This window comes from Struthio camelus, chromosome 2 (genome assembly GCF_040807025.1).
Source record: "Struthio camelus isolate bStrCam1 chromosome 2, bStrCam1.hap1, whole genome shotgun sequence".
NCBI lineage: Eukaryota > Metazoa > Chordata > Aves > Struthioniformes > Struthionidae > Struthio > Struthio camelus.
This window is the reverse complement of record NC_090943.1, coordinates 138,888,656-139,032,834: the sequence shown is the minus strand read 5'-3', so window position 1 is coordinate 139,032,834 and position 144,179 is coordinate 138,888,656. Positions and strand designations below refer to the sequence as shown.

General features: G+C 37.3%; 1 protein-coding gene and 4 long non-coding RNA genes across 5 annotated transcripts; all 5 read right to left on the bottom strand.

The window, feature by feature from the left end:
• Positions 1-46,644: 46,644 nt before the first annotated feature.
• LOC138066047 (uncharacterized) lies at positions 46,645-50,142 on the bottom strand. Its single transcript, XR_011139229.1, has 3 exons — positions 49,942-50,142; positions 49,535-49,623; positions 46,645-46,670 (listed from the first exon to the last, which is right to left on the bottom strand). It is a non-coding gene; the product is annotated as an uncharacterized lncRNA (long non-coding RNA).
• A 3,783-nt stretch (positions 50,143-53,925) lies between these two features.
• On the bottom strand, positions 53,926-63,870 carry LOC104142975 (uncharacterized). Its single transcript, XR_693803.2, has 4 exons — positions 63,780-63,870; positions 60,156-60,359; positions 54,590-54,696; positions 53,926-54,066 (listed from the first exon to the last, which is right to left on the bottom strand). It is a non-coding gene; the product is annotated as an uncharacterized lncRNA (long non-coding RNA).
• Positions 63,871-65,221: 1,351 nt separating this feature from the next.
• Positions 65,222-68,183, bottom strand: LOC104142976 (uncharacterized). Its single transcript, XR_693804.2, has 3 exons — positions 68,125-68,183; positions 67,483-67,674; positions 65,222-65,309 (listed from the first exon to the last, which is right to left on the bottom strand). It is a non-coding gene; the product is annotated as an uncharacterized lncRNA (long non-coding RNA).
• Positions 68,184-76,850: 8,667 nt separating this feature from the next.
• Positions 76,851-83,448, bottom strand: PXDNL (peroxidasin like). The gene is given in 12 exon segments (XM_068933759.1): positions 76,851-76,953; positions 78,625-78,759; positions 81,146-81,198; positions 81,200-81,412; positions 81,414-81,497; positions 81,499-81,671; positions 81,674-81,730; positions 81,733-81,825; positions 81,828-82,127; positions 82,130-82,526; positions 82,528-82,579; positions 83,429-83,448. Coding segments are annotated over 12 exon segments (1,680 nt in total).
• Positions 83,449-90,862: 7,414 nt separating this feature from the next.
• On the bottom strand, positions 90,863-95,107 carry LOC104142977 (uncharacterized). The gene is made up of 3 exons (XR_693805.2): positions 94,865-95,107; positions 94,348-94,428; positions 90,863-92,743 (listed from the first exon to the last, which is right to left on the bottom strand). It is a non-coding gene; the product is annotated as an uncharacterized lncRNA (long non-coding RNA).
• Positions 95,108-144,179: the final 49,072 nt, after the last annotated feature.

Sequence of the window (144,179 nt, the reverse complement as noted above, 5' to 3'; positions counted from 1 at the left end):
TCTGATGAGAACAGTCTGCTTAGCTTGCAGCAGCTGACAAGGTTACTGTCCCCACTGTCCCCTCTACCCTCCAGGCATGGGTTTGACCTGCCTGTCAATCAGCTTTTAAACTGCTGCAGTTAAGAGTACAGCATTTTACAGCCTACTAAAATTAGGGACAGTTTATCTTAAAATGCTGTGTTGTAGTTGGTGGTCATATATCTGTGCACTGGGGATAGGGCAGACTGCGAGGGCTGCAGCTGTCAGCTTCTCGAATAGAGCTATTCCCACTTGTCTGCTGGACATTAGAAAGTAGATTCTTTAAGCCACTTTCATATTGCAAGATAGGAGGGTCAAAACTAAACAAAACTAGGATGCTGTTTAGAGGAAAAAGTCCTTCCTTTCCTAGCCTTTAGCACATGGCTAGCTGAAATTCTGAAACATAAGAGTTTACTTTAATCTTATTTTAATAGGCTTGCAAGTATTATAAGTATATGAACAAAACAGAAGCTCTTATTTTAAAGGAAGGGGAGAACTAAAATAATCTCTCAAGGCTGATATTTGCAGAATTTTTTTTTTCCTCAAGCCTTTTGTCAGATTTTGTTTTTTCTCTCTCCTTTGAGGTATCAAGAGTGGTTACTGAGACATATCTAAATGAGCTAGGTCATTACGGTAGGGCTAATGCCTTCCATCAAAAAAAAAAAAAATCATCCAGAACCTCTAGCCTCCAGTAACAAAATACAGAACTCTTCATAGAACCAAATTTATATTCAGTTCTTAGTCAGTCAGACAGTTCTTAGAGACTACAGTTGACAAGGAGCCCTTCTCCACTGCCACCATCTTTCACAAATTGCTCTACTATTTAATTACCTTCATTACTAGGGCAATGTGTCCTTGTTTTAGATTGTATTTGCCTAATTTCAGTTTATAGCTATTGGATTAATAGCCCGCTTTCTCCTCCTCTGGGATGTAATTCTCATGTGTAAGTAACTATGTGATCAGTCAGTACTCACCCTCTTCATTAATGAGCAAAACCAGCTGAACTTCATAAACCTTAATTATAAAACTTGTTTTCCAGTCCCTGCATTATTTCTGAATTGAAACTTTCATGAATGCAAAACTGCCATGAACTATGGCTAAAAAAATTGGACCCAGTAATCTGGCAACAGTTTTACTAGTGCTGTGCTGAAGTGGAAAGATCATTTCTCAACTTCTCCTTGTATTAAGATGTATGATATTTTATTACAGTTGTTTAATCAAGGAATTAGACTTCTTGCAAATATTACATTATTCAGAGTGCACCAGTATGTGCGTCATTCGCAATCTCCAGAAGCACAGAAACTCACTGTCTAATCTACTGAATTAGGATAGCGGAGGCGCTCCTTAAGAACTAGGACAAGCCCATTTTATAGCTCTATTAACAACTTTATTAAAAGTGTCAGCAAGCTGTTTCTTCATTCACCCAGTATCATAACTTAGCATAATTAATTGTGATTTAATGAGACACCTCATTCTATATCTCACACAGATCCACACATTTCACCCCCTGTTGGCTTTACAAGGCAGACTTATAACTTTGGGTTTTTTTGATAATACTTTAATGATTTCTTTCTTCTGCCCTTTAAGTAACCACAGCCGAATGATATTACAGAATCCTGCAAAAATAGGTATGAGTATTTGTATGCATCTGAAGATACAGAGATTTAGATCTTTAAACATGTATTTTTCTTATTTTCCCTTTGACTATTTTGGTATATTTGTGTATGGAAGAAAGGTGTTTATTTTTAGTTAAGAAGAAAATACAGGAAGAAAATTTGCAGGAGGCAAAAACAGCGAAAGACAGTAACACCAAGCACTCTTACAAGATCACCGAACAATTTCTCGTAAGGGAAAAAAAAAAAAAAACAATTTCAGGGAGAAAACTGAAAATGTGCAGATGGATCACAGTGTGAAAATAACTGTTAGAACTTAATGCTTCCTGTGTCGAATTACTCTAAAGAGTTGGTTGTAGTCTACGCAGGAGAGAAATCTCTGTTACTTGGAAATATTTTCAGCAGATCACAGGTTATACCAAGTAGAGCTCCTTCATCATTCTTATGAAATATGGTGGTAGTGCCCAACTGCTTTCCAGGAGATAGGTGTCACCTCTACACAACTAATGACTATTATAACATAATTCCTTAGAATAAAAAATTACAATGCATGAACTATCCTACAGTTCCTAAAGAGAGAATACCAGTGATAAAAAGCTGCTTACATTTTAGCTGTACTGAAGGTAAATAGTTATTGTTTTCACAGGTTCTCTGAATAATATTTTTCTTAAACAAAGTGAAATAGATAGCATGTACCCTACCTCCAGCACTAACAAAAGGGTAGTCTTCTCGGGACAGCCAATTATCGTCTTAAAGAAAAATTTGTATGCCAAATCAGAATGTTATGGATCGAGGTCATCTTCATTCATATCTGAGGGAACAAAAAGAAACAACAATCTACTATTTGATATTCCATGACTATGTGATAGAGAGTTTAGCCTCTTTGGAATTTTGGAAGAAATCTCACTTAGAGCAAAAATACTAGCTCACTCATAGATATAAAATTAAATTCTGCTTGGTTTAGGGAATTATGTAAGATGAACATAGATTAAAAACAAACATCACTTGCTTTTAGGAAAAATCAGATCTGACAGTACAGCAAATTGATGGTGCAGCATTATCAGTCATAATCCCAACATTGCTGCTTATAGGCTGTGAATAAACATAAAATTCTCCTGTCAAAGAGAGGCTGTGACACACTGCCACTAGTAGCAGTACTGGGCACAGTTCTCTCATGAAACATTCCTGACAGCATACAGACTGGACATTTAAAGGCAATGTAAATTGCAGATTTAGATCCTGTTTTGTCCCATGCGCATTGTTTGCTGTAGTGTAGCTCAGTCCTGGCTCAAAGTCTTCACCACATACTTAGCCTAACTCAGGATATCTGGTGATGAATTTAGATTATGGCCTATTTAGTCACCTTGATTTTTCTTCAGTTTTACTAAGATCTCGATATAGCTAACTAATCAAGTGTACTAATCTATGGCTGCACTCATCAAAATAAATAACAATAATCAAAACTAGAACTCAAACAAACATTACAGTAACTTTTAAAACTTTGAAAGAAGCCTTATTTTTACAGCATATACATATAGTTATGTACTACCATAGAAGATAGATATTTATAGAAAGGAATTTAATTTATGTCATTACCTATGGTGTTTAATCACTTTGAATTGACTTCTGCACTGTTACAGGGCTAATTCTGTTTCTGATTATTCATACAAATTATATTCCACTTGCCCTTGATGTCCTATTGATAAAAGAAACAAATGTTTCTTTTTACTAGATTGATGAGCAAGTAATTCAGTGTGATAGAATTCAATCCACAAGTCAAAGCTAATGGTGCTAAGGATCCTTCATCTGCACTAAATGTCTTCTAGAAGTTTTATTTCAGGCAAGATAAGTCTGTTCCTGTGGTCAGGAGGTCCTACTTGTGGCTCAAAGCTATTCAAAGGACCAGTCATGGATTTTGACCTTTATGTTCCTATTAAGGGTTGCTGTATGCCTGGATTAGAGCTTCTAACTTACTCTTCTCAAAAAGAAAGCTATTTAGTGTGCACGAAAATTGCTCTGAACCAACATGTAATAAATGGGAATGATGGAAGTATTTGCCTCAAAACCTCTTAACTGTTCTAAACCAATACATTACTGTAAACGCAACCTGGGACAAGTAATAGCTTGCAAAAGTTCATCTGTTAGCAAATGTTTCTTTTCTCATGAGCCATTATTCAGTTTCATATTGTTCCCACCTCTTCTACCCTACCCACAATTTCCAAATGGTCCGCCACAACTTCCAAGAAAAAAACCATGTTCTTTGTCCTAATAACAGAGCGTGATCTTATCAAGCAGTGGATTTTGGCGAGCACAGTAATACATATGTACCACCTATAAAGATATCCACCTATGCATTTCTAGTTTCAGATGAATCCTCCTAGCAGGCTGGGGCTTTTATGGGATGGGGGAGGTTGGAGGAGGCTGGTGAAGGAGAGAGGGAATGCACATTACAGTTCTCATAGCCTTTAAGACTGTCCCGAAACCTTCCTCACGTTGAACTACTGCCCTAACTGCAGCATTTTACTTGGAATGCCAAGATGGCATTGAGAGCATAATCTTGCTTAGTGTTACCTTTGTTCCAGTGGTCTATGTCTCCTGTGCATCTTCTCCCCTTAGACAGTGAAGCCACCTGACCAACTTCCAAGTTATCTTTGCCTATAAGAACCATCACCCTTACAAGGCTTTTAAAGCATCAAAGAGCGCGCATATTAGTGGCTGTTCTGCAAGTGCACATAGCAGCCACTTTGTGGCCTAGTAGGTTCAAAAAGGTTATAAATCTGAATATTTTGTAGAAAAAAACAGTAATGTGCACACCTTCCACTTCCATCTCTAACCCCCTTAGGTCATTGAATCATCTCTTGTCATGAACGAAAGGGAAAGCTGACCAAATTCCTTTTTGTTTCTTCAATTCCGTTATACTTGTGCTCCTTGCTAGAGAAATATATCCTCTTCCTTCATCTATATTTCTAGTTTTTAAGTGTATACCCCCTTCTACTTCTTCTATAGGTTACTCTTTATCAGACTCTGCCTCTAATATCCCCTGGAGATGACTGTTTGTCAACAACTCAGGACAAAACAAGTCAGCTATGTAAGAGCTTAGGTCTGTCTATCTACTTCCATCCCTCACAGTCAACTGTATCAGGAATCTGGATGTTCATGACTGCCTAAAGTGCCACAAGATTGTGGCTGAACTCCTGTGTTTGGCTTCTGCTGGGCCACAGGTTGGCACCCTGGGCAATGTATGTGCCCAAGCCTGCCTGTTCCTTGTCCTTGCTTTCCATTGCGGATTATCTGGCTTCCTGAGGCTTGGACTTGTTTCTGACTTTTGGTGTGGTTTGTCTTTGCTCTTTTCTGCTGCAGTCTGTGCCTGCTGCTGACCTTTTTCTCTTTGTCCAGATCAGTTCTAACCAGACCAAATATACCTCAATTAAAATACACTGAAATAATTATCCAGAAATCCTTTATTTTTATAAAAATTAGATCTCTAATTTCAGTTGCTGCTATCTCCTCTTATCTCTGGCTCCTTTCATTGCTCAGATCCATCAACTACTAAAAAAAACCCCAAAAACGAAAACTAAAATTATCTTGTCAAACATATCCACCTTACTTTCTCAGTCTAAAGACAGACCTATCTTTTTTTTTTCCTTCTATAACAAATTCAAGCTTGTTTAGATCACTGCACTGTAGGTGTATTCTGCTTCTATTTGTCTCCAAACTCTTGGCTTACAGAGCGGCAGAGGGCTAAGGCTCCAATTTTCCACTTCACATATAACTGTTCCTCAATTTTACATCACGGTGTCCACTGAGTTTTGAATTAATGCCTTTCATAAAAAATTTCCTGAGACTTCTCCCCTTTTTTTTTTTTTTTTTAATATTTTTTCAAGAATTGTTTTCCAGAAGATTTTTACTAGTCAACTGGAGGTGAAAAGCTATTTCTATATATTTGCTTCACCTTTAGAAACATGACAATAGGTAAAGCATACGTATATATGTAAATATTTGTGTGTACATGCATATACACATGCATGCACAAATAAATATTTCTTATATGTATATAAGTGTGTGTGTGTATATATATATGGTATATACATAGGGAAGGTAGTACACCTAATTTGTTTGTGTCTTTCAACACTTTTCACTTTACTGCTTTCCTTAGAGCCAGGGAAAAAGAGGGTTAATGACATGTGTACCCATGTGTATCATCAGTCTGCAGTTTCCCCTGATCCGTCTTTGTTCCTTGTCTTTTCAGTTCTCAGTACTTCAGGAAAAATATCATGTCCTATGACATGTCTTCACACCGCCTGACACTATGTGGCGGCAATCTCTGGATGTTACAACAATATAAATAGTAATAGCAATGTCAATACTGATAGTGAGAAAAATCATTCCAAAATTTCTGATCCAAGCAGTACCAAATGCTGCTGACACAGAAAATATAAGTGCACTGTAGTATTCTGAATGACAAACATATTACTTTTGGCCTGCTGTGAAGATGATTGTGATTTGATTTCCGTTAAGGGAATTCACTGAAAGTCACTTAAATCTATCTATCGAAATAGGACTTCAGAATCAAACTATGATTTTATTTTAACAAATATAGATACATAAGCATCTCCACTGAAAACTTTTCCTTGGAGAAGTATCTATTACATTTAGCATATTCCAGTATGCACTGACTTAATGACAAAACACACATGCACACTAATACTTAGTATAATAGTGAATTATCTTAACGGCACTTTCTGTGCTGCTACCCATAGCAGACATAGTGCTGATAATTTCTTCTGATTAAGGGGATTAAAGAGGACTAAAGCCTTGCTATCAAGTGTCTTGGAAATGAGCTTTGTCCAAAAGCTTTTTAACATAGGAATAGAAGAGAAACTATTCACACAAAAGATCCTACCAAACAAAAATGATGTTTGGACATATGAGAGGGCAAATCAGCTGCCTGACACTCAGCTCTCCTTTTAAGTAAATCCATCATGAGAAAACATCCAACAGTTAAGCACATCAAGATAGTAGCCAGGAAAAAAGCTAAAATTATTAAGACCTAGACAGTATTGTAGGAAGAAATACATACTGGTATTTAGCATCAGGGTTACATTGTCGCCAAGCTATTCTGTTGGTATTATCTCTCTGCCAGAGTAAATAGAAGGGGAGGGTAAAGGTAACATATTAAGTACCAAAAATACAATATGTTTATTTCAACATTTCTTTTGAAAAAGGAATGATATCTACAATATCCCTGTGCCAAATTAGGGAATGAGTACATTTTCTACTGTCAGAGGATGATAACTTAAACGTTTGAGTGTTAAAATAGTAACTATTCACAAACAAAATAAGCAGAAGCTCTCTTTTGTAGATCTTAAGGAGACCAATGAGAGTGAAAGGTAGATGATAAAGGAAGTACAGCAATCACTAGCATTTTTTTTTAATTGAGGAATCAATGCTGCTGTAAATTTTATGCTTATCAACAAGACTGGAAAAATAATTAACTGCCTAGATTTCATTGTTGTATTCAGCTGTGATTTGGAAATGGGTAAGCCTCCAGTGAACTTACTAATGAATTCAGAGTTAAAGAGTCAGGGATGTGTTAGTTCAAACAGATACTAAAATCTTTTCTACTGCTAGAAGGAGAAATAATTCCAATAAACTTGTATTTTCCTGTTGAACATGTTTTTTTGTTTAGCAAGACACACCATCTGCATATCATTAGTGGCATCATTTGTTTCTTGTTCGGGGGGGTGGGGGGGGAATCCTTCTCAGAAGGGCTCCAAATCTCAGTTGCACCCTAAACCTTTCTGAGTGCGTGAAATGGCTGAGTGATCATTGTTCTGCAATCTCCTTTGCATTATCAGAGTGAAAGGCACTGTCTCATACTACATATGCGTTAGCACAGGCTGCTCTTTATGATACAGTCTGAAGATTTTACTGAAAATATTGGTTTCAGATTTTTCAAATGAAAAGGAGGTGGACAGTGAAGTTCAAAAATTTCAGTCTTTGACCTGCTGTGTTCCCCATCACCTCAAAGAAAATAGGTAGGATGAATTAATGTGTATTATTGTGTTCAGCTGAGGAAAAAAAAAGGTCAAAGTTCCCAAAAGTTTTTTTTCATGTATATTTCATTATTTTAAGAGGGGATTCTCATAGTAGGGTCTTGCTATTATGTCTGATTGCTTTGCTAAGAAGAAAGATGTTCATTATCCTGTTTTTGAGATGAAATAAAAACACTTTTAGATAAAGAATTTTCAAATGAACCAAAGGTCTTTTTTTCCTGGAGTGCAATCACATATTTTCATCATATGTTATTATTTAAAAAGAAAATGTATTCATGAGTTTACTCTTTCCTCATTGTGCCTCTTAATGATTTCCTTTAACGTTTCTGCAGATATGCATAACTAGGAGGAGGAGGCTTACACTAGTCATTTTCAAAACTTGATTAGTGCAAAAGAAAATTATTCAATCTTTGAATGCTTGCATTACACACAGTAAAAATAAAAATAGTAAATGCCTTCTCACTACTCTGAATCCTTTTAAAAAGATTGCACAAATAAGTGGAATCATGTTCCAACGCATCTCCCAGTGAAATCACATGAGGTGTTATATGCTTTAGTAAGCTATGACAGAAGTGCACAAATATTCTTATTTATTACAAATCAAATTTATCTGAAGACATTTAATTAACCTAATTAGCCTTTTAAAATAAATAGCAATATACCGTTTCATTTCTGCTGTCCTCATTTAAAACTTACACACGTTAATAGCAATATGGCAGAAAGAATCACAGAATCACAGAATGGTTTAGGTTGGAAGGGACCTCTGGAGATCATCTAGTCCAACCTCCCTGCTCAAAACAGGGTCCTCTAGAGCACATTTCCCAGGATCGTGTCCAGGCACGTTTTGAATATCTCCAGCGAAGGAGACTCCACTACCTCTCTGGGCAACCTGTTTCAATGCTCAGTCACCCTCACAGTGAAGAAGTTTTTCCTCATGTTCAGACGGAACTTCCTGTGGTTCAGTTTCTGCCCGGTTGCCTCTTGTCCTGTCACTGGGCACCACAGAGAAGAGACTGGCCCCATCTTCTTGACACCTTCCCTTCAGATACTTGTATACATTGATGAGATCCCCTCTCAGTCTTCTCTTCTCCAGGCTGAACAGGCCCAGCTCCCTCAGCCTTTCTTCACAGGAGAGATGCTCCAGTCTCCAGAGGAAATGCTTTGTTCTAATCCTAAATTCTGAAAAAAAAAAAAAATCATAATATTTCAACTGATGTACAAGCTGGTCAGTGCACTGGTAGGAAAATATACTATATTTCAAGATTCATTAGTTGTATGGGCCCTTGATTTAAGGAAAGGATTTAAGTGTTTTAAACTATATTTACTAGGAAACTGAAGAATTGCTTAACTAGTCTTTGGGTGAATTTGACCTTCATCAGATTAATGATTATGAATATTCACTAAGGTTTCTAATGCTGAATATGCACTAATGCTATTTTTTTAGCATCTATAGATTTTTCTGGAAGAAAAACATACATTTGGGGTTCAGACCAATCCAGAATCATTACAAATAAGTGCAAAATGACAGCTGTGTTTGAGAGAGAGCAGAAAATCTTATTTTTACATAAAAGCACAATAAGATAGAGGCTCTCTAGACACATTTTTCTATGCAGAGAAGTCAGTGCAGAACATGTGTAAGGTCTCATCACAGAATAAATGAATGAGAGGCAAGCCAAACTCACAGTATTTTCATTTTATTCAGTACCCTCAGCCAACAAATGCATCCTCACATCATTAAGCTGTCACAATTCTTTCAATAACATCAGCTCTTCAATTTTATGACACTAACAACAAATATCTAGTTTAAGATATTGCTTGCTAAAATATGAAGAAATATATATTTCTGTCATATGGATCAAGGGGTGGACTAACAAGACTGCACACTATTTCAAATATATTCAAAGCTTTTGGAGAAGTATTTGTGCACTATATCAGTATGAATCATTTCATGATTCCCTGAAGGACTGTTTAAGAACCTCAGATCCCTTTACTATGAGACTATTCAACAATGCTTTGGCTCTGTAGATTTGGCTTGCCAACATTGTTTGCAGATTTTTCTAAATCTGATGAGAAAAAGAATAAAAACTACTAACATTCACCAGTTATTATAGTTCCCACTTTACATTTCTCATAAATGGACACTGGAATATGACAATAAGGATGAACACAAATCTCTCATGACTCAATAACCAGGGGAATAAGAATAGTATAGTTTGTTTTCATCTTGTTAATGAGATGAAATTTTACAGTGAAACAAAGAGCTAATCATGTGATACAGAAACTATGTTCAGATTTTAACTTCATATTTAAAAAGGGAGAAACACTGCTCCGTCCCTCCCCTAAACCAAGGGTTCCACAGATTTTAACTGATCTTATTTCAGATAACCTATAGTCAATAATCACTTTGGCAAACGTTACCTAAATCATGCAGTATTTATAATTACTTTCTTTTTTTCATATAAGGAAATTTTAATAAAACGGTTTACCCTATCAGAATAAAATAAAATTGCCCAGCCAAGGCAGCACAGAAAAAAACGTATCCCGTAAATTTTCATTAGTAGATACCAGAAAGGATAAGTATTGTTTAAGATAAATTATCATCATAATTCAATTCAAAGTGAGCTGCAGGAGTTTCCCTACACAAACATACACACTAAAACTTAGTGACAAAGGCTTGGTTAGGGCCACTATGCTTCCAGTAATTACAGAAGTTAAAACTCAGCAGAGCTAAAAGTCAATAGTCAGGTATAGGACTTATTTGATGAAAACAGAAATATTACAGAGGGGAAAAGGAAAATTAGATAAAAGAAAATAAAAAAAGAGAGAGTGAGAGAATAGCAGCAGCTGCTTTACAGGATGTGTTATCTGCATTTAGAACCTGAAAAACCTCCACTAAAATAGAGCATTCAGCCATATTTACTTTGTAAAGGTAGCTGCTGCAGTACATGTTAGACTTCATCCTAAAAGTAATATTAGAAAGATCTTTCTTGACATTGTTATAACAACTTTAAGCCATTACTTTAGGAAACAGAATTCCAAAAAATCCATGAAATTGTACATTTGTGTTAATAAGTACAAAACAACTAAATATTATGTTATCTATAGGCACTGAGTAGTATGGCTCTACTGATATTAATGATAACATTTCTGTTGACCATCCTTGTGGCAAAAAGCTTAATTCAAATTGCACATGTGTACAATATAGAAACGTGGGCAGTACTCCCTGTCTATAATTTTCAGAAAAATATTCTGAAATTTAAGGAGAATAAATACATTTAATTTTTTGTTGGATTCTCTGTCAATTATTACTTGGACTGAAATTGCTGACATTTTCTGGATTAGCTGATAAAAATCAGACATCTTCATTCTATTCAGAGTTATCCATCTATAGAGAAACATAAACTCATTCCAAAACTGAAATAACTTGGACTATATTTGAAGGCTTGATTTTTGGCTGTTATTATCTTAAACAACTTCTTAAAAGTGACATCTGGACCATAACCAGATCTAGTATCAAACTGCAGCTGATGCTTTTGCTACAAATTCATAGATATGGTATGATACATAGATGTATGTCTAAGTAGATGTGAATATATTATAAACTGTCAACTGTTATTATTTATAAAAACATTTCAGGTAATGAGGTTATACATTTTTTTTTCTTTTTTGTCGAGCGATCAATAACATAGCAATATATGAAGTTTCAAATGTCCAAGCAGTTACCTCCACCTGACAAGAACATAATGGAGTTAGCAGATTCCAATAACCTGGTATGGTTGGGTAGCATCTGCTTGATCTGTGAAAGATCTGTCCAGAGAAAGACATGACATGCGTGTTCATGTTGTTCCACGAAATACTCCACCATGTAAAGTCAGAATAGAATCCTGATGAGCAATAGCCATCTCTTTAACCTTATCTTTTGCATAGCCATTGATTTAGTTAGTGTCTTGTTCCTGTCACTGACCTTCAGCATTGGATCGATGCTGCTTTGATTCCGAGGTAATCAACATCGTTCATCTAGGAAAGTGAGACTGGGGGCCTCCTCAACACATTACTGGTTGTTATTAATTGCTGTGTGGACCTGATAACTCATTTAACTTCTTGCTTTTTGTTTCCTCTTCTATAAAATTAAGATCATAATTACTTACCTATTTCACAGAGACAGTCTAAAGATTAATTACTGTTTGCAAAAATCTTTCAGCATATAAAGTCCTATATAAATGCTATTCATTCTTATTTAATTAACTTAGCCCTGGGCTGGATGTGCTAAACACACACTGGGAAAGAAGAAAGCTTTCAGCAGTCATAGGAAGAGAAGATGAAATAGAGGGAAAAGGAAGAATACAATCACAAGCAGGGATATCTGCCATCTAATTTTCAGCGGTCAGTTTCTGCAGGGCACCAGCCTGTTGATTAATAAGATAAAATTCTATATTTCTTTGATGAAAAACAATGGCCATGGCAAACAGTTTTCTGAAAGCAAATTAACTTCTCCTGAGAAAGAGAACAGACAATAGTGCATCATGATTCACTGAATTCCTGCTGTGTTGTCTAACATTTTACTAACTCAGTTGTCTCTGTGTTATCCTGAGTAGCTTACTCCTTCTTCCACCTTCTTTGTACTTTATTTTGCATTTGAGTTCAGCCATAAGCTCCATGTTCATCCCTGCTGACCCTCTCCCACCCTTATTCAATTTCCTGCGCGTTGGAACAAACTGCTCTTGTGCTTTGAAAAGGATGTCCTTGAAGATCAACAAGCTCTCCCCAGGCCATTTGCACTCCAGGGGACTCTCCCACAGGACCCTGCCAAACAAATCCCTAAAAAAGCTGAAACCTGCTCTTCTGAACTCCAGGGTTGTAATTTGCTGTTTGCCTAGCTCACTTCTCACAGTACCTTAAACGCCACCATTTCATAATCACTGCAGACAAAGCTGCAACTGACCTTTATATTCTCACCAGTTCTTCCATATTTGCACATGACAGATTCAACAGAGCACCTCCACTGGTTAGCTCACTGGTCATCTATGTCAAGAAATTGTACTCAATGCTCTCTAGAAATCTCTTGGACTGTTTCTCCCCTACACATTGAGCTATCAGCAGAAGTCAAGTTGGTTAACATTTCCCAAATGCACCAGAACCTGCAATCATGAGGCTTCCTCTGTCTACCTAAAGAAGGCTTTATCTATTTCCTCTTTCTGATTGGGTGGTCTGTATTAGATACCTACCTCAATGTCACTTTTTCTGGTTTGTCCTCTGATCCTCACCCATGAGCTCTCAGTCCGCTCACCACTCTTCCCAAAGCAAAGCTCCATGCACATAATGTAACCTCGTCTCCTGCTCCTCCTCTTCCCAGACTGTCCTTCCCAAGAGCCTATATCCATCCATTACTGCACTCCCGTTCTGTGAGGTATCCCTCTATGTCTCTGCAATCCCAATGAGGTCACAGCTGAGCTTTAGTACAGAAATACATAATTCCTACTGTCTGATATCCATGCTGCATGCACTCATGCACAGGACTTGGGATGAGTTCCCAGCCATGCTGCTTTCACAGGGGAAATGTTAGAGCCTCTCCCATCAAGTTGTTCCTCCTCTCACTGTACACCCTTTGGACACTCCCCTTTGGACACTTCCCCTTTCCTCTAGTTTAAAACTTTCCTCATCTGATTTGTTAGCAAGCCTGTTCACAAAGATGTTCTTGCCCCACTTCGTCAGATACCATCTGTTCTTAGCAGCCTTCACTGTCAGATAGGGCTCTGTGGTCACAAGAGGTGGTGCTCTGCCTGTGACATTGGTTGACTCACAAGATGCCTCTTCTCCTCCCCAATCTTTTTCTCTTCACTGGGAGGATTAAGGAGAACCCATCTTGATCCCTGGGCCCTTTATCCTTGCACCCAGAGCTCTGTAGTCACCCGTGATATGCTCTTTTCATCATTGCATATTTGAACCTCTGCTTTGTGTAGGATGGAGTATTGGTTCACATGCATAATTCAGACTGAACTGGCTCTGATATCTCTCCTGAGGGAGCTTGTTCTCCATCACCTGTTCTCAGGGCACTATAACTACTCTGTAACTGCACGGCTACAGCTGAGAAAGCCTTCTTTCTCTTGCCAGACATCACAAGGTTCCAGCCTTCCCCATCCTGGAAGTCTCCAGTCACAGCTCATTCAAGCCTCAATCTGTCCCTCTTTCTATGCAACGCAGAGTTTGAGGTCTTGCCTCTGGAGGGTCTTTGAGAAGTCCCTGTCAATATCCTGTTCATCATCTCTAATGCTACATAGTCAGCTCACCTCCTCCCACAGCGCCTTCATCCAGTGGCTCAGCACCTTAACCAGAGAACATGTCCCACAGGTGATCCCTGATCCACATGTCCCTACTGATCCCAGCCCAGCAAGAGGCACTAGGCACTGCCTACAGCCTGAGACCTGAACAGACACATTCTCCCTCTGGAGCTCACTCTGGGTTGAGCATTTAACAAGAGGTAGTCTTTCCAGCTAGTGCCAGAAAGCACTGTGGCCACCGTCATTTGGCTTCCCATACTTACCTCATACAGGATTTCTGCCCACCCCTTCCGCCATCTCCTGCTTTGTGCTTCCTTCCATGCAAAATTACTTTATTGATTGCTTCTGATGAGCAATTCTTCTCAACAACAGCTAAAATATACACTCTCCAGCAAAGGTTGAATAGGAGACTAACCACTCCCTAATTAGGAAACAGTTAACTGAAAGGTATGGACTCTTCCTAACCAGGAGATGGCAAATAAAAGCAGAAGCCCAACAAACAACTGCTGCATTAACTGCTAAGTCCCTCTTTGCCACCTCTGTTCGTCATGGTCCTCAACAATTTTCTTGCTCTGCAGTACTGACCATTTAATTGCTGATCATTTTAGCAAACATACCAAATAATCTGGCATTGCAGAAGGAGATTATGATCACTGCTGAACTTGAAAACTGTAGCATCAGAACAGTCTTTCTGTTTTTTGGACAAGTTCTTAATCAAACATAACTTTCCAACATTAAGTGAAGGTCTATTGCTCTGCTGCAACATTTAAGGTTTAACCATGCAAACACTTAATTGGAAATGAGGAACAAACTCCTTGCTCCAAAATATGGCTTTTTGCTTTTAATTAAATGCTACCTAGTGTTTAGTTTCTTCAGCTCCAGAAACTGATAACAGTATCTTCAGAGGTAGGATTAATGTAGCTTAAGTTAACCTTCCAAAGTCATCTGAATTTCAAACAACACAGAAAAGTATTTTGGGAAGGACAAACAACAGAAAAGTCTGGAAATAGACAGCAGACACATCTAATGGGCTCCCTCCTGCTTCTCCAGTTGCTCACCTTACTACCCAACATCTAATTCTCTGCAAGAGTCCTACTTGTCTCTTTTTAATATCTGTCACTACAGACACCTGTATCTTTGACTTTGTTAAGGGAAGTCCAACAAATACTTCACTCTAGATGGGAGTTACAAGAAAGGTAAAGGAAAATCTGCCTTCTCAATAGCAGCCTGTAGAAATACATAATACCTGATCTAGTTTATGGCATAAGAACAGCAATTTGGGAAGAGAGAGAACAGAGGGAAATCTAGTATAACAATGGTTTGGATAATGAAGATCTGTAATATATATACTGTAGCAAAAGACTAGAATCTTGCTATTTTTTATTCATATAACCACGCTCAAAGATATACTGTCTGTTTGAGGTTCTTAAAAACATCAGCTCTCAGCCTCTGAACACTATTTGGAATTGAACTGGTTTACACTTGCAGCGCTTGAGTGTTTGATAGATAACCTATTATTCCCATTTTACTGGTGGAAGGCTACACCACACACACACATGAAAATAGACTGCCCAGGATCAAACACAGTCTATGACAGGGCAGTGATATGAATATCCAACTGAATAGAAAGTTCAGCCAAGTAGAACTATTTAGTACAGAATAGGGAAGCAGGTGAGTTCTGTGTTAACTAATAGCACATAAAAGAAAAACAGTGACTGCAAAAGAGTAAAAGAGATTATGATCATATAGGGTTAGATAAACTGATGAATTTTCTCCATACATTTTTATTTGCTGAGTTTTAATTCTGCAAGTGTAGAAGAGTGATTTAATTACATAACTTTATGGTTCCAGACATAGAATTATTAAAGTCAGCACCACAATTAATGAATCACAGAATCACAGAATCGTTTAGGTTGGAAGGGACCTCTGGAGATCATCCGGTCCAACCTCCCTGCTCAAATGTTTTTAGCTTTCTCTATCCATCCAGTTTAGGACTACTTTTCCATTTGTATTTGTGTAAAAATAAGAGAATGATGTAATAAAACAAATGAATGAAGCTAGTATTTTCATCTCTGAAGTTATCAGAGATACACATTACATAGCTGATATGACACTTTTGCTCCAGGCTCTTACTCTATTTATTTCAGGCTATGCTTTGTATTACCTGTTTAATCTAGGTTGTTTGAGAAAATTTAAGACTGTCACAGGGATAGTACTTGCATAGACTTCTTAAACTTTGGCCTTTTTGTATTTTTTTCACCTCATTACTGAGTTTTCTCATCTTTTTTTTCTGGTTCAAGCCAATGTCAGGTGCTATAAATCATCTTCATAGTATTGCATCTCATCTTGCATCTCAAGTTGCATCTTTATACTAGTGAGGATGAGCAAGCCTGCTGATCTACTTTTTCTGTCATCCCATCTGCCTGTAATCTTCTGTAGGCACATACCTTTTCAAGTAGACACATCCCTTCTGACTTTATCAAATTTAGTGTATCACAACTATCCCTGAAACTTCTAATATCTCTATTTAGCAATAATAGAATTTCATATAAAATCTACTGACAAAAATCTGAGTGCCATTATTAGATATATCTGCCTTTTGACCCTGCTTTTTCATCTATTTGGTATATGGATTATTAAGAATGAGTATTATTAGCATTTTAGAATCACAATAAAACACCTTTTATGCTATCAGGAGGCTGTCATTTTTGCATGTTCCTTACCCTTGCATTTGGGAATGAAGGAGAAATATTTTCTCTCTCTTACAACAGCCATTTGCTTGCCAGCAGAGGACATAGCAGGTACCTGCAAAGCTAAAAACATGAATCTTTTAAAGCTTGAAATAAAGAACCAAGTTTCCCAAGTGGGAACTATAGCAGTCACATAATTTCTGAACTGGGCATGCCATGAACATCAACAGTGATGCAATATACATCAACAGTTTCAGAAAATGTTTTCAGTGACGTTTAAGGAAATTACTAAAAGAAAGCAGCATTATGACTAGACTCACGTGAAATGTTATCTATTGATATGTATTCTCACTGGGAGTGTGTGAATTATTTGAAATTACAGATGGAAAGTTTACAATTTAAGCCTGAACACATTTTTATGCCCTTGAAATTGATTTTTTGTCAAATAATTTTCAAGTGATTTTGTTTTTTCCACAGACTTTAAAAAAACACAACACTTGTTGGAAATACAGAAGGAGGCTAAATGAAGCTATTGAGATATTCATGCAGCCCTAATCTTTGATCTCATAGTAAAATTGTCTTAGACAAGCCCTTATTCTTAAATCAATTAGAGATGACACAAACATCATGAACAAATACCGTCACTGATTTAAGCAAAATTTCCCAAAGGGAGCATAATTATTTGCATTTCCAAATTTTCACTTCATTTGGAATTTAAATAAAAGTCAAGCCTTTACAAATATTATAGTCACATAACAACCTTCTTTAGACTTGAAACAGTCATAAATTGTCTCTTCTTTACTCCAAGAAATGTGGAAATTCTTCCATTGATCAGTAAAATACCAAGTCCGTGCTGAAGCTTTTAACAAAGTTTTACTTTGGTGGGCTTTACTATAAAGATCAACATGGCTTTCCTCTGAAATACATATGTTCTTTTTAATCTGGCAGATATGAAGAACAGTGAGAGAAGTGTAGTCACGTAAGTATTTATGTACTGAGGAGATAATAACAAAATGATTACTTTTATATTATGAATACACAAGCTGAACAGCTTGGGATTTGGGACTAAAATATATTAAGGTTTAATAAAAAAGTCATAGTATAGTTTTAAGTCCAGCGTAAACAAAGACATACCCTAGACAATTTGCAATTTTATAACTTCTGACCTTAGTTACAAGGCATGAAAGTTAATGGGAATTTTGGCATCAACACTGTGATCGTCAGACTGAACTTCCAATGCTCAGGGAAAATTCCAGCTAACATGTGAATAGAATTGCAAATTTTCCCTGATCATCTTACTGTGTTCTTAATCTGTTGCGATACTCTGCATGGCTGAAAATGTATTTAAATTCTCTCATTCTTCATTCAAATCTTACGACTGAGAGTAAAATTCATTAGATAGTATAATTGTTGATGACGTTTATTGTGATGTGGATCATAATACGTTACAAATAAAACTGGTACGAGGATTTTACTTAAGACCTAAAAAAGTAATTTTAACCTTTAGTGGTGGGTGGGGGGATGAGGAAGTTCTTTTATCTCATATTACATCTGAGCTAGTAGTTTTCTAATGAGCAATCCAGCTCTGAAATTGAGTAAATGCTGATACAAGCGATACTTATTCTCTAGCATTTGGTACCACTAGCGTAAAATACAGAAATGAACAGTCAAAAGCAGTTTTGTAGATTGAATATTACATTTTGACATGTAATATCAAGAACTAGACTATTTTAGAATTAGTCCTAATGACTCCATCAACCCCAGGTTATTTGCTGCAATTTGTAATAGCTTGATTTCCCTGCTAGTTAGTTCTTGGAAGATGCATTTTTGCAGAAAAACTGGAAATGCACAGCATTGCTAAAAGGATTGAAGACATTACAAAGTAAGCGCTGATCATATTTGTCCAAAGCACAGAAACGAAAGCTACATTCACAGAAGCAAATAGTGCAAAAAAGAAGCACGCAGTGTGCTTTCTATAATGTGCAGAGAAGCATTAGCCTGAAGGTTCAGGCACTCCACGACCAGCACTGGTGGTATCTGTATTCTGCTCTTTGCTCCACAGAACTGCCCATGATGTCTAAGGCTCTAAAGCTTGCTAAAAGCTGGGTCGGGTTAGACCAGTCAGTCTGGTGGTGTTTTTCTGTTTGTACTTGTAGGTTAAACAAAATCAGCCTACACTACTTAGTGTAATTTAGGGATTTTCTGTTTTCTTCCAATATGAACATGACATTAGGGTAGTGCTTTAAATTAGTCAGTTGTAAACTATATCACAGTTCTAACTGTAAGACTGTCACTTTTGCTCAAAGAACAGAGGAAAGGAACTTATTCAGATTTTATGCAATTGCTGTTTAACTTTTTTTGCGTGGTTATACTCTGATTATATATTTTACATCCATTATGCAGGTTTTTAGGTTCTATCCAAAGGCAGAAGTAGGAAATAAACATTTATATTCTGAAAATATTTAATGCTAGAAATGAACCAAATATCATCAGGAAAACACAAGATAAAGCTATCCTTATGAGGTCTTTGTCAGTTTATTGAATTAATGATATTCACATTTTTGGAGGATAATTTGAACTTACAAAAAAAGTTGTCTAAAATTAAAATAACAATGTTCATCTTAATTACCATTTTTTTAAATCCTCTGTGGGGATTTATTACTTAGTGCATGTATGAATCCCTCAGGATAAAACTTAATAAAGTCTTCTAGGCATGAAGTAATGCTGCACTATAAATCTTAAGATTATGTATAAATTACTCGAACTTTAGAAATGAATAAGGGATAATTTTTTGAAACTTTCAAATAGTCTGTAGGATTCAGTAGTGGAATAAAATATAATGATATGACTTAAAAAAAATACGTAGGAAGACCATAATTTTAACATTTAGCTATGTGAATTTTTTCATACTTCGATGTGTGTATATATATATATATATATGTATGTATATGTAGGTATATATTTTCAGCCTAGGACTGTAGTCAACCTAAAATAATGATATTGCTTTTGTAGGTTACTTTATATATATATATACTTTAAAAATCCTTGATGTTACATTAAGAAGACTAGTTTGGTGACTTCCTGCTTAGGAAGTGTTTTAAAAGGCAAAGCTGATGGTACATGCAACACAGATATAGTTTATATTTAAGTTCACTATTATCTGGTAGGAAATGGCATTCACAGTTCTAATATCCTTTCAAGAACATATTAAGAGAAAAAAAAATCAGGCATTCTGAGACGTCCTAACTAAAGTATTTGGAAGCACCCTAGCCGTGTGCTTGCTACCTGCAGCTTACGGCAAGATCTATATGTGCATCAGTCATCCATATTTTTCCTGTCTTGTTCCTGTTTTTCTGCAAAGGAAAGGATGGTATGCTTCCCAAATGGGAAAGCAAAACGCCATGGGCCTTTTTAGTGCAGGAACTGAAATCCCAGTACACACTATGGTGTGCAGCATAGCACAGCCTCTACGAGCTCTGAAATTACAGCCCAGCAAAGTACTTTGATGGTGGGACAGAAAGGCTTGGTTGACCCAAGACCTAATATTCACTACAGATCTTCCTCAAGTTGTTCTGCTAAATGAAAGCCAAGCTGAATGCAGCTGAAGGCTGTAAGGCAATTTTTCCATTGCTAAGCAGTGAGGTCCCTATTTTTTGAAAGGAAATTTTCTCAGTTAAGCACCCAACTATATGAATCCATGAGTGAATGTGAAGAGAGGATAGGAAGATAAAATATATTCTTGTTATATTTTAAATAGTTCTTGCAGATATGTTCTTTCACAATGATTTTATTTTAGAGGTTACATTCAGGGTTTGCTCCATTGTTGTTATTTTTTAAGTGTGTGACAGAGCTGAAAAGCTTTACTTTGGGGTACAGAACAGCTGTACCCCAAGGAGTGCATGAAAACAGAAAGAGAGGGACGCTAAGACTCTGACCTGCAACAGAGTACAGCATTTATTCCTACTAGCAGGCAGGAAACTAGGTCCGAGACTAGAGAGCAGAACTGGAACCCGCCTAACACAGAAAAGAGTCACCAAAGATGGCTAGGAGCTGTTGTTAAAAAAAGGATTGCTCAAATGCTGTTCAGAGAGCAAAAGGTCGGGAAGCGCGCAAGGATATACAACCCCGCAGTTCCTGGCCCTGAGCATCACAAAGTAACACAAAATAATCAAGAGATTTTGTGCTGTGTCTTTCAGACTGGGGAAAGCACTCAAGTAAACGGCCAAATAAATCAACAAAAAATGGAAAGTGATTCAGGCTAACTGAAAACAGTTGGTACCGAATTCAAATGTAGTCCAAAAGCCCAGCTGCCTGTCATACTCTTTCCGTGCTATTTTCAGAAAAGTGCTATTAAATTTTAAGTAGCTTTTAAATGAAAACAAAGCCAAATCAAGATCAAGAGCATAAGACCTCATATTTCTAGGTTTTCAGCATGGATTGGGATCACACTTCAAAGCTATATTTTGAAAATTTGGCCCACTTCAAATTTTTCTTCATTTTCCCTCCAGCTGCAGAGAGAAAGCTAGAGAAATAGTTCGAATGAGAAGCCGTTATCAAGCCTCTTTATCAAGCCTCTTCCCCAAGCCAAACTACTCAAACCACAAGGAATGTGAAGTTCCTTGAACTATCTCATCAGATAGCTGACTTATACTGCTTCCTCTCTCATTTGTGTCTTGTAGATGGTTACTTCCGAAGCTGCTAAGGATGTGGACCAGGACTTTCAAAACTGTTTTTTAATATAAATTCACACAAAAATAAAAAAACCCTAAGAGATGCCTGACAAGTGTCATTAATAATAAATTAGCTAGTAAGTACAAAATATTTTCTACCACACTGTGCCCTGTTATTTATATCTATTTTCTGAAAGTACCAATACTATGCACTGCACTTGCTAGTAATTATGGTAGTTTGCTGCGGTGTAATTACTCTTGTCTCATAAAAGTACGACAGTAAGGGTGGAAACTGACTAGAGGCTGTACTTCCAAAATTAAAGTTTTCTCAGAGCGGGCTAATTAGCTAAAGAAGCACAGGTAAATTCATTTATTTTACAAGTGCTGCCTGTAAAATCCTTTTCTGATAGTTCCTATAGCCAAGAACACATAAAGAATTCATTATTATAAGCCTCCTAACCCACGGCTCACTACATTCATTCGAATATATTGCATTAATTCCAGCGGGTTAAAACAGCCAATGCTATAATACCAAACTACATCTCATCTTAAAAATACAAGCAGAACATTCACCTGCCACAGCAATAATCATTAAATTACTCTGAATTTATGAGACCCATAAAGGAGACAGAAGCTCCTTTCCATGTTTTTTTTAATTTACATTTTTTCCCTTTGTTTTGAAAATAGAAAATCAGAAAGGATCTCGGCAGATAAAAGATCCTGACACTCTAAGGCTTTGCTGGGCGACCACAAGCCACCAAAATTCAAGTTCATAATGCCTTAAGTGCTGCTAGAGGAATAGATGATTTCTAAATAGGAAACATAGAGCTAATTTAATCGAGTAGCTGAGGATTCTCTTGTTATATGTCACAGGGACATTCAAGAAAGTATACGTAAGTGTCAAACATGGAGAAAGGAAGAGAGCTGCAAGGTAGTATTCTTGAGGATGCTATAGTGAACTATGTACCTTCTAAGAAATGACAGGCTCACTACTACGTATTTTTACTGACAGAAGGAATTAAAATATAAAGTTAATCCCTAAGTCATGTTAGAGCAGTCTTTATGCTGCCTAAACAAGCTAAAAGGCAGATCAGATTTGAATGCTTAGGATAGGGAAATGCTGGAAAAAGAATAGAGTTTACACGTTCTGGAGTCCTCCGTGTGTTCTAGCACCATTAGAAGATATCTCAAGAACTCTCTAAGTTTTAGACACACAAACACTACAGCCAAATGCTGGTTCTCAATGTGAGAACCAAGAGTGTCCTTGGGCTATAGGATCCACACAACAGCATAACATGGAAAAGTGGCTGTTAATTTTTTTCCCATGCAAACGTTGAAGGGAGCAAAATATCTTGCTTTGTCCCTGTCTCTCCCATTTGCCATGTTCTGACCCAAGTGGTCTGAATGTCCTGCCTGCACTACTCAAATTTACCTTTCTTCCCCTCTCTATTGGCATGCTTTTGTACAGGTGTTTTGTGTTTTTTCCCTTTCCAAGAATTTCAAATTAATGCAAATTATAAAAGTCAAAAGGCTTAATAAATAAATAAGTAGAGTATAGCTTACCACCCATTCCTGACTAATAAAAGAAATGGAAAATCTGTTTCAGAACTTCCAGATACTTACCTTCTATGCTTCCAGAAATAGAAGTTCCCCACAAGTATTCCTGTTACTCCTGGACAAGAAAAAGCAAAAGAAAAAGGCGAGTAGAGTAAATACTATGCACAGAGTTATCAGCAAGGCAAAAGCTTAAGCTCTTTGCCAACCCCAAGACCTTCAAGATTCATTTAGGACAATGTAAAATAGTACAAAAGCAATACCTCATAGCTCAAATACAAAAGAATCAGTAAATAACAATCTATAATGAACTGTTAACATACTTTTATTATTTGCTTTATATCCTCACATCACACAGATCCACATCAACAGATCCTCATGATGGAGCAGAGACAGGTACTGTACAAATGCAATGAACAGGTTGCCTACCACAAAGAACTAATATTATAAATTTATCTGCTTTTTCTCTATACATTTAGTATAATGACAAACAATACACTGAATTATAATCGTTCTTCACATGTTTTCATTCCAAAGATCTGAGCATCCCTATTTGATTTAGCTATAGTCTAAAACCTTTATTTTAAAGGGAAAACAACATCAAGAGTGTTAAAAAACAGCATTACTAGAAAGCATAAGTTTTTATATGAAATCATGTGTAGAAAACTTAAAAGTGGTTATTATACTTATTTACAATGAAAGGTATGTCTCCTTCTTATTAAATTTTCTTTTAAATTGCTCAAAGAGAGCTTTAGCATGCAGCGTTTATGATTTTCCTTGGAGTGAATTGAGGAGCAGATGTAAAACATCACGGAACAGAAGTCCTAGAAAAGATGTATGTGGGATGTTGAGTGATATAAGTGATTGAAGAAGTCAGAAAGCCATCTACAATGCTACTAATGGTATGCTTGGTGATTTTGAATAATTAACTTTATTAGCTCCCTAGAAATGAGAACATTACATGCAGAGCCGACTGCAGTTACCATATGTTGGACAGCCACCTAATGTGATGATACTTCACAACTTTAAAATGTTAAAAAGTATACTGCAGAGAAACACAGTTTTATGGAATAATTCCGTAAACAGCTAAGGATTACAGCTGAGCACCTGAGGATGTCATTACTTGGCAATAGAAGGTATATCTGCAATGGATATGCAGTATATAGAGGCTGAATAGACCTCATGTGCTTTCTGCAGAGAGGCAATAGGAGGGCGTCATTGGAAACCTCAATAACACTATTGTCAAACTCCCAGTTCAACCCCCGGTACTACATATAATGTTTTGTGAGAATGTAGTCATCAGGTAGAAGATGCTGATGGTATTAAAAAGTAGATCTGGTGACTTCACAGAAAAATCGTTTTCAGGAGTCACAACAAAAACAGATGAAATCAAAGATGAAAAATTCAGGAAAGAAGGAATGGAAGGATATTAGAAAAACCTAAGGAGCATGGACCACTTAAGTAAGGTGCTTTCACCAGGTGAAGCATGAGATGCAAACACTGTACTATGAATGTTTTACTTTTTTTAAGACTTGATTTTTTAATTGCCCATCGCTCAGGGGAGTGGCATTAGTTTTTATGTTTCTATCTATAATGATATTTTTTTCAAAATGTTTTCTAATACCTCTGCTTTGCATATAAGAGATCCTTACATCTATCACGCACCTGAAAGATTTCAGACCCCTTAATTCTGAATTTTCCAACAGGTAAAGATACTATTTGAGGCTGATTATTATATAAATCTAACCGGTATGTTCATAAGATGTTGAACTATAAATATTCATGTTGCTAGCTGGATAATGCTTTCCAAGTAGCCACATGTAACTCTAGCAGCTCAATATGCAATAAAGGAGCAGAATTCCTGTAGAATTCCTGCTGTCATAAGATACAGGCATCCTAAGAGTATAAGACAGACAGACAAAGGTCAGGTAAGTAGGATGCTCAGGGAAATAAGGGAACTCATTGAGGTCCTCTGCCCCTATATATCAGTATCTAGCTATACATCAGTATTCAATATTCTAATGCTAGGGCTTAGTACCTCTGAAGGACAGGTCTGTCCTGAGTTACAATAGATAGTGACACAAAATGTTTCATTTCTTTAGGAGCAAAACCAACTAAAGTGCACATCTGCTTCACTCAAAGCAAATGTGAGCAGAATGGCATGGGGCTGAAAGCTGCGGAGGAACTGAGACAATCTCACCTCTAATGTTAGCTGCTCTGCAGGACTAAGGCATGTTTCCCCAAATCAATGCCAAATAGATTTGCTTAGAGAACAGAGGCAGATGCTGGGTTCACTTTTATTTTATAAATATGATATACATTATAGTGTAAAAATGAATTTTTAGATACTTAGTAATTTAGAAGTGTGAGCAATATTAAACTAGTTTTTCAATAAGGGAAAAGAAACGACTCTCTATGGCCAGGCCCAGAGTCTTCCTATATCAGGGAGGCATGCTAGGGATCATTCCCTCTGCTCTGGAAAAAATGACCAGAAAAAAGATGCAGTCTCTACACTATGTCATAGTAACAGAACTGTCAGTAATCAGGAAATAACCTCTTCCCTGCAGATTTACTGCCATATATTTTTGATGTCACAGGAAATTAGATCTTTTATTCTTAGATTGACCACTTAAATAAATAAATACAATGGACTTCTAAGTTCTACATATTTGTTTGAACAGCTACTTACATCAGGTAACTTCTTAAAAGAGAGAAACCGCAGAATGAGAGAAAAGAGAAATAAAAGAGGATTTCTACCCCAGACCACTGCGTCCCTGAAGAGCACCTTTTCTGTCAGGCTTATTTTTATACCAGCAACCTTTCTGTGGCTCTTAAAGTAGCAGGCAACTCTGAACAGTCCTCCCAACCCATAAATATTCTTTTCCAGAAGGCTTCTCTCCTGGTTCTCTGCCCTTCCTTGCAACCTGCCAAGCTCCTTCCTTTGCTTATGTCTCAGGCCCAGCAGTCCCGACTGGGAAGCTTTTCCTCTCCAGAAATTCCTCTCCAGAAATTCCTCCTTGCTCCAAGGTTTCTTGTAGTCAGGAGGAGGAGAACAGGCAACTATAACTTTGTGATGCCCAGCTTCAAAGGAACATAGCCCAGTAAAATACAACAAAAATGGAACACCACCTGTGCATCTCAATATGTTTTCCCTGGAAATTGTTTATGAGGAAACTTTAACCCCTGATCTTTAGACCTGATGAACTTTCATAGGATGTTTTCCCACTTCCCTATCTTCGTTCAGTGAAAGTATCTCCTCTGTGTAGTACAATACAACTGTAGAGTACACTGCAAAATAATCATGGAGACTTTCACTCTAGAGTTGCAACAAGATTTTTGTCATCCTTTGGGAACCATAAGAGTTGGCATTACCTTGTAGCTCTAGGTTTTATAAATCTCTAGTTTTTATTGAACTAATTTGAAATAAGTTTGAGTAAAAATAAAAACAGACTGTGATTCTAAGGATAACACCTCAAAATTATTTAGGTGCCCCATTAACTTTTATATCACTCTTAGAAGTGCTCTCGTGGATTTTCCTCAAGTTTATTCATTGTCTGCTCTAGTTCACTAAAGGAGCATGAGTAGACAAGAGAAAAGAAAGCTGTTGGCTTACCCTGTCCTGGCTGCTGTGCACTACATCAGCTGGAGTCAGCCAGGAGGAGAGGAGCAGCGCACCCTGAGGCTGCTGGAGCTGACCTTCTGCAGTGAGAGAAACTCTGGGGCAGGTCTGGAGAACTCTGGCAAGCAGGAACCTAAGCAGCAGAGGTGCCCTCATGAGAGGCCTAAGTAAGGTCTCTGAGGGGATGGAAAGAGGAAGATTTTTACAGGGGTGCTAAGGAAGGTTGTACAGTTCCTGAAACCTAGAAGCCGAAAAAGCCACTGGGTTAAGAAAAGCACTGAAGAACAGGACCCATCCGTAAGCTTAGAGAGGCAGATGGCATATATATATATTTTTTTCCGTTTAGCACTGCACAGCATGATTGAGATTTTTCCTAATTAAAAAAGACAATTAAAAATTTTTAACCTATTTTCTTAGAAATCTAAAGAGGCCCTTTTTGTGTTTTTCAGGTGGACTTCAGGAGAGCTAACTTTGCCCTCTCCAGGGACCTACTTAGGGGAATCTCATGGGGTAGGAGGGCCTTAGAAGGAAGAGGGGTCCAGGAGAGCTAGTTAATATTCAAGCATCACCTCCTCCAGGCTCCAGAGCAGTGCATCCCTCTGAGGAAGAAGTCCAGCAAAGCGGGCAGGAGACCTGCCTGGATGAGCAAGGAACTACTGACAAAACTCCAACAGAAGAAGGAAGTACACAGAATGTGGAAAAGAGGACAGGCCACTTGGGAGGAACACAGGGACGTTGTCAGAGTGTGCAGGGATGCGACAAGGAAGGCTAAGGCCCATTTGGAATTGAATCTGGCAAGGGATGTCAAGGACAACAAGAAGGGCTTCTTCCAATACATCAAGAGCAGAAGGAAGACTAGGGAAAACGTGGGCCCACTGCTGAGTGGGGCGGGTGCCCTGGTAACAAAGGATACAGAGAAGGCAGAGTTATTGAATGCTGCCTTTGCTTCCGTCTTCACTGCTAAGGCCAGTCCTCAGGAATTCCAGACCCTGAGGACAAGAGAGGAAGGCTGGAGAAAGGAAGACTCTCCCTTGGTCGAGGAGGATTGGGTTATGGATTACTTAAGCAAACTGGACATCCACAAATCCATGGGCCCCGATGGGATGCACCCACGAGTGCTGAGGGAGCTGGAGGATGTTATTGCTAGGCCACTCTCCATCCTCTTGGAAAGGTCCTGGAGAAAAGGAGAGGTGCCTGAGGACTGGAAGAAAGCCAGTGTCACCCCAGTCTTCCAAAAGGGCAAGAAGGAGGAGCCAGAGGCTGATAGGCCTGTCAGCCTCACCTCCATCCCTGGAAAGGTGATGGGACAGCTCCTCCTGGAGGTCCTCACTAAGCATGTGGGGGACAAGGTGGTGATCCGGAGTAGTGAGCATGGATTCCCCAAAGGGAAATCATGCTTGACCAATCTGGTAGCCTTCTATGATGGAATGACTGGCTGGGTAGATGAGGGCAGAGCAGTGGATGGTGTCTCCCTGGACTTCAGCAAGGCTTTTGACACTGTCTCCCATCACATCCTCCTAGGTAAACTCAGGAAGTGTGGGTTGGATGAGTGGAGAGTGAGGTGGATTGAGAACTGGCTGGATGGCCGAGCTCAGAGGGTTGTGGTGAATGGCGCAGAGTCAAGTTGGAGGCCTGTGGCTAGTGGTGTCCCGCAGGGGTCAGTCCTGGGTCCAGTCTTGTTCAATGTATTCCTCAATGACCTGGAGGAAGGCACAGAGTTATCAACATTGAGGTAGAAAGAATGTGAAAGAATTAAACTAATAACCTAAATACTTCTTGCCATAAGAATGCCTACTGACATCAACAAGTCCTTGAACATAGCTCTACAGACAGGATTGTATTTTCAGGACCAAGTCTGAAGGTGACATTTTGTCAGAGACTCCTTCCAAATCATAACAAAACACAAAATCACAGAGTGGCCAAGGTTGGAAAGGACCTCTGGAGATCATCTAGTCCAACCCCCCCCCGCTCAAAACAGGGTCCTCTAGAGCACATTTCCCAGGATCGTGTCCAGGCACGTTTTGAATATCTCCAGCGAAGGAGACTCCACCACCTCTCTGGGCAACCTGTTTCAATGCTCACTTTCCCTCACAGTGAAGAAGTTTTTCCTCAGGTTCAGACGGAACTTCCTGTGGTTCAGTTTCTGCCCGTTGCCTCTTGTCCTGTCACTGGGCACCACGGAGAAGAGGCTAGCCTCATCCTCTTGACACTCCCCCTTCAGATAGTTGTATATGTTGATGAGATCCCCTCTCAATCTTCTCTTCTCCAGGCTGAACAGGCCCAGCTCCCTCAGCCTTTCTTCACAGGAGAGATGCTCCAGTCCCCTCATCATCTTTGTCGCCCTCCGCTGGACTCTCTCCAGTAGTGCCAGGTCTCTCTTGTAGTGGGGAGCCCAGAACTGGACACAGGACTCCAGGTGAGGCCTCCCCAGGGCTGAGGAGAGGGGCAGGATCACCTCCCTCCACCTGCTGGCAACACTGTTCCTAATGCACCCCCAGGAGACCATTGGCCTTCTTGGCCACAAGGCCACACTGCTGGCTCATGCTTAACTTGTTGTCCACCAGCACTCCCAGGTCCTTCTCGGCAGAGCTACTTTCCAGCAGGTCAACCCCCAGCCTGTCCTGGGGAATGGGGTTATTGCTCCCCAGGGGCAGGACCCTGCACTGTCCTTTGTTGAACTTCAGGAGGTTCCTCTCTGCCCACCTCTCCAGCCTGTCCAGGTCCCTCGGAATGGCAGTATAGCCCTCAGGTGCATCAGCCACTCCCCCCAGTTTAGTATCATCAGCAAACTTGCTGAGGGTGCACTCTGTGCCTTCCTCCAGGTCATTGATGAAGACATTGAACAAGACTGGACCCAGGACTGACCCCTGCGGGACACCACTAGCCACAGGCCTCCAACTTGACTCTGCGCCATTCACCACAACCCTCTGAGCTCGGCCATCCAGCCAGTTCTCAATCCACCTCACTCTCCACTCATCTAACCCACACTTCCTGAGTTTACCTAGGAGGATGTGATGGGAGACAGTGTCAAAAGCCTTGCTGAAGTCCAGGAAGGCAACATCCACTGCTCTCCCCTCATCTACCCAGCCAGTCATTCCATCACAGAAGGCTACCAGATTGGTCAAGCATGATTTCCCTTTGGGGAATCCATGCTCACTACTCCGGATCACCACCTTGTCCTCCAGATGCTTAGTGAGGACCTTCAGGAGGAGCTGTTCCATCACCTTTCCAGGGATGGAGGTGAGGCTGACAGGCCTATCAGCCTCTGGCTCCTCCTTCTTGCCCTTTTGGAAGACTGGGGTGACACTGGCTTTCTTCCAGTCCTCAGGCACCTCTCCTTTTCTCCAGGACCTTTCCAAGAGGATGGAGAGTGGCCTAGCGATAACATCCTCCAGCTCCCTCAGCACTCGTGGGTGCATCCCATCGGGGCCCATGGATTTGTGGATGTCCAGTTTGCTTAAGTAATCCATAACCCAATCCTCCTCGACCAAGGGAGAGTCTTCCTTTCTCCAGCCTTCCTCTCTTGTCCTCAGGGTCTGGAATTCCTGAGGACTGGCCTTAGCAGTGAAGACGGAAGCAAAGGCAGCATTCAATAACTCTGCCTTCTCTGTATCCTTTGTTACCAGGGCACCCGCCCCACTCAGCAGTGGGCCCACGTTTTCCCTAGTCTTCCTTCTGCTCTTGATGTATTGGAAGAAGCCCTTCTTGTTGTCCTTGACATCCCTTGCCAGATTCAATTCCAAATGGGCCTTAGCCTTCCTTGTTGCATCCCTGCACACTCTGACAATGTCCCTGTGTTCCTCCCAAGTGGCCTGTCCTCTTTTCCACATTCTGTGTACTTCCTTCTTCTGTTAGAGTTTTGTCGGTAGTTCCTTGCTCATCCACGCAGGTCTCCTGCCCGCTTTGCTGGACTTCTTCCTCAGAGGGATGCACTGCTCTGGAGCCTGGAGGAGGTGATGCTTGAATATTAACCAGCTCTCCTAGGACCCTCCTACCCCATGAGATTCCCCTAAGTAGGTCCCCGAAGAGGCCAAAGTCAGCTCTCCTGAAGTCCAGGGTTGCCATCCTACTCATTGCCCTGCTCCCTCATCGTGGGATCCTGAACTCCACCATCTCATGGTCACTGCAGCCAAGGCTGCCCCCAACCTTCACATCTCCAACTAGACCTTCTTTGTTTGTTAGGACAAGGTCTAGCAATGCACCTCTCCACATTGGCGTCTCCACCACCTGGGTCAAGAAATTATCATCAGTCCTCTGCAGGAACCTCCTTGACTGTTTGTGCCTAGCTGTGCTGTCTTCCCAGCAGATGTCAGGGTGGTTGAAGTCTCCCAAGAGAACCAGGGCCTGTGATCGTGAGGAATACTAGCGCTAGTTTTAAGAGCTCTTCATAGTATTTTCAGAATGGGGTAGCAGTTCTTTGCAGTGAATCATTTACCTTTAGAAAACTCTTCAAATACTGCCAGTCATCCCAAGATCATTTTTGCCACTGATTCCAAGAGCGAAACCACTCCGCATGAGTGAGGCTGGCTGACTCTTTGCAAATGCCTGAAGTTTGAAGACCTTTCTGTAAATTGGCACCTGTGCAGCACTTGATCATTGTAGTCTTCTTTCTTTCATGCTCCTTATATTTTTCTCACAGGTTCATCAGTTTGATTCTTTCTCACATACATACAGAGCTACAAACCTTTCCTGTATCATTCCTATCAAAATACCATCCAATATACTATTTTTTTCACTAGCTTCACAGACACCATACGTCCTTGATGCCTTTCTACCAAGTAGCCAATCCTTCTGTTGTGCACCGTTGGCAGATAATGGAAGCAGGGGACATGGCATAGTTCATATATAAAAAAATACTTTCACATACACTGTTAATGCAAACAATGTTTATTAAAAACATTATTTTAATGTTCATTAAAAATTTAACGAATCAACCCTTCATCCTATATTCAGAGTTTAAAGAGTTTAATCTCTAGTGATAGATTAATGATAAGGCTGCAGACCTTTTTTATTTCCTGGCCTGGCCTTCTTCTTGTTAACTAAATCTCTCAAGATAGCTTGTGAAAAAAGTGTTTTTTCCACATATTTTTAAAAGATGCAACAATAGTTTTCATTTTTACTTAGAAAGTAAAATCAGAACTGAAACATACTTGCTCCCGTAGTGGAAGATGTCCGTTATTGAAATTAGCCTCTCTTCTGAAACAGGTGTTATTAGGATATCAAAGTAAATACGCGTTTCTACAGGAGCTACTTACCTTAGCAAATACATGCTCTATTCTTAACAAGGAGAGTACAATATTTCTTCAGAAATAGCCTGTTTCCTGTGTTATAGTTTGAGGAAAAAATTTGACCAACATTCAAAGAGTTTGCAGTATGGGGTGGGGTAACCCCATGTCACAAGATAATAGCGAGGTGGAGCTGACATTTGGATTTAGCTAGAATTAGCAGCTGCTGTAAATTGTAAAAAATCTGGTAAGTACTGTTTGGCAAGATGTTCAAAAATTCCCTAAATACCCCACAGACAATGACTTCCATTTGCAGTTTCAGCAGAGCAATGATGTACTGTTGCAATATACACATTACTCAGAGCCCTAAAGATAATTTGTTAAACTTAAGGCTGAGGCATCAGTTTCACAATGCACTGTACTTGCATTAGCTCTGTCAAGTCCTGCCTGTTTGGTGAGTAAATAGAGGACTTATGTGCTCTAGGCTCGTTAAAGTGCCATGTACAAGCCTGGATCCAGGAGCAGGTGGCAGAACTATGTGCAAATGAGTGGGGAGAAGCCCTGGTGGTGCCTTACCTTGTCTGGGAGATGCTCCTGCACCTGGGCTTGGCCCCAGGTCCTGCATGGGCTGCCCAGCTTCCTTGCAGGCCTGCCCCACCACTGAGGGTTCCTCTGGCAGCCGGTGGGATGTTGGGTGGACCCAGTCACCATCGCTGTACTCGCTCAGCGCTTCTTGTTTGGATATTGCAGAACCCTTGTCCCTAAAGGACCTAGCTTCCGCTGGCCTCACTGGCACTCTCGGCTCCTGTTTTGCCACCCCCTTATAAAACAGCCTGCTCTTGTTGTCCCCTTATGCCAACCATTTTCTCAGGGATACTGGCTCGGAGAAATTTATCATTTCAGGTGAGAAAGCCTTCCGGTGAGAAGAAGAGTCATACATTCTCAATTAAACTCTAAATAATTTGCTTTTCTCAGGAAGAATATTAATTTTGGAAAAAAAGACAACCTCTTAAAACTATTATGTTATACCTGGTGATTCAGCTCATGAGCACCAAGTAATGCACACTGCACCCTTGGCTCAGGAGCTATTTAGAAACAGATTGCATATATGAAACACATAGATTTTATACTACCTGCATTGCTATAATTACCTCTGGGCTATCGATTTTATTTTAAAAATCCATTACAACTGAGTTTATAGTTATATAAGTCATTGCATACAGAAGAAGATCTATCTAGATCTGTTTGTCTTTGAAAGTTCACAATAACAATGTGAAGTTCTTCAAACTTCCAGTATTATAAACCATCAGAATCAGAATTACAAACCATCCAGAAGGTTGTCTGAATGATGCTCTTAAAAAGAAAATAACATGTAGAGATGTGAATTAACGTTAGTTACTTCACTTGCCTAGAGCTATACCTTTACCTCCTTACCTTATATGACCTAGTTCCACGTGTGATGAAAGGGTTTCCATAAAATCATTGAAGATATTAGTGTAGAAACATGCCACTGAATATGAATAAATTAACATAGCTAACCCAAAGGGATATAGACGGATGATCTGAACTGCTGAGTCTCATTCCCTGATGTCACATACAACTGCACAATAGAGAGTTTGAAAGGACCCACAGAACGTAATCTTCCTAAACTTCTATTTACCACAAGCCACTTTTAATAGTCTATAACAGATTTTAGACCTACAATGAAAGATCATACAGCAGAGGCTCATCCTCTGTATCCTGGATTCCTTTAACAGTAAATAACTTGCATGGTGAATATTTTAGACGCATTCTGTTTTATGAATAATTGGTGGTGCATCCACAGACATCAGTAGTGTCACCATACAGAAATACGTTCTCTCTTTTTATATGCATACCTCAAAATAAGCTTACACAAAGTCAACATTAAGAATTGGCCTGAAGGTCTCTTGGCCAGGGCTAATGATAAATAGTAATGCACTCATTTGTGAGAGGCTGAAAAGGGGTATTTTTCCAGTATTCATGTTAAATTTAGTTTTGACATCTTCATTAACATTCTGCAAGGGGAAAGGGAAAGCACATTAATGAAACTGACAGCTAAACTGGGAAACATTGCAACAAGGACAGAGAAGCAGCACAAAGGCAAATAGGGATTTGAAACACAGGAAAAAAAATGTAATTGGAAATTTGCAAACCAAAACAATTAGGAATTCAATAGTCCCTACCATCCATTCAAGGAAAAGTGCAACAAAAGAAACTAAAAAGCATACATGACAAGAGAGTTTTAGCTATTGGGTTACATGAGAATAAAGATGATGAACTCTTTGCTACTGGAGATGCAGAAACATCTATCCATGTGCAACCATTCATCACTGTAATTTTGAATCCCCCATGTCTAGCCTCATGGAGCAGGAAAATTCTATCCTTACCTTAATACAGATAGAACCATAATGCAATATAATTCACTTCTCAAAATTATATTGATATATCCAAGAAGGGCATTAACTGATAAAGAGACTGTGAGGACTGACTGACGAGGAATATTAAAATAATTAAATGTATGTATTTTAGGTAAGTGGTTAGTATGGGAGGTCATCACAGCAGTGTAAAAACATCCTGTGAGGAATATCAAGGAAGAAGGAAGTCTCTCAAGTTTGTACAAGGAGGTATGCACATCAGGGAGTAGATTACATAAAATTATGAAACTGAAAATTCAGAACCAAGACACTACTTTCCAACAGTGAAGTCTATTAAACTTAGGGAATTGTCTCTCAATGAGAAGTAATGAGATTTCCATTCCTCTGGCCAATTCACATTAGATGAGCCAGTCCAATTTTACAATAGGGAATAATTGCAATGGCAGGGAGATGGACTAGATGACTCTTAAACTCTTTTTCCATCCCTAGCTTTTACGACACAAAGGAAATCATCTGGAAATACAGATTGCAATGGGAAATGTCTTCTTCCTAATGGTTACAGATAAAGGCACTTTCCTTTTTATTTCCCCTCTCTGACTGCGCATTATCACATACCATGTACTTTTTTAAGAGAAACTAATAAGATACATTTTAAAAGATAAAAAAAAAAACTACACACACAGGGAGAAGAGCACTGAAAAAAAATCATGCTGTGCCTAAAACAGCAAAATGTTTTTTCACTAGGGAAAAAACAGCTTATTTTTCTTTATGTAAATTTGTTGCAGATAATGCAAGTGAAAACTCAATACATATATATCCAGTGCAAATTCAAATGAGTGTAAAGAAAGTAAAAGATAGCAGAGGGAAAAAGGAAGAAAATCAATGCAGTGAATCACGCTAATTTGTTTAAGGCTAAAATCCATTTAAAAGCTCGATATTTTGGATTTTGTTTTCACTAGAAAATATTATACCCTACCGGCAAGACAGCAGGTATATTTGTGGAGTTTTATTTATTTATATTTTTAAGTCATTTCTTTCACTTTTGCAGGACTGTGTTTCTTTCTCTCTTTCAAATGCACAACAAACACATTACTGCCCTGGATAATGAAAATGGTACGTTCCTCTGATTTCTGTGTGAACTACACACCATCAACAGTGGTATGAAGAATCTAAAATTCAGGAAAGTTTGTTACATTACAATAGCTTATAACAGTTGCCAGTGTAGCTGGACACTGACCATTATGCTCAAAGTGTCCACTCCAAACATGTTTCGTTCCTCTTCAAGTGATTAGCTGAGTTTTATTCTTTTCAGTAAAGTGCTTCCATAAAGCACCTTTCCAAATCTTTCAAAGATATTGATGGCTTGCAACATCTATCTTAGAAATCATATATAGTAATTCTTGCAGAATATAGATGAGATTCTCAATTCTATACTTTGGTGTTGTAGTCATCTGCATTCCTTCAGTAGGACTAAGAATAAATACTGATTTTGTTAAGTGGTGCATTTCCTAAAAACCATGCTGAGGTCATATTAAACCACAAATACTCTGCAGTGATGTCCAGCATGCTTCTGGGTAGGTTCATGCACCTTTTTGCATCCTTAGGCTTGTCTGCATGTATACATATGTATAAAATACATACATACATACATACATACATACATACATACATATATATAAAATAATGAAACAGCAATGTATGCAATATATTTTAATATTGCATAATAAATATATTTTATGTATGGTGTAAATATATCTTTATTTTTGCACCAATTCAGCCGCTCAGGTATCTTTATAATTATCCCTTTTATTGTAGAATCTCTACAGTATCATAACTGATTTCCAAACTAAAATTCCTATCTCTTCATCATCTCATTTATCTCAGAAGTTTAGTAACACGACTTTGGATACATAATTGTGACATTAAAGCTATTTGTGTGGACAGAATTCCACATGAAGGGTCTTAATACATCAAACTCGTTCCTCAGTCAGGCGATCTAACCTTCAGAGCAAGGGTTTGAAAATCCCCTTGTGTGTTATGAATATCTTGTTTCTGAGTTTGTGGAAAAGAAGGGTTCCTATGCAAATCTAGATACAAACACTGATTTAATATTTAAATAGTGCAAAAATTGTTTAATCTTTGGAATAACTCTTTTAAGCTCTAATAATCAGGAAGCACTTAAGCATATGGTTAGATGCATCCATAATTGAGGACCTGTCAAAGCACGCATTTGTGACCACTCACTTTGGCTATGCTGAAAAAAATGAAAGAGAAATATGCTAAAAATATAGGAGATATTTGGCTCGCACAAGGTGGCAATCAGCTTTACTTTCTCATGGGCTATTTAGCAGGTCATTCTTTAAACTGAAAAAGACAAAAGAATATCAGATCATTTGGGGAATGATAAATAAGGAAGCAATTAATCCACCTTAGTGTGAAAAGATTTAACTTACAGCCTTTTCAAGTTCCTTTATCTTTTAAGCTGTTCAGAAGCTTCATCAGATCCTTCATCTGTATAAGGATATGATACATTTTATTCTTAGCATTGCTTTCTTGGTTTGTCTTGAGAAAATCTTTGGAAAATACCTGCTGACATTATCTTACACAGCATGAGACACTGCAGAGATAAAACAGCAGAAAAAAGTAGCAATGGCTAAACAAAGTTTTTAAAAAATTGGAGGCATACACCCTGTAAAACCACATTAAGAAAAGAGATTTGATGAGGCAATGGAAGAATCACAGAACAACCTGCACTGTCTCATTGTTATCTCTAGACGGCTTGAGCTGTAAGCTATTAACATTTCTAATAGCTATTCTTTATAACAATAATAAAACAGAAACGTGCTTAGTAGATGGCATCTAGCACAAAATCTTGCTGTTCAGAAATCCTATAAATCTACATGTTGTTTACCGTGCCTCACGCATGCATAAGGATGCACAGGCCTAAAAAGTAAGTAAAAGGGGTATCAGGAAAAGCATTTTCGTCTTCAGGAGATGCAATATCTTTATTCGTGAAGACTACAAAGTAAGCCATTTTTAAAAAGACGGGGGACAGATTACTTTTCCTAGGAGCACAACGTGCAAAGGTATCTCTGCTCTTCAGTTTGTCCAGGTTGTGATCTGAAGGTAGATGTTCCACTTACTAATGAGAAAGCATGAGCTGGGAAACAGGCCTTTAGAATCACTTCATTTTGGTTTCAAGCAAAAATAGGGCTTATTTTTGGTTTAACTCCAGACTAATCACTGAGACACTACACAGCATCCTATTTTGAATAGACAGTTCTAACCTGATTACAGTAAATCAAACTTAACTATATTTACAAAGTATATTACCTTTTTAAAGTAACCTGTGATTTTATGCAAAATTAGTTTATTATTTTACATAAAAATGGTTCGTGTGATGTTAATCTTGTATTGCCAAAAACACCGTGAAGTGTATTCCAGATCTTCCTTGGTCTTTGAAAGCGGTGAAGAATATTCAGCCGCAGAACTTCAGTTTTTCTAATTGGGAAAGTCTTCTTAGATCCTACACATTGCTTTAAACAGCACAACATTAACGTAGAGGAGAAATAATATTTTCTTAATGTGTATTTATGCCAAACGTCATAAAGCTGCTTGCACCATGCTTAAGCAAGCAAGGGCTAGCTTGAATTTAGTTGTCTTAGGTATCAATAACTACAAAATTAAATTATTATTACCTTCATCATCAGTTAGTCATGGGCAATTACAACTAGCAACTAGTATGTACATCAGTCACCAGAACTTTACAGTTGTTTGACATTCCAGTTCTATTAATGTAGCCTGAGGACACGATAGCTTGTTTGCGATTGCAGTAGAAACATAATCTTGGACCTTACTGTGACTGTTACCTTAAGGGAGTACATTCAGGCCATGTTTGTACCGTGGGACAGAGGAGCACCAGCCTGCCCCACCCAAACTTCGGAGGCAGACCTGGGTGCATACTGCTCCCACTCCTGATATCCTAATTTCCACAGGATTTTCATGAACTTCATGAAGTAAGAAAGGAGCCGTGACATGTTCTTGCAGGTCCTTCCTTGATCTGGCTGATCAGGCAACTGGGGCTGCAGGACTTAATTCATATGCATACTGAACTTACACATCTTGAACTGGATTAGATAAATTGTGCTAGTTTGTGTGAGATAACAACACCGAAGAACAAATCCGTGACACGCAGCATGCAGTGAGCCTTGATCTGCTTCATTTCTTCAGTAGTATTAATTCAGTGTCAAAAGCACATTGGTTCCTACCAATTCATCTTGAAATTATCAGCTTAACTTTGATGTATGTGGACGGCAGTCAAAACAGAGGCAGAAATAGAGATGACCTGGGATCATCTTGGGATGAAGAGAAGCCCTTAACTGCATCAAACACACGTATTTTCAAACACACATTCAAAATTTATAAAACTTAACACAACACCTCAATGTAAAACTATCATGGCAAGATGTAATATTACTCAAAATCCAAATCTATAATTAATAAAAGCACAACTCAGTAATGTATTGACTGGTTATATATCTCAAAGATATATTTCCCATTTGTTCACTGCTTTGTAGGACTAGTATGGAATAAAATTTTCCATTCAAAATTGTTTTCTGATTTTAAATCTCTTTTTGTTCAAACAAGTAGAAAAAATCAGTTTTTTAAGTTTCCTGAACAACGTTCAGGGAAGGAGATGTGATGACTGTCAGCGGAAGCATTTTATAGCATTTATATAAAGGCTGTCATTTCGCTTTTGAGTTATTTGACTTCCATTTTTTTGTAAGATGCAAAAATAGAATATTATGATATTTCAAAAATCATTTTGAAAGTAATATGTAACTTTTTCCATTAAAAATAATTTCAGCTTAGTTTGCTTTTTGATTTTTTTCAGATGAAATGGTGTCAAAATTAATATAATCCATTAGAGAATATAATTTCAGATAATCAGTTTTAATTAGGAGAACATTCTACTGTAAATGTCTCAATTACCACTTCCTCTAGGTGCTTTCCTCAGCAACAGACCCAGATAAAACTTCATTTTCTCTGAGCTGCTCGACCGTTCTGATATAACCCAATCTTAAAGGGAAGTATCCAGTTCTTCTACTTTTACTAATACACACAGTGTTATGATAAAAGCAGGCCTGACATTCCTTTGCCTGTTAAAATCCAGCCATTCCACTGAGTATCTGTTTCCTACTAAGCATTTAATAATGTTTTTTCATTTCTTTGTTTGTTTTTACAGTTGCATAATTCATCTTTCCAGCAGCTCTAACCAACAGACCTCTAAGCCTCTCATCTGCATCTTCACCCATACAATAAATTAAGATGTTTGCTTGTTCTTCAGCAGAGAGCTCCTCTGACTACTTTTGTGATGAAAATATCTGACCCTGTGGTGACTTGGTGAAATCAAAGGATGAGATTTCAAAGTATTAATATCAAACTGCCACAGCTGGAAGATCCTTATTTTGCCACTAAAAAACGTGATAACAATACAAAGCTGCTCATATTACTTAAGAGAATAAAGTCCACCGTAGATTTCATATAGTGATCCCACAGAACTGGACAGCAAGGCAACCTTTCACCAAAAATAGACATTTATTGCAAGCATAACTGCAAAACAAGCCTCACAACTGAAAATCTCCAGGCAGACTCCTTCTCACCCTGCAGTCTTAAGTATATTCTTATGCTTGATAGAAAATACACTATTAAATTTTGTGGGTTGTTTTTTTTTGCTATAAGGTGTTTAGAGGAATATTGCACTGCATTGTTTCAGATCGCTACAGTAATCATCCAAAGACAATAGCATCTGAAAGCTAACAGGCAAATCTTTCACAGAAAGCTAAATGAAAGATTTAGGCTTAACACTTGAGCTAACTATTCTCTCCAAAACATTACTAGTTTTCACCAAAAAATGTGTGCAGTTAGTCCTGCTGAAGAAGAAAAATGATCCCCAGAACAGTGAGAAATTAGATGTGAAGAAAGAAAATAAAAATAAAAATCCTTACTCTTCCAGAAATCCAGCCTATTGACAAATAAATGCAAATAAATCTGTGGGTCTATGACCCACACTTTTGCCTAATTTTCACAAGGTCAGTGCTAGGTTCATTTCCAAATAATCAGAAGTAAATAATATTCTAAAACTAAAATTTAACGGGCAGTTGATTTAATGTCATTACTCATCAACTTTCAAGAGAGATATGTTGCATATAGATACATTACTATGAAGCTTATATACGTATGAGCAGAAGGATAGTCTAGGAGTCCAGAACCTGTACAAACCCCACAGCACATTAACCCAAATGAACAGCATTGCGTTGAGTATTTGGAGCTATTATCTAGACATATCAAGAGTAGGGAAATCTTTTGCTTTATTAATTAATTCAACAGATTCCTCTTATGGCTTATCACCGACCACTTGAAAAGTAGGGCTGGAGCTTTCTAAACCTAACTTTTTCCCCACAAGCAGAAGTTATGACTGTAAATGTTTTATTTTTATAAAATAGAAGAAGCCATGACAACTAATACTGGAAAATTACAAATGGGAGATCTGATTGTCCATTTAAGTATGTGAGGCTGGAAGCTTTGAATTATCACCCAAAAGGAGCATCCTTTATTGTAGATACTGATCTTCTTTACATGAGCTACGAGCTTAACTCAAGCTGAAAAAAATTAGTCAAGGTTGTGTTTCATTCTCTCTGTTCCCAAACTCGTATCTGATTTTATATCCAATTCTGTTACTATAAAGAGTTACACTTTACATTATGGCGGCCTACTTAAAGATGAGGCATTTATGCCTTTATGTATGCTTTGAACACATTTACATTTTTTTCCACCTAATAATCCTCGTCTAAAAAGAAATCAGGCTCCTCACCTTCATACATGAATTTAGGAGGACACTTAGCACCCTTCTGGTGATAATTGGAAGTTTTGTTGCAGTTGCTGCTGCTTCTCTTAAAAATAGCAGACTTTAAGAATATTAGGCTTATAGCACAAAATTCCATAATATTGTGTCGATGTTATTGCAGATGTTACTGCGAAAGCACACTGATACTTAGTGTAAACTTCCTATTTGTATCTTAGGTGTACTAGCAGACCATTTTCAAATCTGCTATCTAACTATGTAGTTTCTGTGACATGGGAACTAATTTACCTAAGGAATCTGCTCATCCTCTCTACATGGAGAAACTCAGAATTATCACTTCTAAAAAATTACCTGAAGTGCCAGAAACTGTCATAAAATTATTGACCTACAGACTGCCATGTTGCTTTTTGGAGCTGTTCATGCAAAATATCTATAGGCTAAAAATACTCTCTACTATATTGGCTTACTAGATAAAAAGTTTAGAAACTCAAATAACACTTTAGAACCTGCTCAGGTCTTCTACTAAGACCTTGAGACCCATCAATTAGGCTAAAATCCTCTATTGGCATAAATATGTTAGATTAAGAAAACAATCCCAATCCTAGGTAATACCATTACCAGTGCAAAATCTATGTATAAAGTTGGCACTGAATTTTCCCAGTGTATGTTAAGCTTTGAGAAAACAGATATTTAATCTCATTTGTGCATTAAGCGTTTGTTATGCTAAGCTGCCATTCTACTGTATATAGTGCATTTGTATTTGGTAGTTATTTTCAATAGATCTCACTCAGCCATTATTTTACAATCAGTGAATGTAAAAATACATATATATATAAAGAAATAGTTGAATCACAGTAACACACTGTAATAAAAAGATGATTATTTCTTGCCGTACCACTAATCTTCGAAAATGACTAAGCCTTTTGCTTAACGCCAAGCACCTGATCATCTGTGTTAAACCGGAGGTTTACTGCATGATACATTTCTCATACGCATGAAACCTCCTTACCTGTACAAAAGGTTTCATGCTACCCTATAAAAAGGGCATAATACTAAAAGGGATAATAGTTACAGTAATAAATTTGCAACTTGCATGTTACAAATGCTGGTTAGTAATCTAATTTTAAAACAATCTCTTGCTTTGCTTATTATGATTGCTCTATTGTGCAGGCGCTATGAGCTAGAATACTTGGAGACAATCTATGTTCCAAAGCAATATTGTTACTTGAATCTCCTATTAGCCGCAATACTTCAGGGTGATCTGATGGTTATAATACATTCAACTAGAACTCAGCAGACCTTCATTTTCCTCTTTGTTTAGCTGTTCTCCTGATGTGTTACTGCAGAGTAATCATTCCACCTTTCTATTCTCTGACATTAACTATTTATATTGCTAAATTTGGGGCCTGGAGACTCTTATTAGTAATATAAACTTTGTTAAACACAGTGGGGCCTTGATCTCATAATTTGTGCTTTGGGCCTTACTGTCATGCAAATATAATAATATTCTTTAACAAATAATAACCTTGACTTCAGCAATGCAAAATACTCCAACATGACTGTACTCTTACAATTTCTTTTCTTCATCTCTTCTCTCAAGGAAGAATGAACTGCCTAGGTAGTTTCTATTTTCCTACTATTAATTGCAATACAGAAATAAAAGCTGAACATTCTTACTTAATGGAACTCTTCCTTTTCTCTTCTGATCCTGACTAAAATCATGTTTAGCTATGAGTATTGATATGTGATTTCACCTGTGAGTGCTAGTTGTTAATAATCATTTGCACAGAAAAGTAGACATAATGTGATCATGTAAGACAGACTAGGGAAAGGTCACTCAAAGAATTATTGGATGTAACTGCTCAGATTTGCTGAATTATAAGAGCTGAGGAAAAAGAAGCTGAAGTTGTGGTAGCTTCTTGTCTGGTTCAAGAAGAGAGTTTCTTGTAAGCCATCAGAGCTCAAAGCTGCTTCTTCAGTAGCGTGAGGGCTGGTACAGTGACAATCACAATGCATTGTGGACCTCCTAAGGCCCATTTATTTTTACTCCTTTGGCATATCTCACTTCTTTCATTTGAAGTGACCTAAAATAAAAAATTATTAACTTCTTAATAAGTAGTGCTCTTTTCGAGGTGTTGCCAATATATACATTCCACTGCTGAATGGCTAAGATTAAAGACTTTTTGGCCAGTAGCACCCATGAAATTCATATTTTTCCTGAAATTCCTCATCCTTTGCACAGGAAAGAGGATATTACAACTAGGGTCCTCTCACCTGTGAAATCACAGATTTCTGCAGTGGGATGGGGGGCAGAACACACCACTCATTTCAATGGACTCTAACACTCGTCAGATAAACAACTTACTTAGTGTAATTGTTTATAGAAACTTTTTTTTTACAAGCAGTTTTCAGTGCACTTAGAATTCCAGTGTCTAAGATTGAAAAGATTAGCAATTGGAAACTACTTAAAGGATTGCAGTGTTAGATTTGGAAGCTTCAGAGTCTGCATATAACTGCGTAAATATATTAACAGAGCTCCAGCTAATTGTGCTATAGATATCTCAGAGGGATGGATTTTTTTAGCAGTATTGATGATTTTATACTGGCTGTAGCTGAGGGAGCTCTAATAATTGTACTAAATCTGTTTTGACTTTCTTACAGTATGTGTTCGCATTGTCTGAAGTTAATTTGGACATCCTTTTGTAGGAATCATCCTTTCCCTAAAGACCACAGAAGACATTCTCACTAATTTTATCCTCTCCAGATAGTTGCTAACAACTATTTAGGATCTCAAACTGTGGAGCAATACCTTTATCTTAGACAATACAGGATGAATAATCTAATGAAAATCAGTAGCTGTTTTCAGATACATATAAGATTTAAGGACAATAAAACTAGACAGAAGCTCATGTATAATGCAAATTCAGCATTAATGTCTCTAGTTCTCCATGTTCCTCAGATTCTTCTGTTATTTCTTTCAGCACTATTTTACTTACTAGCGAATATATGTATCTGTATATGAAAAAAGTTCAAAAATTAAACTTATAAAAAAGTTCTGTTAACAAAAACCTTCAGTAATGAGAAAAAAAAAACCTGTTCCTGCACAGAGAGGCTTATTTTATTCTATACACATATAGTTTTAATTATCTTGTATTTTGATTAGTCTAACCTTTCCACACATAAAAATTACTGCTATTTTATTTCCTAGGAGCAATGATTCAGTAATATGAATAAAAGCACTTTCAGGAAATTTGCATTGCTCAGAAGAGGTAATACATATATTGAGCTATAAACTCATCATATCTATCTTTTTCTTATTCTAATTAGGTAATGTCTTGATATATAATAGTATAGATTATTTTAGGGCAAATATTCCTTATGGTATCCAGAGGAATGGACAAATTAAATAGAAAAATTAATTTCTTTATGAATTATTGGGGGGTTAGGTGTAATAATTAAGAAAGATGTATTATGGTACTTAGGACTGAAGGTTTTCCTTTTTTTATTTCCTTCTAGAAAACTGGCATTACATACATATTAGAAAAAAATGTATTCACCCCCACTTACTCACTTAGCTAGTTCCTTGGGAAAATCATATTCTTAGAAATAAAAGAAAGCTCCCAGTGTTTTTCACCACTTATTCAATGCCTTGCCCTGCCAGTTCACATGAACTGTGAAGAAAGTTTTGAATTTTCACACTTAACTATTGAGATCTGGAGAAAAACAGAATTCATTTCACAGATTTTGACTCATCACATCGCAGTGATTACTTTTTGACTTGCACTGGAAAAAGTCACAAAGAAATGGAAGCTCCAAGCTACCTAGGCAGAAAGCTGTAACATAAGCCTGCTTCCTACTAGCTCATCTTGCACCGTAACAGCCTTAAGATGCCATCTCATTTTTCTCTGGAGATGTAATTACAGCCCCTTGGGATTTGATTCTACTCCTAAGAAAATTAACTCCAGCTTCTGAACTAGTGGTGAAGGACTATAGGAGGGAGGATAGATATAATCACCACATTATACAACAAATAATGTTCAGCAGCTGTTATGCTTGAATTAATATCCTGCCCTTAATAGGTGAAGCCAGTAAGAAAAACATTTGTGAACTGGGCTCTTAATCCCATATTTCAGTGTGAGTAATTGTGATGGACCTTTTGAAAGTATTTTTTGAAAATAAAACGATATAAAACCAAGTTTATCTCATCTGTATGATCTTTCATTCTAATTTAATTCTGACAAAATCCCCACTCCATAGATCACCTAGATTATTCTGCAAAGTGTTTATCTGCATGCTTAAACTGGCATACTTGTTTAAATCCAGAGAGAGATAGGAATGTGCTGCTATTTGCTCCCACATTTGTACAATTTAATAGCAATGCATATTAACTTGCAGATAAATATCAATGCATACAGAATACTGAATCTTCACCTTATCCTTGAACTATCATTGATTTCCTTATGACCGTTCACAATTGTAAGAGGCTAGATTATACCTCTGATTTGCTCTATAGACATACACAAACACCTACGCTGGAACACTTCGGAAGCTGCATTGTTCAAAAACAAGATTGAAGATGCTTCTTTTAATTGAAAATATCATCAGAGTACCAAAGCTTCTGTGAAGATACTATTGCAAAATATAATTTAACAAATGTATGACCTACTTCAGCATTGATAACACACAGCTTTAACTTTCTTTCAATGATTTGAAACAAATAACATGAAATAAAGGGAAAAAAATCTTGTGATTTAAAAAAAATTACTATTAATAGATATATCTTTCAAAAACCCTTTTCTTTCTCTTTTATAGTTGAATTATACTTGTGAAATACCACATTTATACTTTTGACCTCTAAAAATTTCTGAATAAATTTGTTACGTGGAAGAACATTTTTAATAAATATTTTTACTGCCACAACACATTGGGAGGACTTTTACTATAATCAAATAGTACTTAAATTCCAAGCCAAAATAATACTATTTCTATGCTTTTGAATGATAATCATGCCTTGAATGACTTTATGTCTCTAAATTTGTATGAATAATCTTTCTTTTTGACCTTTTTTTGCAAAAAGTTCTTCCAACGTTCATTGTAAGATCTGGAATTTCAAGCACAACAGTTTTCCAGCCATCAGCCACAGACCAGTCGTCTTAAAGCAACATCTGAATTTGAGCTGAATAAATCTGTACAAATAACTACAGCTCCCCACAGTGGTAATATCAAGAACAAAATGATTCTGATTCTGAATAATTCAGGTGCTCACCCCACCCATTTCATTTCTGGAGCTTTTATTCTATTTTCTTTTATTTTTAAGATTCACTATTCACTTTTATCCAGTTACTTTCCAAATCATAGCAATAAATGTCCTCTGATTTCAGTTAAGCTATCCTGAATCAGCTTAAAAATCTAAGCTACGCCCACTTCACAGTCTCCATATTAGACTTATTTTTTAACAGTCATGAGAATATCGATAGGTTCTTAAAGACTTGAAAATTCAAACTGAATGTTTAAAGCAACAATAGAAAATGATTTTGAAAATGATTTTTCGTTTGTGTAGTGCAAACTGTAAAGTCATATTTCTGATATAATTTTTAGCCCCATTTGTTCATATAAATATCCCAGTTTTCTTTATTCCAAGGTACATAACATACCTGAATTTTTCTATAATTGTTGCTTGTAGATTCTGGAAAAGATGAAGTTGTATGTTAAGGGTGATAAAGCATGATCCATGGCTTTCAATGACAGCAACCAAGTAATTAAAAAAAAACTTTTATTTCATTATCATGGTAGGAGCAATTATAAGATAAAATGTTTTTTAATATGATTGTATTTTATTTTTGTTTTTCCCTGAAAATATATGGTGCTAAAGTTTTCAAAGTATTACTTAAACACTACAGACTATTGAAATCGTATTGAATCACGAATTCTGAAATGTACTGCAGGTATTAATATATACATATATTACATATATTCACATTCACATATATTAATATATGTGAAACATATATTAGCATTAGTAATTATTGTATGTAATCTAATGATTTATGTTGCACACTAGTTTAAAACAGTTTCAAAGCAGCTTTCAGTATGTTCACTCCATGCTTCCTTTACTATCTGCAAACTGAGTGTTTGTATAGGATTAACCTCTGCTTTTTATAACATTTTGCTTATATGCTCATTAAACAAGTTGTCAGACTATAGCTCTTGTCAAGACTTCTCCCACAATATAAGCCAGGTACATCAAAAATCTTAATTCAAAAATGTCCTTTAATACAACTATATATTTGCCTTAATGTATGCACCAGTTCTATGAATTGTGTATCTAGGCACAACCGTGCACCTCAGTTTCACCAGTAATGGTTCTTTTAGATACCCTCAGCACAATACAGGAAAATGATGCAAGCTGATGAAATTACAATTTTTTTTTCTAAATGAAACTTATGCAGGCCTAGTCCAAGTTCAGCATATCATTTATGTTCTAGGATTTATTTGAGGTAATTTCACCTTCAGTTAAGAATTCTTATGATCACAGAAGGTGATGACCATAAATAAGTTGATACTTCTTTCAGCTCAATAAAAAAAAAAGGAATAAACCATCTTCATTAATTATTTTACTTCTAACAACAATAACTGACTGAAATATATTGCATTACTCCCACTGCATGATAGGTGGGAGTTGAAATTAGTAAAAGATTTACTGTAACTCACATTTAAATATCATAATCACGAAAGGATTTAACTTAGGTGTAAACATTGATTTTGTGTGTGTGTATATATGTATACATATATCTCAATGACTGCTGTAACATATTTATTACAAATGGAGAGCAGTATATTATTTTCATTAGATGCTCTCCACGTATCTCAGATAAATTAGTGCTTTCAAAGCTATCTATCTAAAGTATTATACAAACTGTCAAATTTTGATCTGTTTTTTAACCTAACCTTCAACATCATAAAACACTTTTTACTGAACTCAATCATTTCATAAAATATTGTGTCTAGTTGGAGAACTGTGTTGAGTCTTTATACAAATGTATGCATTAGTTTGAACAGAAATTCTTCAGCATAGTTCAGTAGGAGGTGGATTTTTTATTACAATATTGTCATTGCTATGCTAGTTGTACATGCGCGAAGATTTTTAAATGTCATATTCTTGAATTTTTGCTGGTCCTGCATAACGAACACATTTTCTTGTGAATAAGAATATCTTTTGTTGATATTTTGTGAATATATTTTAACGACCTGTCATCTGTGCATGTGCATCAATATTTAGCTGTGTTAATTATGTAAAAAAACTGCATTCATGTCATTATAAAGCAGTTCACTGTAGCTGTCAACTGTTGACTAAAGCTTAAAAACTAAATGAAGGAGAACAGAAACATAGATTTTACCGATTTAAGTGGAACAAACATAGCATGTTTTTTTAAGATCTCTTTAAGTGATCAAAGTAGTTCTGTAAAAATTTACTTGGGCACGCAGCTATTCACATCTCATTTCTGTTTGCAAAATCTTGCTTTCACAATAAAACTAATTTAGAATGAACTGCATATGCGCAACAGCGATATTGTTGTAGCTATGATATACTAAAGTTATAAGCAAAGTATAGTTGTAACAGAGATAATACGTCTCCTGTTAAACCAACTAATATAGTTGGAAAAACAAGGAAGTTATTGGGTACGCAGACCCCTTCTTGGATTAGAAAAAGCAGTCTTCAAAATGAAATCTTTGAGGTCGAGAACAACTGCTTCCATTTTAACCACCAACAGAAAGTCAATAGATGATTGATACTTTTGGGAATATGGTAAGTTGAATTTTGAAGGCATAACATTTCAGAGCAAGTTTTGAAAGTGGATCCCAACCTTTAAAATCATATTCCTTTCAAAATATACCCTCACTAGTTCCTCACTAGTTCAACAGGAGTAAGGAACAAAGTACCGGGTTCTTTTGGCTAACCTTATTAATGATATATAATCTTCCTGGTATACACACTAAATCCCATCTTAAAATAAAGTTATCTAGTGCTCCTTTTGGAAGACTCTTTCAGAATCTGTTACATAAATGGTTGGAATATCATAAAGATGCATAGTAAGGGCTCTACTTTGATGCCATACATGTCATGCAAGGCATGTAAACAGGTAAGTTTGCTGTGTAGGTAAAATATGTGCACATAAACATGAAAGGAAAATATCACTTTATGGAATAATCCATATTTTTCTTACCAGTTTTATTATAATTATCTCTCTAACCCCTTTTAAATACATGCACATAAATGGTAGATTCCCTGAGATGGGCTTTAAATTTCTCACCATTAAATCTCAAAGAACTGTGCAACACTACTGTGTAATTTGGACTCTGATAGAAACAAAACATCAGAAGGTAAATATGGAATCAAAATAGAGCCTCTTTAAGGAAATTTTTTTCATAATATAGAACAAGAAGGATAAAAAAAGACGAGGAAGGACAAAGGGAGAAGGAATACAGCAGATCAGGTACCTATTTCTTTTCTAGAACACTTTTGTTTAGAATAGAAAAAAAGCTACTAACGTGTTTGAATTTCAAAAAAGAACTTTCTGTTGCTGAATGAACACTGAATTTCAAAGACATACCGTGCTTTTGACTCTTCTTACTGGCTTCTTGACCACAATGGAAAAGAAGGAAAAAAAAGAAAAAAATAAATAAAACTGAACTTGATGAATCTAATATACAAGATATTCTATAACCAGAGGACATATTTAGTCATAAAGGGCTTTTAGTGAATTCTTTCACTGTGCTGCTTACTTTTACATAATAGTTAGCTATATCAAAAGATAATTATGCAGAAGATCCTCTTTATTCTGAAAATGTGTAGTTAGAATGCATTTTCAAATCAAATATTTCAGTGCAGGTTTTGTAATCAGTAGTACTTTTAGATGCTTGGCCAATACATAAATTTGAAGGCTATTTGCTCTTACTAGATAGTTTCAGAAGTTGTTCATCTTCAAAAGAATAAAGTTCTGCTTCATCTGGGAGTTCTGCACTGTTTTTGTCATCTGTCCAAATTGGATAATACTTCCGTTCCAGCTCTCTGGAAAATGTACATTTTGTTGAGGAACAGTTTTCCACAATACAGATGATTTATCCAATCTGGAAAGGTGCATTACAACATTAGCATTTTTTCCAACTAAAAAAGATAAAAAAAGGAAAATATGATATCAGTATTTTTAAACTGCAATTTTCAGACTTTCAAATCAAAGCAGTACAAGACAAAATCGCAAAGCAGACAATGTATCAGAGATTTGGGGGGGCTGTTTTTAAAGATATTCTACTCAAACAAACAAGCAATAATTTTAACAGGCCATCATTTTAACATATGATAAAATATATAAAAACCCTATGGCAATAAAATATGACAAACCTCTCAGCAACCAAATAGTTGATGATGAATCTGTATAGTTTATAGTAATAAAACTTAAGCCAACCAATACTGAAGCCAAAGGTCCAACCAGGCACACAGAAATTATTTAGATAACTTTGAAAATCATTCAAACAAGATGGACAACTGACACTCTTAGTTAGAAATGGTTCTGTATCAGTTCTGTATCTTGCAGAAGTCTCCTACTTGATTAATGGTATGCAAGCAATTCTGCTGGGATACAGTAGCTCTATCTCCTCATATATATGAAAGACGTACATGAATTTATGAAACCTTGAGAACAGTGATCTTTAAGACATTTCATACAAGCAAGTCATGGAGGCTGATGTTTTTGAGATGAACAGAGATGCATGGAGGATACAAGGACTATTTAATTCCTAAGACTAGAGCATAATTTGAAGACCCTGCTTGAAGACCGACAGCTGATGGGGAGAGATGGGATCGACCTTACCAAGCAGGGCACGCGTGTCTTTGCCAACAGATTGGCCAGCCTGGTAACGAGGGCTTTAAACTAGGCAAGATGGGGGAAGGGGAGTGGTATAGTGGCAGGGGAGTCAGTAAAACACCGCTCAAGTCAGGATGCCTCCAGCGGGTGCAAGCAGCCAGGGGAGACAGCATCGAACATGGCTGTGGAGGATCCTCTTGCACCTCTCCTGCGAAGCTTGCATGCTTGACTGGCTCTCTGAAATGCCTGTACACCAATGCATGCAGCATGGGGAATAAGCAGGAAGAATTAGAGGTCCGTGTGCGGTCGCAGGGCCATGGTCTCATTGCAGTTACAGAGACATGGTGGGATAGCTCACATGACTGGAATGCTGTCATGGATGGCTATGTGCTTTCCAGGAAAGACAGGCCAGGAAGGTGAGGGAACAACTAGAATGTATGGAGCTCTGTCTCGGGGTGGGGGTGGGGGGAGGGGGCTGGTGGATGAAGAGCAAGTTGAGAGCCTGTGGGTAAGGCTTAAAGGGCAGGGTAACATGGGTGACACGGTTCTGGTGGGGGTCTACGACAGGCCACCTGATCAGGAGGAAGTCATCAATGAGGCCTTCTACAGACAGCTGGAAGTAACCTCACGATCACAGGCCCTGGTTCTCTTGGGGGACTTCAACCACCCGGACGTCTGCTGGGAAGACAGCACAGCTAGGCACAAACAGTCAAAGAGGTTCCTGCAGAGGACTAATCATAAATTTTTAGCCCAAATGGTGGAGAAGCCAACGAGGAGAGGTGTGCTGCTGGACCTTGTACTAACAAATAAAGAAGGTCTGGCTGGAGATGTGAAGGTTGGGGGCAGCCTTGGCTGCAGTGACCATGAGATGGTGGAGTTCAGGATTCTACAAGGAAGAAGCAGGGCAATGAGTAGGATTGCAACCCTGGACTTCAGGAGAGCTAACTTTGCCCTCTCCAGGGAACTACTTAGGGGAATCTCATGGGGTAGGAGGGTCCTAGGAGAGCTGGTTAATATTCAAGCATCACCTCCTCCAGGCTCCAGAGCAGTGCATCCCTCTGAGGAAGAAGTCCAGCAAAGCGGGCAGGAGACCTGCGTGGATGAGCAAGGAACTACTGACAAAACTCCAACAGAAGAAGGAAGTACACAGAATGTGGAAAAGAGGACAGGCCACTTGGGAGGAACACAGGGACGTTGTCAGAGTGTGCAGGGATGCGACAAGGAAGGCTAAGGCCCATTTGGAATTGAATCTGGCAAGGGATGTCAAGGACAACAAGAAGGGCTTCTTCCAATACATCAAGAGCAGAAGGAAGACTAGGGAAAACGTGGGCCCACTGCTTAGTGGGGCGGGTGCCCTGGTAACAAAGGATAGAGAGAAGGCAGAGTTATTGAATGCTGCCTTTGCTTCCGTCTTCACTGCTAAGGCCAGTCCTCAGGAATTCCAGACCCTGAGGACAAGAGAGGAAGTCTGGAGAAAGGAGGACTCTCCCTTGGTCGAGGAGGATTGGGTTATGGATTACTTAAGCAAACTGGACATCCACAAATCCATGGGCCCCGATGGGATGCACCCACGAGCGCTGAGGGAGCTGGAGGATGTTATTGCTAGGCCACTCTCCATCCTCTTGGAAAGGTCCTGGAGAAAAGGAGAGGTGCCTGAGGACTGGAAGAAAGCCAGTGTCACCCCAGTCTTCCAAAAGGGCAAGAAGGAGGAGCCAGAGGCTGATAGGCCTGTCAGCCTCACCTCCATCCCTGGAAAGGTGATGGGACAGCTCCTCCTGGAGGTCCTCACTAAGCATGTGGGGGACAAGGTGGTGATTCGGAGTAGTGAGCATGGATTCCCCAAAGGGAAATCATGCTTGACCACTCTGATAGCCTTCTGTGACAGAATGACTGGCTGGGTAGATGAGGGCAGAGCAGTGGATGTTGCCTTCTGGACTTCAGCAAGGCTTTTGACACTGTCTCCCATCACATCCTCCTAGGTAAACTCAGGAAGTGTGGGTTAGATGAGTGGACGGTGAGGTGGATTGAGAACTGGCTGGATGGCCGAGCTCAGAGGGTTGTAGGCTAGCGGTGTCCCGCAGGCATCAGTCCTGGGTCTGGTCTTGTTCAATGTATTCATCAATGACCTTGAGAGTGCACCCTCAGCAAGTTTGCTGAGGATACTAAACTGGGGGGAGTTGCTGGTGCACCAGAAGGCTGTGCTGCCATTCAGAGGGACCTGGACAGGCTGGAGAGCTGGGCGGAGAGGAACCTCATGAAGTTCAACAAAGGCAAGTGCAAGGTCCTGCACCTAGGCAGGAATAATCCCATGCACCAGTACAGGCTGGGGACTGACCTGTTGGAAAGTAGCTCTGCCGAGAAGGACCTGGGAGTGCTGGTGGACACCAAGTTGAGCATGAGGCAGCAGTGTGCCCTTGTGGCCAAGAAGGCCAATGGGATCCTAGGGTGCATTAGGCAGAGTGTTGCCAGCAGGTCGAGGGAGGTGATCCTGCCCCTCTATTCAGCCCTGGTGAGGCCTCACCTGGAGTACTGTGTCCAGTTCTGGGCTCCCCAGTACAAGAGAGACATGGCACTCCTGGAGAGAGTCCAGCGGAGGGCTACCAAGATGATTAGAGGGCTGGAGCATCTCTCCTATGAAGAAAGACTGCAAGAGCTGGGCCTGTTCAGCCTGGAGAAGAGAAGATTGAGAGGGGATCTCATCAACGTGTACAAGTATCTGAAGGGGGAGTGTCAAGAGGATGAGGCCAGCCTCTTCTCCGTGGTGCCCAGCAACAGGACAAGAGGCAATGGGCAGAAACTGAACCACAGGAAGTTCCATCTGAACCTGAGAAAAAACTTCTTCACTGTGAGGGTGACAGAGCATTGGAACAGGTTGCCCAGAGGGGTGGTGGAGTCTCCTTCGCTGGAGATATTCAAAACCCGTCTGGATGTGATCCTGGGCAATATGCTCTAGGTGACCCTGCTTGAGCAGGGAGGTTGGACGAGATGATCTCCAGAGGTCCCTTCCAACCTAAACGATTCTGTGATTCTGTGATTCTGTGAGACATTCAAAACCCACCTGGACGTGATCCTGGGAAATGTGCTCTAGAGGACCCTGTTTTGAGCAGGGAGGTTCATCTAGATGATCTCCAGAGGTCCCTTCCAACCTTGGCCATTCTGTGATTTTGTGATTTTGTACAGAGTATATTGAAAAAATTTTTATACCACCTCAGCTCAGTCCTAAGGGAAATAAATCAAACATAAGAGGCATAAATAGCTGTTGTTGTGTTTGTACATTGTATAAATTTCATGTCAAATACAACACATAAAGCTTTTGTGAAATAAAGTAGATGCTATATTTATTCTTATGGCTAGCTAGGGACAAGAAGGTTACTATGGTGTTACTATATAGTTAGTTTACTTCTAAGAGAGAGAGTAAAATAAAACTTTTACCTCTCATATTTTACTGAAGAACTTTCAAGAAAAACAGGCACAACAGCATCAAAATGGGAACTTCATTCTTACTGTACAAATCAACTGCAGAATAAAATCAAGCTCAGTTTCTTTTCTGTTTGCTTATTTATGATTATGGCTAATGCTCACAGAATATCTCCAACAGGTTTGCATTCCCTACTGCCCCTATATCAGAGAAAGCTCTGAGAAAACTTTCCTTCCTTAATCCATCACTGCAAGTAGTTTCAGCAGGCGTTATAACAGAGGAAAGAGAAAAATAAATTGTAGAGGAACTTTCAGCAACACATACCTTACAGCTACAGCTGATGCAGTCTTCCTTCCTCTATTTTCCTTCTGTAGAGTGCCGTTATCATCTATGCATCCTCCCTGCCCAAGGCAAGCCTCCAACTTGTTTATCTGTAGAAAAGAGAGGGAAGTAGGATAGGAAAAAGACTGTAACTGAGCTGAGAAATAACATGATTTAGTAAATCACTGACCTTAGTAAGGCTGTACATTAAAGCTTAAAAACACCCGAGACCTTAAAATATTTCCTCACTTGGAAATCACAAAGCCTTCATTGTGGGTCATCTGTACTTTTACTAATTTTTTTTTGACAATAACATATCTGTGCTTAATGAAAAAGTTTCTTGCAATAATTGTACTTTGTTCAGTACTGGAGGTTATTAGTAATATAAAAGATGAATAAACTCTACCTGAAAGAGCTAGGCAGACTAGACAGCTTCTTCTGCTCAGAAATGTAGATAAAAACTCCAGTTTCTATTGGCAAAAGAAGATGGCTATATCCCACTTTGCATTAAGTGTGATTCCTATCTTTCATTCACAACATAATTTAGCGAAATTAGTCTGGAAACTCTTTCTTAAGGTTTTCACGTCAGAGTGCTAGGTGCAGGTCAAGATACATTATTCTAGATGCAGTTCATAGAAAGTTTCTTTTCATCTGAATTTGAGTCCCAACATTTTTAGCTTGCAGGAATGCCACATTACCAATAAGTTAAGTGAATACTGTGTGCGGAAAATGGAAACATATTTATCTTTAAATAACTAGTCTGTTCTCCACACACTACAATAGAGTCCTAGGAATTTTAATAACTTGCTAAAATAGTACAAAATAAAAAAGAGAAACCATGCCTGTGATGCATTTATATATATATTTTTAAGAGTTGAAACTTTCCATCTGCTCAGGAAGGCTCCAACCTTTCAATGCTAGGCAATCTGCAGCAAAGTCACACAGTGCTCAAAATGTTTAGTTGGGTAAGCCCTAACTATTGTTCGGGAAACATCTTCAAAGTAATGCCTGCCAAGTCAGCTCTCTAATCAGAGCTTTCTAGAAATCTCCCTGATTCCTTGGCCTTTAATATCTTTTCTACATGCCTACAACACTGTAGAAGAGTCCTAAAACGGCCTAATCCTCTTCCTAATCTCACTCCATGCATTCACGCAACAAGGATTTCAGAGGCACAAGTCTCAGCTGCAGGTTTTCTTGGAGATGTAAGGGTAGGCTTCACTCAGCATGTCCCACTGATCTTGCTTGTCTTTCTAGAAGGCAATGCTGGCGTCATTCTAATAGGTATACGTCAGCCCATTCATCTATCCTACATCAGCGCAACACATGAAAGAGCTAGTTCGCACTTCTAAGTTAGAAGAGAGCAAGAACCTGAACTGTCTTCCTTCTGTAACCTAAAGCTTGTGAAAGTTTAAAAGTGAATGCTTGTCTTCCTCTATGTATTATGAATAGAAGATGAGTTTGAAACAGTCAGGGGCTGGGCTCAGAACCAACCCTCATGTCCAGAGATTTTCTGCAAAGCAAATCCAGATACCTCTGGCTTGAGGCCTGGTGATGCAGGCACATGTTTCAAAAAATTTGGCGATTCCTGTCTGGAGCCTTTGCTAGAAACTAAACGCAGGTTATTTCAAGATAATCTGCTTATGGAAAAGGCATGGAAAAGTTTCAACTTGTATATGACCATTTCATTATAAGCAATATGGAACATGGTGTGACCTCACCACTTTCATGAGACTGTAGAGGGTTGTCTCTGAAACTAAGTTACTAAAGCCAAAAAAAAAAAAAAAAGGCATAAAGATATGCATGGTCACAAGAGCCTTGTAACTCTATTTCTGTTGGAAACAGACAGCCTTTGGGTCCCAAGCTGAAGGCAAGTCAAACACTTCTGTCTTGACAGAACACCTTTACCCCCAAAAGATCCCAGAAAATGTATGAAGTGGTCCCTTAATTTAATAACCAGAGCCAGTATCGAAAGAAACACTTTGTTTGAAGTGTTTTTTCTCTTCATAGAGATTACTTTCAACAGAAAAGGTATTTGTCTTAACAGGAATTTCAATATTTGGCCTAACAAAGTGATTAGGTCTACTTTAAATAAGGTGGTAGCTTTATACCTGTAAGATGAAGTTTTCTTAAAAGTCGAGTGAAGAACTTTAACCTAAACAAATAAAGAGCTTAAAAGTATACAAAAATGTATGTGATTAGGTGCTCAGATGGCGGAAGGGATTATCGGTCATTTTATGTCAGTAAAGAGCCACGATATATCTAACAATGAGAGGCAGCTCATTAATCTGAGGTGGTGGGACTCCAGTGCCAAATCAAATGAAAGGGAAATGCGTTAAGACAAGTCACTCCATTTCTCATCAGTGGGTAAGTAAGAACTCTAATGGGTTTTAAAAACATATTTTCTGGGATGTCAGAATATAATTAAAGCCTATGTTAATTCAAGTGAATAAATAGAATTCTCTTTGGAAGGGAATATTCATTTTGAATGCAAAGCGCAACAAGTCAGAACAGTAGAGCATTCTGCTTACATACGCTTGATACTTAAAAGAGAAACATTAGTACTTTTGTGCCAATGACAGCTCGTTTTCCGATGGAAGTTCTAATCTGACAGCACAGGGTGCCTTGGCAAAGAGAAATGAAAAAATTTCTTAAATGGAAGCCTGAAATATGAATTTTCACTCTCTGTCACAGGTTACAAAGTATGCAGTGTTAGAAGAGTGCATGTAAGTGAAGAACACATGTAGCCTTAAGATGCACAGTAAATTTTTACAATGTTTTTCCACTGATATTATCCTTATATCAGAGTGTGCTGGGACAGGATAAGTACTGGTAAGTGAGTCTATCCAGCAGTAATAGCCATTTACTGTATTACATCATATACAGGATTATCTTTTAGACTTGAGTGTGCCTAACAGCAAAATGAGACTGTTCTATGGTTGAACAGCTTCCACCACAATAGTGGTTTGGAATACTAACATTATGTAATTGAATAATAAGTCAGAATGTCCTTTTACTTCTTGTGGAAGATTATTGCTTATTTTGAAGATACAGCAAGATTCTTCTAAAAACCACTTGTATGGCTATTAAATACAGCTGCATGCCATGACCTATGCCAAGAACTGTGCCGTAAAGAAAAGGTAGGCTACAAGCTATGGGCTTATTAATAGATTACTTCTAAGAAATAATTGCTTTTCCTGTATTCTTATATTTAACCAAGGTATTCTTCAAGAACTGGAGGAAATGACTTTGTCTGAAGAAAATAAAACAAAAAATATTTAAGGACAACATGCAGATACTAAAATAGATCTAAAGCGTTTGTCATTTTAATCACAGCAAAAATCATCAGAAGTCTACTACTTAGAATTAACAATAGTGTACAGTTTTTATGAATTTTGTGGCAACAAGTCTAATCGCATACACAATAAACTCTTTTCATGACCTAAATGGGGATAAAGTGGTTTAATGATGTTTTGATACATTTCAATTATATTTATGGAGCACTGCAATCATTCAGATACTGAAGTGTTATATCACTGCCTGCTGGCTGCAGAAAGGTGAAAAACTGTGAGTATGCTGACGGACAAAGAATAAAAAGAATTTGAAATAGTATACTACTTGGGCTTTCTGGAGATTTTAGCTATGTTCGGAAGCATTATATTTTATTTATAGCAAAATTCCTCTTTTTTCCTATCCTGAGTAAGTTTAGAAATTACTACTTCAAGTGCAAATATGTCCTTTTTACTAGCAGCAAAGTTCGTATATCTGACAAATAAGGCCAGGGAGCCATATGTTTCTCCCCTCCTTTCAGCAAAGAAGGTGGGAAAAGATGGAAGGCATCACGACATTTTAACATTGAGATTAATATTTAATGCTTTCTGTAAGAAGCACTTGCTACTAGCCTACATGAGTTCCCCAATTCAGTTAAATGTTTTCAGTCCATGTGGTTTAGACATCTAGTCACATACTATTTAAATAGGTACATTTTGAACTGAAAATTTAATTTAAAATGTGAAAGTTTTGAATTGTTCTATATTCCTCAAAATATTTTTATTTTTCTAACATTTTTCCTTTTTGATTTTTGATTGTTGTGAAATTTGGAGTTTGAACTAAAATTACCCATATATTTTGTTCCTTACGGAAGCTTTTGCTCACAAATTGTATAGAAGGATGGATTCTACTAGCTCTATTCCACTTAAATTCATTGATATTTGTGCTGGGCTTCAAACTAACATAATTGAAATGATCAGTGCTTCTGCTATTGATAATCATTCTGTGGCCACATTGGATGTCCCCCTGCGTGGTACTATATATGTACCTGTACATCTGTTATAAGGAGAACTGATATGTTTACAGTGATAAGAATAAGCATTTGTACATGGAACTGCACACAGGTAGCAATTATTGTAGGAATATATAGGGCACTGAAACAATAACTTTTCTGCTTCTTCATATTGTGAGCATGCATTCCTCTGCCATTTTATATGGTTTCCATCTAAGCAGTTTCTTCTTGTATGCTGCTTTCTAAATTTCAGATATTTCAGATCTACCCTATCATTAACAACTGTAAGTTACGTATTACCTCTCCTACTGCTTTATTATTTTCATCATGCTGCATTAGTAATTTACCCCAAATTTACCATTTCAGATCCTCTGTGAGGATGTAATTCTGGGAAAGAGTATGTTGTAGAAAAGCAGCACTAGGAAGGGAGAAGCCAGAAAAGGAGAAGTTAAAAAAAAAAAAAAAAAAGTGAAAGTCCTTCAGTCAAATTAAATTAATCGTCCCTGATCTGTTTCAGTTTTTTTTCCTTCATTAAATTACACATCAGTATGTTTTTAATGGTGATATACTATTTAACTTTCTCTTTCCTTCCTTAGTTTAGATAATTTTGGTGAGGGTAGAAGAACAAACTGTGAAAGCAAATGCATAAAAGGCCTCAGAGAGAAGGCCTCACTGTATATTTGCAGTTAACTTAATGCTTGAGCTTTTTGCTCTTTTTGAGCTTCCTAGGCTTGTGGAAGCTAAGGAATGCAAATTCAGTAGAAGCATAGCTAGAAAAATAGTTCACTTGCACAGCAGAATGAAAGAAATGCCTCTCATGGGTCTTGTTTTATTAATAAAAATGAACTTCAGCCTTTTCCCAGATATGAAAGCACACAGAAGCTCCAGTTCAATGAAGTTCTTGAGAACACATTTCAGTGTAAGCAATCAGGACCCTGCGGAGGAAGACTATACTTGTGCCTAAGCATACGCAATGCACTAAGCAACACACTTTGTGCTTTTTACCTTTTCCTCAGAAAACACCTCTTTCTTCCCAAGTCAACTTTTTATTCTAGTGACTTACTCCTACCTCCCACCCAGCCTAGATACTGTCTAAAGAACGGTAAATAACACTGCACCAAAGATATTCCTTAAATATAAGTCTACGTTCAAGTATCTTACAAGACAAAAATCTATTTCATTAGAAGACTGCACCAAAGCTGAACGACTTTCTCCCCAAATTAATCCTCAAAATGCTATAACGAAAGACAAATGTTCCCTCCATTATTAAAGAGCAGAGACCAAACTCACCTTTTTGTGCAATTACTCAGGGGTCACACTCAACTTGCTGGTAACATGCAACAGTTGACTAATGGGTCTAAAGAAGTATTTTCCTGGTTAGCTGCTGAGAAGGTGGGCCCTTTTGGTCCCTGGCGTTCATCCCAGCCATCTGTGAACTTCTCCCATTCCATAGTTCATAGCACTTTAGGGGGATTTCCAGACAGTCCTTGGAGGCTGGGCGAGATGGGATGTAAAATAGACAGTAACACATAAGACGATGCATTTATAGAAAGACGTGAGGAAGAAGTGAAGCCCTGCCTTCCAAAAGGAATTTGATTCTTCTACCATATAAGAAGTTAAGTGAGAAGCGCTACATAATCTGTTCAAGCAAAGCATAGAAAACCGGAAACCTTTAATTATAAGGTGTGAGAGTGAACTCATACATACTCAGCCACAACAATTCTTAAAATGCATACTAAACATCTGTACTCATCTATTCTTCAATAACTGTCCTGTAACAAATTAATCTGAGTTCAAAAATAATGAATAGACTTCATAGTAATTGTGCTCCGTCTTCCTCCTCAGAACTTACAGTCAGGTTATTTCTCCTAGGAAAAGCTACTTAATTCAGAACATACTGGTTAATCCTGCAGGTCAAGTGCTAGATTGCTGTACAGGCAATTTGAAATACAATATTATATCGTTATTGACCCCCTTAGAGTCTATTATTTACTATTAAGTCTATTATTTCACTGGATTTATTGTAGGAACATGATGTTATGACATCCATAGAATTATGACACAGTTCAGGAAAATGAAAGGTTTTGAAATTTTGATCATTTATCTTGTATTATATAAGTGTACACATTTGAGAGATTCAAGCAGACCATGGGATGACCTAACCAATAACACAGTATAAAGCCTAATAGTGGATACTCTAAATAAATCTCACAAGTATTAAATTAAAAATCCATAGGTTTAAATATTGTTGCAAACAACTGGTTGAGCAATTGAGGAAAGTATCTACAGAATCACTCTCTGCTTATGAAAAATTCAAAAAAAGAAAAATGGGTCAAAATAAAATCTGAGCAAGGAACCATTATCTCTGCTCATCATTTACTTCACTATTCTTTGAAATTCTTCAAATTCTAGTAAACTATTGTCTGCTAGCCATACACGGTGGAAGAGGTCAGATATATATGTGAAGATATGTGTAAATTTTATCATCACTAGTAACAATAGTATGTTGAAATTGTTGTTCCTTTTGTTGATTTTTTTGTTGCCATACTTTTATATTTGAAATCTGACATAAGTTATTCATCTATCAGTTTTAGATATGGCAGGAAGTAAACCCTTGCGGGAAAGATACACAGGCAATGCTGACAAATAGGATCATTTGGTTTGATAAATTGCCTAAAGGCAAGAGTAGCTGCAGGAAATCAGTAAGGTAAGTGTTTTACATTTATTAATAAAACAAAGTAAGACTTTTTCATTGTACTAGACAGTAATCAGAATATGTTTTTATTAGAGGGAAGCTTCTAGGGACATTTAGAAAATCAATTCCTATACAGTCAACATGATAAGGTTTCTGAGATTTAGTTTCATAATAAATCTTATTTTTAATTTTCCTGTGAAAACTTGGAAGACAAAATATCCATCATTTCTGCAGAGAGGAACAAAGGTTATCTTACAGAAATATATGTTATTCATCAGAATTTTGCTATATAAGACAGGAAATATACTGCAAAAGGAAAGCAAGTTTGGTATTCTCAAAATTGAATTCTAACACAAAAAATTGATTTTTGTTTTTATTCTGTAAAGTAATAAAGTAGTTCTGAGCTTTAGGTCATTTGAAATTCTGATGTAGTCCAAGTATTCTTTGGTCTTACTTAACCTCAGGAATAATATATTCCTTTCTTTTCAAATTTCTCCCATAACTGTATTTATTTATCTAAAAAAATCCCAGCAATATCCCCAGTTAAAGGAGTAGATTACAAATATTCATTCTTTTCTATTGTTCCGTCCTGTGGAATTCATACCACTGACTTCAATGAATGTTATACGCTGTGTCACTACAATTGATTTCCTTTCAGTTGAATCACAAGCACACAAGTGCAGTAAATCTAGCCTACAAGTCTCAATGCATGTATTACCCTAATGAGAAAGCATTCTAAAGGGTCTGCTGCTGCAGCATTGAATCTGCCCTTCTTCAGGTGATGATTCACAGAGCACTTATTTTAATTCAGATGACAGGACTTGTTTTCAAAGCTCTATTTTATACTGCTTATAATCAAGAGTTAGCAACTTCCATACATATTTTCATTCTTCCTTCGGTTTCAAAAAGAAAAATAGGCAACTCACAGGGGTGGGAGGTGAAGCCTTATTTGTTTTAAAATTTCACTGTTGTGTCCCACTAATAAAGAGAAGTAGTTTCTGATGGCTTTGCATGCCTATGATCAGTAGTACAGTGATATACAAGGTTTCTTCAAAAACAACTTCTGAACTGTCTAACGCTATCTGTGTCTGACCATCTATATATCCAGTCATCACAGGGAATTCAGCTTTCAAAATACAGGCAACAACTACTGAATGACAGCTTTCCATTTGCTTTATCTGTCCATGGAGCTTTCATATCAAATTAGAAGTGTTTCACAAAGGCTGACAGATTATATTAGATATTGACCCTGACTTTTGCAGCAACGAGGAGAATAGTAAAACACTAGCTTGAAGGAAGGCATGATTCTCAGTCATTCAAAGATGATGGAAAACAGACTCTCATACCAACAGGGAACATGTCAATTCATCATTTACAAGCTCTTTCTAAATTATACTCTCAATGTCCAAAATAAAGTGACTGGTAGTAAATATATTGCTTATACACCTGTCTTCCTGCTATCAAAAATTAATTCTTTTTGCATCTCCCTTCCTCTAAGCAAATAATTACAAAGGAGATTTCAGACATAATTCTCACGATAAATAAACCAGACTTGGAAGCTGACTGAATATAGTAGAAAATAGAAAATGTATTCCATTTGGCAAAATGTGGGTGAATGGCACAGTGAAATTTGACAGGAAGAATCTAGCTTCTGTGTAAGGATGTAAGGGTGTACATTTGTCATTCTAGCAGTTTGCCATTCTATTTTTTTTTTTTTTTAACCTATCCTAGCCATTGACTTATCAGCTCCCTAAAGGCCAAATTCTAATGTATATGGTCTAACTATCAACAAGAATGAAATAAGCACTTTATAGTGTCCAAATAGTGTAGCTGTCATGATGCAGGCACAGTGCAACATTTACCAGTGTGCCTCTACCAGCTCTTTATCAAGTTAAAAAAACAAAGCCTACACCCACCCGTGTTAAATCCATTATTTTTGTATTCAGGCATAAAACACAGAGGGTTCATTTGAAGCACGTTGTTTCATATTTCACTTACAAGGAATGTAACTGTATGCACTCAACGTTATATGAACCACTGTAACAAGAATTGTTTCTGAGTGAATATCTATTCTGTATAAACTCTACCCAGCTCCTACCAGAGAGGTAGTGTAGCTGATGTGGTTCTAACTGCTTCTGTGATGGATATATTTTCCTTACATGCAGACAAATAATCTCAGCCCTGCAGAAGTCAAATACATTTTCTTATGTGCTACTGACCTGTACTTACATAACATTTTCATCTCAGGACTGGTCTCAGTTTCCTCGTCTCAGCAATGGCACCTGTAGGGTACACTGATATGTATGTGAGTCAAAGGCTGGCTGGAAGATTAGAGTTCAAAAAACCTCCTTCACACACTCACACAAATCCAGCTTCGTGAACATGCATGAAGATCCTATCATTCTCCAGAGACCCTGTAATCAATTTCCACTTCTTATGGTCTTTTTATTAAGATTAAGCCTGGGTTAGCCTGCTCTGCTTTCAGATTACATGTGACAGCTAACTTGGTTTCAGTCCTGACAGAATTTAGAAATATATTTTTTCCCTATACCACTCAAAAAAAAAGAAAAATCACACATGCATGTTAATTAGTTAGGAAGGAAGGGGTAATATCATGCTACTAGCAACAAGGAAAGAACAATAGTATTAATCACCACTGTTTTTAAAGGCTCTGAACCAGTCCCTTCTTAAGGAACCTATGTGCTCCATCATCATAAAAATTAATTGAAATGCAAGAAAATAGTAAAAAATTTAAAATAAGAATCTCCTGAGAACAACAGAACACAAACAATTATTGCCTAAAGGCAGTGCAGTAAAAATGAAAAAAAAAAAAAAAAATCCTCAATGAGCCAAAGAGGAAGGCTTTCAAATAAAGTTGTCCTTTTATGTCTGATTAAATGCATACTGTGTATTATGGCACAATTTCAGGTAAGTGCTTTCATAGTTACTTCTTACAAAAGATTGCACAGTCCCTCATAAACAGTAGAACACAGTTCTCCTTTTTCTTAATTAAAGTGGCCCAGATGTCACTTTCACTAAAATTTTAATTTCATTAAATTTACAGGAATCAAGTTATACTTCTCTTAAGTGAAAAAGGAACACTAAGAAGAGAGGAGAATAACATTTTCAGCATGCTTTGTAACAACGTAAAACTTATCTAAAAATACTAATAAAAAGGTAATTGTTTAGGTTGATCTTTTTCTTGATAACAGTAACATTTATTGTATATGGGCAGTTCAAATAAAATATTAGAAAAAATCAGCAATTATTTTCACCAAGTAGTTAAAGTTAGAGAGCTCTCAGCTAATTTTAGATGAAAATGATGACGATGTAATGAGAAATTATAATTTCTCAAATAACGAAAGATCCAGTTTAAAAGTCTAATTAAAGGCAAATTCTAAAAGAAAATAATTCTAAATTTCTAAAGAAAACAATTCTAACCATATATAAAATAGTGGGCTCTGAGATAATCATTATTATTCAGGGAAAAATTTGTAACAATTAAGTTGATAGTTCAATGAAAATATCAGACCAATGTTTTAGCAGCTCTCAAAAAAAAAGGATGTTAGCAATTATTTAAAGAGGATCTATGATTAAAATAAGGGACATCAAAATGGCATGGTACAGACCCTTTCTATACCTTCTGTACGAAGGCGTCTAGTATGTTCTGTGTGTTCTGGTCTCTCTCTCTCTCAGGAAGAAAATAGCGGAACTGGAAAGTGTTCAGAAGGGAACAAGGATGATCAGATCTGAAATCAAGATAACCAGATCTGAAATTAATCACAATCAGGTCAAAAACAGTTCTTAAATTCTGCAGATGAAATTTTTTTATTATTATTATCTAAGGACTGGGAATCACATTTAAATTGTGACCATCTCACTTCCTTCTGGTTGTTCAAAAGACACTAACAGTGGGTTTAATAAGTGTTATTTCCAAGGCAGCCTCTCACTAAAAATAACACAAAAGATTGCTCTGAAAGAGACAATCAGGCTTTACGTTTCTGGGTGCCACCCCTGTTGAACTTTTGGCTGTCACTAACGCGGTGGAGTACTCAAAGGGGTATTTGAATCCAAGATTCTACACAGAATTAAGGTCACTACAAAACTATCCACATAAGTTTTAAGTAGTTAGGCTCTGAAAGGAAAACATCTAAATTGGAAATCTATCTACAACCTGATATCAGCTTAACTGTGGGCATAGTCCATTAAGGCTGAAATCACAATTGTATACCATATGTAGTCTGTGTTTAGGAATCTGGGAAAACAGGTTCTTTAGGTTTTGTTTTCCTTTATTTACCTTTATCCTTTTCTTTTTCTTGATTTTTACACATGTTCCTGTGGTGCTAGCAGGAAGATGCCTTCCACAGCACAAAACAATTTCTGAGTGTTTTACATGGGAGAACAGCAGCTACACTTTTACAGCTGATGCCAGGCCAGGCACTGCTATTATGCTTTGCAATCTACTTCAGATTATCACCTAGTGAGCAAGTACAGGTAGTGTAAATTAGAGACTTGATATGACAGACGCCATACTTTGTGAATGCGGAATACAGAATGTCTATTATACTGAAATACGTCTTACAAAAGCTGGTTGCCACTAGTTAACCCTGCCACTGCCTCTGAAGATCAGGATTACAAATGTCAAATTAAAGTCACAGTCAATAACATATCTGAAAGGAGATGATCATTTCCCTGACAGCAGAGTTACTTATCCAAAAAAAAGAGGAGATGATAATTAGGAATTGGTACTTGAGTTCTGACTACTAATCAGCACAGGGAACAGTTACAGCTGTATTTTCTTTCATTTATTGGTAAGGAACAGTCTTATAGACTTTTGCCTTGACTTGCATTTGGCCGTTACTGAAAAATTAGTGTGCTTGAGCAGCAGTGATGCTACATGTTGCTACACCAATACAAGCTGTTCTGCATAATTCATCCATCTCAGCCATTCATTCTGTTACTCATAGGAATCAATACATTAACCTGAGTCACCTGATTTATTTCAATTTACCCAATACTTCCTAATGGACATAATTTGAGACAAGCATATGTCTTTGAGGGGCAGAGAGCATGAACAAGAACCACAGCTGTAAACTCAGTAAGAGCAGTGACATAATTAGCTTGAACAAGCTAAGGTGGATTTATGCCATTTATGCATGTTGAAGCCCAAAATAATATTTTTTTCATGAATATTTGAAGTTCTAGTGGCATATAATATTGGCCAATGTAGAAAAATACTGTGTTGACAAAAATCAACATTTGTGTGAGCTACGTAAAAAGGGCAAAAGATATTTAAAATGTATCTGAATAGAAACTCTCCAGAATGAAAACAAATTAACAACAGAATAGCACATGTATAACTGTAACACAGGATTTGGCGTTAGGACTGATTCCTTAACTTCAGAATATGGTTCAATGACCTAAATATTAAGGCTGATGAATTTAAATTGGCAACAGTTACTCAGAAAGACAAGCAGGAAACTGGAGATAGTCAATGTTCATAAGTTGTTGAAGTTCAAAGTTGTTTAGAAATTATGACAGGGTAGCCTGTCACAAAAAGACTTTGTAAAATAAGCACTGTCCATAGAAGGTGGAGGGTGTAATATGTATACCAAAGCAATCATCACATTCAGCCTTTGTTCTCAATGTTCATAAAAAAAGAACAGGAATGTAACTAGTAAGAACATTGTGCATTTGGTATTGCTCAGAATATATAAAAACATTTGTCAGTGGAGCTTCAGATAGCTGTAAAAGGTGTCTTTGCGCTGTTGACAAAGAAAAAAGATAGATGTACTACTTTATCCTTAGAAAAGTTTATTAGAAAAGCTAAGCCTGTGTAACATGGTACACGACAAGGCATTTTATCCTTCTGGGTATGGTAATACTTAAAATTAGGGCACTTTGCCCTTATAACATTGTTACCAGATATCCAAGAAGTAGCAGAAATTAACATAGCAGGACCATCCCCGCTAGCGTGCGGCAAAGTGATAGGAAGTCAGAATCCCAGCAAAGCACATGGCAAATAATTTAGGACAGGCATTTGAGAAGGCAACTTGTTGTGCGTCCTATAACACAGCCAGAGAAGAAACATCAAGCCAGTGCATCTTAGACCACCTAGAAAGAAGACAGGAATAAAGTTTATGCTTAGCTGTAATGAGTGAGTAAACAAACTGGATGTATTAAGAAATTTCTTTCACTAGAGATAAATAAATAGGATGTGAGAGTCTGGTGAGACTCTTTTAGGAAGGTGTGGGCACTGCACATCTCACGCTTTTTGCTGAGGAGTGGGGAGCAGCAAGGGGAGAAGTGTTAAATACTTTTCAGAATTATCATTAGGATTCAGTGCTTTAGGTCAAGAATATTAAGAGGATACAACCAAATAACGAAAGGACGGAGAACAGCTGTGAACTGCCTCCTATACCAGACTCAAAACCTGTGTTATAGGCCTAAAGCTCCCATGAGGGAAGACTGCTAGTGCCTGCATTCTGAATACTATCCTCCATGAACACTGGAATCCCTCAAAAAAATCTTTATTTTAAAACCAAGATTGCTTATTTTACTTACAAACACTAAGTTTGACAAATGATAAAAGATGACACAGCCTTCAAACTCTGTATATTCCAGTCAGGCATACTGTCAGGTTAGTAAACTCTACCTGCCATGAAACAAGAGAATTGTTTCAAGCACCTCAAGATAATTTCAGTGAATGTACATGCAATTTTTCCAGGTCAGTGTTGCCAGAACCCGCAAAATAGAATACATTTTGGGTATGAGTAATATAAGAGAAATTTTTTTATTCATAAATAATAGGTAATACAATTAGACTATAAGTCATAATCACCAAATAGAGCAATGGAATTCTAGAAATATATACAAAACAAAGGAAGAACTTTCTGTCTCCTTAAGAACACATTAATCATTCAATTAGAAAATACATTGTTTCCAACATTGAAATAAAATTGTTACTATAATGCAGCCAGAAAAGAAATAAACAGCCAGAAAAACGTAAAAGCATTTTAAGTGTCCTAGATATTAAAAAATATCAAACAAAAATCTAAAAAAGAAGGAAATAAAATTAATTGTTATATGACTAGAGGAGCAATACTGAGGTTCAATTTTCTTTCAGCATGAAGTGGTATAAATCAGTCTAGGGTGGTAATATAAAACTGAGATTCAGGTCCATATTTTCTTAGATCTTTTAGAGTTCCATAGATGTTTCATTTTCCTGGGTTTTGATTACTTCTTATTATAAATCAAGATTGACTGTGGACATAGTTCATTTGCAGTAGATAAATGAAGTAGTAAAATGCTCTATGTCATATTTGACTTAGAACTGATTCCAAGACGGCGTAGACATTCCCCAAAACACAGAAATATTCTTCCTAAACCCTACATAATTATGTGCATGGTATGCATCTGGAGAAACTTATACTATAAATTCATATTAACTTAAGTGGTGTATCAGAACTAATTTTTGGTATAAATATCGTATTTTTACAGTGAGTATTGCCCCTTTTGTTCAACTAGACAACATGGAAGATAATCAAAGAATTGTATTTGAAGGATTAACCATGTGCAGGACAGATGATTAGACAATATCCACCACTCCTGTGATTTAAATAAGTTCTTGGAGTTTTTAAGTCTTTCTCTTTTTAAATGAAAGAATAGTCTCAAATACTGAGTAGTAAAAACGTAAAACAATCCTTACTACAGCTAAAAAATCAATACCATTTGACTCGGTGTTTTCTACCAGACTTGCTCTCAGATTTCTCCATCTGTAATTAATTTCTATCCTACACAGCAAATTTTCCCGAATTTCTGATATCATTAAGCATATTTATCTAAAAATGTGAATGCCAAATCAGTTTAGTTGTAGGCTAGCTTAGGTATTTTTTATTTCACTTTATCTTTAATTTTTCCTGTGCAGAATCTCTCTCCTAAAAGATACTTAGAAGAAATACTTAACTCTTATATAATTGCTTTTCAGTAGTGTGTATCAAAGCATCTCTTTAACAATTTCATGTTAAGTAACTTTAATGCCTGTTCAAATTCTTCTTGTAGACAAATCTGATCCATACCAGAATGTATGTTCATGCTATGTTCCCTAAATTACTATTCTCTACTCACTCAAGAATCAATTTTAACTCTCAATCCAATGAGAATCAGCTGAGACAATAGTCAGTTTTGCAAGTTAATTAGGACTAGGTAATATTATCTTTTAAGGGCACTAACAAACAGTTGAATATAAAGCTGGAACAGGATCTTTGTTCTAACCTAAAGTATCTTCAAGTTAAAACAGGACAGTTACCTCTAGCTAAAGTACAGCAAGATCTGAGATCTCTTTTTCTGACAGTTTCTATGCATAAAAGATTAACAAATGCACAGACTTTGAAAAATTAAAGTAGCAACCATAATCTTTTATATTCATACCTCTTTTTACTGACTGTACATAAGAAGGCTAGTCCAACTACACTACCTGTTTAGGTCATTTGCTTTGTTCTTCTATTCAGCATAATTATATTCAGAGGAATATTTGTTATGAAATTTATGTGACAGAGTTCTGAATTGTCCCCTTGCCTTACTGTCTGGAAAAAATAGCATTTCATATTAATATCATTTCTAAAAATACTAATTCTTATTTAAAAAATAATAAAGAGGTTGGTTGAATTTCATCTAAATAATTTATATATAGGTTTATATATAGTTCAGAATTACTTAAACATATACTTAATTTAAAGTACGTATTCAATTCTATTGTAATCAATAGACTGACTGACTGAACCTCTCGTTATATGCTTACATATTTTATTCATCAAAACCTTTCACTTCTTGCATTTTATTTACTACTACTCTATTTTTAATCAAAACTTTAATTTATAACAGTACAAAGGCAAAAAGGATGGGCAAAACTGTTCCAAACTCCATTCTTAAATGGTAAGCTAATCAGAAAAGTGTCATTTCGATATGTCTGTGTGCAATACACAGTTTACGGCACAACCATTCCAACATATTTAAATAAAAAATACCAGGATTCTAAAAAATAAGGAAAGTTTTAGAAAAGTAGATATGTTCTTTTTTCCCCAGATTCAATGGGGCAAAATGACAACCTACTGAAGTCATGACCGCTTGATCGCTCAGGTTACTCAGCAGTTATATTAAGTCATTTCTTAATATTTTTATTTTTTCACTTATAACTTATATTTGTTTATAATAGCAAAGCACTGTTTTTAGAACAAGAGTCTACGTTGATTGAGAGCAGCTTAGGCTCCTGTTCTACATATTAAATATAAATCCTGAAAAGTCAGTGGGAAATGGCAGGTACAAAGCCTAAGTTTATGTGAAATCTGAAGCCAGTTGTTATAGATCATGCAACAAAATGCGCCATATTCAGGCAAACTCAACCTGGAAGAGAAATCCTACTTGCTTTAAATGCATTAACATTTCCTCTCTAAATGGAGACCAAGATCTCCTTGCAAATAAAATAGACGTGAAGACAATTGTCAGTTGTAATAATTGTAAAATTTGAGAATAGAAGTATAAAAATTTGAGTTTTAAAGGACAAAGTAAGAATTTATGAATATGACACTAAATTTTAACGAAAATTTGAAAGTCCTATATTTATAAAGGTCTATCTAGGACCCAGGATAGCAAAATCTCATGGTGGCAGCCTTTTTCTGGAGCCCTTTTACTAAGCTGGAAGGAAAAACAATGACTACTGTAATAAAGGCAACGCACTGGAGCCTCTGCCTGATGGTATTTGCATCATACATCTGTACAAAATACTCCTGAGACATTTGTAATACTTAGCTGCAAACTAGTAATCGCTAACACATGGGTGATTAAAAGATCCTGGTAGTGGTTTGGGTTTTTTTCCCCCTCCCTTCATTAATAGGTCCAAAACTTTGAAGTTTTCTATTTAGGAAAATCTGCTTTTCTAAAGCAGCATAAAAGTATTTTAATATGCAACCAATGTTTTCAAGAAACTGACAAAAATAAAGCTATAATTTTCTGTCTACAATATATTTTCCTCTACTTCAATTACTAAATTACATACTTACACTCAGAAGCTATCTCTCAGAATCAAAATGTCAGTTAAATAAGTACTTTTGAGCCCATAGCACGCAATAAAAAATACTTTGCTAGTAAATTTTTGCGTAATGCTAAGAAAATTACTTTTGGAAAATTATCCTTTTTTTAAGGAAAATTGTTAATAGTATTACATCTTTAACTATAAAATTTAACATGTTCCATTCTAAGTCATAGAATATTTTTCCATTTTTCATCGGTGAATTAATCAAATTTTTTTTTATAAAGTCACAATCTAGAAAATAGAAGAATTCATTCATGTAGCAAAGTCATGGCACTCATGCCTAAGAATTTAATCTAAAAATATAGTTTTTTTCATAAAAAAGATATTTCATATACAAACATCTAATCAAAATCATAGGAAATAGGTCATGAGAAGAAGTGGATTTGGATTTGTACACTCTCCTTGAGCGCTTCCTACAGGGTTGTGCTCCATACTATAGTCTTTGTATTGTGGAGGTTTATACAGAACTCTGATATTGGTATCATTTTCATTAATAGCTTTACATTGAAGATTTCTAAATTGCTTCTCATTTCTAGGTCTATTTCTACAAATTAAACTGAGATCTTATTTCTATAGTATTTACCCAACTCCGTGGAAAACAGTATCAGTTTACCTTGTCTAAACACGAAATGAACCATGACTTACCATGAGCCATGACCTCAGAATGGTGTACTTTCTTCAACTCGTCTGAATAAGTAGTATTATTGCATACAGATCAATGGGGGGTTGATTCCTGACATGGGCTGGATGATATATACATGTTTATTGGGCTAAGAAAATGTTAAATTGTTTAACAGTGAATCAACTCTTTTTACATGAGTGTAAAAGCAGCCTCTGACCCTTGATGAAAGTGCTGATCCAAACGAAAATGTTAATGCAAGCAATTTTCTTTCCGATATGTTTATGTATCTCTCTGCAATATGCTCTTTCATAAGCATAATTTGATCTATACTTCTTCACTGTTGCTTCTGTGGTGTTCAGACTTCAAACAGAGTCCTAGTAAACTCTGGTGTCAGGTCTGATAGGGACCAGAGGCTGGGGCCAGGCAGGGACCAGACTAAATGGTTGTGTTTTGTGGTGATGAGTGGCAAAGAAGAGGAAGTAGTCAACCCATGATAATGCTCTCTACTTCAGATGAAGTCAAAGTCTATGGCGAATAAATTTAATAGAATAATTTTAGTAGCATGGACAATAATATTATGCCCAAATTCAGTTTTTAATAAAGGTCAAATACTGAAAAAGCTCAAATAATAAAACTTAACAATTGATCAAGCTGTACGTGTGTGTGGGTGTATGTACAGATATAAATGTGATGTCAGTATAAACCTAAATATGCACAAAATGTCTACAGGCACTGTGTTCAGTCACTTGTGGTATAGATTATAACAAAAAAAAAAAACAAATTCCATAAATGTTATCCTCTTCACAAACATTTCTGTGTAAGTTCACAACCTGTACCAAAATATTGGCTTATAGAATTCTTAGGAAGAGAGTCAAATCAAATATTTAACAAGAGTTCAAATTTTGATAGACCTGGGATTGAGAAGTCTTTTTCTTCCATTTGATTCATGGAATAGGGTAGAACTATAAATCATATTTCCATTGCGTAAACTTGCCTACTTCCATTATCCTGCTAAAACTATTTCTAGATAACATCTCAAGGTGATAAAAAGAGGTATAAAAGGGAAATTCATAATCTAGGTAGACTTAAGAATTAGATAGTTAGAATCTTTACTGTAGAATTTTACTCAATTAGAATCATCTGCTCTTCTTCATCACATTTCTGCATAAAACAGTTAAAATCTACAATCATCCTGTAGCTGGTAGGAGAAATTACCTCCATTACATTCCACAAATGAACGATGAGTTGTGGTACAAAGAGAGCTACAGGCTATGCTGATATGAATGGCACACTCAGTGATGTGCCAAGTTGATTAAATAAATCCTTCTTCAAATAGAACCAGTTATACAAAAAAGTGACAGATGTATATTTTCTGCTGGGATTTATACAACCATCTGGCCTTATAAAATCCAGATGGAAGTTTCACATTAAGTTCTCACACTGAGATTCTAAGGTATTTGAAAGATCTGTATTTCCCTTTTTTCCAAGTATCTGTGGGATAGATGAAGTATCCTCAGCACTTATGGGCTTTTACTGACTAAGGAAAATTAAATTTTTACATAGTATGAGAGCTATTACATTGGCAAATATTCCTTTAATAAATTTATTTTGTTAAAAGCTGCTGCATGATTAATGAAAATAGTGTCTTCAAAGCCATTTGTAGAAAGGCAGAATTCCACAGCTCATAGCTAACTTTAATGAGACAATTAAGCCATTAAATTGTTTTCATTCTTGCTTTTGAGTTTAGTTGTTATATTTAATTTTATTCCATAAGGTAGTCTCTCCAACTTGTTTTTTACTGTTTCAGAACAACTTGTTAGAAACTAGTATCGCAAAGCAGGACAAGGACAAATATACCAGAGATAAGGACATTGAAAATCCAAGTTAGGGCTGACAAAGGCACAAATGGAGAAAGATAACCCCAAGCAAGTAGACAAATATATATGTGTGTGTGTGTGTGTGTGTGTGTGTGTGTGTGTGTGTGTGTGTGTTAATAAAAGAAAGGTTAAAATCTCTGGGCTCAAATGCTGTCTCAACTCAAGCACTTCACAAAATTGATTACAGTTGAATAATCCTAATACACATGTATAAATAGCTGCTGAAATATCATGGAAAACTGAGAAATCCACAAACAATTTTGCTACACATTGCTACATTTGATGAATCCTTAGAGCATGACATTAGGGATGGACAGAGTATTTCTGTATTTTCTGTGTCTAGGGGAAGCTTACAGTCTTCTGTAAAAGTGGAAATCCTGACAGACTTGCTTTCTTTTCCTTAAAAATGAGAAGATGTGATTTCCACTTAAGGAAGCATGCATAAATATATTTTAATTTAATTTAAGATCTTAGCTCAAAAGTTTCATGTAATTGTTAAAGGTAAATATCAGGGATCTGACCGTTGTGGTGTGGGCAAACACAGAAACAATACCTTGTCTCATTAAGAGACATGCAATAGTTTTCTTTCTCTTTTTTTCCTCCACCTTTTATGTATTTTTTCTTTTTTTCTTCCTCTTTCTATATAATCCCAGATGTTACTTTTGAATCTGTTTTGCCTTTTAAGTATTTTTTAACATAAATAAAAAACATCTCCTTTTACTAGTTCACCAGCATGTAAGCTGTCTTGTTGGCTCAAGATCGGCTCAGTTTTCCCTTTTATACTTTCCCAACCTTTAAATTCTCTCCAGAAGGTTTCCCTTGTCTGCTTTGCTTAAAATAGCTCTAGCTTCTCTCACTGGTTGATAAGAATTTCCCTCTAAGACACCTTGCAGATATCTTTTGAAATTTGTACTCATATCAGGGTAACAGTCTTCCACACTCTAAACCATCTGAAAGAAGATCCAGTAGATCTTTGTAACTAGAAATTTCTAGATCTGTAGGTCTTTGTTTTTGCTAGGGTTAGGAAAATGAAATCCCCTCCTTATACAACAGAAGATATTTGCAGATTTGGTAGGCTGCACGGGTGTGTGAAACAAATCCAGGGAAATCAGCTGCACAGAATATTAAATACAGCTAGGATAGAGGGAGATCATCTAAGGAGAGGGCTAAACTCGTTCAGATGATCCACAAGTGAGGCAGATGTTTTTTTACAATATAATCTGGGGCAGCCTATAGCCTATATAGCCTCAGAGAAGCTCTTCTTACTCGGGATTGCAGCATGTTGTTCCTCAAACCTGCAACTCCTAGGAATAGCTTTACCACCTGATCAGAGAAATCAGGAACAGATCTATTAAAATTCTCTATCCCCTAGGTCTGATCCCACTAAATTACTTGGTTGGCTCTCTGTTTAAGCCAAAGATTCCCTTGTAAAGGAAATAGGATTTGCAGAGATATGGAAATCCTTGACAATATCACAACTCTTCTGGCTGCAGAAGAGGACTTGATTTGGTGATGACCACCTCTGGACTTCGCACAGTATTAGTCACGAATTTCATGCTTGCTTACTGAGCCACATAAGGCTCACACTTAACTTCAGTTGTTTGGAGAAGAACGTGTGCTTCATGAAAAAACCTTCTCTTCTCACCTTTTTGAGCTGCAGAAGCTGAAGTACAAGATACTTCGTATTTTATTTCTCCTTGCCTTTTAACTGATAGTTGAGCTTCAGAGCTATTCTCTCTTTTCTTTTCCCTTCTATAGAGCACCATTTCAGCTACATTTCCCTGTAAGGCCTTCCAATCTGTATAAATTAAGTACTTATTATGCCAATCAGTGTATTTTCTGAATAGCTTCATATTTAGGTTACTGACCCGTAAGTCAAAAACAACTTGACTAATTTTCTTCTTACTTAGCAGAAGAACACACTTGAGAGTTGTCCTGTAAAAAAATTACTAGATGATTACATAGCATTAAAACACAAAGAATCTGATCTAGGTCATATAGTTCCAAAGACTGTGGCCTTAAGGTAGGATAAAGCTCATTTGTAGTCCTGAAGTATGCACAGATACTATATTCTCTCTATGTTGCCATTAAAGGACAAAATGGTGATTACTGAATTGTTGTTCAATATTATACACGCTATAATCATCATAGCTGCAGACAACAATAATTAATAACTGCCGTTAATGATAAGTAATTTTCTTCAGCTATAGTTAATATTTAAGGACATTTAATTGGGTGTATAGTTGGAAGCTGGAAATAAACATTGAAAGTAAATTTGAATAAGGATACTTAGAAGAGAAACTTTAGCTACTTTCTCATAAGTTTGTTAGCAAGATAAAAATATTTTCAGAGGCTTTTTCTTTTTTAATATATTGCTGTAAGTAACATGAGTGGTCAACACAATCCTTTTTAAGAGAGTGCCTGTTCAAAACAATGCAGTCTTTTGAAAGTTAAATTACTTTCTCAAAACTTAGTTCATCCTTTTTTAACTACACATCCTGTCACAACATGTAATATTAACATGACAAGAAACATTAAATAACAATTCCAGGCTTTTAAAAATATATATTTACTTTAGATTTAGAAATTCCATCTGCTACTTGCATTGCAGATTATTACAGATATTTGCAGCAGTGTTACCACATTCTCAGATCCATCTTTACAAGATTGTTCCTGAGAATAGTTTGTTTTTGAGAAGACATCAGGCTGGGCTGGCTGGATATTGGTACAATTGTCGCAAAGTAAGTAAGCCAAAGACAGTAAATTGTGCTGTGGTGAACACTCCAGGAGTTTCATACCAAAATTTGGTCAGTAGGCAACAGAGAAATAAGTAAAATAAACCAATCACAGATCTGCTACCTGGAAATTAAACATCGTATTGAACAGCAGTAATGAGGCAGAGAATAAAAGCAGATAGAGAATACAAATATTGGAAAGGGTATTATTTGTTCACAGCTAAATTTATTTTAATTACTTCCACTTATTTCTTAGATCAATTTCGCAGATTGTATGACCTTACACAGTTGTTTCAGATATGATTTGGCCATAACTCATGTTGAAATAAATTTTTGAACTGCAGTTTTCACACCTTATTTATCGTTAAAAGTATTTCAAATAGTTCATTGCTGTCATAGTTTTGATTTTCAGTAGTTAAAACTATCAGCATGCAAAAATCTAGAATCAAAATAAGCACTATCAATTTGCAAAAAACAGATCTGCTTTCATTATCTGCATTACAATATTACAGTTTGTCATACCTTCTGTCTATCAGCATTTTACCTTATATTTTCAGAAGACTTCAGTTGAGGAAGGAAGGGACTAAAGCGTTCCAATTATTGTTGGTTTAAGGGCTTTTAAAGTTAATTTCTTCACAAATTCTTGGGCTTACCTAAGTCATGCAGTCTGCACAGTGTGATGGCAGCATACAGCATCTTTCAAGAACTTTTAGATTAGAAACTTTTTCACTACAGTAACAGCACCGTGACAATATATTCTCATTAAAAATCCCTATGTGTAGATTTAATAAGGTTAGCTCAAAATAAATAAATAGCTGCAAAGAAGGAAAGGTTAGGCACCTCTTCTCTTCTGTCTCATGGCTCACTGTTAAAATTAGCCTTATTTTTTTTTCTCCTTTATGTCACATTTTATAGCACAATAACAAATATTGAAAAGATGACAGGACATAGTGGGTGTCTGAACTAGAGTTTACCACTTAAGTCTTAGTATTTTTTATAAATGGTATAAATAATATACCCTATTTGTTCCTGTTTCAGAGATTTTAAAGATTGAGTCTGGTTAGATCAGCAGGAAAAATGTCAATCTTTGTGTCCTGAAGTGAGACAGGAAAATAATCACTTATATTCAGCTGCATTACTGACTTACCCTTCCATGCTTCTTTCTCATGACGACCTACAGGGACGGGAAAACTTTAATCACTTTTAATACTTAAAATCCCACTGCAAGTCACGCATGCATCTTGCCACTATGATTTCCTTGCACTCTCTCACTGTAGCCTGGAGCACTTGCACTTATCTATAGACTTCATGGTCCAACTTAATCAACAATTCAGGAATGAGGAGTGATTTCTTCATATGTTCACCTTGAATCCACTGGGATACCTGGCAAGAAAGAGGCTGATACTTTATTTTCAACATTTTGAGTGTACAGTTTTCACCTTAAAGGAGCAAACACAGAAATTTAGCATTAGGAAGGAGCATAAGAAGGAAATATGCAGTGGATCATAACTGCTTCTGCTGCCCACTGCACACATGAGGTGGCAGGTCCAGAAGTCAGTATTTTTATGTTCTAAAGAATGAAAATCAAAAAGGCCTAAATATAGTTAATAGTATATATATAAATAGTATAGTTAATAGTACAGTTAATAGCATATATATATATATATATATAATATGTATTTTTATATATATATATATATATAAATATAGTTAACTTTATAATATCATAAAGTTGATTACCTGTCTCCATCCTTAAGATACTGAAACTGCATTACAGACGGACACATCTGAGTTGTTCACAATCTTGAGCCAGGAATTATATTTTCTGCCTTAAGTGCAGGCGACAAGCTGATGTTCAGTGGCGTGCCATATAGTCTACAAAATATCATGTAAAATATGTTAGAAATTCATAACTAGACTGATTTTTTCATAACTTAATTTTCACTTTTCTTGAATTGAAAAATATTGTAATGGGCACAATTGAATGAATAGTAATGCACTGTACAAATAAAACAACTAGTTCATGAAAAAATGTATTTTTCATGTCTTACGATCTCTGAAAATCTTCTTAATGTTCTAATCACAGTATTACAAATGAATGTTAATATTCTCACTAGGTAGCCACTCTGATATAAAAGTTACTTCACTGCCACCAACAGCAGCACTGGAGCACGCCGGTGCTTACCTTCACCCCATGCAGTCAGCACACAACTTGGCCTGATAGCTAAACTTAGGACCTGCTGTTACCTTTTAGGTGGACTGGAGAAGTACTGGGGAGAGGAAGTATTTGTCGAGGTGTTTTTAGGGATCTAGTTTACAGATTCACCACAGTGTGAGTGAAGGGTACCATATTGTTCCTCCAGTAACCTTGAACTGCACATAACTCAAGCCACCTTAGGAAAAATGCCAGCACAAACACCTATTTATAGCATCCAAAAGAGACAGTGGAGTTTCAAATGTTAATGAAAGACATGGGAGAAGTGAAAGAAAATCAATATTTAACCTAATTACATTAAGATTATATGAGAAAGGTCTCTCAGGCTGACCTACTGTTGCTATCACAGCAAAGCAGCACTTAGGGTTTCAGCTTTCATGCAAGCCTTTTCTTGCCTTTTATTGGACTGGTATAGCTTCTATAACAATTTCAATTCTTCCAAGGGGCCTAGATAGGTTTAATCTTTTCCCTTTCCTGTCTGTTCCCAGACAGGATGGGACCCATCACGCATAGGCACGCTATAACATACAGATGTAACATTTTCAATTTTCAAAACTGGAAAGAAAGTTTCCCCTTCCTTTTTTAGACCCCAACTGTCTTTAGAAGACCTGCATCTTTTAATGGCAGTATCTTACGTACAGACCTGAAGGTTAGAGACTAGGAAGTCTTAACCAAAAATATAGATCCTAAGGCAGATATAGGAACAGATGTTGTAGTCCATAAAAGGCTACCAAAATACTGCTGGATGGGGAGAGGTGGAGGGTATGTTCATTTTAATAGAAACAGTAAGTTAGTCTTGGCTTGTGCATTCATAAAAGCATCAGTTTACAAAAAAGGAGAGCAGAGGAGAGGAGAGACCCTACAATACAATGCTAAGGTGAAAGCAGAACTTAACAGACTGATCCATCTCACATGAAGGTTCATGGAGAGATTGCAAGTCGCTTCATGCTTCTGGAGGTGAAAGGAACTTTACTGAAATGGATAATCCAGAGCAATATCTTCTCTAGAAATATTTCAACAGAGCACTTCTCACAAATGCACCTCTAGTAGCAACTTACATGACAGACTTGTTAATCAACTATTTTAGGATTACGTGGAACTTCATAAAAGTGTATTCTGCCTTTATCTTCTTTGACAAATTTTTTCTAAATTATATGAATTGTTTGCCTTCATTTTTGTAACAAACTATGTTCTAAACTTGATTTTATCTCCTTCTCCTCTTATAGCAAGTCATTTTCAGCCACCGGTATCCTGAAGCAAAGGCTTTCAATTTTTAAAACAATCAATATCAGCTATAAATTTGGATTATATTTCAATAATTATTTATATTACGCAACAAAAACAGTCTTCTTCCACCACTAAAAAGAGATGTTGCAAAGCTAATCCTAATCCTCATATTAAGGAGGGAAGGAGATAAGAACCAAATAGCAAAAATGAGACTGGAAAATGAAATACAGGAACAATATACTAACAAATACATATTAATGTGCAGCTAGGTGAAAAGTATGTCATTGTCTCCTGATGAAACAAACTAATATCTTTGCTCCTTATTTTATTTATTTATTTAAAAACAGGCTATGGGATTGAAAATTTGATTTAAGCACAAAAATATGGTTATGTCTGCATTTTGAAGGAGGCGAACAGCAAATTAAGTAAAAGACAGAGAGTGAGCAAAGGGGATAAAAGAGATTATTCAGAGTAAGAGAAAAGATGAAAGTGGAACACCTAAAGAATAAAAGCAAATAAGATTCGTAAATGTCAAACATCAAAGAGAAGAACAAAAAGCATTTAAGAACTTGAGGGAAAGAGGGAGAGGAAAGGAAATACATGGAATAAAATAAATATTTTTATTGCTCCTGTTTAATCAAAAAATTTCTAAGAAAATATATAGAAAGAAAAAAGGATTTTTTGTGGCTCATATTTTAGAGGAAGCAGTAAAATTGTAAAACCATTTTAAAACATCTTGTTACTGCTGGTGCTGAAAAATTAAAATACCACATGAATTGTCATATATAACACCATACATACATTTTAACAAGTACTCACCTGTTCAACTTCTCTCCATTTTTTGTGTCTTTAATCTCATTTTGAAGATTGCAAACTTCTCAACTGAAGTTTAGTTAAAGAAGCCCAGAAGTCACCATAGGGTGGGATCCAATGATCACACCCCCTCTGCATATTTGCAGCTGCCAGATCCAGGGCAGAGTGTGCCATAGCATAAAGCCTTTCTGCCAGCTGAAGATTCAGGAGCTAAGAAGACACTCTGATTTTACCAGCCACACCAAACAAATTGCATAGGACAGGATCAATCAATGCCTCCTTCCTTAACTATGCAGGATGTTACAAACAAGACCTTGTGAATTAAAAGGTGACTGTGCGCTGTTTCTCCAAAAATCTTATTCATCCAGCAGAACAAGATTGATCAGCAGGTGACAAAACCTAAAAATATTTGTTGTAAATGAATGAATATATCCAGCATTTAGCCTGGGTTTATAACCTTTTCCCATTAGCTTCATGCCATGCTCACCAAGCGTCTTGGGTAGCGAATGACTCAATGTGGTATCGCCCAATCAATCTTTCTGGCTGCCTTATAGTCAATGTCTCCATCTCAGTGTGAGTTCATTTTCAGCATTCCCTCGCTATGTGGTTATGCCTGTAAAACCACAGCATGTGCAAAGCAGTTACACCGAACTTCTCGTTTCCTCTTTAGTCTCCTGTTAAAAGCGTGGTACAGCACTTTCATTTTCCTCTTTCACACGTTCAGTTGGCAAGCCTGTGATGAACAGCAGTAAGTGCTTTCTGGACTGGCAATGAAGATCTACTCTGAGGAGGCTGTACTGAGTAGTTTTATCTCTTAGATCTTTTGATTCTCTCTCAGAGCTTCCACACACACTAGAAGCATCAATACGTGTTGTCAGATGGTTAATTGGCTTCCTCATGCAAGCTGAGTTCAATATGAGAGAGGGTATCCCACTGCTGCGAACTGTCTTGAGCAAACACAGGACAAGTATTTTGAATTTGTTTCTTGGGGAACATCATGAGGAGTAATAATGGGAAAATAATTAGTATGTGCTATGCTACATGACTAAACAGCAAAAAAAGACATACTCAAAGCAGCCATTGTCTTAACCAAATCACAGTCTAAAAATTGGCCCCACTGCATGAGTGTATGACTGTATCTGTCATCAAGCTTTGTTGTCTCTATATCAATCATTTCTATTGAAATAAGCCTCGACTATGGAAGAGTATAACCACTATACAAAGATGTGTGATTTAAACATCGGGGTATGTTAAAACCATTTTCACACATGGGGTTAAGGATCTGTTCAAAACCAGTTGAAGAAGAGTCCCACATCGGGTGTTATGTACTATTACATATGCCATCATAGCTTCTGTACTTTTGACAGAAACAGATGTCAGAGCAATCTGGAAACTACTGTGTGAGCGGTACATCCAGAAATCCCGGCAATGAGAGCTTGTCTGCACAATATCAGCTACCTTGAATTTTTGATGACTGTGTGTCTGGTCTTGCTCTCAAGAAAGCTAGTGATAGAAACACAACACAGAAACGCAAAGAGAGCTAGCAGACTCAGTAAAAATGAATTTAAATTACTAGTGTTCACACCACAAAAGAATGGGTACAATTTTGATTTGCATCTTGTTTTGAGGCCTTACACCACAAATTAAGGAACTAAAAAGCCTAAATGATAAGAAAACTAGAGTATTGAAATCTATTTGCTGAACTTCAGAGTTGAATCACAGCTGATGTTACTTAAGGTAGTGGGCTGATGCTTGAAGAAAGACTAAAAGAAACAACAGTCTGACAAAATAGATGCTGAAGGGAGTATTTCAACTACTAAGAAGTGCTTGGAGAAGCCGTCTTCAAAGACTGAAAGTACCTAAAAATGGCAAGTTAAAGATGGACTTACTTTAAACAGGGTAAACTAAAAAAATAATTGGCAAAGAAATATATAAGTTTCATATTAGAAATCTTTTTAAAACAGGAGAATAATTGTCTGGAAGACTCCACAGGGAAAACGATGACTGATTCTTTGAATGATTTATGAAGAGCTGAAAAAGGAACTGGAAAATATCCTCTGGGCTGATTCCTGGATCAGAATATACTTAACTAATCCATCCCTGTTGTCTTCATGTTTCTTAAAATTGTGTAACAGCATCTTCCAAGGATCTAAGTATATTGCCAATTATGTACAATGTTTTCCCCGCTGAAGATAGTTGTTAGGAGCTCTTCAGTATAGTTCAATTTTAGCTCACTTGTCATCAGTGCCACTAAAAATCTTGTAATAAACTTTTTAACAAGCTTGTTACTTGTTATTCAGAATGCCCATGTTTGCCTCATCGGCCTGTCAAGATATTGGGAAGACATACCAAAAGAGAGCTTCAAATTTAAAAATCAATTTCAATTCTCTTTTGCTCTTCCTACATGATTAACATATAAAGACCTAAAGTAGAAGCAGACTGAAGTATCTAACAGCCCTAAAGATCTGCTTTTTAAAGCAGAAGCATCATGCCAAACATTAAGTTGTTAACAATCCTTTGTGAGATGAATGTATTTATCGAACTTAGAGAGATACTTTAGTATCACCCTTGAAACAGCATTTTCCTTTGACAGCCCCAATCACAAATCCCTAAGACAAGGAAAACCTAATAATTTGTTACATTCTGGGATGTAAGAACAATTTTCAGTTACCCCTTGCTACCATTGCTGGGGTGTCAGTCTGTAATTAATAACCAATACCCAGAACCCCATCAAATCTTCCAAAATATCATATCAGTGGCATAGGCTGAATTCTACAAGGTGAATACACTGAGTTGGGATTCAGAATGTCTATAGTGCACTGCCAAAAAAGAAAAAAAAATTAAAAATTAAAGGAGAAAACAAAACTATTTTCTTATTTTAAAATCTTTACTACTTATCCAGAAATAACCAATGCCTACAAAATGCTAATAAGAGATTACAGGCAGTTTACATATATAAAAAGTGTTCATACATGCTTATTAGTTTTATACTACTCTGCTTGGAAATAATATCCAGAATCACTGAACATACTCATATTGAGTCTGATCACAAACAAATTAGTTTAGCCTCCTTGATTCTTTTAGAAAATAACGTTGCAATAAATTCAAGGAGAAAGATTTAATTTTGTCAGTGGATACATTTGTTATTTAATTCTGATAAGCTGGAGCTTGTAAACACAGAAGGAATATAATCTTTTATTTGTAATTGCAGAACAATAAAATCAAAATCAATTTAACACAGAATGAGATCTTCTGCTAGCAGCAAATCTTTAGCATTTTTTATTGCCAGTTTATTTAAAATGATACATAATATATTCTGTGCATCATGTCAGATGTTATACATTTTGAACAGGATGTTTTGATAACAAACAGTATTGTGGACACCCATTCTTGTTTTATAAAAGATGGAAATAATATTCTACACATAAGGACAACATGGAAGTTACTGGCATCCATTTTCATACATATCGTACACATTCATTCACCCATCCTACCTTCTCAAGACTTTATGTTACCGACAGAAAGGACTCTCAGGAGTTACTGTGCTCTGAGCTATCTCTGAGCTACAGGGGCTATGCACTAACACTGTTTCCCATCACATCCTTGTAGGTAAACTCAGGAAGTGTGGGCTAGATGCACTCATGGTGAGGTGGATGGAGAACGGGCTGGATGGCTGAGCTCAGAGGGTTGTGGTCAGTGGCACAGAGTCAAGTTGGAGGCCTGTGGCTAGTGGTGTCCCCCAGGGGTCAGTCCTGAGTCCAGTCTTGTTCAATGTATTCATCAGTGACCTGCATGAAGGCATAGAGTGCACCCTCAGCAAGTTTTCTGATGATACTAAACTGGGGGGAGTGGCTGACACACCTGAGCTATACTGCCATTCCGAGGGACCTGGACAGGCTGGAGAGGTGGGCAGAGAGGAACCTCATGAAGTTCAACAAAGGCAAGTGCAAGGTCCTGCCCCTGGGGAACAATAACCCCATTCCCCAGGACAGGTTGGGGGATGACCTGCTGGAAAGTAGCTCTGCCGAGAAGGACCTGGGAGTGCTGGCGGACAAGAAGTTAAGCATGAGCCAGCAGTGTGGCCTTGTGGCCAAGAAGGCCAATGGTCTCCTGGGGGTGCATTAGGCAGAGTGTTGCCAGCAGGTGGAGGGAGGTGACCCTGCCCCTCTCCTCAGCCCTGGGGAGGCCTCACCTGGAGTCCTGTGTCCAGTGCTGGGCTCCCCACTACAAGAGAGACCTGGCACTACTGGAGAGAGTCCAGCGGAGGGCGACAAAGATGATGAGGGGACTGGAGCATCTCTCCTGTGAAGAAAGGCTGAGGGAGCTGGGCCTGTTCAGCCTGGAGAAGAGAAGACTGAGAGGTGATCTGATCAACATGTACAAATATCTGAAGGGGGAGTGTCAAGAGGATGAGGCCAGCCTCTTCTCCGTGGTGCCCAGCAACAGGACAAGAGGCAACGGGGCAGAAACTGAACCACAGGCAGTTCCGTCTGAACCTGAGGAAAAACTTCTTCACTGTGAGGGAGACAGAGCACTGGAAGGGGTTGCCCAGAGAGGTAGTGGAGTCTCCTTCCCTGGAGATATTCAAAACGCGTCTGGATGTGATCCTGGGCAATATGCTCTAGAAGACCGTGCCTGAGCAGGGGGGGATTGGACTAGTTGCTCTCCAGAGGTCCCTTCCAACCTCAATCATTCTGTGATTCTATGTGATTCTGTAACAGATATAGAGAGTAATCCTTAGGAAACCTTCACAAAAAAATGAAGGACCCGTAGCTGGCTCATTCATAGTTTGGAGGAGTCAAAGCAAAAGGAACCCAAAAAGGGATGGTTACACAGGAGTTACAGACCTTCAAAGCACAGCCACACAGATGTGCAACTGAACGCCAAGCCAAAGGTGCATGGCTTAGATGAGGTGTTGCCTTTGGATACCCGACAAAGAATAAGAGCATGGTTATGTATATGATGCTGAAGATTTGATCTGTGGAGCCCTTAGAAATCAGACATGGACTAGACAGACTTAAACCAGGGAAAATGTGGGGAAAAAAGCATATTACTTCATCTAAGAATGTTAGAGAAGAAAATAAGTACTCTAAATAGCCCTTCTCATACTCATTCTAATACTCAGAAACAGGAGGGTTTAGCATCCACAAAAAATCTACACAAAAGTAGCTAGAATATAATATAGACTTTACGTGAACAAAGGACAAAATAGAATACAGAAATACTAAATACAGAAAGACACAATCCTCAGTATTCGCACAGACGCGAGCATGCACACAGCCAAAGCAAACCAATCCCCTTTAGACATGCTGCTGGCACTGTCAAACCTTTTCAGCTTTGCACTGTATTAGGACAGATACTAAGAAAGAAACATTCATGGAATTATTATTTTCCTTGAAATATGTTTTATTTTCCCTGGTATTTAATAACATGTATTAATAGGAGGGAGGAACACATGTATTTAGAACTAAAGTGTTTAATAAGCTTACACAAACTTCCAGGAATTGAAACCTACTAGCAATAGTCAGCAACATACTGGCTATAACAAGGCTCAAAATTTCTTGAAACATACTCATATCTTTCTGGTCTTTCTTATACCTCCGACAGTAAGAATACCTTCCATGTTTACATGCAACTTATTACTTTTAGTAACCTTGCCAGTCCAGAAGTAAAAACAAACAAAAGCAACATGCATTTACCAAAATCTTCTATTTTTTCATAAAAAGATGTTTCAGAATAAAATTTAGGTTAAAGCAGTTCAAATGCTGTGCTGTTCAAAAACACTCATCATTTGCAAAAATAAGTCTCCCATATTTTGTTAAGGGAATTGGTGGAGAGGAAGGACAAGGTTAACAGAGACAAACTAAAGTGTCTTTAATCATCTCCGTTCCCAGTGATATGTTAAACCCTATGCCCCTATGTTTTATTTGCACATAGTAATTGCAATTATGATTGCTAAAAAACCCTCATAATTTATGAGTACAGTATTGTAAAATACAATTTCTTTTTTTAAGTAGTTAGGTTCCAGTATATTTCCCATCATTTTTTGTTATGGACATTTTCTGTTTCTTGGAATGGGCTAAATAAATTGAGATTTTTAGACTGGATTGACGTAAACAGTTAAGATTTAAGTTTGTTTGTTTTTAAAGCTTTGTTTCTATTCTTACTCTATTCTTACTTTATTTTGTGAAGACAGTTTCCCAGTTCACAAGTTGCTAACAACTTGTCTTATACGTTTAACACTTGAGAGTCCAGAGGAGGGCTACAAAGATGATGAGGGGACTGGAGCATCTCTCCTGTGAAGAAAGGCTGAGGGAGCTGGGCCTGTTCAGCCTGGAGAAGAGAAGATTGAGAGGCGATCTCATCAATGCAGACAAGCATCTGAAGGGAGGGTGTTGAGAGGATGGGGCCAGATCTCTTCTCCATGGTGCCCAGTGACAGGACAAGAGGCAATGTTCCATCTGAACCTGAGGAAAAACTTCTTTCCTGTGAGGGTGAGTGAGCACTGGGAGAGGTTGCCCAGAGAGGCTGTGGAGTCTCCTTCCCTGGAAATATTCAAAACGTGCCTGGAGGCAATCCTGGACAATGTGCTCTAGAAGACCGTGCTTGAGCAGGGAGGTTGGACTAGCTGCTTCTCCAGAGGTCCCTTCCAACCTCAACCATTCTGTGATTCTGTGATTCTGTGTAACACTTCACTGACCAAATATGAAGGATCTTTGGCAAAGAGTCATTTTTGTCATTATTTTTGCTACAATATTCCAATATTCCAAGAAGCAAAGCAAACAACAAAAACAAACAGAGGAATGGGAATTCCTAAGCTTTACCTAAGCAAAGAAAAATTCCATCATCAGAAGTGCATCATTTTATAGAAGCAAGCCACCCTACTCTAAACACCAGCACCTGAACATGCCACAACAAAGCTGGGGATAGAAGGGAGCATACTGAGAATAAGGGAGGATCTTGATGGTACAGGGTCACATGAAGTACCTAAGGCAGTACCAGTACTTCCCATCAGCAGAAACAACAAGTAGTTAGTAGGCATAAATATTACACAATAAACCTCTCTATTGTATTATTTTGAAAATAGAACCAAAAAAAGATTGTATATTTACTTTCAATTAAAAAAAGAAGAAAAAAAAATACTGAAAATATATAAAGAAACTTACGCATGCTTATTCTGCTTTACAAAGTGAGGCTGCAAGAAACCACCCAATTATATGAAGTTATGTAATACCTGGGTAGCTCTGATTACTGCAACAGTATAGCCAAGTTAACTCTACCTTGCTGAAAGTGATGATGTGCTGTGATGCTCCACGTGCACCTCAAGGAATCTTTATGTTCTTTCCAATTTCTGTACTTGTGTATGCAAATAAATATGGGCAGCGCTGAAGAATGAAAGCAAACATATATTCCTCATGCTAATGTCATCTTTCAGCATCCTTCAGACACCTTTATCTAACCACTGGTCATCTCTTCTATGGACTAAATTGAATAGTTCAGGCCAGCTCATGGGCTAAAGTAAATTATAGAAACGCTGATTACAAAAGTTACGCCATAAAAATTTACAATAACCTAGTAAAGCAATTGGAGTGACCAAATCACAAAATCACAAAATCACAGAATCACAGAATCACAGAATCACAGAATCGTTTAGGTTGGAAGGGACCTCTGGAGATCATCTAGTCCAACCCCCCCCTGCTCAGGCACGGTCTTCTAGAGCATATTGCCCAGGATCACATCCAGACGCGTTTTGAATATCTCCAGGGAAGGAGACTCTACTACCTCTCTGGGCAACCCCTTCCAGTGCTCTGTCTCCCTCACAGTGAAGAAGTTTTTCCTCAGGTTCAGACGGAACTGCCTGTGGTTCAGTTTCTGCCCCGTTGCCTCTTGTCCTGTTGCTGGGCACCACGGAGAAGAGATTGGCCTCATCCTCTTGACACTCCCCCTTCAGATATTTGTACACGTTGATGAGATCGCCTCTCAGTCTTCTCTTCTCCAGGCTGAACAGGCCCAGCTCCCTCAGCCTTTCTTCACAGGAGAGATGCTCCAGTCCCCTCATCATCTTTGTCGCCCTCCGCTGGACTCTCTCCAGTAGCGCCAGGTGTCTCTTGCGGTGGGGAGCCCAGAACTGGACACAGGACTCCAGGTGAGGCCTCCCCAGGGCTGAGGAGAGGGGCAGGATCACCTCCCTCCACCTGCTGGCAACACTCTGCCTAATGCACCCCCAGGATCCCATTGGCCTTCTCGGCCACAAGGCCACACTGCTGGCTCATGCTTCACTTGTTGTCCACCAGCACTCCCAGGTCCTTCTCTGCAGAGCTACTTTCCAGAAGGTCAGCCCCCAGCCTGTCCTGGGGAATGGGGTTATTCCTCCCCAGGGGCAGGACCCTGCACTGTCCTTTGTTGAACTTCATGAGGTTCCTCTCCGCCCAGCTCTCCAGCCTGTCCAGGTCCCTCTGAATGGCAGCACAGCCCTCAGGTGTGTCAGCCACTCCCCCCAGTTTAGTATCATCAGAAAACTTGCTGAGGGTGCACTCTATGCCTTCATGCAGGTCATTGATGAATACATTGAACAAGACTGGGCCCAGGACTGACCCCTGTGGGACACCACTAGCCACAGGCCTCCAACTTGACTCTGCGCCATTCACCACAACCCTCTGAGCTCGGCCAGCCAATTCTCAATCCTCCTCACTCTCCACTCATCCAACCCACACTTCCTGAGCTTACCTAGGAGGATGTGATGGGAGACAGTGTCAAAAGCCTTGCTGAAGTCCAGGAAGGCAACATCCACTGCTCTGCCCTCATCTACCCAGCCAGTCATTCCATCACAGAAGGCTATCAGATTGGTCAAGCATGATTTCCCTTTGGGGAATCCATGCTCACTACTCCTGATCACCTTCTTGTCCTCCAGATGCTTAGTGAGGACCTCCAGGAGGAGCTGTCCCATCACCTTTCCAGGGATGGAGGTGAGGCTGACAGGCCTATCAGCCTCTGGCTCCTCCTTCTTGCCCTTTTGGAAGACTGGCGTGACACTGGCTTTCTTCCAGTCCTCAGGCACCTCTCCTTTTCTCCAGGACCTTTCCAAGAGGATGGAGAGTGGCCTAGCAATAACATCCTCCAGCTCCCTCAGCACTCGTGGGTGCATCCCATCGGGGCCCATGGATTTGTGGATGTCAAGTTTGCTTAAGTAATCCATAACCCAATCCTCCTCGACCAAGGGAGAGTCCTCCTTTCTCCAGCCTTCCTCTCTTGTCCTCAGGGTCTGGAATTCCTGAGGACTGGCCTTAGCAGTGAAGACGGAAGCAAAGGCAGCATTCAATAACTCTGCCTTCTCTCTATCCTTTGTTGCCAGGGCACCCGCCCCATTCAGCAGTGGGCCCACGTTTCCCCTAGTCTTCCTTCTGCTCTTCATGTATTGGAAGAAGCCCTTCTTGTTGTCCTTGACATCCCTTGCCAGATTCAATTCCAAATGGGCCTTAGCCTTCCTTGTCGCATCCCTGCACACTCTGACAACGTCCCTGTGTTCCTCCCAAGTGGCCTGTCCCCTTTGCCACATTCTGTGTACTTCCTTCTTCTGTTGGAGTTTTGTCGGTAGTTCCTTGCTCATCCACGCAGGTCTCCTGCCCGCTTTGCTGGACTTCTTCCTCAGAGGGATGCACTGCTCTGGAGCCTGGAGGAGGTGATGCTTGAATATTAACCAGCTCTCCTGGACCCCTCTTCCTTCTAGGGCCCTACCCCATGAGATTCCCCTAAGTAGTTCCCTGGAGAGGCCAAAGTTAGCTCTCCTGAAGCCCAGGGTTGCCATCCTACTCATTGCCCTGCTCCCTCGTCGTGGGATCCTGAACTCCACCATCTCATGGTCACTGCAGCCAAGGCTGCCCCCAACCTTCACATCTCCAACTAGACCTTCTTTGTTTGTTAGGACAAGGTCTAGCATTGCACCCCTCCACATTGGCGTCTCCACCACCTGGGTCAAGAAATTATCATCAGTCCTCTGCAGGAACCTCTTTGACTGTTTGTGCCTAGCTGACCAAGGCACGTTGTAATAGGAAAGACAAAAATGAGAGAAATAACAAATTTTAGCAAGGGTCTCTTCTCTCACATTACCATGACAACACCTACTCCATTTATTGTCGGTTGAGCCCTGTCTCCTCAAATCACACGATGGTCCATGGTAAGTTTGGGAAAATATTTGTACTCTGACAGTGGTATTCATTTGTTTGAGAGCTTGAAAGCTAATAAAACAAAACTGAGACTCTTTTGAAATGGCGTGATGTAAATTACAAAAGACAGAGAACATCTGCAACTGCTGCAGTCAAGAAGAAAACTTGGGATTACATTCTGATAGCTTCATTTGGATGCTCTTACTGAACTGTTATATCTATATCATCAAGAAGAATAACTGATTACCTCATCATCCTAAAGCAATTTTACTTCAATTTTCAAGTCAAATGTATCCTTTAATAACATAACCTCTAACTTCTTATTCTACTACTGTTAGAAAAGCTGATCATTTCCTCTCCCTCAAAATTACTGAAGTTTAAAATATTCATATGAGATAATTACTCCACTTCAGAAATTTTTGAGGCTCCCATAACTTCTCAGAAGAAATGAGGGTGAAATTTATAGCAGTGCATTAAATGGATGAAAACCTTTATCCATTTAGCAAAATTTTCCCCACTTGCTTTGAATATGAAAACGATCATACACTATAAAAGAGATTGAATAAGTATGCCCTAACCTCTTCTGAACATGTGTCTTATACGACAATGGTACTGGAAAGGAGTTTGAAGAGAAAGCAGGCCCCTTTCTCCCATCCTCAGCCAAGATAAGTCAGTAGATAGCCTCTACAATATATGTTTAGGCTGCTCAGAGACAAAAATTCACAATAAAATAAAAAAAAATCCATATAATGAATAAAAAACTCCTTTATTACCTTTGATTTGCACAAAATCACCCTCATCCCCCCCCGATACAAGGATAGCTTGGCAGTCATACTGGCCGTGATCATGCTGGGCCACGTGAGCAGTGGGGAAGGTTCTGATAAACACCACACTGCAACATCCATTGTGTAGCAGTTGGCTTCCTACAATGTACTAAAAAACTGAGGAACAAGCATGGTAAACTTCACTTTTAGATTATTCCATACTTAATAATTTGGGAAGCTACAAACAACAGGCCTCTTCCTCAAAATTCTTTATTTGAAACACTAAAAATTTTACTTTCACTGTTTCTACCACATTTTATTTTGGCAAAGGTCAGTTTAGCTACATTATTAAGGAGAAAATTAGCATATACCACATGGAGTTTTTGATTTCTCTTGTTAATGCCAGGTTCAAAAATGGCTTGCATTCATAATTAGATCTGATTATGTAAAAAGATAGAGTCCAATAAAGAAGAAATTGAAAGGCCATTCAATGCAGTGATTTGTTAAAACAGATTTTCATCCCTGGAAAAGTTAAACAGCTTAATTTTAGAGACCATGTTGTGTAGCAATTTTTAAGCACTCTGCACTTCATGCTTGAGTATCTGTGGTATAATTAGCTGTCAGTTGCTAATGCTGATGGGCTTTATTGTTGGATGACATCTTGGAGACATCACCTCCTGTGGTGAAGGAGAACAAAAAGAATTTAGATCACATAAGAATCGCAAAGAATCACGCAATCGTAATATCTGTTATTATTTAGGGCTTTCCATTCACTAGTAGGTTTTAGACAAAGAAGTAACCATTATTTATCACAGAGGAAGAAGGAGATGCAGAGGAAGTCGATCATTTGCATAGTTAGCCAAGTAGAATCTGTGAATAGTGTCCAAGTTTCTTGAGCCCCAGAGGTCTCTCTAGTAAAGAAAGTACCTGAAAACATGGTAGCAATTCAAATGACCAATGGAAGCAATTAAAATCAGCATTATAAAATTTTAATCAAATCCTACTAAAAATAGAGCTTTTGTTCCAGAATTGCATGCAGATTACAAGTAATTCTGCCAGAAAGTTAGCTGAACTTCTAAAACTATATCTTACAAATTAAATACTAAGTCGTTTACTAAACAAATAAGCCTTGATATATAATCATTTTGTGATTGGCTCCACTAAGTGGAATTGGAAAATCACAAGATCCAATGAACTAATGCTCAAGTGCGATTGAGTTGCTTGTTAATTAGGAGTTCTACTGAAAAGTAATCCACCCAGGAGTTAGTTATTTTCTAATTTAAACTAAAATTACCGAGCCATTTACTGCTGTTTGGACTGTATATGTAACTGCTATTTAGCCAGGCCAAATTCTGAGGTGCCAAACCATTCTAATTCCCAGTGCTTTCAGTGGCAGATTGTGACCCACAGTGCAATTCACTACATAGCTACAAACAGGTTACCCTTATGTTCAACAATAGAAAACAGCTCCAAAGCATTACATAGCTGATACGATTTTACTTTATAAGCACTTCTTTAGAAATTCACTATTAAGTCTAAACAAATTTTATATGTAGTGGCCTTATACTCAAAATTTCAAGTTTTATTCTTTGTTCACCATGCATATTCTCAATGAATGAAGTCATACTTCATACAATAAAGGTATTTGCTCAGCATGCCAAATTAAAAGAAGCAGCAAGCTAAGCAAAATAAGGTTTTCAGCAAACGATACTGCTAGAAGCAACAAACTATGGACACAGAGCAAGGGCATGCCTGCATCACTGTCCAAAGGGCTGTGAGATCATTTTTACTTTTTAAATGTATGCATATAAAACAGCAGTCCTATATATATATGAAAAAGTTTCCTTCCCTTTATATTTTTGTGCTTTGTGGCGTAAGAGAGCTTAAGAAACGATTTAAATGGGAAAATCAAAAGTTATTCTACAAAGAAAGTTAATGAAAGAGTTCTAGGCACTGTGCTGTTTATACAGAAAATGGATAATTGTCAAGACAGCATCCTCTGGATGTTCATGTGAACACATGCACGCAGACATACATATCTTTGTATATTTAAGAAAATAAAATGAGAAATGAAACATACACAATTTCTTTAGATATCTCAACTACAATTCTAAACAGTATTACATTAACAGTTTGACAAGTAATGAAAGTGACTTTTTTTTTACATATAATGCTTGCATTAATTATTCTTACTGTATATATATGGTACAGCCTAGGACATAGTCTTACATAAATATGATCATGCCTGCTTTGGTGTAGGCAATTGCATCTCATGAGTTACCTTGTACTTCACAGGGAAAATCCACCGTGCTTCCTGCCATTCCAAACTGGTCCTTGGGCCTCACCATATGTTGAGGAAGAGCTGAACAGGAGGAAAGAATGAAAAAGAGTGAAATGAAAGTGCTGTCCAGGCTTTCATTGGCTGCTTCACTTCCAAATGATCTTCATATTACAACTTACGATAATCATAGTGGCTATAATTCAATACTATATACATATAGACATACATATACTCATAAAGAAGTATTATGCACTCTACACTTATTAAAATCAAGAGAAATTTTTACAGAATTTTGAATACTTTGGAACAAAATTAAAAACCGGGAGGAACATGAGCAGGACAATGACACTTGATTATTGCTTCACTGAAACAAGACAGCTCTGGCTTCTTGTCAGAATACAGAAACCCTGTATTTATTGCAGCCATAAACACAGAAATATCACTCTTCTAAAAGATATGATCTGCTTCTTCTATCAGTTTGTACAAAATTCAAACAAAGAAACGTTCCAAATCAGACCTTTGATGCATGATAGAAGAGGAGAAAGAGTATAGAGGGTGTCCCATTCTCCAGGTGCCCTCCGCCCCCAAAAAGGTGAAAACCAGTCCTCAGCAAAGTAATGCAGGCTCTCTATTTGCCTAAGGACTGATGACCTATCCTGCTTTTCCAAAAAGAAAGACCCAGAAAAATAAAAGGGGAGGCAGAGGGATAGAGGCACTGTGGCTGCCTCCAGCTGGCATTAACTGTGGGCTAGAAGCTTTGAAAAACTGATTAGCATCTCTTCTTCGCAGTAAAACTAGTTTTCTATGTTATATATAAACCCTCCCCAAAACAAGCCAAAAATAAAAAAAACCTCACCTCATTTTGCAACAAGAAAGAACTTTTTAAGGAGTGCGAGATCCATAAATGGATTAAACAAAGAATGAACAAACACAGTGGAACACAGGAGGTGGGAAGGAACCATCTCTCTCCCATGTTATGTACTCCGTCCCTGTATTCCCAAGAACTTACTTCCTTCTTTTATCCCAGACAACAAATTGTTAATTTCTTCATTCACTCTAACATTTACACTCATCTAAATGATAAATTCAAGAAGCAAAAACATGCGTATACGTGTATGTGCTTACATGCATAGTGATGAATGAAAACCAAAAGATTATTCTGAATATACTTCTCCACTCTTAGTGGTTTTGAGAGAATTGGAAGCCTCACTATTTATAGTGCTACAAAACCATGATCTCGTCAGTAATTCACAAGAGAGAAAGGAAAATCAAAATACATTTAAACACAATCTCTGAGGTTAATCTTCCCTGTCATGAGATTATGTATGTCGCTACACTTACATTTACTGCTTGTTCCACCCCCCACCCCCCATTTTATCTCCATGTGCTGAATGCTTATTTTGGGCTAAATGGGCTGAAACGAAATACATAATCATGTCTTGTCTTCCCCTAAATCAGAAATTTAAGTACAGCAAATGAGAAAGAAATCTTCAAAACCTCAAGGCAATTCAGACTAGGTTCAGTTCAAAACACTGCAATATGTTATCTAGAAGGTATGGAATTGAGTACAGCTTTTATTTGACAGTTTATAAGATGTCAATATTAGCAAAATTATTTTCAGAAGATACGGGCATAGAATGATTTGGCCACCCATGAAAAAAATCAATCTTTCTTTCTGAGGGGGGGAGGTGTCCACTATATCATTTTCCTGAAAACATGCAATGCATCAAACTGTTCTTAGATTTCTACTTTCAGCGTATCTTGGATGCCTCTTGCCAATAAGTCGTAGTTATTTTTACTGACTGCACGTACAGGTAAACATCTATTATATCTCAGTTCTTATCTGCTAAATATACCTGTATATATAAAATACTTCACTGAATGTGATTCCAAAATACACTATTTTGATTTTTTTTTATTATATTGTGTCTCTCTTGTTCTCTTCTGATGATCTTTGAAGTTCAGCATAACAATTATTCCTAAACTGCATATTTCATCTTGACACCCATGGAAACCCTTTAAATAGGGAATCCTTCTAACCATTCATTTGGATTTTCTGGTATTTGGTTTCAGAAACAGTAACAACTTAAATCTTGTACAGCACTTTAGGCCTAAGGTAACAATGTACCTGCTCACTTAATTTTCACATTTGTTTTCTCTGCCCATATGCAATAGCTATCATTTAATAATCAGATTTAATAACTACTATAAAATCTTTTCAAGTTAATGGCTGCAGAGATTGAATTTATGTATTTTAATGACACCTATTTCATATGTCTATGAACAAAAAGGGAGCGTTCAATACAGCAACATTCAGATAGCCTTTAAAGACTTAACTTGCTGGAGACTAATCACTATTTGAGTGACTATTCTTCCCCTACAAGAGCCAACCCTTAAAATGATTTATGATTAATTATTGTATTGCAAACAAAACATACTAATGTTGTGCCAGAGCACTTCAGTAACGGCAATACCTCATCATCAGTAATAAGATTTTTCTCTAACGTCCTAAGCAACAGTCCTTTCAGTGGATGTTATGGCAGTAGAGGTTCTAGAGAATTAATTAGAACTGTATAACATATATGGAAAATCTAATACTCACTATTGAAAAGGAAAAGCAAAGACTAAAACACAAGCTAATTTATTATTGACATCTCTTTCTTGTTACTAGCTAGCTAGTGTTCTTGGGAAACCATGCTTTAACTAGGAGAATGCTATAAATTGAAATGACCTTTACAGTAGAGAGAGTTTAGTATTTATAGCCTCGTGATAACTTCCCTTTTTCACGCCCTTATTTGTTTAAAATGCCACAAGTAAACTTCTGACTCTGAAAATATAATGCTAATGTTTATCACATAAGTAGAGGTGTGTAGTTTAGTTAAAATAAGTCAAGACAATATCCTCCTGGCCATTCTTTGTAAAAATATGCAGTGGGATGAATTCTGATTTACCATGTTAGTTGTTCTAGGTTATATAAAATAGCGTATCTGCTTCGGATTCTGTTTTGGATATTTCAGAGGGAAACCTTTTGCATTTTTATTCTTCACTTGACTAAGCCAATATACAGAGGGGATTTTTTGTTATTTACTTCAGTTACTGCAGAAAAATAGAAAGTTGCCACAGAATCAGGACACAGAGAAGAAGCATCTGCTAAAAAGACAAAAAAGTACAACATCTTTAAAAAAATACAGTTTGTTGTAATAGGAAATAAAAGCTTCTTTTTGCACACCAATTAGCTGATTAATGATAGAACTAATAAGAAATTAAAAACTACACATTGCTACATAAAAAGTAAAAAATAATAAAAAAAGAATTTCTATCCTATAACACCTTCAAATCATAATCTAGGCTACAATTTATGCAGTGTTAAATAGTTCATTAGTATATAATGCAAAAATAGAAAAAGAAGATTAAACATTCTTTGGGTTTTTTTTTTAATTCTTCTCTTTCAAATCTTTAATAATATTTTATTACTATTACCCTTTTCTTTGTGATATTCTAAATCTAAACAGAAAATCAGGGAGAAGTAGTTAAGTTATATTTTTTATTAATCAATTTTTGTTGCTTTTATACAGGAAAATTCTCTCTGCACAGGCTTTTTAATTGTGTTTTCCTGCTGCTCTTCCAAAGGAATATTAAGTAATAATATTTAATAATATTCCCCCACACCAGCACTGATTTTATAGAAAATCTGCATACAGAAAAAATTGGAGTCGTTTTGGAAACTGATTGTTCTATGGTTGGGAAGCCAGTGTATAATCACTACTACTTGTGCCAGCACTGATATTTAGGTCAAATTTTACCTTTCCATCCTGGATTATTTATCTCTTTTCTTTCTCCTTCCCCATCCTATTTTTGCTGTTCTTTCATTTTGCAATGAAATTCAAAATGAGATGTTAGCTTAATTTTTATGAATCAGTCTCGAAAAAGGCTGACCAAATCTGTACGTAGTGCAACAAAGAAGGTCTTACCAGGTAAAATGACTTTTCAGGTTTCTAAGTCTCAAGTAGAAATCCCTTCTGTGATCCTTCTTAACACTAAATTTGTTTTGTTCCTAGCAGCAGCATGGTATCAATTCATGCTCTTCCAAAATGTACAGTTGTTTCTTGTTGGTCATTCCCAAAAGATAAGTTTCCATTGCAGTTCTCTCTATTAATCTCTAAAACTACATTTACATATCGCAGTGGAGTAGAAAACAATATGTGGGTTTCTCTGAAAACACTAGCAAATATACTGGAAGTAGCACCTCTAAATTCAGGTAGTGCCCATGAAAACTAATTAGCTTTACTGAGAAGAAAGGTGCATGGTCCAAGCAGGGCACCTTGCTACTTGTCCTGAACACTCCCACTGAAAGAATTTAAGTATGATTGCATGATGCTGTATTTCATCCCATCTGCACTGCAGAAGGCTGTCCTGTACACTCTTCCGATCCAGCTCACATTGATCACACATTGCTAGTTCTACCATCAGCATATTTCTGCTTTTTATGCCGAGGTGGCTAATGAAAATACAAAACAAAAGTTCATAAACACATTCTTAAAGGCCCCAAAATATTCTTGTTCTTGTTTCAAAAGATACAAAACTCTAAGGTATACAATCCTGTTTGCCCTCTGCGTCTTCTAGTTGGTTTCAGGTCAATTCTAGAAGCTCATGTCATCTTATGGGTTTCACTTTATATGTTATCAATACGATAATAAAAGTTAGCATTTCATGCATTAGAAAAGTTAAGGTAATTAATGAAAAGACAACAGTGAAAAAATAGTACTCAGATAACCTAACAAGTAAAAGTTCATTTACCAACTTCTGATTTGCAGAGGTGCTCACCCATTCCAGCTTCTGCAGAACGGTTGGATAACGGCGCAGCTCGCGAGGACCCACACCTCACTATGCGGACTCGCGGGCTGCGCCCTCGCTGGCGCTCTCACCAGCAGATTGCACGAAAAAGTGGGAGCAACCCCGTCTCCAGCAGGGCAGGTGTGTAAACAGGGAGACCCACAATCCCAGAAAGGGGGTGCAGTTGTCACCCACATTGCTGGTGGTGGATGGGGAGTGGGTGCATAGATGGCTGGGATTAAAACTTCTTGGGATTAATTATAAAAGGATGCTTAGAAACTTGTGGGTATTTATTAACGTTTTGCAAGTGTCTAGTATTGTTGTTTATCTATGCTGATATGGATTTAAATATATAGTTCATTAATTGTCAGTTAATTATGTGCCATTAATAAAGCAATAAACTGCTTCGATCCTGATGTTTAAATTAAATGAACTGAACAGATTTTCCCTGTGGTGCTCATTGACAGAGGATTTAAAAATACAATTTCCCTAATCCTCTGTACTTAAAGGGAAAAAGTTATCTCTGATGCAGCTGTATTTATTTATTAAATATAAGTTAATGCATGTAGCTGCTAGGAAATGCTATGTTTCTAAAAGAAATGCAAAGGGTAGGATTGCAGCTAACGCTCAACAGGCTTCTGCTGGTGGCGAAAGGCGTATGGAAACCCCAAATATTTCTGTACTAGAACTCTTTGTGTTTGAGTTTATTCCCTTTCACCTTGGAGCACATATCACTCTCCTACCCCTCCAACCCAACCTGCTTCCAACTCTCACCAAATGACTGCCTCACTATACACAACTGACTGCCATAATAATTCCCCCATTGGCACTTGTATTACTTGTGGTAATAAGGGGACATTCACTGTTCTTGCTTGCATGTTCGAATACTGAATCGCTTTTGAAGTGAAGTAAGTGAAGTGAAGTGAAGATGAGGTGAAAAAGTTATGCAACTCTTTTATACTTACAGACGATGCAATTTTTACCTGTATGTTTTCCAGAAAACGGTCAATTTGAATTGTGTAAATAAATGTGCTTACCATCAGCTGAGTATTAACTCTAGATGCAATCCACTCAGGAAGGAGGGACTTACGTGACAAGACTATTTTGAAGAGAATGCTATTTGTAAAAGAGGCAAGACTTAAGACGTGATAATCAATAGATAAGTCATAAGAAATAGGGAGTGAATTTGCTCTCCACAGAAGCATTAATGGATAAAGGAGATATACGGGGATCCTTGCGCCAAATCAAGCATATTGTTACCTGACAAGGGACAATCTTAAGCCGGGGGAGATTCACTTTTGCACCATCTAGCACAACCCCAAATTTTCCTTTACTAAGCAGCAAAGGCTAGTTCAGCTCCTAACACCAGTTAGGGAGAGGTATCACCCAATGGCAAGTGGTAGCCAAAGTTGCTTTGTCAGGCTGCAGGATAGAAAAGAAAAAGAATAAGAATCAGGGATCTCTTCCTATTTTGGCAGAGACACATATAAATTAATGGCTGAAACGGAGTGAAAGAGAGCAGTGGCAGTGAGAGAAGTGGCAGTTTGAGATAGACCCCGAAACATATGGTTCTCCTACCATCCTGTTTTACCTACTTGGGTCTCATAATGGACCACATCGAGGAATACTCTCTGGTGTTTTTTCTCGCTTGGTTGAACTATATTTGTGCTGCCTTAGTTTCACTTGGCTTTGCTTAGCAACAAAATCTGTTAGGAAACTGCATTTATTTAAAAGCAATGCCTCACTGATATAATAAGCTTTTGCACACCAGGAATGTATTTAGAACATCATTATCAGTGAAGTATAGAAGGGTAGAACATTTTAATGTATAGTTATAATGCATTTATTTCTAACTATTAAATTCTGCTTTTTATTTTTCATGTATTTTCAAGTATTACCTCAGGCAGAGCTTGATCTTTAGATATATTGCTATAGGGAAGGAATTTCAGAACAATGCAGAAAAATTCATGTGTTTCATTATGCAGCTGAAAAAAAAACATTTTAACAAATGCAGTATGAGAGATTTGTTTTGATTTTGAATCACTAAAATCTTGACAGTGTACTCAGAGTATACTTACCTTTTACAATAGTATTTGCTGATGGTTGGAAAGAGTCCTCATCATGCAACATGGCACGTAAACTGACTGTGGTCCTGCAGCATGGCATTTTGAATAAAACCTCCTCCAGAAGAAGTGACAATGAACCTAGATGCACCTCATGACTCTCCATTTCCTCTTATCCACAGTGTCTGCGGCTGGGGGTGGGGAGGAGGGAGGTTGGGGACTGGGCTGCAGCCATACTTTCTAGGGTATCACTGCTGCCAATTAAGATTTCTGTTTTCTGAGGCTGAATAATGAAAATGGATTTGGCTAAGGAAAAAGAAGGAGAACAAAGTGGAAGAGGGCTTTGCTTGTTACCTTTGTAAGCTACATGGTCATCCCTTTAAGTTCTTGGCGCACCCTTGGCTGAGATGGTTTAATTTCTCTCTGCTACTGCTTGCAAAACACATTTTATTACACTCCCTTTCTCACACTCTGATTCCTTAATTTTCAGGCTCTTTCAAGGGTACTCATCTCATAACTGCATATTTTAGTAAAGCCAAATAAGTTTGGGCCATGACCTCAGGGTACGAATGAGTAAGAAAAAATGAATAGCTTAAACTGACATCAAAGATAAAGTTTCAAATAGATGTTTTTTGCTCTCAAAATAAAATCTGATGACTTCATATTACATATCTAGACCACTGAAAATTCTGCTTTCACAATGAAGACTAACACAAAAAAGTAGAGAGAATTTACTCGGCATGCCAAAGTAGTTGAAGAGAGCCCTGTGAGTCCTGTCTTCTGCCCTATGCCCTGGCCATTAACTGATTTACACCCTGCTGAGATTCTTTTCGAGTTCTGAGACATCAGGCTCCCATCCTCAGGCAAATTCAGCCTTCTGTCTTCTTTCATATCCAACAAATGTCTGGGAGAAAAAAAATCTCATTTTTCTTCATAACTGCTCGTGTAGCTTCTCATTGCAAAAATCATTTTTTCATTGAGACAAAATACAGATAGCATCAACCTTGATCAAATGCATGTACTCCAAATTCTCAGGTCACTTGTGCATCATTTAACTGGAATAACTTTGCATTTGGCTTAGAAACTTGATTATCCGTAAAGAGAAGATGAATACACTTAAGTGGAGCACTCAGTAAGTCCTCACAGTCCTCTGAAACAGTGCACACTGTATATTGCCTGTACTCATACCATTCCCAAGGCACCCATTGCCAGTCACTGTGAGAGAGGGGATTTTCAGGGTTAAATAGATGCTTGGACCCACTGATTACATAACCTTATATTTCTCACCATCTCCCAGTGAAGTCAATGAAGAAACATATTTATTTTCTTGCTCTATTTTGATTTTTTCTAATATATATTTAATGTTCATGACAAGGATCAATTTCCTCAGCTTCAACAGTAATAGGATTCACAAGAACTACAGCCTTCTGGTGAGCCTGCATCAGGCTTAATTCCACAATAGTCACTTTTGCTCTTTTAAAGTGACAGATATGGAACTGGGGTATTACTGCCCCTCGTGATATCAGCTAGAATAAGAACTCTAGAGTACCTTAAATCCCCAACAAAAAAAGGGATAATGACTTATGGGTGGCATTGTGGCACACCTGTATGATATCATCTACTCACAGCTGTCACTAAAAATCCCCAGGTCTAGCATATGACTGCATCTTATTGTTTATAAAATTACCCTATTCATTATTTTGTGCTCACTACACTTGGTTTGAGATGATAGACAAGATTTGTTTAACTTGTTAAGAGTTTTGTTTATGTTTGTTCTGCCGAAAATAAATATTTTTGTTTCTTTGTTGACTGAGTCAGCGTGACCATTACTGGAAAACAAAAAAGCCAAAAAAAAAAATATTTACAAATGTTCCAAATAAGGAATAATTTCTATGAAGCTAAATTAGAATATGCCTGTAGCTGCATTAAGGTTTCAACAGGTTTTTAACAATTCTTGTTTTAGACTTGCTCTGCCACTTTGCAAAAGGGCAGTACAAGATACCTAATCATTAGTTAATAGCTTTTTCAGAAATGGTATCTCAGTTGGGAAATATGGTCTAATTGTGATATAGTAGTGTAAATTCCCTAAATGAGCCACATTGAACATGCTGCATTTTTTCAGTGGAAAGCATTTTTCCTCCCATAAAGCTTTCTAGTTGAATTATGTTTCAAAAATATATGTTTATGAAGTAATAGCCATACATCTGTCAACAATATCATTACTATAACTATATATTTAAAAGGATACTTGATAAGAATTTAAATCCCAGAAATACGTACAATACTTATCTTACGCATTTTGCATTGCAGACATATTCTTCTTTTCCTTGAGTATAAAAGATGAATATTTAATCATAACAAGCCATTTTCATTAGTTATTTTTAATAATCTTGTTTACTGTATCCATATATTTTAAAAGATAATCTGAAATGGGAAATGCCTGTTAATCAAATAGCTTTAGATATTTTGGACAGATTAATAATAAATATCCTCGAGAATAACATTGAATGTATGGCCTGAAAGGAAAAACACAGTTTCTTTATTCTCTCTTACAGGGTAAGTAGTTGGTGTTCTTCAAAGAGGCTGAAATGTTTATGCTATTTTTATAGTGTTGGTGTTACCAGTCAACTCATTCTGTTGGTGTTGGGAATGCATGGGTGCTGCATGCTCCCAGGAGATGGCTTTTTACTCACTAGCGACACAAATACAAGTTCACCATGAAAAGTATGAACTCAAAACTATATGAATACTATAATATTTGTAGCACTGTAGCTGGACTGCATAAGCACCTTAAAAGCAAAGCAAAGAATAAAGCATTTTCCATATCACTTGTAAAGACACAGGATGTGTAGAAACTATTCTCACAAGTATCAGGGTGTAGGCTTCTTCTTAATGGAAGTAATGGACAAAAATACCTTTGTTACCTCCTCTGCATTCAGAAATAAGGAGCAACTTGGAGCTAAAGGAAGAAATACTTTGTTTGCTCTGGAGATTTGTAGGTTATCAGAAAAGCTGTATGTCTATGCCTGTCCCAACACAATCCTTTGCCCCTACGCATGTCCTATTATGGGAACAGAGAGAGAACAAAAAGCTCCCACTCTCCAAGAAATATGCAAATAAACTGTGTGTGTCATCTAATGTATCTTGAATATTGAACTTCAAGGACAAAAATATGGTTTACAAGTCTCCTCTGAATCTTGCCTCTTGATCTGTGTTATTTTGGCCTCTGACAGCTGCTGCTTATTGACATATCCTCATGCTCAATAACATCACTTTTTTTTAGAAGATCTTTGTATTAATTTCATATATTGATGATTACTAGTGAAAGAATAATTTTCTGGGTCAAAGTTGATGCACTTAAAGTGAAATTTCTGTCGTAATCTTCAATTAGATGGATTTCTTTTCTGTCTGTTCATTGCTTCCCTTTTTTTTAATCCCATACATTTTTTAAAAATACAACAAATAAATATACGGTCATCACTTACTGTTATGTAACTTTTATTTTGGTGCTTTTAGAGCACTTAAAAGTATGTATTATTGTCAGCTGGTATCATTAAACTCAATAGTGAAAACAATCTTCATAGAGATATGCTGGTTTAGCAATTGCACCTTGGAAATATGGGCTAGTTTCAGGAATAAATTATCATAACCAGTATAATCTTTGACAAACTATTTATATCCTCAATTTTCACAAAGACCTTTTCAGAATTTCCCTATGCAAGTAGAGCATTTTGATGAGACTGAATACTCTTACTACATCCTGTAATATGCATTATTTTTTTAAATAGCTAAAGTTGAAGACTGTGAAGAAAATATATTTCATCATCATGCTTTATCCATAAATTTCAATACTAAATAGTTTTGGATGTGTTCTCTTAGCTTAAAGAATTAGCTAAATCAGAAAAAATGCCATGCACACGCAAATAAACAGGCATGTAAACTATTGTAGCCATAGACTTACCAAAATCAAAGTGCTATTTGAAAATATACAACATTTACATGAATCACTTGGTTACAGATTACTCGTTATATATCCAAATTATCTTGGGTGTAAGATTTCCTTCTGTTTGCAAGTGAAATAAATGGTGTTCCCTAGGGTTACATGCACAACTCTAGGTTTTGAGATAATATGAGGTTTCTGTGGAGAAACAGGGGGAAAAAGCTAAGAATACAGTAGCTAATAAAATCTAAACATAAATATTTTTGAGGGTGAGTGTGGTCAATGTGACCTTGAAACATAACAAAAGAATTGAGGAAAATAAGTATCTAATCTAAAAACTGTTTTATTATGGAGCTAAATAACGTAATAATTTGGACTATGAGTCTTACTATCATTTTAACTGGATTAAGAATAATCCTTTGATTAGACTGTTAAAACTCAGGCTAACAAATTATTGACTTTACATGTAAAGAATATTCCTGTTGTTCACATAAATGACACAAGTTTTATTGCAAGAATTGTTGGAGAATGCTAGCAACCCAGCCTGAAATTTGGATGAAAGAAATTAGTAAGAGCAGAATGGAAACTATTTAAAATCATTTCCACACCTACACTAGTATATAATTTTCACCAACATGGTCTGTTGTTGACTTCATTAACCATCATCATGCAATTTGCATCAGCCCATGAAAGCTATGGATTAGGGTCATATCATATACTACCATCAACAGGTTGTAGAAAAATTTCATTGGCTTAATAGAAATTTCTTTATATTCTAACGGTTGATTATGGACTAGAAAGTCAGAAAACTGGTCAGACCTATACTCAGAGTGATGCTGTAGTCCATTTTTGAAAAAAGATTTGTTTTAGATGGAGGATGTTATACTCATTCCTCTCTAGCTGGAGTATCTTCTTCTGTCTTGGCCTGTAATAGTTTAAAGTGGAAGAAAAACTGTTATTTGGAGAATGTTTCAATAGATACGAAAGCAGGGGCGGAGGAGGTGATCTGAAAAATAAGATTTCACAGCAGGAATTTTAATCAACTTTTTAATGTCCTGATAAACTAGTAAAATATTTTAAAAATCTTTTGATAAAATCAAGAAGTTTTGTCACCTTGGTCTGTAATAAAAGCTCATAAAAATAGGGTGATATAAAACTAAACATCCCTAATAATCACTTCTCATCTTAAACTAAATTAATTTGAACAAATTGAATTTATGATTAAAGGTTTGATAAACCTTCATTTTTCAGTTAAAAAGAGAAAGTAGTTCTGGTATACATTGTAACTTTCAAAGTAAATCTCTCCCTCAGTCGAGGAGGATCAGATTAGATATCATTTGTGTAAACTGGACATCCACAAACCCATGGGCCCCGATGGGATGCACTCACGAGTGCTGAGGGAGCTGGAGGATGTTATCGCTAGGCCACTCTCCATCCTCTTGGAAAGGTCCTGGAGAAAAGGAGAGGTGCCTGAGGACTGGAAGAAAGCCAGTGTCACGCCAGTCTTCCAAAAGGGCAAGAAGGAGGAGCCAGAGGCTGATAGGCCTGTCAGCCTCACCTCCATCCCTGGAACGGTGATGGAACAGCTCCTCCCGAAGGTCATCACTAAGCATCTGGAGGACAAGGTGGTGATCCGGAGTAGTGAGCATGGATTCCCCAAAGGGAAATCATGCTTGACCAATCTGATAGCCTTCTGTGATGGAATGACTGGCTGGGTAGATGAGGGCAGAGCAGTGGATGTTGCCTTCCTGGACTTCAGCAAGGCTTTTGACACTGTCTCCCATCACATCCTCCTAGGTAAGCTCAGGAAGTGTGGGCTAGATGAGTGGAGAGTGAGGTGGATTGAGAATTGGCTGGATGGCCGAGCTCAGAGGGTTGTGGTGAATGGCGCAGAGTCAAGTTGGAGGCCTGTGGCTAGTGGTGTCCCCCAGGGGTCAGTCCTGGGTCCAGTCTTGTTCAATGAGTGCACCCTCAGCAAGTTTTCTGATGATACTAAACTGGGAGGAGTGGCTGACACACCAGAAGGCTGTGCTGCCATTCCGAGGGACCTGGACAGGCTGGAGAGCTGGGCGGAGAGGAACCTCATGAAGTTCAACAAAGGCAAGTGCAGGGTCCTGCACCTAGGCAGGAATAAGCCCTTGCAGCAGTACAGGCTGGGGGTTGACCTGTTGGAAAGCAGCTCTGCCGAGAAGGACCTGGGAGTGCTGGCGGACAACAAGTGAAGCATGAGCCAGCAGTGTGGCCTTGTGGCCAAGAAGGCCAATGGTATGCTGGGGTGCATGAGGCAGAGTGTTGCCAGCAGGTGGAGGGAGGTGACCCTGCCCCTCTCCTCAGCCCTGGGGAGGCCTCACCTGGAGTCCTGTGTCCAGTGCTGGGCTCCCCACCGCAAGAGACACCTGGCGCTACTGGAGAGAGTCCAGCGGAGGGCGACAAAGATGATGAGGGGACTGGAGCATCTCTCCTGTGAAGAAAGGCTGAGGGAGCTGGGCCTGTTCAGCCTGGAGAAGAGAAGACTGAGAGGTGATCTCATCAATGTGTATCTGAAGAGGGGATGTTGAGAGGATGGGGCCAATCTCTTCTCCGTAGTGCCCAGCAACAGGACAAGAGGCAACGGGGCAGAAACTGAACCACAGGAAGTTCCTTCTGAACATGAGGAAAAACAACTTCACTGTGAGGGAGACAGAGCACTGGAAGGGGTTGCCCAGAGAGGTAGTGGAGTCTCCTTCCCTGGAGATATTCAAAACGCGTCTGGATGTGATCCTGGGCAATATGCTCTAGAAGACCGTGCCTGAGCAGGGGGGGGTTGGACTAGCTGCTCTCCAGAGGTCCCTTCCAACTTCAATCATTCTATGTGTGATTCTATGTGATCCTGTGTAAATGTTTTTTTTTTTTCTTACCACATCTTTTGCAATAAAAACAATGAAATTTTTGAGTTATTTCAATCTCCTAATATAATTTTTGCAACTTTATATTTTTAACCTATACCATAATCGCAATACCATAACTTTGGCAAATATATTTTCAAAGATTCTTAATTGTGTTGTGCATATTCGATTTGTACTCGGCAAACCTAAGTAATCTGTAAACCACAGGCTGAGGTCCTGCTTACTCTGCTTAAGAGAACATCCTCGATGAACCAGGTTATGGACTGAAGGGGACTGTTCAGATCCTGCGGTATCTTCTTTTAGACAATAGCTGGTGCCAGACCTTGGGAAGGAGAATCAAGAAACCTTGTAATGAACAATAGTGAAATAAATTCTCCACAAGTGGAGTGACTTCCTAATCTCATGCAGACAGTAGCTGACATTTTATGAACGTTGACTCTTCTATTTTTTTCCCTCTGTATCATGAAAATGCAGTCAGATTTCAGTCACTTTAAGCAGCACCCTACTAACTACTGCTACACAACTTACTGTTGGCTTAGAGAACGAAGAGTGCCTATTTTTGGATTAAAAATACCATGGAAACACACACTATGATATACTGATGTAAGGCTGCAAAAGTAAGATACACGTTCGGCTAAAGAGGCTATATTACCTTCATTCGTATTAAATCCTATCCTTTTTTAGCATATCTAGCTATTTTCTCACTTTTTATAGGCAAAGGTTTATCTTATGTTCATGTTCATATGCAGCACAATGGTTGCACAGACAGCACTCTATAAATTATTCTTTCCAGCAGGAACCAGTGTTCAGATACTACAGTAGTGATGGAAAGACTGATGGAAAAAGAAAACTAATATACTTAGAGGCTGTGGAGCAGTCAGGCCAAAATCATTTGTCAAGTGCATACATGCCAGAGAGAAAAAAGTAAATTGTTATTTATATAATCCAACCTTTAGCCCATATACAGTGACTGTTTATTAATGTACATGTCTATGTATATGAAGTGAAGTTAAAGCCCAAGTTAAAACTAAAATTAAATCTTCATGTTGATATATTTTGATGGAAACGCATAACCATGCATCTTCCCACAGAGAATAACACTCCATTGTTAGCACAAGTTTAATAATGAAATCTCTAGTTAGCAGCTTCAGGAAAAGGAAGAGGAAAAGGAAGAGGACAAGGAAGAGGAAAAAAGAGAAAAAACAGAAAAGGAAGAAGAAAGGGAAGAGGAAAGGAAGAGGAAAAGAGAAAGAGAAAGAAAGAGAAAGAAAGAGAAAGAGAAAGAAAAAGAGAAAAAAGAGAAAGAGAGAGAGAGAGAGAAAGAAAGAGAAAGAGAAAGAGAAAGAGAAAGAGAGAGAGAAAGAGAAAGAGAAAGAGAAAGAGAGAGAGAAAGAGAAAGAGAGAGAGAGAGAGAGGGAAAGAGAGAAAGAAAAAAGAGTATTGTGGGAGTCATAAACTCCAAAATTAGAATACTCCTGAAACCGCTAATGAAACTGTTCACTGTGCATGCAAATAGGGACATGAATATCTTCTCAGGATTCAGGGCTTACTAAATGGGCAATGTTAATACAAACAAAAACACTAAGACTAATTTCAAGTAATAAGAATTTAGAACGTGTCTAGCATATACATGCACTAGAAGGTAAATGATATAAGTAACCACACATTTATTATATAGTTCAAAGTACAGCTTACTGTTAATGATACTCACTAAATCAATTTGTTGCATACTGAAAGTTTTAAAAATTAAATATTTACTATTATGCTAAATAAAGTAATAAATCAGAAAGTGGAAAGTTACATGCAGATGATTTAACTCCCTGCAGTTAATAAGACAACAGTTCTGCCCTGAAGGCTCTTAAGATATTCACTTTTGGAAGAAAACCTGAGTATGGCAATTCCTGGTATATTCTTTTATTTGATCAACCAACCTTATTAACTCACAGCCACATATTAAGACATTGGAGTCCAAATGTCTATGCAAACATGAAAAAAGAAAAAACTCGGCAATAAATATTAAAAAATGATCCACTTGATTCAATTAACAGCTACTCTTACCTTTAGATATAAATGCAGTACCTCTAGAACAGTTTGTTTAGAATACGTAAGTCCACACATATGTGTGCAGTACATACACCTAAGTCTAAAACTTCTCATTTCCCACTGATCGAGGTCACAGATGATTGTTTAGTAAAGATTTCTTTGCAGTAGATCAGACTAAAAAAATATTCTTCAAAAACAGCAACTTTAATGGTACGCTACCTTTCAGCTCCAGTCAATTTTAGCTTACAACATTACCAGCCACAAGTTGCAAATGTTTAGTAGGGAATTTGGGTGCGTATCAGAAAAGTACTGCTAGTCCTATTGCTGGTGCTTCCTGAAAGATCGTTTAGGTAAGCAACATCATAAAGGAATAAGCATAACTTCAATTCATGATTTTTCCAGGTAAGGAGGAATATTTTCCTCCAGGTCACTGGGAGAAATTAACTGAAATGATGACAACAACTTTAACTGCCCATTTGAGGAATTTAAAATATGGCCAAATATTCTATACTCTGAAGAGGAAATAGATGCAGGGAATGTCTTTTCTCTCCACAACTGCTGAGCTGCAAGATATAGCCTGTCTCCTAGCAGTTTGGAGGCCTAAAGGAGGCCAATTACATTGGAGACCTATATAAATTCACTTCTAAATGCAGTATTTTTTTCTAGGCAGGTAAAAAAAAAGCAACATCATACATGATGGACTAATTCATACCTAATGTCTCCTTCAGATTCCAATTTGAGAAGAAATTGAGGTAAACATGAAAATTCTAATCTGAATCTTTTAAACACTGAAGACAGGTTTAAAATATTGTATGTGCTTAAGCGTTTGGACGAAATGCAGCTCTCAGCAGAGTCCCCTTTCCCTTTCTAGCACAGAGCCATTTACAGAGAGACCTAACTGAACCCGTCATACACTGATTTATTTTCCTCATTACTATTTGCCTTTAAGAAGAACTTTTTATCTTTATACAACTGTTTCACTCCTATGATGAATATTTTCTTGTAAATGTCAGCTAAGAATAAAATTTATTCCTAAAAGTTACTCTGTAATTTTCTACTCAGTTATTTCACAGTGATAAGGCTGGCCTAGAATTTGAAGGCTGACTTCTTCAGGTCTATCAACATCAAAAACTGCTGGACTGAACAGCCATGGATTTTACAGCTAATTTTGTCAAGGCTTTTTAAGATGTGATGTATCCTGGATTATCCATCTGCAAGATAGTAAGATCAACCTGATTTCTATTGCTATCAGGTATTTATGAGTCCCAAAAGTACAGCATTTTTGAAATTTAAAGATTTATATGGCAGCTCTGAAGTTGAAAGAACCGCTTCTAACAGACAGAAAGCTAAGGTAATGAGAGTAAGGATGCATGAATAAGCCACTTCCGCTTCACAAGTTCCCTTTTATTAATTGTACCATGGTAACTACTTGTGTTTATGCTCTTAGCTTATGTCAGACTAATGCGAGTTAATTTGGCGTGCAGTAAAAGAGTATTGCATAGTTTTGCATTTAGAGATATCACAGGTGAGCTGATGAATGCTATTTTGTTATGATGCCATGGTTTATTATCAAGTTATGGTAAATAAATGAAGTTTGCATCCGAGCCCTGACTTGCCTGATACAACAAATAAGTTTGTAGCAGAACAGCAACAAACCGCTAGCCTCTGTGATCCCAAGAAAGCATCCCGCTTTTTTAAATGCTAAGTTCTTTAGCATGTATCTTTAAGGAACATTAGTATGTTTAAATAACGTTGATAGTTCTTCCGTAAATCCATTCCTACCGGAAATCAGGCAACATTTTTAAGAATTCCTTTTATCTTAATTATTATCTTAATTATTTAAAGCCGTGCTTTCAAGGAGAAAGGTTAAATCTAAGAAAATGTATAATATTTTAAAACCTTTTTCTGCAATGTGGAAAATGGGACTTGTGCTTCCAAAAAACTATTCTCACTTCAATATATTTGCATAGCTTCCCTTAGCGTTAACAGGAATTGCATGTGCATATTGACAGGACAATGGAACCCTGAGGATGTATGAGTAATACCAAGTCGTATGAATATTTAATATCTGTTCTTCCAGAACACCAGCATCACTCTCACCCAGCATGTTTTGATGGACCATATGGTGCTGGTGCTCTGTTTTCTCTAGTGTTCGCCTCTGAGCCTAGCTTTTTTGTAAGCATTGTCTTTATTTCTGTAAGCTTTAAGAGTCTAAAAGTGAAAATATTAAAAAAATTAAATTGTCAGTATGAGCAAAATGTTTATTATTATAACGTATTGCAGAAAGTTAAGATTCTTTAGCAGTTTGTTGTGTTCAGGGCTAATCATATAATCAAAGAAGACCGGAAAGTCTAGGTATTTTCCGTATTTCAATCCAGGCTTCATTTTCTGTTCTGTTTACAGTGTTCTCTGCCCATGTAAATGGCTAGTGCAGACTTACGAAGCAGCAGTTTGTGATATGTCGGTAGAACTGCTTGGAAATAGTATAACCTTGATTTGTAAACAATACCAAGAGAGGGATCTTGCACACATTAGGTATGAGTCACAAAAGAGCACTGAGCTTAAGTACATTCTGAGTCCCTGAGTTCAGTAGAAGGATGTAAAAAGTCTCCTGCAACCCACCTGCCACTTGACTACAAGTTAAGCTGCTCAGGTGCCCAAACTTCAGTCACTGCACATGTCCCACATCATCATTTTCTTAGCCTGGCTGATCATACAAGGGCCTATATCCTGCCTAAAACCATGCAGGATTTCTAAACAAGATAAAATGCTGCCTTTATCCCCTGTATGGCCTGCAGCATAAGTTACGGCACCTTCACTCTTAACAGAGAGACAGTCCTGGATTTATCTCAACATAGTGGTGTGATGCCTTCACTCAGTATACTTTACAGCTCAAGAGTTCAAATGCTCTTGAGTTCTGGTTTCTAGCCTGAAGGGCATGAAAACAACTCGGACTCAAGTGCCCCACTTCCTGAACACATGCTCCAATAAGGAGTATTTTGAACAAAAAAATAAAAAATCAGTATCCCCTTCATGAGCTAGTACATTGTACCAAGTACGTGACACATCTTTCTGAGCAAAGAGGGTAGTTCAAAATCCCTGTTACGCAGAGCTACCTAAAAGTTTCAGCTTTCACATGAAACTTAAGCTCAGGCAGGACACATCTCTGTAGCATTTTCCATCAGCTAGAGCAGGCATGGCAGCATGTAATGAGTTTTAGCATTTGGTATTTATTTCATCCACATCACTACACAGTGAATTTAGGCACTTTACCTAGCACTGTGAGTTATATGATGGAGCTAAGTTCCTATACCTTTTACTGCTGCTACGCTCATCAATGCAACACAGAAGACAACTCTTGAATATAGTCTTAGGTTTTCATAGAATCGACAGGAATTTCACAACTGAGCTACCTAACTGGGGTGAAACCTTAGTGCAAAAAAGGCTTATGCATTACTCACATGAAAAAACACCAGGCAAAAAGACTGCTCATTAAAATCTCTTTGGAGTTCTGAGGTAAATTGATGCTTACTAATTCAAGGAAATGTAAACTTCAGGAAAATCTGAAGTCAGCTAACTCAGTGTGCGTAACAACTTTGAATACTTCTTGCTAGGCAGTCTCATTTTGAAACAGCTGCTCTTGAATGTGAAGACTGTGAATAAAATTCATGTTAGTAAGTTTCCCAATGCTAAAGGTGATTATCACAAAATCTCCCTATTTTCAGCACTAACACCAACCAGCAAGAGTTCCAGCCATTTGAATTTGATTGTTCAGCTAATGTGATTTTTCAATGTGATCAAACGCACTGGGGATTATGAAGATGAAACGAAAACAACAACAAAAAGAGGTACAATGTGTGCTTATCCAACACTTAAAATCTCTCCAGTTTGTGAAGGTCTGTAAATGTTTCTGGATCAACTGCTCTTATTTGATTTAAGTGCATATATCTGCAAGAAGACCGTAAAGTCAGCTTATCCTTGTCAGGTACTGTGACAGGAAAAATAAACAAAAAACAAAAACAAAAAAAAGAATAAATTTGACTGAAAATACCCAGTTCATCAAAATCTTACAAGGTACCATTTCTTGAAATAAACAGTGTAGAAAGGATATTTTAAAGTATTTTGCCCCTTTTTCTTTTCCCTACTCTTAAGAGCACTAGTCTAAAAAACTACCGCTACAGAAGAGGTGAAGCCGATGCCTATCAGCCATTAATGTCTGTAGCTCAGCACAAAAAGTGGCTGACAAACTTGCTATCCTGGTAATGAAATTCTTACATCAACACTTACTTGCACAATGATTTTTGACTATTATATATATAATGTTCGGTGACGAAGGAGAATATATACTAGACAAAGAGACAAATATATGGCCTAAATCATTTGTAACTAGGTTGTATAAAACACTATAAAGGCACAACCATTGTATCTCAGCCATGTTAGCTGAACCATGGAGGCGGAAACGTACTACAGAAGAGGGAGGCAGTATCTCTCCTCCTCTCAGCCGTCCAGCGAAAACAATGATTGTCAAGAAGCCATTCAATTCATTCACGATATAGATATTTTTTAAAGAGTAGCACCAGGTAAAACAATGTCTAAACCATTAGTCAGGATAGCAGGTAGGTTTTAGGGAGCTCTGAATGGGAGTAGGGTGTCTCTCTTCTCTCACGCCCTCCCATTCTCCAACAGACCTATCTAAGCATGGGACGAGACCAACAGAGGACTTCACAAGAGTACAGGGAGCATAAATCTGCTCAAACAGCAGTGCTTTCTCTTCCTTTCCTACTGTGTGCAGCTTCTTCTGCACTGAGCCTGTACACGTGATATTTCTACTCAGCTCCAGCACTTTATCACAGAGAGGGAGCATCACTGAAACGGGAGATAGAAACGGGCTTTTTCGTCTCACCATCAACTTAATCATCAACTGCTAACCTGTAGAGTACTTTACAAGTCTGCAAGAATGCTTTCATTGAGGGGTTCCGTAAAGTAGTCATCATACCCCTACAGAGGTCCCAGCAGGAACAACAAGTGCTCCTCTGCAACAGTAAATGCCCTGCATCGAACCAAGCAAACCTGAGCACTGTGCAATTGTCACCCTACCAGCAGGTTCCAGAGATATAATCTACCATAATTTACAGATAGAAAAAAACAGAATCTTAATCTTAGCATTGTTCTGCAGCACACCAGAGAGCTGTCCCTATGCATAAATGTAGTTACAGCTGTCAGATTGGGTCATCTTAAACTTCAGTGGCTCTTCTGACATTGCTGCAAATTTCTGGCTAACAATCATGTTTCTGCTACATAGCAGAAAGAGTTATCTCTTTTCTGCAGAAAGGTTATTCAACATACAAAAAGAGAGCTACCCCTCTCTAAACAACACTGTGACCCTATGTCCAACCTGCTTTGGCCATTGAACAAATAAGAACCAGCATGCTTGATCTCATCACCCATTGTAATCCTGAAAGTGAAGTAATGAGTACATGGCCAGACAGCTATTCCCAAGTCAATATCCTGCATGAAAAATACCAAGTGCATTACGCTTAAGTAGATTTTATTGGTAATACAGTATTTTCTGGACTTCTGAGGTGTGGTCTACATTGCTTAAGAGAAGGGATGTTTTAAAATATCCAGCTGAAATGCTAATAATTCAGGTTCTTAACCAAGAAAGCATTCACTTGTAGTAGCTTTTGAGTTTAGCTGGAGCCCATGATGAATTCAGTCTGTAAATTCCTCTTCATGAAAACCTTTGATCGCCACCAAGGGATTACTACCTCTGAGAGAGCTAGAAAATAGCTTTGATGACAGCTGCCAATGCACTAACATTGTTTTCTCTGAGCCCATAACTATGATCTTACATTATAATTCATTTCTGGAATTAAGCGACCTACTGAGTCAATAAAGACTGACAGAAACTAATAGGCTGGCTCACAGAAACCAAAGAAGAACACAGCATTACTTTCCTCCACTCGGTAAGCATCCTCCTGTATAAAATCAGCAGCACCTAAATACACTGTTTATGCCATAGACAGAAAATATGTAGGACTATGGGAATACCAACACTCAGGTCTAAAGATCACGATAAGCAATATTTGAAAAGTGATTTTATGAAACTAAATACAGCAAAACGTACAAAGATGTGAAAGTTGAGGTATACGAGCAATACAGATATTTTTCCTTTCTTCAGAAATCCTAAATTATCCAACAATTTGCTTTCTACTTCTAAATATCCAGTGCAATATTTTCTCCCTTAGAAGAGCACTCTGCTACAGCTGAAATGAGGCATTCTGTTTACTACGGTCAAAATGCCACCACCTCAATGTGGTGGGCAATGTGTAAAACATAATATCAGCCCACCAGCTACTCATAATAGGAGCAGATGAACAGAGCAATTGAGAAAAATATGACACATCATGAGGGCAATGGATACATGCATAATTTTCTTTTCATAATGGTTCTCTTTTCTTCCCTTCTTTTGGTTGCTTATATATATATATTTTTTTTTAAGTAAAGCTGCAGTAGAAGTGTATAAACTGTTTTGAAATACAAGGGGAAGGAGAAGACTCAACAGTTCAGAAGCAATGAGGAAAGAAGCTTGGAGATATTGGAGAAAACATGCACCAAACAGAAGAGAGAAAATATTCACAGTAAAATTTCCAGAAAACTTTCCAGTAGATCATCTATGACCACATTTCACAGTTTGATGTAATTTCCACAGCTCTCTAATAACTTCATGCTCTAGATTATTCTTGTATTTTCAGGTTCAAAACTCATATGACTTTCAGAAAAAAAGGATGCCACACAGATTTTAGTTTCCTGAAAGGCAGGAGAAGGATTCCCCAGTGTTATTATTTTGAATCAGAAAGGAGCGGAGGGGAGAGGGGGAAAAAAAAGGTGCGTGCAGTAGCACTGCTTTGAAAGCATTTTGTTGGCTTCACTCTTTGGTTGGTTTTTCCTTGCTTTTATTCAATTTCTGCTTACTTTAGTGAGATCCTTTCTCAAATTACATACCATACACCATTACAATGACAGATCAGACAAGCCAACAGCATCATATTCTATTTCTTTTTGTTAATACTAATTAATTTTTACCATAACATTATAGACTTCCATGTTACCACTGTATTTAAAATAGTTAAATACAGACTAAATCGTTAAAGCTTATACTTTGGATTTAGATGATTTTGATAAAATAAGACAGAAAAATATGAGACATAGTTCACACATTAAGGTCTTTATTTCAGTAAGGTTGTGCTTGCAGTTCAACGTTAGATTTCCAAAACCCATGGAAAAGTTTCAACTTTTTATTTTCTCTTTTTCCTCAGGAAATCTGGTTGTATGACTTAGGTAAAAAGCAGTTAGCAGTCTCTGTGCAGGTGGAAACACAGTGTCAGTCCTCCAAGAGTATTGGCATGGGGTATACCGTGTAAGGCAGAGACCAGTGTTATGGCAGGAGGGATGGAGCAGGCAGCTGAGGCCCAGTGTTGGTGCGTAGTACCCATCCATGGCTCACACATCTGAGCTGCACATCCCTGCTACAGCTCCTGACCCTCTTTCAGTCTAATATAGTCTTCCTTAAGCTTATATATGGTGTTGTGCTCTGTGCAGCTTGGCAATTATCTTGTGTCTATTTGAAGTCATGATTTCCTATCAGTAATGGCCCCCATCTCAAATTACATTTTTAAATGAGTATGTGTTTCGTCAAAAAAATTTAGAGTAATGTTGTGAGTTGGTTTACCTGGTACCTTTTTTTTTCTGTCTTGAAATTGGGCACAGCTGGATAAAATTCAGAGAAAACTTGAGATTGCTTTTGATTAACGTTGGCTTCAATAAGTTGTTTCTGGTTACTCTGCTTGCTTTCTTAATTTATCTCTGCATAATGAGAAGCAGATATTTTTGATCAAGGAACTGCTGATAGTCACTAAATTGTTTCCCTGTGGATTTCTTTTATGAATACAGCTACATTCTGTTCAGTGGGGGAGAAAAAACAAAAATAAAAAAACCTCACAGTTATTACATAGTGCCTGCGTGAATCTTAATATGCTGGTAATCAAAAGGAGAATAATAAAAATATTTAATACCTCAACTGAAGATATGGAGACATCTTACTAGCATTAATCTATTGCTCATTTGAGGGTAGGTCACACTATGACAATTTCATAGGTTAAAAAAAAGAAAAAGAGAGTTTCAGGAATTTACGTGACCTGTTCAGCACTCTTCAGCCGTAAGCCCTAAAATCCGCAGCATCTATTTTCCAATCTCGTGCTCCGATCATTGGAAAAAAATAAAAACACTGACTTTATCCCTCTCCCTTCCCTCCTTTTTCATTTTTTTTGAAACTAGTTTTAGGAGAAAAAGCTATTTCTTTAAAATACTGTCCCTGAAAGAAAAATAAGATTTTCTTAAAAAAAAGTGTCTTTTATCAGTACTGTGTATGTGGGGCATATGCATCTCTGCTATATCTAACTGCATCTGTCTTCATTCTGTTTTATCATTTGCCTTTCATTGTAAGCTTTTCAGAACAAGGTTTCTTATGTTTGTGCAGCACCTATGAGATTTGACCCTGGAATCCAGTTAAATCCCACATGTGCTCTTGCCAATTATATTAATAATAGTCATGAATTTATACTAGGAAAAACTGACACTTTTGAAACAATAATTATAGGGTTAACAAGTACTTGGTTTTCACAATTTAGTTTGACACTCAGAGGAATTTGGTAAATCCACTAAATTTAATATCCTTAGCTTCCTTCATCCAGTTTGTCCCCTAGAAACATTAACCGTTCTCCTTTCTTCCTAATATCATCAGCAGCACTAGCAAGTCACTAAAAAGTATGATAAAAATAATGAAGTGAGATTCATCCAGAGTTTCACTGGTTAGCAGGAAAACAGAAATAATTTCAGGAAGGGTTATGAAACAGCTTTCTGTTTAAAAACCTACAGTCACAGAAGTGGCCTAAGAAGAAAAAAAAGTTTTTTTTTTACAAAGTACTGTTCTCTCTACATATTTTTTAAAGGAAGGGGAAAAAAGCTTTTGAAATGCAGGGGAACTAAAATTGCCTCACAGGACAAAGAACAAAGATTATCCTTGTGAGCTGTTTTTATTCTAATAATACTAAGAGAATAAAAACAAATGTTTCTGGGTGAATGTTAAGTGCTATTTCATTGTAAAGCCATTGCGACAGTACAGTAGAAATATATTCACAGTCTGCTGTTAATGGTCTGTACTGTTAGAATTGCAAATGAAGTGGCTTTTTAACAAAATAGCCAAAACACACTTGTTAAAAGCATTCTTAGATTCATTTCTAGGTTTGTTTATGCTGAGAACATTAATGACATTAATGACTGTTAGGCTGGAGAGCTAAGCAGTCTGGATAGCATTTCTTCTTCATAATCAGGTTCAGTGTACCTCCATAACAACTTTTTCGTTTATTCAGTCATTCAAAAATAAGGCAATTGGTTAAGGAATTTATGGTAGGTATTAATGAGCTACGGAAAAATAAACTTATTTCAGCTTTATCGGAATTGCATAGGGAAGGGCAAAAGTTAACTATTTTGTGTTTTGTTTATAACATTTTATGTAAATGCAATATGACGTATTTCATATGGCAATTGGTTTCAGAGGTTGGAAAACAAATTCATAGAACTACAAATATTTATATACTGGTTTTCTAAAAAACTATCCTTATCCTGGCTAAGCACTATATTTTCATAACCCAATAAAATATATATCTATTTTTTTACTGTCATCAAGCAAGGGAATTACAGAAGATACATGAGAAAATATTTGCGACGATGCTAGGCAGCTGGAAGGGGGATCAGCTGGAAAAGAAAATTTAGCATGAGCTTTTGACAAATGTAGTTAATTACTGTTTAATATTCATTACTCTCTAGATTAAAGAAGAGATTTACTTTCTATTGTAACACCTTATAGGTTTGCTGAAATAGCTTTCTAGCTAAAACGGAACATACATCCATTAAAACCACTTTTTTCTTCAAATGTCATCTGAAATCTTATTCCCTAATAACTCCTTTAAACACCAATTCCCTTTTCCTCCTCTAACTAGAACAGGAGTGTCCCTACCCACTGCCTGCTACCCACTGCCACTGATAGAAACAGGGGAAAACAGCACAGGCTTCCTAGCGACATCAAATTCACTGCAATTGCTTTAAGTCTCTCTTCATCGTCTTGTGAATACTTTGAGCACTGTTGTCCAAATTCACTTCACATCCTCAGGCAGATGCTCCTGGAAACAAAATATCCTCATCGCTACTTTGGAAGCCAGAAAGGATTAGCAGCAGGATGGCTGAGAAGGTGGAGGAGCAGTGTGAGCCGCCCCAGCAGTTTATCATTTCCCTTTCAGAAAGGTCAACAGACAAATCAGTTCCAGCTTTTATTCTTCCCAGTTGGCCTTGAACTTTATGTTAAATGTACGTTTTGCCAAAGGAAAACCTATGTAATTGAAAACGACCAGCACAGGGTGGGACAGTCTGGCTGAGGATCATTTTGATAAGGACTTGTGGGAATGCAGAAAATATTTTTCAGTAGGTGGTTTCGTGGGTTGAAAATGGTAAAATGGTGGCAATCTTGGGGGTGGGGGGGGAGGGATTGCAGCAAAGTCATCTATTACTGTGCTATTCGTGATCTTGGCAGGATTCAGATAGCTGTGAGAAAGATAAATGCAGTGCATAACACAGAAGCAAACACCCCCCACTATACCTCGCAGCGTTTAATGACACCGAAACTTCAACAGATTCATCAGAGGCAAGTTGAACCTTTTACCTAAAATAGCGAACTAACATAGTTTGAAGGTTTCAGTTACAGATGGAGAAACTCAGCTTTATACATCCATGTTTAAATGTTCTGGCAGAGTTTCAAAATTTAAAACTGATTCTGAATGTCAACCACTAAATAAAACAGGTTAACGAGACTCATTTTAATGTACTGAAATCAAGTAACATTCTCTTATGAGAATGATACATGAAAGGATGAAACATCTTGACCCAAAATTTCTGTGAAGTCCTGATAAAAACATATGTTTAAGTAGAAAGAAAGAAAAAAAAAAAACATAGTATTGAAAATGTAGCCTATTTAGCTGACAAAACCAGCAAGAACTTGAAATAAATAAATAAATTATACTTTCTTTGCTGAAATAAGCTTTTTCCAGTTTTTAAGGTGGTAAACCTTCTTTGAATAAGAGATCTTCAGAAACATACTGGGATATCTTCCCACCACCAAAAATCAACAAGGCTTTGCTCCATTTCTTTTTGAAATCCTAACCTACAACTATGCTAAAACTATCTAATCACAGTGCTTTTATCTCCTGCACTTTTTCAGATCAATTTGTATGTAAACACTTCAGAGGGAGATTTCGTCCTGCTCTTTCTCACTGAATATGGTAACAGTTTTGAGCAGTGGTCACTAATCCAAACTTAGGCAATTGACATGGTATGAACACCCAGGGAAATATCCCAAAAATTCTGTCTATACAATGACAAGCTGGAACAATATGGAAAGCATGCATGACAGAGGAGGAGGGAGGAATAATGATCTGGGGGTATGAAAGCTTATTCTTATCATATGCACTGTCTCTAGGATTTAAAGTCAATTTGTTGTTTTTTTAAAAACATAACAGGTAGTATAAGTGTCAGTGATGCCTGCTATCCATTTATAACACTGCATGGCAGTTTTCAGGAACATCACAATAAAGCTGAATTTTCAAGAGGGATCTTGAAAGAGAACATGACCCTTGTTTCAGTTTTTTTCAGTAGTACTATTTCACAGTCAAGGGATGGTTCAGAAGAAAAAAGAAACAAAGCAAAGTTTGTAAGCAAGTACAAGTGGAGTAGAACAGATCAGAGGAAAGTTAAGAGTGGATGAGTACAACATATTTCCAAATGCATGTTATGTCCCAGAGGGGATGCAAAGGGTATGCAAACTTACGCAACAAGATTTAGTACCAGAAGGAGCAATTTCTGATGACAGTTGAAAGTGAGTGATGTATAAAAAAAACTACTCCTCACAAAAGGATGAGGCAATGTCATTAGGGAAAATTCAAAATCTCAACAGAAGCATTTTCTAGGACAAGGACATGCCAGGTAGAAAACAGGAGAAAGCCTAACGCCGCAGGGTCTTGGATAAAAGTTCTATTATCAGATTAAAGAAAAAGCTAAAATACTGGAGCTCTTTTTGGAGGGAAAGACAGACAGACAGAAAGACAGAAAGAATTACAGCAAAGATATAATCTAGACGCAACTGAATGTTGCAGCTGAAACAAAACAATAAGAAAGGTGTGAACCTTAACTGTCATTCTGACAGTTTAATGAGATTAAAGAATTTAAGATGCCTTATTTCCTAGATTTTCTAGTTGTTACTAGGTGAACCAAACAAATCCGATGAATAAGCAATGGACAATTCCACTCTGTAAAAGAATCAACTTGATCTATCTCTACCTGATAAGTAAAAACATAAATGGTGTCAATGTTAATTCTAATATTTAAATGCTATCTAGCATTATATAGAAAGTTACACAAGAGACACAAAATAAATCTTATTTATTATTAAAAAGATTTATAATGAGCGTGTTTCAATAGTACAGAAACATATTTGTTGAAAGTTATAAAACCTTGTACCCTGACAAAGTCACTTTACCAAGCATTTTTAAACCTCAGAGTGGATACTAAAAGAATAAGAAGGGAGACTTATTAAAAAATATATTAAATACCAAAGACTGCAGACTCAGTATGATACTGAGTTTATGGCATGCTGTAGTCATATTGCCATTCTATGTACCATTTTTATTTCTTCCTCTGGAAATGACCGCTCCATTCTTTCCTTCTTTCCTCTCCTCACCTGTTAATATCTTTATGCTCCAATTTTTCTGTCAGAGATGACCTATTTTATATTTAATTTAGCTCCAAGACACTATTCTCACCTGTATTTAGCCTTGAGATCTGATGCTTCAATTTAAATATTGAAGCCAGCTTCCCATGCATGAAAGTTTGTGCATTTTTCCAGCTGTATTAGTTAACTAATAAAAAAATAATAATAAAAAGGTTTCTACCCACAAATATAACTCCAATCTATTACATCAAAGATTTCAACAGTACTTTTTCCTGAAGCATGATGACATTTGGCAGAAGAAAGAGTGACCTGATGTGAGGTTGTTAAGTGCCCATAATTTGCCCCTTTTAGAGCTGTTCATAAAATTTTAATGGAACTGTTTTTCGCTAGAGAATAAGTGTTTTCCCACGAAAAACAAATGCTTCATGAGCCGTTTCAGGTCATTTCAATATCATTAACATGAAATGCTTCAAATTTTTATTTCAAAAGCACATCTTGTTTAAAATTTATTATTATTTTGTATTCCATAACATAAAAAGTTAGAAACTGAAATACAATAAATTATAAGAGCAAATATATTTCAAGGGCAGAAAATGATTTTTTTTTTCCTTTTTGAATTCTGATTTGTAGAAGACTACAAAACTTGGAGATTTCTTTCTGCATTAAAATGAAAACGATCTTAAATCCTCCACAATCAGTTCTTCCTCCTCAGCCCAGTTTTGGTATCTACATTGTGAAATCACATGGAACATACGATGAAAAATTATCCCTATGTAAAGCACTCTATATAAACTCTAGTATCAGTTCTCAGCTCTCTGTCAGTTCTTGACCTCCAGAGAATCAGCTCTTTGTGGATTAGTTTTTTCCTTGGAAAACAAGGATAATATTTCTAACTCGACAATTTCTTCAAATTTTTATCACAAACAGTCAAAATCTCATACAGGGCAGAATACCTTATATTTGGCAAATGACAGTGAAACACAGGGAGCCTTGAATCAGCTTGTAAGAACTGTCAGAATATTTCACCGCCATTATTATAGATGTTAGCTTCCGTACGTACTTCAGATGTATGCTCAAATATACTCAGTTAAGAAAAAGTGACTGTTTGTGCTGCGTCTATTTAAAGGCGAAGCTAACAAAAAGAACTCTAAGAATGATACATTCAAATATGATATTTGCCTGTAGCACAATTAACTTGTTATAGTGACTTTTATAGTAAATTTAAGTAATGACAGAGATACATTCTAGAAATAATTAAGTAGTCTTTTGATAATTATATGACCTTAAAATATTATTCTCAGCTCTTCACCTACACTTTGCTAATATGGACATCTGTTTAGAGTGGGAAGTAAGTAATGTACCTTTTAATCTTGTTTTACAACAGAAAATTAAAATCTTTGGCTGCAGTGCAAAACCCAAGGTTATCATTAATTTTGAAAACACTTTTCAACTCTTAGGGCTATCAAGGTAAATATTCAATGATTAATTGTTACAATTTAGAATACCATATCAAATGCTATTTTAGTGTCACTTGCTCTAGCAAATATGCAATTTCTTTGTTTTGGGTAGGATTTTTTTGTTTCTTTTTATTATTTGATCATTTAATTCACACACCTGTAATTATGCTACGAAACATGTCTTGTGTGGGGTTTTTTGCATGTTTAGTTTGGTCACTGTATGCCAAAATCAGGAATCCATTAACCCAAGAGTCTCTTCATATGCATGGGAATCGAAAGCGTTTTCTAAGGAATGATTCAAAACACATAACATTGTAGCTTTCCTTCCTACAGCGGGAAGGAGGCTTGAGCAACAGCCTCCTAATTTTGGAACCATAGTTTTTTTAGTGTCAATCTTAAAGAAAATAACATTTGTAGAATTGATTTATGACAACTGCAGCTATATTTACAGAGTGAATTTCCATAGTCGTAATACGCAACTTCTCATATTTAAAGGCAACAATTAAAGAATGAACGTTTCTAGGAATTCTGTTGCAGAAATTTCAGTCAATAGGGTTGGGCTACTTACAGCTGTTCCAGAGATGCAAGCCTTTCGACCTACTGTGTGATATTTATTCTTTTATAGATAGCTGCAAAGACAAAATTTTTCAGTGAGAAATAGAAGATATAACAGGCACCCTAGCACTTACTATTTTCCTAAGTATTATTTTATTTCCTTGAACAACAAAGCAAAAATATACGTGTTGCATACTATTATCTTTTATTCAAATGGTTAGCCTTCCTGTCATCAAATGAAATTTCATTTAAGGAAAAGAAATTCAGATTAGATTCTTCCAATTAATGAAAAACAGATTACATGCAATAAATACTTTATCTTAATTAGATGATTGTCTATTTTTTTCAAAATATTTTTTTTTATAATATGCTATTCAAAATAGTTTCTAGAAAATAATATGCTCAGAATCTCGTAGCTGGTTTCTTCTTCACATTTAATGTTCATTCACAATAACATCACTTGGTGAAAAATAAAAGTGGTTTTGAAAAAAGCATTTAACTACTACAAGATAAAAAAAAGCAGAAAATAAAATCCATGATACCCTCTCCTCCCTCAACTTATTATCTAAATAAATCATCTTGTTTCATTTTATAAGCCAGCTTTTATGCGACAGAAGAAAGGAAGGACTTCAGAATGTCATGTTCCATAACTAACTAATGTCATATTTCATTACTAGGAAATGCAGTTATTTGTACCTGCCTCTCAAGTATCTGATATTGGCCCACTCTTGGGTGAAATCTGCACAGACACTCATGATCAAATATATTTGATGCACTGCATATACTCCTCTAGATATCCGACTATAACACAATTATGGCAGCAATTCTTTGCCTGGGCTGCTTTTATTGCTGTTCTTGGATCATCAGTCTACTTGTGTCATCACAGATACCACCAGCATACCAGTTGTACCACTGAATGCTAGCAGTTAGCCTTAAAATAAATACATTTAAAAGTATAAAACTATAATTTCTCTCTATCTTATTCATAAGTCTTAGAAGGCAAGAGATTTAACAAAAAAAATCATTTTATTGATTCTATGGGGAAATGAATGAACAAATTTGTTTCATTTTGATCAAATTGAAACAAGAGGATGCGAAGTTGTGATTAAACTGTGATGGGAATCATATGTCAATAACTCAAGTCAGGCCACTTTTCTTTTCACTTGTATGCCTGTTCCTTGAGGGAAGGGAGGTAACTGTCACCAACTTTCACTTTTGCTCATTCCTCCAGAGGTGAGAGGAAGAAAGGAGCTTATCCAAACAAACATATATCAGTAAACTAGATATCTGTATTTGAGTAAGTCATCTCAATTTCCTAAACAGCCGAAAGGAGAGAAAAAGGCAACTGCAGTAGGTGACATCCTACTCTAAACTAGACATCTAAAATAGTCTAAAATATGTATATTTCCTGAATGCAAATTACCTAAAAAGGGCTATTATTCAACATTGATTATAAAGAGGTCCTAGAATGACTGTTTAATATACTGATAGCTAATTTACTCCTGTAAAAAAGAGCAAGGGACATCACAGAACCACGGAATGGCCAAGGCTGGAAGGGACCTCTGGAGATCAGCTAGTTCAGCCCCCCTGCTCAAGTACGGTCAGCCACAGCAGGTTGCACAGGATCGCCTCCAGGCACGGTTTGAATAACTCCAGGCAAGGAGACTCCACAACCTCCACAACCTTTTACTGTGAATCACCCTCACAGGAAAGAGGTTTCTCCTTATATTTAGATAGAACTTCCTCTGTTCCAGTTTCTGCCTATTGCCTCTTGTCCTGTCACCGGGCACCACGGAGAAGAGATCTGGCCCCATCCTCTCAACACCCTCCCTTCAGGTACTTGCAGACGTTGATGAGATTTCCCCTCTCAGCCTCCTCTTCTCCAGGCTGAACAGGCCCAGCTCCCTCAGCCTTTCTTCACAGTAGAGGTGCTCTAGACCCTTCATCATCTTTGTCGCCCTCCGCTGGACTCTCTCCAGTAGCGCCATGTCTTTCTTGTACTGGGGAGCCCAGAACCGGACACAGGACTCCAGGTGAGGCCTCCCCAGGGCTGAGGAGAGGGGCAGGATCACCTCCCTCCACCTGCTGGCAACACTCTGCCTAATGCACCCCCAGGATCCCATTGGCCTTCTCGGCCACAAGGGCACATTGCTGGCTCATAGCCTTGTTGTCCATCAGGACTCCCAGGTCCTTCTCGGCAGAGCTGCTTTCCAGCAGGTCAATCCTCAACCTGTACTGATGCATGGGGTTATTCCTGCCTAGGTGCAGAACCCTGCACTTCTATCTCTAAGAGCAATCAAAACTGTATGAGCTACTTGAACAAAATCTTAATTCAAAAACATCTAGGAAAACCACATGTCCAGTTTCTAAAAGAAGACTCTTGGGGCAGAATTCCAACATTACAATTATGAAAGATGTCAAATAATCCCCTCTCGTCAGCAGCTTCTTTTTAATTATTTGAAAAAAAAACTGATATAAAAATAATTCTTAAATTCTTATCATAAAATAATATAAAATTTTATACAAGAGTCAACTACTGTGGTCTCTGAGTGAACACATTTTCTAACGTCATTCCTGAAATTTGGCAATCTCTTCAAGTCTTCTTTTTGCATGGCACAAGCTGTTCTTGCAGGGTTAGCTTTGTGTCAGAATTCATGAGAGCTGCACCACTAACCTGTCATCAGGTTCTTCTGTCTTACTTAATGCATTGGGAAGCTTAACACATCTCATGAATTCACTTTTTAGGGGTCAGTAAGTAGGGGAGGAATGAGACAATCTGTAGTCTGCTGCTTTCTTTCCCTTTATGCTTCAGTGCCTATATCTTTATCTACATCAAAGGGCTTGGCTTTGCTTTCTCACCTGGGTTCCCTCCTCCTTTGTGCTAAGGTGGGAATGAGGAATTCAGCGTGCTGAGAAGTGAACTACAAAGGCAACAACATCTGTTCTGTTAAGTGTGGTAAACAGATTTCAATTAGAGATATTTGTACATTTTTTCCTCGTACTTTTTAACTATCCTAAGCAAAAATTAACTCTTCATTATCACAAGCAGAATACACAATAAAACAAGAAGTTGAAAGGAAAAACAGACACAGCTACGTCTTTCTAAAACATGAACATTAAATAGGTGGTCAGAGATGGGAATTCCACATGAATAATGAGAAGGCTTTTTCAAATAGAATGGCTTTTTGTAATGATTCTACAAAAACAGTTAGGCCATGGATTTTTCTTACCACCTCTGTATAGAATTGGTTTTACAGCAGTATTCCTTCAACCAAGAATATTTTATCGTTGAGATTGTATATGATTTGTCCTACTTACAAACAGGAATCAAATATTAATGGTTTTCCCAAGTTGCTTTTTTGTATTCTCAGAAATATATTCCTCCAAAAATCCTATTTTCCCAATGGAAAATCAGGTTAAAGACGAATTAAAGTCCACAATCTACAGATTTGTGAATTTCAACTGCATACACTAATACAGGATAGATGGCATGCACTTGCTAAGAACAAATCCTGTCAAATAGTCAGGGCAACTGACCTTATGGAGAGGAAAAAGCAGAAGGACCATATATTATAGCTTTGGTACAGCTTTTGACACAAGCTTCAGATAACATTGTCATAGGCAAGTCTGGGAAATACAGCTAAGGGTTTCCAGATGTCAGTAATTGTTGCTTCAGTTCATCCTACTTCTGTGACAGGCCAAATGCTGATGATCAAGTTGTTCTCGACCTTCAAAAGTTATGAACCACCCCTACCATTTCCCCTTCTCAGGTAGCAACAACAGTAACTCCATGATTTCTAGAGGGTTATGTAAAAGCAAAGTGATCATAAAGTTGTCCTTTGGCTTTGTGCACCATATAACACCTTCGGTTTATATGACAGTCATCTATGTAACGTAGATTTGGCACCAAGGTACCTTGCAGTGCCCAAGAGATAAAAATATACACGTTTCAGTGTTTTGTTTTATTTTGGGGGGGCATACTGCACACCAGAATGCAGTAACAGGGGTGGTAGCAGCTCCTCTTACCTTCTTCCCTTCCTAGGCTACATACACACTCCAAGGAAGAGCCATATCTTCAGCACCACTCTTCTCTTCACACAGGGGTACAGAGGTAGCTCTCAGGCAAATAAAAAGACATTATTCAGTTTTGTTTGCTGCCTAAGTGGTTCTTTCCTCAAAAGAAACAGTGGGTCACCTGTGGTCCAGATAAGAATACTGGCAGGATGTACTGAGAGGGAATTATTCCTCATCCATCACTTCTGTTGTTCTTATTAATGATGTGAGTATAATTCTTTAATTTGCAAAGCGGAAATGGGTGCAAGGCTAGAATTCAAAATTCACAAATTTGAGAAACTATCTAAAATAAAAGGATGCAGTTCAGTGGGAACAACTACGTAATGATACACTTACTTACATAATCAGCTGTGCAAAATACTAATAAAAAAGATCTAAATTATAATGGATCCCAAACTACATGAGAAAGTGAAAGTAATGTGAAATAATATGCATCACCTCGTGATGTGTCAGTGGGAATAAAATACTTGAGATAAGTGAAGTAATCATTTTACTCTACTCAGCATGACTGAGGTCTAAGCAGCATACTACATAGATAAATTGTAAGAAGTCCAGAGAAGAATATCAAAATGGACTTGAGGCCTAGAAAATATATCTTCTGAGGAAATAATGGTTGTATAATCCGTAAGGAAAAAGACAGAGAGAGTGATAGGGGAAAAAAGGAAAAAAAAAAAAAAAAACGGTGGTACTAGCCTTCAAAAGATTACCAAAAAGTGAAAATAAATGTGCTTCCTAATTCCTGTAAAGAACAACAATAACAACAAAAGTCTGTGAACAGTGGTTTAGGTATGGAGAGTTTCTATCGTGCTGTCCTTGTACTCTATCGTGCTGTCCTTGTACACTGAACAAGTTAACTGAATATCCACTGGCTTTCTCTGTGCTGACTTTGGTAGCTCTGCTTCTGCTCAGAGTTAAACTGTCAAATTGGTGAATTAAACTCAGGCCCATGAGCTATCCCACGTGACTCCACCCTCCTAAGCAGTCCTTTTGCTTTTTCATGATGTCCAGTTCACCATGCATACAACATATCTCCTCGTTATTAAAAATGAGTCTCTACTTACCTCAGGACCTCTGCACCCATAATACCACCTACCACTGAACACATGAAGGAGGACTACAGTCACAAGGAGGAGGGCAGGCTTGGGGTGATCTGTGACCTCTATACAGGATTTGGTGTGGGAGGACAAGACCCAGCAATTCCCTGGTTATACCCTGCCACTGTCAACTGATGGGAGCATCCCAACAGAGATGTAACCTATGTATACATCATAGATATTATTTATATAGTTCTGGATTGCCTTCTAAGGGGGCAGTGTGGCCAGATTAATGGACATGGATCCCATTATGGAAGTTCTGATTGATTACCAGTCGCTACAAAAAGCACTGTAACACACGACACCTATATGTTTAGACATTTCAGATTATTATATTATCTGTGCACAAGCTAGAAATACTCACTCTGGTATGCACCTGCAGAAGTGGGTGATTATATTTCCTCTGATGTATCAATGACATTCCCCACCTGGAAAACTATGGCTGAAGAACAGTCTTTTAACTGGTCCTGAGCTCCAGCAGTGCTGTTGTGACAACCTTCAGTGACATAACTGTAAAACAAGACCCCTGCACTCCAAACTGGGCATGTCTAGTCCTAGTGCGTTGTACCCTGTTCAGTCAACCAGAGGGCAGCCTGTCTCAGGACCAGTCCCAGTAGGACAGCAAGGCCCAGGCCAGCTTCCTGCAAGCTTCAGGTGATGGCTCCAGCTTTTGCAAGGGAAGGGTAATTTGCAAAGCAGTATGCCTGGCAGCCTTGAATTTAATTGAAAATACCATGACCTCCTTTGCTGCACACACAGGTACCTTATAAAGCCCCCTTACTAAACAAGCCAGTTTCCCCTGAACACCAACATTACCGTTCTTCTAGACTCTCTAGAGTCTCTGTATGTTATAATATATACACAGAGATCTGGGCCTTTGTGTGTCCTGAAGCTACGGGAGATACTTCACTCTCCACATTCCCTTCTTTGCTCATACAGCATCGAATACAAAAGCAACGATTCTGCTTGGAGCTTCTCATTTCCCAAGGAGAAATTCAAATGGGTGCATAAGATAAGAACCAAATCCAGCCCTGAGACTACAGACAACTGAAAAGTAGAAAAACCTTTCTAGCTCTAACAATTGTATTTGAATAATACACACAAAGAAAGAAGCATGTTGACTGATTTAAAAATAGGGATGTCAACTCAGTCATATTATTAACTTTAGCCCTCCCAAAGAGTGAAGGAAGGAGGATACAGACATAAAAAAAGCAAATGAAAAAGAGAATTATAAGGGGCAGTTCCTTAGAAAAAGTTTGTCTTCTAGTTAAGATGTGTTTGCCATCTGTTTGTAACTATTATCACAACCTATAAGAAGTCACAACTCGGATGATCCAATTTAAGATTCCTTCAATTCAAGTTTGATCAGTATCTTAATTCTATAAAACCTGTATTTATAAGAGCAAGTACAGATTTATTGACTCAACCACCTATAAATATCAGGCATAAAATAAATGATTACTGTATAACTTGGAGACAAATTTGAATTAAATATTGATCCATACAGACTCTTAACTTAGAGAAAATAGCCCACTTATCACGGATATTGAACACTCCAGTGGTTTAGGTGAACAACACAAACACACAAAAAGGCGCATTAAACAGTGTTAAAAAAAATAGAACATACCTTTGCAGGGTTATGAGATGCGAGCTGTAAAAAATATAGTGACAGTTGTTAAGACTGAAAATATCTAATATATAATGGCTAAGTGTGAATAGTAAAGTGTTTGGTGCAGTGATTAGCACTTGGATGAATGAAGCCTTTTTCTAACCCCTCTGGTAGAGATGAAGTGCATCAAGTGAACAAGATTACACCGGGGAAAAGTGACAGCATTAATGTTATTTTCTGAATTGATACCACTGTATCTTGTGAGTGGTTGGTGGGCAGTTTTGTTTTGTGTTTTCTTCAGAGCCTTAAGGAGAAACAAATTATTCGTAAGCTTTATGTCTAGCTGATGCTATGACAGGAAAACATATAACAGAAAATACAGATATCAGTTCTCCCTTCCAAGCTGTACTGCAGATCCTTATAGCTTGAAATAACTTATGAGTTACAGGAACAGCCAGACATCTTTATGCTGCATTCTTCCTCTGGCTGGATTAGTTCATTTTGCAAAAACTACATAACAGAAGATTCACATGTTCCCCGCTGTACTTTGTCAAAAGGGTCATAATTTGACCTGCAATGAACAGTCAGCTTCTCTGTATTATTAGGAGCAAATAAAACTGATGTAAACATAACAAATTCAGATCACAGTGAAGCTGAGGTAAAATAAAATGTATCTACAGTGTCTGGATATAACTCGCTGGTAAATCTTTTACTTTCTTTGTGCTGTTATGGGAAAAGCAAGTAAATGAGTAGCCCAGCGAAATGCATTCACAGCCCACTTTTTCTTTTCCCTCAACATTTTTCATCCATAAATACATTGGCTTGGGAGTTACTTTTAACGGTTATTTCTGACTACCACCTTGGCTTTGATTAAGGACTGGATCAGGAAAAGTCTTTACTCACTTTATCCTTCCATGCTAACAGTTGACTACTTAGAGCTGCTATCTAAATCAAGTTTTTCAGCACGTTGATTACCCACTAATCAGTTGTTTCATCTGGGCCCTATTTCCATAGCTTGCTTGTGAGAACACCAGGCAGAATGTGAAAGGTTTTACTAAGTCTAAAAAAACTGGTGTTCATTACTTCTGCCCTATCCAGAAGGCCTGATAAGGCGTCACAGGAAATAGTTAGTTGCATTAGTACTTGATAAATATAGTTTGGCTGCTCTTATCCTCTAAGTGCTTATAAATCAACTACTAAAATATTTATTTCAGAAAATCTGCTTCCTGAAATGTTGAAATTAGCCCAGTAGCCCAGCATAACTCAGAGTTCTCCTTTTTTCAAATGCAGATATAGGCAATCCCTAAACCTTTACATCTTTCATGTTCTCCATAATTTCTTGGATATAGTGGTTAATTATTCCACATTTATTTTGATTTAAGTATTTTAAGAACTCTCAGATTCATTTTATTGCATCCCTGTTCAATAGAATGCCATCAGACTTGTCTGTTCCTTTCTTTTACCAAATGATTCTTTCCCTAATCTGGTTTGTGTTCATTTGTTGTCAATATTAAGTATATTAAGCTATTCATCATAAATAAATAAATAAACAAATAAATCTTCTTCTATATGTTCATGCTTTTTTCCATTTTGCATGTTAATTATAGAATCATTAAAGCAGTCTTTGGATGAAAGTTCCTGAAATACTCAAAGCTTTTATGTATCCAAGTGGGACCGGAACCAATGAAAATGTTTTTCGCTCAGAATCTGCTCAGTGTTTCAAAACTTTATCGAACATTATCTTGTTACTTGTGTGTGATGTGAAATGGAGGGTCACAAATTCCCCCCAGATTTAAAAATGAGTAATAGTTATGAGCAATCATTATGGCTACGAATTTGAACTTTAATGCAAACCAAGGAAAGCAGTAATAAAAAGGGACACCTTATGCAGACCTTCTTCAGATTTAAGCAATCAGGCATAAAACACTAACTCACAACATTATTCATTGGTTTGTTAGTCCAGCCACAGGTTATGGAACTATATGATTCTCAGTAAGCATAAACTAAATGTATCAGGCTGTGAATAAACAGTTTTGTATTCAAAATTAAATATTTTTTATTATCTTTAGTAAATAAAAACTGCAGATTAGCTATTGCGGTTTATTACAGAATGGTGTTTCTATTATTTTGAGTTATAGATATCGCAAACTTTCAAATACTTCAAAAATATTTCTTGAAATCTTCTGAATTTGGTTAGTGTTCAAAAGCCTCTAAAAAAACCCAGAAAATAATATATTTCAGCTCAAGTGAAACAACAAAATTAATGAAGATCAGCCAGTGATACACGTAACAGCCTTGTGCAATAACAATTTTTTTATGCATCATGCCAATTAAAATAACTTATTGTTTTAAAAACACTAGAAACACGTACAACAGGTTTTGACTGTTTCAACTTGTTACCTATCCATATCAATACATATCTGTATTGGTAGGCATAAATACCTAACAAAAGACACACATACATATTGATGTTGATATTTATCTGAAAAGATATCTATCAATAGGAAAACATACCTATCAACACTGAGGGGCATCGATACCTATCGAAGTTGTTATGCGTCTATAGGAATTGCTACCTATCAGTTTGGATACCTAGTAATACCTGTTAATATCAATATCTATTGCTACTTTTTGATTCTTTTTAACATCAGTACCTATTGGTATTGGTACCTACTAGTACCTATGGATACCTATTGATATAGATACATGTCAGTGGGTATCAAAATCTAGAGATATTCATGCCTATCAATATCATCACCTATCAATAACGAGAGGTATCTATACCTATCGATTTCAATACTGATTTTAATATCAGTATCTATCAATGTCAGCACATATTAATATATATCATCACATATACCTATTAGCAGGCATCAATATCTTGATACTGATAGAGATCTATACTGATACTTATCAATCCCCATAAATTTCTATCAATATTGATATTGGAAGGCATCAATGCCTATTGGCACTGATACCTATTGCTATCTATTAATATCTATCCATTCTCATTAGCATCACCTATCCATACCTTTTGTTACTTAACAATACCTATAGGCATCTATATCTATCAGCAGACATTAATACTTAACAATACTCTCACCATAAATATCGGTACTTATCGATACCTACTTATGGCAGGACCACAAGGTATCTATTCCCATCAATACATATTGATACCAATACCCATTGATACGTATTGATATTGACACTAACAGACACTGACACTTTTCAGCAGACATCAATCCGTATAGGCATCAATACCTATTGATACCTGTCATTATCTATCCATATGTATCGTTACCCAGCGATAGCAACAGGTATGAATACCTACTGGCAGACATTGCGACAGCATAACGATGCTTATCAGTACGTGATAGCTCCCTACACCTATTGGCACCTATCAGCATTGATAACTATCCATCTCTATTGTCATCAATACTTATCGATACCAATAAAACCAGATATTGACGCCTGCCAATACTGGCACACATTAGTAGATACTGACACCTATGGATTCCTTTTGTCATGAATACCTATCAACACCTATTGTGACAAAAAATACCAATAGGCATCAATATCTGTGGGGAGACATTGACACTCAACAATACCTATTGACATTGATACCAGTAGGCACCTGTTGACATACTATCCATACCTTTCAATGCTGCTGGGCATCTCTGCCTCTTGACATCTTTCAATACTGACACCAACCCACACCTTCCCAGCATTGACACCTACCCACACCTACTGATAACACCAGGCATCAATATCTACCCATCCCAAAGGGTATCAGTACTGACAAGCATTGATAATTGTCCATGTCGAAAGGCATCAGTACCTATTGGCACCACCTGCTATTGATTCCTATCCATATTTATCAATATCCATCAAAACCAATGTACATCAATACCTATCAAGAGAGACTGATATTGACTGGCACTTACTGGCGCCTTTCTCTATCAACATCAGCAGCTATTGATACCTATTACTACCTATTAGTACCTTTTGATATCTATTGATATATAGCCATACCTATTGATTCCTATTGACACCAATACTGACTTGCATCAATATCTGTCAGCAGATATTGATATATGCTGGCACATGCTGTCAACAACTATTGATACTATTACCTATTAAATATCTTTTGGCACTGACACCTATTGATAATGCCAGGTGTCAATATCTATCGATATCGAGAGGCATTGATACCTGTCAGCAGCCACTGATACCTATCCATACCTATCAGCATCAATACCTATGCATAGTTATCAGCTCTTTTCAGCATCAGTAGATATCTGCGCCTATTGATGACAACACCGGCTTGGTATTGGAAACACTAATACCTGTCAGACCTATATATACACTTATCAGCATCTGTACTTACAGATTATGCAAGGCATTGCCTTTCTATCAGCAGGCATTGACACCTATTGGTATCGACATCTATCGTGGCTGTTACTTATTGATACCTATTGGCACCAACACAAACAGACACTGACAACTATTAATATCTATGGCTCCATCTCTTCACTGACCATACATACAGCAAGCAATTTTTGACCTATATGTTTATGATTCTGTTTAGATTAAAAGATTTAACTCAGATCTCAAACAATAATAGAATATTCATCTCTTATTTATAGCATCAATCAAAGCTTGCTACACATACATCCCCTGAACATAATGAATACATCGGCTTAAGAAATATATAAAAAACAATAATTTTAAGAGTCACAATTCCTATTAAACAGGGATCTCAGTTAAACTCAGAGAGATTTGAAGGAATAATGAGATGTGTGAGGGGCATCACTGTTTACTGTGACTCAACCATCTCTGAAGACCAGCAGAGTAGGTAATGGAGAAGAAAAAACAATAGCAATGGAATCAACGAATATGATGAAAAGTGGCAGAGAAATAAACTACTTCACAAGACCTAATCATGTAGCATTTATCCTTCAAGGAAGGATAAACCCCCTTCTCTCTTTAAAATAATAATAATAATAATAAAATAAAAGATCAATCCCAGGAAAATTCCTTTTTCACAATTGTTTGATCACATCTTCCACATCAATAAATTTGTTTTTTAAAAAGCAGTAGCTATTGGTATCAATAAAGAAAAATAATTTTCTGAGGTAATCAGCCTTTCATTGGTAGTGCATTATATCCTGATCATTTGGGAACATTCACATCTTCTATTCATTTCAGAATGAAGGATGCAATTTATTCAGTTGTGCGTGGTCCTCTCCCACCCTTCTCACTTCCCCTTTTGCCCTTTAGTTTACTGAGCTATGCTCTATGTCTTTCTATTTAATAGCTGTAACAAAAACCTGATTGTCTCTTTTTATACCTTTGCCTGTTGTGAGAGCTGGACATTGCAAATGAGCTCCCTGTGAACCACCTGCAGCATGAGAAATCAAGTAGGAGGAGGTCAACCTTTATACAACAGAATGGCTGTGAGCAAAAGAGTCGCTCAGTTTTACGGTGTTGCAGAAGCCCGGTGGGTCTACTCTAAATTTGGCAGCAGAGTCTACTAGAAGGTCAACGTACTCTTGCTGTGCATTCATTCTCTGTATTCTCCTCTTAAAGAAACTACCTATATTATTCCTCAAAGTAACTGATGTCACTGCACTTCAGTTGACAGGCAGCATGCGAAACATTGTATAACCAACTGACAAGGAGGCCTCTCACATACAGCATATCAGTTTCTATACTTTACAGCTTATATTTAAAGAATAAGGGTACTATATTATGCTTTTGAATCTTGTGAACTAATTTACATTAGTTTCAAGATGAGTACAGACCAAATTAAAGCTATGTTACAGTACAAGAGCAACCATACATACTCTTTCTGGGTAGCTTCTATTGAGAGGAGACCAACATGAATTCCATTTTTTAACAAAAGCCAGCTGAAGAAGGCCTGATATCTTTTTCTTTACTCCTCATTAATCATTTATTCTTACTGATAGAGAAGTTTAAGGGGGGGGGGAGGAAAAAAGACCTATGACAAAATGACAAAAAAGGTCTATGACCAAATGACAGTCACCAATTGGAAAGAGCTGGAAAACCTGAGCAAAGGCAGCATGACTTTAGAACATGACTTCATAACTATACCCATGATGTAAAATAATATGAGTTGATTTCTCACCAGAAACAATTAAAGTAGATTTAAAAATAATAGCAGATTATTCAATTCCAGTTTATAATTTTTATGTTTATCTGGGATATGCTTCAGTAAACATCAGAAAGAGAAAATTACAGGCACATTCCCTGTCAATACTAACAGAAGTTAAGTATATGCAACATTGAAAACATATCGCGGTACCACCACAAACCAGTGAAAGACTGATAAATAAATAAATAAATAAACAAATAAATAAAATCTCAATAATATTTTGCTTTAGGTCAGGGACTGTATGGATACAAGTACACTGAACATGAAAATAAAATTATTTTGTGGATACCCTAAACAATAATCTCTCATTCTCTTCAATAGCTGTACTTAATTTGCTGAAGTTTGAGAGTAAGAATAAGTGTGAGAAATGTCAAATATAACGCTGCACATCTGAAAAACACATTCAACTTGCTAATTGTTAGAAGCCTATAGTTACATCAAACCCCTAAATATTTTTTGAGGGTTTGTGAAAAATCTCAAAAGAATTCTATTTCATATTTTAACACAGGAACAATAAAGCATGAGAAAAGAGTTTGTGACTGGGATTGTATTCTGGGATCAGTGATGTCAGATCAGTTCAGCAATTACAGTGTTTTTCCTGGACAAAGTGAATGAACTAGACATTTACATTTCTATATGTGTATGCCTTCGTATAACTGTGCCCGGTTATTTTCATTTCTGCTTGATTTTTTTATAGGATTAATAAAATATAAACAAGGACACAAAACGCACAACAGTTGCATCAGAGAACAAATAAGCAGAGATTTCCCAAATTAAAAAACAGGGGTCGGCATTAGCATATGTGACATGCTAGCTACGTAACATACTAGTTTTTGCTGTAGGTTACATATGATTCTTATACTATTCATGCGTTAATATTAAGCACATGTTTAATTTCCCTTTGGACTGATGTGTGCTTAAATAAAATACGTCTGCTCCATACCTAAAACTACTGACTACTGAAACTTATTAAATCTGTCTAGTTTTAATCCATCCCTCCTGCCTCATTTCATCCTCATGAAGACACATAGTTTACAGTGGATGCAGGGAGGGAAAAGGCAGGAGGGCAGGAGACAGAAAAAGCAGAGCAGCCCAGTGCTATATAGTGCTGAACACATCCTATAAACAACCAGCCTTTCACAGAAGGACTCGGTGATACTTCTGTACTGACTTACAAGTTCCGACACAGTCTGAAACTGGAACAGGAGAGAGAGAAAAATCAGAAGCAGTGAGGCTGCTCACGGCCTAGTTCTGAGCTCTGGATTCAAAGAAATAGACCCATATTTCCCAAAAGAGCAGAAGCAGTAGGAAACTAAAGTCTTTCGCATTCTCAATTTTAGAATGTCTTCTCTGTATGAAATTACAGAAATTACAAAAAATTTCCAGAGATAAAAAGCAACACAAAGAGATAAAGGAATATGATTTTTCATTTTGTGTGTGTAGTTCACTCAAGAAAACTTTGATGTAGCACTGCATAAGATGGTATCCAATTGGATTCTGCATTTATTGCACTGATTTTTAAAGAAATCATCTTCAATTTTACGTTCACACCTGATGGTAAAGCTAACATCAGAAGCAAGAACATTGACTGCTTATACAAAACTGCTAGTAGTTTCAAGCTATAATAGTTTAATAACAGTTCCTCCTTCATTTACTCTGGGTGGAAATTCTGTTTTTTTGGAAAGGGGAAGTTGGAGGTTGGAGTTAGTCCAGGAGATTAACTACTTGCTTAGTCTACCTTGAGCCTGGGCATTGCCACAGAGAAACCTCTCCCTGCTTTGCCATATCCCCACTGGTTTTTGCATTCGCCCACAAGCAGTGACAGGCATAGCTCCGAGGAGGTTCTGTGGAGGGATTGAACACTCTTCCCCAGACAATTACACCAGCCTATGTGAAGAGATTTGGTGACTGATTTCTCTTTCCTGCCACAAAATAGATGAGGTCCAGAGAAAATTAAAGCACGAGCTGGTTTGTAGTCTGTACATCCACCTGCATGTGATCAGGGCTAGCTAAACATTTCCCAATTTCCATCAATCAGAGGTAAAGACAATTTAATATTCAGAGAAATCTGGGTTCATTCTCTAGTAAAGACATCCTGTGCCTATGAACCTCTTACTTTACTCCATCCACCAGCTAAGATAGGATTTTTTCTTTAAGATTAAAAAATGAGAGTTTTTTTGTTTGTTTTTTTTGAGCCTGTAGCTTTGTTCCTTAGTCTAATGTGCTGTTCAAGGCAAAACACTTCAATTTCTTTCCACTGCTAATGAAGCCAGGGAGTCTTTGGCATGCTTCTTCAATCAGAGCTCAGAAATTGAGAGGAAAGGTATTGAAAAACACAAAAAACAGCTCTTAGAAGACGAATACCCTGGCATGTTCCTGGCCCCGTTGTTTTATAAACAAGCTAGTCAGATTCTAAGGCCTATAAACTGAATTCTGCGTTACTACTGAGATGGTTTTTCTTTACATTGATGCAATTGCTTACAGAGTTAACTGTTACAAGTGGGATAATATCTTTGTCAGGAAAAGTTTTGTTTGTAAGAGTTGTGGTTTATGTTTCATCCCTAAAGTCTAAGGGTGTGGAGAGTCTATCTATAGAATATTAAATGTTTTGAGGTTATGAAATTGATGTTATGAAAACCTTTTGTAGTATGAACCGCTTTGCTAGGTGTATCCATCATGCTCCAAGAAGAATTTTGGCACTGGGGCCAAACCAGGGACAGTGGAGAATGGTTGGCCTCAGCCGTCGTATTCGAAGCAAGTAATGAATGGGAAGATGAAATGTGATAGAAACCAGGACTTCGTGGGCTGCAGGTAGAGAGCTATGGAAAAAGCAAAAGATTTTCAAACCAAAGTAAAACTTTAAAATAGATTCAGAAAAGAAAAAATAGCATAGGCTCACAGAATCGTATAGGAAGCTTAAAGGTTGATTACAAGTGTGATTAAAGGTAAGCTTGTTCTGTTAATAAGATATAGTTCAGAAGATAAAGAAAACTGAAACAAGGAGAAGGTCAAGAGTTCATAGACATCTCTCAGTACTTTTACATAAATGGCATCAATACAAAATTCACAGGTTATAGAATAAATAATTATTACTAATTATCAGTGATTAGTGTTATAGTTTTAACACAAAAATTATTTTCTGACCTGTGTTGATGACAAACTTTTAGTAAGTTACTCTAAAAGATAAAGCAGGCTTTGTTCTGGAACACCTGCCTCAGATTTAGTCTAGTGCTATTGGTCTAGATAGTCTAGTAGTTTAAGTTCTCAATTTCTTTCACTTTAACTAATATGAGATTTTAGAGAACATAGCTGCCTAGGTGAACAGTGTGATATGCAGTGGAAAATGAAGGAAGGAATAGGAAGATTACTTAAATTACTTTCTTAAAGGGGTAAGGGGTCGTCCTTATCTCATAACATTTCTGAATCTTAACAGCTGCAGTTTGCAAATGCAAGAACTCAGAACACTAGGTGAGAAGTTTAGGTAAGACGGAGTGGCACTATGGAGTGGCACCGGTTTCAAGATCCAGGAAGAAGACAGGTCACCTAGAGACATTGTACCCTAACAGGAGGCTGTGACTTTAAACAGGCCCCACCAGCCTGTGCCCAAATGAAATTCAGATTCATCTAAAACATCTGCCACCACTGGAGGCATTTATAATTACTGATCTATAATGAGTGGTCACAATCAGTTCCTATGGACAGTTCTCAGAGAACAGGCAGCCTTTTACTTTTGTATCTCTGCACAATCTTTCTTTCTTTTAGAGATAAACTTGTGAGGAGAGAATAAAAGATATCCTTTTGCTCACATAACTACCATGGTGTAGTAGCTCCATAAGAACTTGCAACATAAACCAATCAATTTGTACCTTTTCCATGTGTTTACTGAATAATAGGTATATGATAATGGGAAAATTACTTTTGTAGATTTTTGCAGTTATTAATTCTTAAGTGTGGTGGACAGCTAGTTTTCCATGACGTATTTTCCGTTGCTGTTGAGAAAAAATATATATGTATATTCCAGATCGTTATGTTAGATTCTCCTGTCAGTTTCCACTCAGACACACTGAAAATTTTTATACTTCAGAACTTGAGTTTGTCTTATATAGTGCCAATAGACACTGCACTTGCAATAATATGTGTATGATTATAGAATAATACCCTCATTTGCCAGAGTTAAAAAACAAACATAAAAAAATCAAAAAAAAATCAAAGTCGCAGGATAGCCATCAACTTAATGGTCACTGATTTTTCTTCACTCAGTATTTGTCAAGCAGTAAAATTATATGATAACAATGTGCTTATTTTGGGGTTTTTCTCATTTCTGTTCAAGTATTTGGTAGTTCATTTGTAAATTAATGTGAATCAGCCCTATTAAATTTTTTAGAAAAAGTACTAAAAAACTCCAAAACATTAGACAGCTCCCAGATAAGGTCAATACATGTTATATTCCTAAACGACCTCTGTAATTTTGTAGTCAATCATATTGCTGGCAGGGGCTACTTAGATTCTCCTCATGCCAAGAGAGTAAAAAAGAAAAATAAATCATTTTCGCCTGTTTACCTATTAATCTGGCCTCAAATTTGTGTTTTCTTAAAAGAAATATTTAACAGAAAGTAAAGCACTAAGAAGAGCATCTGGCAATAAACATGCTTATTTTTAGAAATTATGCAAATTGCATGCATACTACTTGACAGACATGAGCAAAAAATGTTTCTGCTCTAAAGAGCTGAGGGTCTAAAGCTCATTGACACTGCTGAACACTGACAAAGCTCTTACAGTTCTACACAAGATCCTGCATCTTATTGGCCCCAAATATTGTCCTCTCATGTTTTAATAATTATATTATAATGAAACTAACAGGAGAGAATTACAAGACGAGCCACAAAGATGGAAAGTTAGCTGGAATAGAATACCTATAGATATATGTATGGGTGGTGGGGGAAGAAGAACAGATCTTTGGAATCTAGAAGAGAACAGGTTGCCAAGGAAATACGCAACGTCAATGAGTAAATGAAGTTAAAAGGATATAGAACTTGACAGTAGATACAATAGAAACAAAAATATTTCCTTTTTGATAGGCCTCAAATATAAGGAAAAGGAGTATGAACTTCTGATAGAAGATAAGGACTTGAAACAAACCCTAACAAAGCAGTTCTGAGCAATGCAGCAGGAAATTGCATCTTAAAAGCTGCGTATGTGAATGTCTAGGGGTGAAAGGTATGCATTGCCATTTGGTGTGAAGAACTGACCAAAAATGCAAGTGACACAATAGCAAACATTATACCAAAAAGCATACAATATTTCAAAACTTTATTACAAAAGCTGCAAATTGTGTTGCTCAAGCCAAAAATGGGAAACAGAGCAAGATGACTTGGCTGGCCAGTCAGACTACATAACACAGCACAACACGCAGAGGCAACTGCTAAAATTAAGGAACTAACAACATTTTAGCGTGGTATGTGGGACGGCTTCGTTCTAAGCTACCAAAGAAAAGAGATAAGGAAATGCACCACCAGTCAGTGTTCCACAGGTTTAGAAGGAACAAATGAAATACTGAGACACTTCACTACACTGATAAATGGCAGTTATCACAAGAGGATAGATATTTTGAAAACTCTGCATTAATTTCTTATAGTTAATCATTGCAATATACAACACACTGAGTGAAAAACCATTGAAACTGATGGCTTGGGAGTATAAAGCAAATAAACAAAAAACAAAAAAAACCAAGTTCTTGAAATTTACTTATTAATTTCTAATATTAACATATTAATATTAGTTCACATATTTTTCTAAACGAAAGCCTAGCAGTCCAGAGAAGTGAAACCTTATTCTGGAAATTATTTTCTCTCTAAGTTCGTAAGAGCCTGACTTTCCCTTTCCAAGAATATTTATGCAGACACAAAAAGCAGAGATGAAAGACTGAAGACTCTGTGGGGCTCGAACAGATTCGATTTCATTTGAAACATGTATAATATGTCTGTTTTTCTATTAAGGTACTTTCAAGTTGATAGCACTGGCGCTCATAGCATAAGACGGTGTAGTTTATGAGTTTGTCGAGATAATGTTCGATCTACAGAAGAATTCGTATCTAAAATTCTTTACTGTTCCTGTTAATAACAGCCTCTAATTTTTTATTATAGGATGCTTCCTCAAAAGTTCCTATATATATTGTAAGATTTGTATAGACAACTAATATATTCCGAGCTGTCTGTGAAGTAAATGCTAATTTGGGCTCATAGGAATTCTCACATTTTTCTTCC